This window comes from Ranitomeya imitator, chromosome 1 (assembly GCF_032444005.1).
Source record: "Ranitomeya imitator isolate aRanImi1 chromosome 1, aRanImi1.pri, whole genome shotgun sequence".
In the NCBI taxonomy this organism is placed as follows: domain Eukaryota; kingdom Metazoa; phylum Chordata; class Amphibia; order Anura; family Dendrobatidae; genus Ranitomeya; species Ranitomeya imitator.
The window spans coordinates 1,127,511,449-1,127,655,627 of NC_091282.1; the positions used below are offsets into that span (position 1 = coordinate 1,127,511,449).

At 44.7% G+C, this 144,179-nt stretch overlaps 1 protein-coding gene across 1 annotated transcript; it reads left to right on the forward strand.

The window, feature by feature from the left end:
* Positions 1-34,849: 34,849 nt before the first annotated feature.
* On the forward strand, positions 34,850-89,813 carry CHIC2 (cysteine rich hydrophobic domain 2). Its single transcript, XM_069744471.1, has 6 exons — positions 34,850-35,234; positions 70,604-70,658; positions 70,740-70,895; positions 85,482-85,538; positions 85,705-85,764; positions 87,238-89,813. The coding sequence occupies exons 1-6, from the start codon at positions 35,113-35,115 to the stop codon at positions 87,286-87,288; spliced, it is 501 nt and encodes a 166-aa protein (XP_069600572.1). The 5' UTR covers positions 34,850-35,112; the 3' UTR covers positions 87,289-89,813.
* Positions 89,814-144,179: the final 54,366 nt, after the last annotated feature.

Consider the following 144,179-nt stretch of genomic DNA (forward strand, 5'->3'; position numbering starts at 1 on the left):
AGGGAGTAGCTTTTATACTTATATTGTGCACTTTTAGTATTTTCCCTCACCAGTGGCCGTGCGCATTGCGCTGTGAATCGTCCTGTCCCTGTGTGGACCGGCGTCTTAGGGCTCGGTGTGTGCGCTCCGGACATTTTTTCTTTGCCCTGGGCGTGCGCACCTGGTCTGACGCTGATTTCCACTGCTGGGACTTGCCGGACACAGTGCACATGTGTCGATGGCGCCACTGTGATTGGCTGCTGTGTACCATGTGACCGGGGCCAAGGGCTATTTTAAGGTCCTGTTAGGCAGTACATGGTTATCCCCCTGAGGAAGTGGCACTGGTGGCCACGAAACGTGCGTTGGGGACCATCGCCCGACCGCCCCCCCCCCCCACCTCTGTGTAGTGGTAAGTGCTAGCACCCTTTTTCCACCACCATACTTAATGGCATTACTATAGAATCCCACTGCTTTCGGGTGACCTTGGTTGGATAGTGTAGGTGCTTTTTCTTATGCATACCATTACAAGGGTATTTACATCTGGGGGAGTGGGGGGATGGGCACTTTTCCAGCATTCCTGGGACATTCATCCTGTGCTCTAGTCATTAGATAATGTTATATTTTGATATATGTTTTTGTATTATTTATGGCAATTAAAGTTCGTTTTATAAATCATTGCTCTGAATTGCTCTCCTTTTGGCATGTACCGTACCAATGGTAGCAGACCTAGCGAAACGCTTAGTGCGCTTAGGACAATCGGAGATAGCATGAGTGGAATCACCACAGTAAAAACACAGCCCATTCCGACGTCTGTGTTCTTGCCGTTCAGCTCTGGTCAAAGTCCTATCACATAGCATAGGCTTAGGTCTATGCTCAGATAATACCGCCAAATGGTGCACAGCTTTACGCTCACGCAAGCGTCGATCGATCTGAATGGCCAAAGACATAGACTCATTCAGACCAGCAGGCATGGGAAATCCCACCATGACATCCTTAAGGGCTTCAGAGAGACCCTTTCTGAAAATTGCTGCCAGGGCACATTCATTCCACTGAGTGAGTACAGACCACTTCCTAAACTTCTGACAATATATCTCTACCTCATCCTGACCCTGACACAGAGCCAGCAAGATTTTCTCTGCCTGATCCACTGAATTTGGTTCATCATAAAGCAATCCAAGCGCCAGAAAAAACGCATCAACATCACGCAATGCCGGATCTCCTGGCGCAAGGGAAAATGCCCAGTCTTGAGGGTCGCCACGTAACAAAGAAATAATGATTTTCACTTGTTGAACAGGGTCACCTGAGGAGCAAGGTTTCAAAGCAAGAAACAATTTACAATTATTTTTGAAATTCAGAAACTTAGATCTATCCCCAAAAAACAAATCAGGAATGCGAATCCTAGGCTCTAACATCGGATTCTGAACCACAAAATCTTGAATGTTTTGTACCCTTGCAGTGAGATTATCCATACAAGAGGACAGATCTTGAATGTCCATATCTACACCTGTATCCTGAACCACCCAGAGGTAAAGAGGAAAAGAGAGACAAAACACACTGCAAAGAAAAAAAAATGGTCTCAGAACTTCTCTTATCCCTCTATTGAGATGCATTAATACTTTGGGCCACCTGTACTGTTATGACCTGGTGGTTAGGACAATAATGGACCTGGTGGTTAAGAGCACACGGAATGACCTGATAGTTACTAATAATACAGGACAAGCTCTGAGACGTGGGAACTCTGCTGACCGCAATCCCTAATCCTATCACACACACTAGAAATAGCCGTGGATTGCTCCTAACGCTCCCTATGCAACTCGTCACAGCCTAAGGAACTAGCTAGCCCTAAAGATAGAAAAATAAAGCCTACCTTGCCTCAGAGAAATTCCCCAAAGGAAAAGGCAGCCCCCCACATATAATGACTGTGAGTTAAGATGAAAATTACAAACACAGAGATGAAATAGATTTAGCAAAGTGAGGCCCTACTTACTGAACAGACAGAGGATAGGAAAGGTAACTTTGCGGTCAGCACAAAAACTACAAAAAGACCACGCAGAGGGCGCAAAAAGACCCTCCGCACCGACTCACGGTGCGGAGGCGCTCCCTCTGTGTCCCAGAGCTTCCAGCAAGCAAGACAAAAATCAAAATAGCAAGCTGGACAGAAAAATAGCAAACAATAGAAAAACAAGCAGGAACTTAGCTTCTGCTGGGAAGACAGGTCACAAGAACGATCCAGGAGCGAACTAGACCAATACTGGAACATTGACAGGTGGCATGGAGCAATGATCTAAGTGGAGTTAAATAGAGCAGCCAGCTAACGAATTAATCTCGTCACCTGTGGAAGGAAACTCAGAAGCCGCAGCCCCACTCACAACCACCAGAGGAAGCCCATGGACAGAACCAGCCGAAGTACCATTCATGACCACAGGAGGGAGCTTGACAACAGAATTCACAACAGTAAACCACTGTTTGGGCACATGTCGGGGCTCGTAAGTGAAGTAGTGACGTTTTGAAATGCAGACTTTGATGGAATGCTCTGCGGGCGTCACGTTGCGTTTGCAGAGCCCCTGATGTGGCTAAACAGTAGAAACCCCCCACAAGTGACCCCATTTTGGAAACTAGACCCCGAAAGGAACTTATCTAGATGTGTGGTGAGGACTTTGAACCCCCAAGTGCTTCACTGAAGTTTATAATGCAGAGCCGTGAAAATAATAAATACGTTTTCTTTCCTCAAAAATAATTATTTAGCCCAGAAATTTTTAATTTTCCCAAGGGTAACAGGAGAAATTTGACCCCAATATTTGTTGTCCAGTTTCTCCTGAGTACGGTGATACCCCATATGTGGGGGTAAACTACTGTTTGGGCACATGCCGGGGCTCGGAATTGAAGTAGTGACGTTTTGAAATGCAGACTTTGATGGAATGGTCTGCGGGCGTCACGTTGCGTTTGCAGAGCCCCTGGCGTGCTTAAACAGCAGAAACCCCCCCCAAGTGACCCCATTTTAGAAACTAGACCCCCCAAGGAACTTATCTAGATATGTGGTGAGCACTTTGAACCCCCAAGTGCTTCACAGACGTTTACAACGCAGAGCCGTGAAAATAAAAAATCATTTTTCTTTCCTCAAAAATGATGTTTTAGCAAGCATTTTTTTATTTTCACAAAGGTAACAGGAGAAATTGGACCCCAATAAATGTTGCGCAGTTTGTCCTGAGTACACTGATACCCCATATGTGGGGGTAAACCACTGTTTGGGCACACGTCGGGGCTCGGAAGTGAAGGAGCACCATTTGACTTTTTGAATACAAGATTGGCTGGAATCAATGGTGGCGCCATGTCGCGTTTGGAGACCCCTGATGTGCCTAAACAGTGGAAACCCCTCAATTCTACCTCCAACACTAACCCCCCCACACCCCTAACCCTAATCCCAACTGTAGCCATAACCCTAATCACAACCCTAATTCCAACCCTAAGGCTATGTGCCCACGTTGCAGATTCGTGTGAGATTTTTCAGCATCATTTTTGAAAAATCCGCGGGTAAAAGGCACTGCGTTTTACCTGCGGATTTACCACGGATTTCCAGTGTTTTTTGTGCGGATTTCACCTGCGGATTCCTATTGAGGAACAGGTGTAAAACGCTGCAGAATCCGCACAAAGAATTGACATGCTGCGGAAAATACAACGCAGCGTTTCCGCGCGGTATTTTCCGCACCATGGGCACAGCGGATTTGGTTTTCCATAGGTTTACATGGTACTGTAAACCTGATGGAACACTGCTGCGAATCCGCAGCGGCCAATCCGCTGCGGATCCGCAGCCAAATCCGCACCGTGTGCACATAGCCTAATTCTAAAGGTATGTGCACACGCTGCGGAAAACGCTGCGGATCCGCAGCAGTTTCCCATGAGTTTACATTTCAATGTAAACCTATGGGAAAGAAAAATCGCTGTTCACATGCTGCAGAAAAACTCCACGGAAACGCAGAGGTTTACATTCTGCAGCATGTCACTTCTTTCTGCGGATTCCGCAGCGGTTTTACAACTGCTCCAATAGAAAATCGCTGTTGTAAAACCGCAGTGAAATGCGCAGAAAAACCACGGTAAATCCGCCATAAATCCGCAGAGGAACAGAATACGTGTGCACATACCGAAACCCTAACCCTATTCTAACCTTAGTGGAAAAAAAAAAATTCTTTATTTTTTATTGTCCCTACCTATGGGGGTGCAAAGGAGGGGGGGGGGTCATTTATTATTTTTTTTTATTTTGATCACTGTGATAGATTATATCTCAGTGATCAAAATGCACTTTGGCATTTTGGAAGATGGCGGCGCCCAGGGAGAAGACGGACGGACCCCGGCAGGATCGGTAAGTATGATGGGGTGGAGGGGGAGCACGGGGGGGGGGGGTCGGAGCATGGGAGGGTGGATCGGAACGCGGGGGGGTGGATTGGAGCACGGGGGTGGAACGGAGCATGGGGGGGTGGATCGGAGCACGGGGGTGGATCGGAGCACGGGGGGGTGGATCGGAGTGCAGGGGGGGTTGGATCAGAGCACGGGGGGGGTGATTGGAGCACGGGGGGAGCGGACAAGAGCACGGGGGGAGTGGAGCACAGGACGGAGCGGTGCATAGCACTGATCGGAGGACTGGGGGGGGGGGCGATCGGTGGGGTGGGGGCACATTAGTGTTTCCAGCCATGGCCGATGATATTGCAGCATCGGCCATGGCTGGATTGTAATATTTCACCAGTTTTAATAGGGGAACTATTACAAATCGCTCTGATCGGCAGTTTCACTTTCAACAGCCAATCAGAGCGATCGTAGCCACGGGGGGGGGGAGGGGTGAAGCCACCCCCCCTGGGCTAAACTACCACTCCCCCTGTCCCTGCAGATCGGGTGAAATGGGAGTTAACCCTTTCACCCGATCTGCAGGGACGCGATCTTTCCATGACGCCACATAGGCGTCACAGGTCGGATTGGCACCTTTCATGACTCCTACGTGGCGTCAAAGGTCGGGAAGGGGTTAATACTTTGTTGCACCAGCTTTTGCTGCGATTACAGCTGCAAGTCACTTGGGGTATGTCTCTATCAGTTTTGCACATCGAGATACTGAAATTCTTGCCCATTCTTCCTTGGCAAACAGCTCGAGTTCAGTGAGGTTTGATGGAGATCGTTTGTGAACAGCAGTTTTCTGCTCTTTCCACAGATTCTTGATTGGATTGAGGTCTGGACTTTGACTTGGCCATTCTAACACTTGGATACGTTTATTTGTGAACCATTCCATTGTAGATTTTGCTTTAGGTTTGGTATCATTGTCTTGTTGGAAGACAATTCTCCGGCCCAGTCCCAGGTCTTTTGCAGACTCCAACAGGTTTTCATCAAGAATGATCCTGTATTTGGCTCCAAACATCTTCCCATCAATTTTAACCATCTTCCCTGTCCCTGCTGAAAAAAAGCAGGCCCAAACCATGATGCAGCCACCACGTTTGACAGTGGGGATGGTGTGTTCAGGGTGATGAGCTGTGTTGCTTTTTTGCCAAACATATAGTTTGGCATTGTTGCCAAAAAGTTTGATTTTGGTTTCATCTGACCAGAGCACCTCATTCCACATGTTTGGTGTCTCCCAGGTGGCTTGTTACAAACTTTAAACAACACTTTTTCTGGATATCTTTGAGAAATGGCTTTCTTCTTGCCAGTCTTCCATAAAGGCCAGATTTTTGCAGTGTATGACTGATTGTTGTTCTATGGACAGACTGTCCCACCTCAGCTGTAGATCTCTGCAGTTCATCCAGAGTGATCATGGGCCTCTTGTCTGCATCTCTGATCAGTCATCTCCTTGTTTGAGATGAAAGTTTAGAGGGACGGCCGGGTCTTGGTAGATTTTCAGTGGTATGATGCTCCTTCCATTTCAATATGATCGCTTGCACAGTGCTCCTTGGGATATTTAAAGTTTTGGAAATCATTTTGTATCCAAATCCGGCTTTAAACTTCTCCACAACAGTATCACGGACCTGCCTGTTGTGTTCCTTGGTCTTCATGATGCTCTCTGTGCTTCAAAAAGAACCCTGAGACTATCACAGAGCAGGTGCATTTATACGGAGACTTGATTACACACAGGTGGATTATATTTATCATCATTAGGCATTTAGGACAACATTGGATCGTTCAGAGATCCACAATGAACTTCTGGAGTGAGTTTGCTGCACTAAAGTACAGGGGCCGAATAATATTGCACGCCCCTCTGTTCAGTTTTTGAATTTCCACAAAAATTTAAAATAACCAATAAATTTCGTTCAACTTCATAAATGTGTTCCATTTGTTGTTGATTCTTCACCAAAAATTTACATTTGGCATCTTTAAGTTTGAAGCATATGTGGGAGAAGGTTGAAAAGTTCCAGGGGGCCGAATACAAGGCACAGTACCTATCCACTTTTATCATGCATTTACTTACCATGTCGTGATAACTACCTGGATTTCCTATACCAGTGTGCTCCATTCCCATATGAATGTTTTTTCACGTATGTAATTTTACCTTTTTATTAATAAAGTATACATTGATTTTCTTGGCTTTCATTTTTCTTATATCGTTGTTCTAAGAAAATGTCAGGAAAGCCCTACTACAAGATCTAAACTTTATATGAGGTTAATCACAATCTCTCTACATGAAGGCAACTGTGACTACTATCTAACACGAATCAAAATCAATGAAGTGGAGTATAAGTTGATGTGAATGCAGCATGCAAGCGCATGTTCACACTGGTCAATAAACAGACAAAACCTCAGATAAAAACAAAATGAGTAAATACCCTGCAGTAAGCAATTGAATAGCAATTGTGCATGAAAATAATATAGAGTACTTTGCTATCATAATTTTGATTTAAAAAGTGTAAAATCCATCCCACCACGTCACGGTGACCCTAGTCGGCATGGTCCTAACCTCATTGGGGCGGAACAGTGGATAGGGTCTTATCTTGGTGCTCTGGCCCCTAGGTCTGCTTCCTGTTATGAATGAAAGGTCACTAATACGTCTCTGATCTGACTACTATTTTAAATATTGTGCCGGCGCCTACATTAAGCTTCCAATAAAATGGTACTGTTTGCCTTGGATGCGCGGTAGCATCCACATAGTTGTCTAATAAAATTGCACTGTCGGTGGTGCATGCACGATCGCATCTATATTATTTGTGGATGCAACCGCACATGCGCCACTGACAGCGGCATTTTATTGGAAACCTAATGTAGGCGCCGACACAATATTCAAAATAAGAGGCAGGTCAATGATGGCTTTCATTCAAAGCAGACGGCAAACGGAGGGGCCAAAGCACAAAGATATAGGCTACCCACAGTCCAGCCCCAACTCACGAATAGATCATTACAAGAAAACTTCAAACAATGATTACACAAAAACCACAAATGGATTTCTTCAATACAGGTATCATTTTAATCAGTATTGCAGTGCCAATGTAACCATGTCTGTATTTTACTTAGCAAAATCCTGCTGACAAGTTCTCTTTAAATGTGATTGGCTAATTCTGAACATAACCACAGGGTGTTAACATTCATACAACCACATTATTTTAGTCTTGTTATTTTATTATCCCTCTCAAAATGATTTCAGTTTTTTTCTCAATGGATTTGCGCCGATTATGGGTGATATTAAAGGTGGAAAACATTCTGAGTTGATTCTTCTTTGTATGAATTTTTTACATGACAAAAACCTGCCATTTTAACACAATGGGGTTGTAGAATTTTTAAATCTACAACAAACAAGAGTGACGCCATTTTTGATACAAAGAGAAAACCAGCATGTTTTTCTCTGCCTCCCTTTAGTTAATTTGCAGGAAGCTACTCTTTAAGCTGCACCTATGATGTAAATGAGGTTACTTGGATTTTTCGCCATGTGTTTTTTACATGCATTTTTATCGCATTCTTGATGCTGCAGTTTTTGTCTCTTGTTGATGTGCCATGCTTTATACAAAGCTCCTTCATGTTTGATACTTCCTGGTATTTGGCTTGGTCAAAACTTTATGGATGCAGTCATGTGCAGATTACATGCATTATTTATGCCCCTCCGCCGTGGAAATGCACTAAAAACATGTTTTTACCTGAAGATTTTCCGAATGCAATGCAAGTCTACAAGGAAAATCCACACAGAAATATGACCACAGGTCAGTTTAGACAACATAACAAAAGGCACAGAGGGCATAGCATTTCTATAAATCCCATCCACTTTGCTGAAAGTGTAAGACAATGCATTTTTGATGAAGCAAAAATATGCAGCGTTAAAAACTCACCAAAAACTCATGGAATCCTTCCACGTTCACACATTCAGTATTTGGTCAGTTTTTTACATCAGTATTTGTAAGCCAAAACCAGGAGTGGGACAATCAGAGGAAAAGTATAATAGAAACACGTCACCACTTCTGTATTTATCACCCACTCCTGGTTTTGGCTTACAAATACTGATGTAAAATACTGACCAAATACTGAACGTGTGCACATTGCTTATTATAAGGTACAACATTTTCAGACTATAAGGCGCTCCCAAATTTTTTTTTTTCAGACTGAAAATAGAGAACAAGATTAATGTGTCAAATGGAGGCCCGTCTTACAGTACGAATTCACCTTGCTGGAGGTATTGGCATAGCGGGGTCATAGGAGTTGTTCAGTAGTCTGGCAATGATCTGACTCCCATCCCAGGCTGGTGCGGCAGATACGGCGGTGCTCGGTGGTGCGGGGGCTCCGCCGACATTTTGTGAAAACCAGAGCCCCCGCACTTCCATTGCTGCAATGCGGTGGCCCCTACTTCCCAGCCCAGGGCCGGCAGAATTTACCGACTCCTGCTGCCGCCAAACTCCTGGTAAGTACATTTGGACTATAATATGCACCCCCATTTCCCCCCAAAAATTGGGGGGAAAAAGTGCGTTTTATAGTCTGAAGTACTTTCTATTTCCTTTCATTTGCTACTTAATCCTTTGAATAGACAGTGAAATCAAACAACTATTTAGATATGCAGATATTAGGGCATTATATTACTGGAAATAGAAAAAGTTTTTTTTCTAAAAAAAAAAGCTGACGAGGACAAAATGGCTTCTTTCTTGTATGGGGGGGGGGAGGGGGGAAGGCTGCATGGCTGTGCAGTTTGTTTCTTTTTAAATAAGTGGGGCTGAGTTGTAATACCAGACCTAGCCCATGGACAGATTTTCTAATTCTGAAAGACCCTTTAATTCGACTGTTATTGGTAATTTGTGGGACTTATTAATCACACGTACATAAAATATGATTATAATATAGGTAATACCTTTTATGTTTGCTTCATTACCAGCATGCTAATGAAAAGCAATGCATGATCTAACTTATAAAATGAAAGCAGTATTGTGTGGCATATTAAAAAAGATTAATGTGCCTAATAAAATGATGAAGAAAACAAATATTTAAATGCTAGTGAATGACAGGCTAAGACCAAATGACTGGAAAATCATGCTTATTTCATTAGAGAGTTGCAGTTTTAAGAGCATTAGCTTCTGGAGTAAAGGTCTTTCTTCCAAGTGAAAGAGGCACAATTACCCTCATTGAGAAGTCGGTTTGTCCCCTGGCTGGTATTTTATTCTTTATGTAAGCCTCTGCATTTCCGAATGAATAAAAGCACATGCCAAGTATTTCAGGTCAGTTTCAGCTTAAAATCCTGTGCAGGTGGCACTGAAGCCCTCTTAGTTGCCTATTATGAGTAATAAGTCATTTCATTTCTGCAACAAATTTCCATAATAATCAAGAAAACGGACCAAATTATAAATCTTATTTTGTTATTGTTATTATTGCTATTGTCTCCTGTTGCTCAAATGTTCCAACAGTATTTTTCAATTAATGCTTTTGCAGCTCATTATCGGCAGTTGGAAGTTTTGTGAATCATTTACTTTCTCCTAAGGCAGGGGTGAGGAACCTCAGACCTATGGGCCATTTATGGTCCTCAATGACCTTTTATCCTGCCCCTGGGCAGATTCCCAAGGACTACAGCGCTCGGGCCGGCAGCTGTATTTTGCTGGCTGCCGGCCCCCTAATTTCTTCCTAGTTTGTGAGTGCACGCACACTGTGTTCACCACTGAGTGCTGAGGTGCATGAAATGAAGGATTATGTCCTGACACCAGTGTTAGCGTTAGGACAAACTTTGTGGGCGGAATTTAAAAGGAATTTGTACTGCGCACGAAGGGTGTGTGAGTCAGTGACCGGTGTCACAGGTAGGGGTCGCTGTTTTTTCTCCCCAGGATGCGCACGGAGGTGTACTGAGACCATGAGGGGGCATTGCAGTCGCAGGTGTAGCTGTGATTGCAATGGTGAAGCAGTGACCGATGTCACAGGTAGGGGTCACTGTGTGTTCTCCCCAGGTTGTGCACGGAGGCGTATGAAGGCCATAGGAGTGCATGGCAGTCACGGGCATAGTGGTGGCTGCAATGCAGACTAGAAATAATAAAAGTGTTAGTCTTGGACATGCTAGTATCCAAGGCACATGTAGGGGAAACCTGCTCTGGAATGGTGTGTTGTGAAACAGACTGCAGGATGGCAGTTATGAAGTCCGTTTCATTGTAGGCCCAGGTTTTCCATGTGGCTGAAGGACACAGGTTTCTTTGTTAAAAGCCCTGCAGTAAAGGATTTGGGTGTGTCAGGGCCAGTTTCAGTTTTGGTGTAGGTGAGAGTGCAGAGCAGAGGCTGTACAGAACTTTGCCTGTATGAAGAGATACAGGACAGAGCGGAGCCAAAAGGCCTGGCACCCACAGCGTACCCAGTAGTGCTGCTGTCCACGGTAACTGGTCTCGGAGGACTATCTTGTGCCAGGAGGTGAACTGGAAGTAAACCATCCTGTGCCGGAAGGAGGACTGGCATGTGTAGCGATTACAAACAGGAGGATATCAAGGACTGTGTATGGCTGTATGAGACATTGACATGGCAGTGCAGTCGCCCACGGCTACTAGTCAAAGGGAAGGCCAGCGTGTTTAGTGACTATAAATGGAAGGATACGGTGTAGTATGTAGTGCGGGGAAATGGACACTAATACTATGCACTGAGATTATATGCACTTGTGTGAATTGGGACATTTAATGCTGTGAAGTAACGCATTAAAGAAACTTTTGTGTTTGAACTTTGTGGGTCACTGCCTCGTGTTGCATAAGTGTGCTACCGCTGCACTACATATGGTGGAAAGAATGCAGGCAGTGTGAACTGAGGCATACTCCAAATCGTGCTGCATGTTGTTGTGCAAGTCTGCTGGAAAGATGGAGGAATTCTTGGAGAAGTGTGTAGTCAACAACGGCTTCAGCAAGAGGTGCTGCAGGTCCAGCAACTGCAAGAGGTGCTGCAGTTCCAGCAGCGGCAGCAAGAGGTGCTGCAGTGGAAGCAAACAGAGCTTCAGTTGTGTAAATAGGAGTCCCCTGATGTAAGGGGTGATCAGCACGGTCAAGAAGAAACCCCAAAGATAAGGGGTGATCAGTGGGTGTACCAGTGGTCCTATGTAGAGTCTCAGCCCTCCAGGTCTCAGATAAATGACTTGCTGCAGTTGATGGAGGAGTGGCTCTAACCTAAGTTTTTGACCCCGACAGAGATGGTAGAGAGAGTGATGGTCGATCGGATGGTGCGGGCTCTGCTGACCGCCATACAGCGTTTGGTCGGGCTAAGGGAACTAGACACCCTGGACCTGCTGATAGGGTTGATTGAGCGGTATAAACCCACTCAGGACATTGTACCAGAGCAGGGGAAAAGTCCCCAAATCACTATTGGGGCTAACCAGGACCAAGCCTGTGATGTGGGGGTAACCCAAAGTGAGGGTGACAAAACACTCGTTTCCCCTAAAGCGACTTCAAGGTCTAGTCAGGCTGCAGGTAGTGAGTGTTGGCAGTGTCAAGAGCCCAGGCATGGGGCTGTCAACTGTTCTGTGACATCTGAGCCCATGGACTGCAGGAATACTCGCCATGTATCTATGTATGCCCAGCCAGTCTGTACCAACACTATGGGCACTGCCGGCAGCGAACTGCAATTGTGCCAGGTACTTGTGAACGGGTGCCGAACAGAAGCCCTCCTGGAAACGGGGAGCAAAGTGACTCTGGTCCATAGGCCCCTTGTTGCCGGAGACAACCCCAAAGGACAGAAAGTGAAAGTAATGGTTATCAATGGGAAAGTCCATAAATATCCAGCTGTGGAGGTTACATTTTCCACACCACGTGGGGACTTTAAACATAGTAACATAGTAAGGCCGAAAAAGGACATTTGTCCATCCAGTTCAGCCTATATTCCATCATAATAAATACCCAGATCTACGTCCTTCTACAGAACCTAATAATTGTATGATACAATATTGTTCTGCTCCAGGAAGACATCCAGGCCTCTCTTGAACCCCTCGACTGAGTTCGCCATCACCACCTCCTCAGGCAAGCAATTCCAGATTCTCACTGCCCTAACAGTAAAGAATCCTCTTCTATGTTGGTGGAAAAACCTTCTCTCCTCCAGACGCAAAGAATGCCCCCTTGTGCCCGTCACCTTCCTTGGTATAAACAGATCCTCAGCGAGATATTTGTATTGTCCCCTTATATACTTATACATGGTTATTAGATCGCCCCTCAGTCGTCTTTTTTCTAGACTAAATAATCCTAATTTCGCTAATCTATCTGGGTATTGTAGTTCTCCCATCCCCTTTATTAATTTTGTTGCCCTCCTTTGTACTCTCTCTAGTTCCATTATATCCTTCCTGAGCACCGGTGCCCAAAACTGGACACAGTACTCCATGTGCGGTCTAACTAGGGATTTGTACAGAGGCAGTATAATGCTCTCATCATGTGTATCCAGACCTCTTTTAATGCACCCCATGATCCTGTTTGCCTTGGCAGCTGCTGCCTGGCACTGGCTGCTCCAGGTAAGTTTATCATTAACTAGGATCCCCAAGTCCTTCTCCCTGTCAGATTTACCCAGTGGTTTCCCGTTCAGTGTGTAATGGTGATATTGATTCCCTCTTCCCATGTGTATAACCTTACATTTATCATTGTTAAACCTCATCTGCCACCTTTCAGCCCAAGTTTCCAACTTATCCAGATCCATCTGTAGCAGAATACTATCTTCTCTTGTATTAACTGCTTTACATAGTTTTGTATCATCTGCAAATATCGATATTTTACTGTGTAAACCTTTTACCAGATCATTAATGAATATGTTGAAGAGAACAGGTCCCAATACTGACCCCTGCGGTACCCCACTGGTCACAGCGACCCAGTTAGAGACTATACCATTTATAACCACCCTCTGCTTTCTATCACTAAGCCAGTTACTAACCCATTTACACACATGTTCCCCCAGACCAAGCATTCTCATTTTGTGTACCAACCTCTTGTGCGGCACGGTATCAAACGCTTTGGAAAAATCGAGATATACCACGTCCAATGACTCACCGTGGTCCAGCCTATAGCTTACCTCTTCATAAAAACTGATTAGATTGGTTTGACAGGAGCGATTTCTCATAAACCCATGCTGATATGGAGTTAAACAGTTATTCTCATTGAGATAATCCAGAATAACATCCCTCAGAAACCCTTCAAATATTTTACCAACAATAGAGGTTAGACTTACTGGCCTATAATTTCCAGGTTCACTTTTAGAGCCCTTTTTGAATATTGGCACCACATTTGCTATGCGCCAGTCCTGCGGAACAGACCCTGTCGCTATAGAGTCACTAAAAATAAGAAATAATGGTTTATCTATTACATTACTTAGTTCTCTTAGTACTCGTGGGTGTATGCCATCCGGACCCGGAGATTTATCTATTTTAATCTTATTTAGCCGGTTTCGCACCTCTTCTTGGGTTAGATTGGTGACCCTTAATATAGGGTTTTCATTGTTTCTTGGGATTTCACCTAGCATTTCATTTTCCACCGTGAATACCGTGGAGAAGGTGTTTAATATGTTAGCTTTTTCCTCGTCATCTACAACCATTCTTTCCTCACTATTTTTTAAGGGGCCTACATTTTCAGTTGTTATTCTTTTACTATTGATATAGTTGAAGAACAGTTTGGGATTAGTTTTACTCTCCTTAGCAATGTGCTTCTCTGTTTCCTTTTTGGCAGCTTTAATTAGTTTTTTAGATAAAGTATTTTTCTCCCTATAGTTTTTTAGAGCTTCAATGGTGCCATCCTGCTTTAGTAGTGCAAATGCTTTCTTTTTACTGTTAATTGCCTGTCTTACTTCTTTGTTTAGCCACATTGGGTTTTTCCTATTTCTAGTCCTTTTATTCCCACAAGGTATAAACCGCTTACACTGCCTATTTAGGATGTTCTTAAACATTTCCCATTTATTATCTGTATTCTTATTTCTGAGGATATTGTCCCAGTCTACCAGATTAAGGGCATCTCTAAGCTGTTCAAACTTTGCCTTCCTAAAGTTCAATGTTTTTGTGACTCCCTGACAAGTCCCCCTAGTGAAAGACAGGTGAAACTGCACAATATTGTGGTCGCTATTTCCTAAATGCCCGACCACCTGCAGATTTGTTATTCTGTCAGGTCTATTAGATAGTATTAGGTCTAAAAGTGCTGCTCCTCTGGTTGGATTCTGCACCAATTGTGAAAGATAATTTTTCTTGGTTATTAGCAGAAACCTGTTGCCTTTATGGGTTTCACAGGTTTCTGTTTCCCAGTTAATATCCGGGTAGTTAAAGTCCCCCATAACCAGGACCTCATTATGGGTTGCAGCTTCATCTATCTGCTTTAGAAGTAGACTTTCCATGCTTTCTGTTATATTTGGGGGTTTGTAACAGACCCCAATGAGAATTTTGTTACCATTTTTCCCTCCATGAATTTCAACCCATATGGACTCGACATCCTCATTCCCTTCGCTAATATCCTCCCTTAAAGTGGACTTTAGACAAGACTTTACATAGAGACAAACCCCTCCTCCTCTCCGATTTTTACGATCCTTTCTAAACAGACTGTAACCCTGTAAGTTGACTGCCCAGTCATAGCTTTCATCTAACCATGTCTCGGTTATTCCCACTATGTCAAGTTACCTGTAGATATTTCTGCTTCTAGTTCTTCCATCTTGTTTGTCAGCCTTCTGGCGTTTGCGAGCATGCAGTTTAGAAGATTTTGTTTTGTTCCAATCTCCTCACTGTGGATTGTTTTAGAAATGTTCTTACCTCCCTTCAGAGTATGTTTTCCTGGGTCGTCTTTGTTCGAGTCTAATGTTTTTCTTCCCGTCCCCTCTTCTTCTAGTTTAACGCCCTCCTGATGAGTGTAGCGAGTCTTCTGGCGAATGTGTGTTTCCCAGGTTTGTTGAGGTGTAGTCCGTCTCTGGCGAGGAGTCCATCATACCAGTAATTCACACCGTGGTCCAGGAATCCGAATCCTTGTTGTCTACACCATCGTCTTAGCCAGTTGTTTGCATCAAGGATCCTGTTCCATCTCCTGGTGCCATGCCCGTCTACTGGAAGGATAGAAGAAAAAACTACCTGTGCATCCAGTTCCTTTACTTTCTTCCCCAACTCTTCAAAGTCCTTGCAGATTGTCGGTAGGTCCTTCCTTGCCGTGTCATTGGTGCCAACATGTATCAGAAGAAATGGGTGGACGTCCTTGGAGCTGAAGAGCTTTGGTATCCTATCGGTCACATCCTTGATCATCGCACCTGGAAGGCAGCATACTTCTCTTGCAGTTATGTCCGGTCTGCAGATGGCTGCTTCTGTGCCTCTCAGTAGTGAGTCTCCCACCACCACCACTCTTCGTTGCTTCTTGGCTGTACTTTTTGCTGTCACTTGTTGCTGTGTGCCCTTTTCTTTTTTGCTTGCTGGTATTGCTTCATTCTTAGGTGTGCCATCTTCATCCTCTACAAAGATTTGATATCGGTTCTTCAGTTGTGTGGTTGGTGATTTCTCCATGGTCTTCTTGCTTCTTTTGGTCACATGCTTCCACTCATCTGCTTTTGGAGGTTCTCTGACACTTTTTTCACCTTCTGTGACCAGTAGAGATGCTTCTGTTCTGTCTAGAAAGTCTTCATTCTCTTTGATGAGTTTCAAAGTTGCTATTCTTTCTTCCAGACCCCGCACCTTTTCTTCTAAAAGGGCCACTAGTCTACACTTCTGACAGGTGAAATTGGATTCTTCTTCTGGTCGATCTGTGAACATATAGCACATGCTGCAGCTCACCATGTAGGTTGTCACATCTGCCATGTTGCTCCTAGATCCTGCTGACTTGCTGTGTGTTTTCCTTCTTGTGTAATCTACTCAGCCAAGCTCTCTTGGTGGGAGTGGTGAAGACCCTTCCTTATGGGACTGTGTTGGGGAGAGACTTGCCCCTGTTTTGGTCCCTGTGGGACACCAGGGTCAACCCTCTCACGGTAAAGGTTGTGTCGGGTGTAGAACCCAAAGGTGTTGAGATACCTGCCATAGGGGTCGCCAAACTAGGGACAGAGTGTAATCCCAATAGGTTCCCTTAGAGCAGGCCTGGACAAAGTGCGGCCGGCTGGCCACATCCGACCCTCTGGCTGTCTCATAGGTCCACGGGCCGCATGGTGCCTGTCTGCTTGCTGTCTCCATTTGCGGCTCTGTGCTGCGCCTGCCGCTGACTTTTGTGGTGGAGGGGCCTCCGGCCACTTCCTCCACCAATCAGCGTGTGAGCGGAGGCAGGGAGAGAAGCAAAGCGTCAAGGAAAGGGACCTAGGTAAGTATGTGGTAGTTTTTTTTTCTCATGTGTATGAGCTGTTTGGGTGGGCATGGGGAGGCTATGGGGTGTGACATGGTGCAGCACACATGGGGAGACATGATGCTGCACACATGGGGCGACATGGTGCTGCACACATGGGGCGACATGGTGCTGCACACATGGGGCGACATGGTGCTGCACATGGGGGGGTGACATGATGCTGCACATGGAGGGGTGACATGGTGCTGCATATAGTTGTACCCAGCTTTCTATGCCTTCTGTAACAAAGAAAGCTTAACACACAGACACTTCTATGTCAGAGACAACGCCCTGTGTTATTGCTTTTATGAATAACACTTATAAGGGCCCATACTCACTTGTGCGAAACTCGGATGAGTCTTGCGTGTTAATACCCGGCGCTGCTGCCGACACTCAGATCGGAGCGTGCGGCCACATAGGAATACATGCAGCCGCACGCTCCGCTCCTCTGTGCCAGGTGCAGTGCCCGGTATTGCCGTGCGAGACTCATCCAAGTTTTGCGCAAGTGAGTATGAGCCCTAAAGCTAATACTAAAATACAAAATTATCGGAGATATATGGATAGATTTCATTGTCTAAATAATAATCAAAGTATAAATATTTACCATAACAATAGAAACACGTCACCACTTGTGTATTTATCACCCACTCCTGGTTTTGGCTTACATATACTGATGTAAAATCCTGACCAAATACTGAACATGTGACCATAGCCTTAGGCTACTTTCACACATCAGGCACAATCCGGCGAATTTTCAAAAAAAGTGATCCGTTTTTTTTCTGCCGGATCCGTTTTTTTCTCATAGAGTTGTATTAGCGCCGGATTGTGCCTGCTGTCCCAACGTTTCATCCGTTTTTTGCCGGTCCGGAACTTTTTTTTGCTGCGGCGAAAACCCTGATGGCGCCGGAATCGGCACTGTTTGGCTTTTTTGACAATAGACGCCTATGGGAGCCGGATGCGCCACATGACAATATCTGGCGCCAGAGTCCGGCCTCCAACCTGTGCTTGCCCTGTTCTCTCTCTCTCTTTTTACTATTGATGCTGCCTATGCCGTTCTCTCTTTTTACTATTGATGCTGCCTATGCAGCATCAATAGTAAAAAGATATAATGTAAAAAATAATAAACAAAAATAAAAAATTGTGATAGTCTCACCTTCTGGCGTCCCCCGCAGCCTTCCCGCTCTTCGCGATGCTCGCGGTCCTAGTAATGCATCGTGGCAATGACCCCAGATGACGTGCGGTCTCGCGAGACCGCTACGTCATCACAGGTCATTGCCGCGATGCAATACTGGGAACGGGAGCATCGCGACCATCGCGAAGAACGGGAAGGCTGCCGGGGCCGCTGGAAGGTGAGAATATCACCATTTTTTTATTTTTGTTTTTTTTTACATTATACCTTTATCCTGCATCCGGAAGAAAAGCTGATTCGGCGCAATCAGTTTTTACACTAATTGCGCCGGATCCAGCAATCCGTCCCGCTGCCGGATTATGCGTGACGACGCGAGACGGATGTGTGAAAGTAGCCTTAAACGTATGTAGAAAGGGAAAGAAAGTGCACCTTGCACAGATCAACCAGGACTGATGGAGGCAATGTGGTGAGCGTACTCACCTATGGAGGGTGTGCAAGGCAGTCATAACTCTGGAGGGAAGTGAATAGTAGTCTCCTGCCGGCTGGTGCTCCCCACACTGGATCTATCGAGAGGTCCAGAAGGAATCATATGACAGTGGAAGAGGAACCCGTGGTTGGAACGCGCGCTGCCCATTGAAGCAGAATTCCCATAGCTCTACTAGGCCAGAGTCACACTACAGCGAGATGCGGTCGAGTCTCGCAAGTTAAAAACAAGCTCTAGCACCGGCACTCCGGAGCGGAGCATGCAGCTCCATGTATTGCTATGCTCCGCTCTGGAGTGACGGTGCCAGAGCTTGTTTTTAACCTGCGAGACGCAGCCGTATATCTCGCTGTAGTGTGACTCTTGCCTTAAAAAGATTTTAATCACAGACCATCGTTAATGGAATTCTGCTTCACACTGCAGCCCTCGTTGCAGCCACGGGTTCTTCCACTCATGTGCATAGCCCCAAAGGGACTCTGTCTGCACGGAATGACTGTTGAAACCAAGCACATGGGCTCAATACTTGTAGATTGTGAGCCCTCGCGGGCAGGGTCCTCATTCCTCCTGTACCAGTTATGACTTGTATTGTTTAAGATTATTGTACTTGTTTTCATTATGTATACCCCTCCTCACATGTAAAGCGCCATGGAATAAATGGCGCTATAACAATAAATAATAATAATAATAATAATACAGCAGCCTTGGTGCAGACAAACATTTTAGTGCACCTTCCCACCTACTTGATTTCCCATCTATCTCCAACCTTCTCTGGGTCGATAAAAGCAGAGCTGTCAATCAAAATAGAGGGAGAGCGGAGATAGAGAAAAAAACAGTCGATGGGAAAGATCTATTAAAGGGGTTGTCCACTACTAGGACAACCCCTTCTGAAAAATGTTCGGCCCCTGATCCCATGTTGTCGGCACTCGCTCACCCTGAGGCTGTGATGCGTGTTGTGACACATGATGACCGGCGCCCAATCAGCGCTGACGTCACTATCTCAGCCTTTGAATAAACTGAACATGAACAGGAAGCCGGGGATCAGTTGCAGCCCGGACTGCCTCTTTATGTTGTTTGTCCGAAGGTGGAGACAGTGATGCCAGTGCCAATTGGGTGCCGGACATAACATCCCATTCCACCATATCACAGCCCCAGGACCACGAGTGCCAACACTGTTGGAATGGACCCGGCACAGGAGGTGACCATAGGTTTATTATTTTATCAGAGCAGAACATTTAGTTTAAGAAGGGGTTGTCCTAGTAGTGTCTGGCCCAAATGTTTTGAAATGTCTGGCCCAAAAGGGTGCACCGAGCGCCTGTGCTTGTTTTGAATAATCATTCTGTGCTGACAAAATCCTTTTAAAAGGGTCGCGCAGTGAAAACAAGTTATCCCCTAACTATGGGGCAGGTGATAACGTGCTGATCAGTGAGTGTGCGACCGCTGAGACCTGCACCGATTGGCAAAACAGGGACTTTATAGCCCCGCTACAAAATAGAGTGGCTGGTTGGCTGCCGACCACTACTCCGTTCATTCTTAATGGACCTGCTGGAAGGAGCAGAACTCTCTGCAGCCCCATGGAGCAAGAACAGAGCCTAGACTGAGCATGTGCAGTGCTGCTCAATTCTAAGGACTCATTCACACTAGTGTATTATTGGTCCCATTCTCATCCAGGAGAGTAGGATTTTTCTCACTTGTCATCCATGTACAATCTGCTTTTTTACTCAGCAGCTATTAATCTTTGACAGGATCATTTACAGTTTCCCATCTTACAGAACTGTAAGGGGTCGGCGGATGCCTAAGTCTGATAGCCGGAACCGCATGGACCAGGGATCGTCCTGCCTAACGCCCGCTTTCCCGTCAACGTGGGCATAACGCTACTCAGACAACGCAGGAGGGTAAAACAGTGTGGCAATAATTTCTTGAACCACAAAACAGGCAGATAACACACATTACAGAGTCTCACCCTTCCGCTGACCCACCGGGACAATGGCAGATGGTACGTCAGAGCTCCCAGGGTTGGCTACCCCACCTGTGGTACACGCACAGAGAGGAGGTAACGATAAGGCTATGTGCACACGTCAGGATTATTTGCAGAAATTTACTGAACAAAACCGTACTTTTTCCACAGGAAATCCGCATGCGTTTTTTTACGCATTTTTATCACGTTTTTTGTGCGGATTTTTTGCGTTTTTTCTGGAGGTTCCCAATGCATTAAATAGAAAATCCGCAAAAAATACAAATAATTAATGAATATGCTCCGTTTTTTTCCGTGATGCGTTTTTTTCCGGGAAAAACTTATGCACAAAAATTGCGGATTGCATTCTGTTAATAGGATGCTTAGTGGATGCATTTTTTTTGCGGTTTTATCGCATTTAGAGCGAAAAAAACACAAAAAATCCAGAACGTGTGCACACAGCCTAAGTGTAAGGAGATGACAGTCCATTGAGTCCATACAAGGTCCAAAGCCAGTAGACACGAGAGTCACCATCTGGCTTATCTGAACATTTCCATGGAGCCAGGCGACCAGCAGGTCCCAATCCTGGCTTTCTCCAAACGTATCCATGGTTCAGCGATGGTCAATGGAGCAGATCTGTATTCTTCCAACCAGAGTCGAAAACCCCTAGGTTGCTTACTATAGAATGATAGATCTGAGTCCCTCATGAAGGTGCCATGATGTAAAATGGCTGCTGTCCTGTCTCTGGTTTTTTGGATGTTTTTGCAGAATGTCCGTCTGTGTCGCTCTCTCAGTCTCAGTCTCTCCATCTCTTTATACAAAGGCATGTAAGGCTACTTTCACACATCAGGTTTTTTGCATCAGGCACAATCCGGCGAATGCTGGAAAAATTGGATCTGGCGCAGATTGTGAAAAACTAATACGACGGATCCATTTCTTTGACGGAACCGGCTAGCATATCTAGATTATTGGATAAAAAAATTTTTGGAGCATGCTCAGTTTAAAAAAAACGGAATCCGGCGCCTTGAATCCATCATTTTCCGGATCCGGCACCTTCCGAGTCCCATAGGCTTCCATTCTAGCAAACAGCCGGAAGCGGCACCTCCGGCTTTTGCCGGAGATAAAAAAGGTTGCTATGGGCGTTTTTACCAGAAACGGCAGATTTTCTGGATCCGGCGAAAAACAGACAAAATGCAATGTCTTCCGGTGCAATCCGGCATTAATACAAGTCTATGAGAAAAAAAACGGATCCGGCGGCAACATTAGCCGGATCCAATTTTTAGAAATTTAGCCAGATTGAGCCTGACGGCGAAAACCTGATGTGTGAAAGTAGTCTAACCTATTTTTAGATTTACCCAGTGTCCGTCAGTCCACCCTCACAGTTAGGGCTTGTTTCCACTTGCGACAAACACGTCCGTGTCTCGCATGTGGAAACCAAGCTCTGGTGCCGGCACTTGGGAGCGGAGCGTGCAGCTCTATGTGTTCCTATGCGGCCGCACGCTCCGCTCTGGAGTGCCGGCGCCAGAGCTTGGTTTCCACATGCGAGACACGGACGTGTTTCTCGCAAGTGGAAACAAGCCCTTAAGGAGAAGAATGGTGATGACCAAGTTGCCTTGTTTGATTATGTAATCTGTTTGCATAGATTTTCCTCCTCTGTTTTAAAAATCAACAAACTATCTGGGCTAGACATTGCATAATTAGCAGATCAGTACAAATCGCTATTCATCAAGGATAAGAGCACACTATAGGTACCTTCACACATAACGATATCGTTAACGATATCGTTGCAACGTCACGCTTTTTGTGATGTAGCAACGATCTCGCTAACGATCTCCTTTATGTGTGACAGCGACCAACGATCAGGCCCCTGCTGGGAGATCGTTGGTCGTGGGGAATGAGCAGGACCTTTTTTTGGTCGCTGATCACCCGCTGTCATCGCTGGATCGGCGTGTGTGACGCCGATCCAGCGATGTGTTCACTTGTAACCAGGGTAAATATCGGGTTACTAAGCGCAGGGCCGTGCTTAGTAACCCGATATTTACCCTGGTTACCATTGTAAAAGTTAAAAAAAAACAAAAAACAGTACATACTTACATTCCGATGTCTGTCACGTCCCCCACCGTCAGCTTCCCTGCACTGACTGTGAGCGCCGGCCGTAAAGCAGAGCACAGCGGTGACGTCACCGCTGTGCTCTGCTTTACGGCCGGCGCCGCTGACACAGTCAGTGCGGGAAGCTGACGGCGGGGGACGTGACAGACCTCAGAATGTGAGTATGTACTGCTTTTTTTTTTTTAACTTTTACAATGGTAACCAGGGTAAATATCGGGTTACTAAGCGTAGCCCTGCACTTAGTAACCCGATGTTTACCCTGGTTACCCGGGACTTCGGCATCGTTGAAGACAGTTTCAACGATGCCGAAGTCTTTCCCCTGATTGTTGGTCGCTGGAGAGAGCTATCTGTGTGACAGCTCCCCAGCGACCACACAACGACTTACCAACGATCACGGCCAGGTCGTATCGCTGGTCGTGATCGTTGGTAAGTCGTTTAGTGTAACGGTACCTTATGTTATATCAAATATCAGATTACAAGTCAATATTCCAGACTTACACAAACAAAAATCTGTTTTCTTGACCCACCAGAAATCAATACTTAAATCCAAAAGCGAATATACACATAAAAAGTAAATTCTTCTTGGTTTGCTAAACATAGTCTCTGGGTAATTAAGATATAATCTGGTTTCTTTACATTAATGTATCTGTAAAAATCTGATGCCATATTGGTGATCCATATGAAGATGGTCCATATGCTGGTGGTCCGTATACTGGTGTTCCATATAAAGATGGTTTGTATGTTGTTGGCCCGCATACTTATGGTCCATATACTGGTGTTCCATATCCTGGTGGTCAGCATACTGATGGTCCGTATACTGGTGTTCCGTATCTTGGTGGTCCGTATACTGATGGTTCATATGGCATCTGATTTTTTTGTCACACCCATCAAATTTCAGAGTGAAATCGTAGCATGCCCAATACAGCTGAGAAAACAATACACAGATCTGCAAGGCCTCATTATAACATTGGTCTGAGAGCAATCCGATTTTTTTTAATCAAATTGCATTTATCCGAGTTATATGCCAGTGTGAGCGCGGCCTTACAGAGATAAGTGTGCCCCATTCTGCCGATCAGTGCAGGTCCCAGCTGATCGACACAGATCACCTTGGATAGGTGATAAAGGGGTCGTCTGATGAAAACAAGTTCTCTATTCATACATGGAAGCATCGTTATAAGATCCAGTTTCCCCTCATAGTGATATTTTAGTATTCTTGACACCAGCGGTGGCCAATTTAATTTCCCGAGGGGCCACACTAGAGTCTGTGACTGTTGTGGAGGCCAAAACAATAGGCTGAAATTCTGCTCAATATTAATATAATTACTACTATTTTTTATTAGTTGTACTACTTAAAGGGAACCTGTCACCCCGAAAATCGCGGGTGAGGTAAGCCCACCGGCATCAGGGGCTTATCTACAGCATTCTGTAATGCTGTAGATAAGCCCCCGATGTTACCTGAAAGAGGAGAAAAAGACGTTATATTATACTCACCCAGAGGCGGTCCCGCTGCTGGTCAGGTCGGATGGGTGTCTCCGGTCTGCTGCAGCGCCTCCCATCTTCATTACAAGACGTCCTCTTCTGATCTTCAGCCACGGCTCTGGCGTACTTTGCTCTGCCCTGTTGAGGGCAGACAAAGTACTGCAGTGCGCAGGCGCCGGGCCTCTGACCTTTCCGGCGCCTGCGCACTGCAGTACTATCCTCTGCCCTCAAGAGGGTAGAGCAAAGTACGCCTGCGCCTTTAATACTGAGTAGAATTAATTCCACTGACTCGCTGCTACATGTTACGATAGGGATTATTGTCACTTGTTTCTTTTCTTGTAGCAGAGAATCAGCTCCATATACTTCACTGCTTTTTATAAAATCTATAAATCATTTGCTCCCGTTATTCAGCCATTGTACCTTGAAAACCAGCTACACACAGTAAGATGTCCCCACAGCCCTCCTACACAGTACAATGCCACAACGTACGATGCCCCCACAGTGTCAGCCACACACAGTATAATGCCACAAGGTAGGATGCCCCCACAATGTTCCCACAGCCCCAGCCACACACAGTAAGATGCCCCCACAGCCCTCCCAGAGTACAATGCCACAACGTACAATGCCCCCACAACGCACGGTGCTCCCACAGCCCCACAGTACAATGCCACAAGGTAGGATGCCCTCACAATGTTCCCACAGCCCCAGCCACGATGCTCCCACAGCCACACACAGTACGATGCCCCCACAACGCACGATGTTCCCACAGCCCCAGCCACACACAGTAAGATGCCCCCACAGCCCTCCCAGAGTACAATGCCACAACATACGATGCTCCCACAGCCACACACAGTACGATGCCCCCACAACGCACGATGCTCCCACAGCCACACACAGAACGATGCCCCCACAACGCACGATGTTCCCACAGCCCCAGCCACACACAGTAAGATGCCCCCACAGCCCTCCCAGAGTACAATGCCACAACTTTAGCCAATTCATTATCCCCCTGCCTTTATGATGCTGCTAAAACAAAGAACTCCTCTACTTGGTTGTCCACCACAGGGTTTTTCAGGTGCAGGCAATTTCCCTGCAAAACATGTTTACGCTCCAAGAAAACATCTGTTTTTTTCCTGCTCAAAAAATCAAAAGAAGTTTAAAATACAAAATGTTCTCAATTGTTACTCAGATCATGTAGTATACATAATAGAATGTTCATCATGTGAACTATTATATGTGGGTTCTACAATCAGAAGATTAAAAGACAGGATCAGGGAGCACCTTTATGATATTACCCAGCCCACAACTCGTCATGTATCTAATGCATCCAACCATTTCATAAAAATCGCACAACTGACAAATTGCACACTTTCGTGCATTTGCAATAAAACAAGTGCATAGAAATATACGTGGTGGAGATAGAGAAAAGACATTGCGGGATAGGGAAGCTTTTTGGATTTGCCTATTAAGCACTCGAGTACCTCTGGGTTTGAACTTGAAGAAGGAAATTATGTTGCATTATTGATTGATCATAGTTAACATTATTTGTATATGTTATGCACATTTGTAATTGAATGTGGTGTTTTTTTTTGTGGGTGTTTTTTTTCTTTTTGTGCACTTTGCATTGCATGTCATGCTATTCAAGTGTTAATTTCATTCTGTGGAGCAATCATTTTCACTCTCTTCCCCACCTGTTTGGGGCATATTTTAACTTTTGGCAAGACTGCTCATTGTGAAACTGAGGACTAAGAGCACTATACGTGTTCGAAACGCGTCCAGTTATTCAAGACATTCCTTCCTCCAGTATGCACTGGTTTGTCAAGCAGCTTACTTTTTAAATTTGTCCAAATAAAGACTTTTGATTTTATTTCCTGAGCTGAATACCTTCATTTTCATGCTGATGTAAAGTAGACATGTGGGAAATGTTATTTATTAACTATTGTGTGTGACATATCTCTCTGATTTAAGGGCATAAAAATTAAGTTTGAAAATTGGGAAATTTTATAAATTTTCGCCATATTTCCATTTTTTTCATAAATAAACACAAGTCATATCGAAGAAATTTTACCATTAACGTGAAGTACAATATGTCACGAAAAAACAGTCTCAAAATCAGCGGGAGCATTTAAAGCGTTCCAGAGTTATAAAGTGACAGTGGTCAGAATTGTAAAAATTGGCCTGGTCATTAAGTACAACATTGGCTCTGTCACTAAGGGGTGAAACGCGTTGCTATGCGGTCTCTGCAATTTATATATTTCCTACAAAGACTCATGGAGTAATGTCCACATTAAATGAATAATAGAAATAGCTTTAAGTCAAAAAATACAACAAACTAATAACACAGAAAAATGACATGTTAAAAACAGCTTATCAAGGACAAAGTACACACAAAGGGGGTCTTCATGCGTTAAGCCACATGAACCGGCAGACACTGAGTATATGTAAGGCTAGCAAACAGGAAAAGATCTATCCAGTAGTATCGCTAAAGTGCATAGTGCATTCAAATAAAGTGCCAAAGTGAACATTTGGTTCTGATAACCATAACCTAGCGTACCTCAAAATATATCTAGAGGGCAGGCGAGCGGGACAGGAGGAAGTGTGCACAAATAAAGGTTAAATAAACCACAGTAACAGTCTAAGATTAGATATATCACTACTTATAACCATCAATGGGAAACCATACGTAGCATCATGAGTAGACACTAGTCAATTCTTAGGACCGACTCCACGCTTGCCAGACATCTTTCCGACACACCTCTTATGACTGCAAGACGTGGGAAAATTTGAAAGACATCTTGGTGAGGAGCCACTACGTGGCTAAAGAACCTAGACTATTTGGGGCAGGCAAGGGGAAGTGGGGATTTAATCCCTGTGGGGATTGCCTTGCCTGTCACAATCATGTATGTGCCACGTCCTTCACCTCTGCCGACGGTAAAAGGACATTTAAAATTACGGACTACATTTCATGTAGCACTACCCACGTGGTTTATATGGCGAAATGTCCATGCAATATGTTCTATATTGGTTTGACATCACGTGAATTGCGTGTTCGCACGCGTGAGCACGTGAGGGACATTCTAGCTGCGGGAGAGGTGGACCACTTGGCACAATTAAAGACAATCCCTCGCCATTTTAAGTTATACCACAAATGTAATCCGAAAGGTCTTAAAATACATGGCATTGATCTAGTGAGATGTGGTATCAGGGGTGGAGACTGGAGCCGTACGCTGGATCAGATTGAATGTAGGTGGATAACCACTCTAGATACTATGACTCCGATAGGCCTGAATGAGCAGTTAGGGTATGTTCACACGTTCCTGATTTCCATCCTTTTTTTCAGGACTAAAAACCGCAGCTCTTTGCAGAAAACGCAGGTCCTTTTTTTGGTGCTTTTTTGGTGCGTTTTTTGATGCGTTTTATTATGCAGTTTTCTATGCAGAGTCTGTGTGTTTTCTAGGAAGTTTTTTAGGGTTAAAATGGCTGAAAATACCCTAACCCCTAACCCTACCCCTAACCCTATTCTAACCTTAGTGGAAAAAAAAAAAATTCTTAATTTTTTTATTGTCCCTACCTATGGGGGTGACAAAGGTGGGGGGATGTCATTTACTATTTTTTTTATTTTGATCACTGAGATATAACCTATCTCAGTGATCAAAATGCACTTTGGAACGAATCTGCCGGCCGATTCGGCGGGCGCACTGTGCATGCGCCCGCCATTTTGCAAGATGGCGGCGCCCAGGGAGAAGACGGCCGGACGGACACCGGGAGTCCCGGTAAGTATAAGGGGGGGAGATTAGGGCACGGGGGGGCATCGGAGCACGGGGGGCATCGGAGCACGGGGGGGGGCATCGGAGCATGGGGGGGTGGGATCGGGGCAGCCACACTCCGCCCACGCACTTCCGCCCGCTTCCCCGCACTTCCTGCTGCAGCGGTTCGGCACCACAAACCGCAATAAAACCCGCAGATATATTTTTGATCTGCGGGTTTTACTGCGGGTTTGACCTCACAATGGAGGTCTATGGGTGCAGAACCGCAGCGGCTCCGAAAAAAGAAGTGACATGGTACTTCTTTTTTCCCGCAGCTATTCAGCGCGGCTTTTTTTCTGAATTTCAGGATCGTGTGCACAGTGGTTCCTGTTTTCCATAGGGTACATTGTACTGTACCCTGCATGGAAAACAGCTGCGGAACCACAGCGGCAAAAACGCTGCGGTTCCGCAGAAAAAAAACGCACTGTGTGAACATGGCCTTAAGCTTTTCCCCTTTCTTATAAGTTTTCGGTGATATCTCCATGTTTTGGATTTTAAGTGTGTGTGTTTTTATTTTTTAGTATTTGTCTTATCTAATTTTGCGATCAAGCCTCTAATCCTTCATCCTTTTGGAAATCCGAATGTATGGTTCCGGATCAAGAAGTGTGCCTTTTCCATCAGATGCCAGGACCATCTACTTGTCGTATGCAATTATGGAATTTACTTATTCTCATCTGATGGACACACAAATGCAGAGATTTCGTATGTGTACTGTGTCTGAACCCCTTTATATCTTTTTTTATTGAGTTTGATTTGACTACAATTTTGAAATCTGCGGACTTTATGCATCTGCTCCCGCATTTGCTATCACATGACAAACCCCGGAACATAGAGCTCCTTCCTTATATAAAAAAAAGGAGGAGAACCGAGAGCATATAGTGATGGTATAAATAAGACAAACTTTATTAGTACAAAAAATTAAAACTATGGACATCAGTAATGGTCACAATGTATACCACAATGAAGCATCGAAAGGGGGGAAAAAACCCTTGAACACCTCACATCTCACCACCCTAATATAAAATATAGAATGCACAAAATATGAACGGCACTAGGTGTTATCGCAGCAGGCGGTGTAGCCGCAGCCTGAGGATTCCACTGCAAGACTCCTATAGCACGTATATAGTCTGCAATGTTCGGGTGGTGCTCAGCATAAAAAGCAGTGAACAAATATCCAAGGAGAAAAAGGAAAATGCGGCACTCACCCAGGTAGATTGCGAATCAAAGTCCTTTATTCATCATAACGTAACAACGGACATAGTAAGGAGAGGCGGCTGGGAGAGATCAGCGGTGCGGGGAGAAAGAACAGGACTACGATCGTTTCGCGCTTGTGCGCTTCCACGGGTCCATCATAAAATATAGAATGATGATGGTACGACAAAAAGCGGTAAGCAACATATAGTAAAGAGAAAATATACAAGGGGGAGGGGGGTCGCAACAGCAACAGGGCCTAGCGGAAGATAAAAGGCAAGTGCACACTGACAACTAGGGTGACCCTTGTAACAGCGGCGGCATCCAACCCCAATAGGACAATGCCGTGCGCAGGACCCAGCCAGAAGTGAAAAGCAGGTGCACACTGACAACCAACACAACCCCTGTGATAGCGGTAAGGCTAAAGCTATATATAGCGTACCGTGTGGTAAAAAGTAATGGCATGAGATGAAAAACGTAACAGCTATACTGGTACCTAGCACAGGAAGTGGAGCCAGTGCGCCCTACTGGCTGGGATAGCCCCTGCAACAGAAAAAATATCTAAGTAGTATGCTTACCAATGTGGATGGGGGAAAGAGGAGAAGGTCCCGCCGGTGAGAACACCCCGACGCGCGTTTTGCCGCTTCCTCAAGGATTTATACCATCACTATATGCTCTCGGTTCTCCTCCTTTTTTTGTATTCATTTTTCGGAGCGATTATATTTATTATCTGGGTTATTACCGTATACACTAGTACTCTTCCCCAGATTTTGTTGATATGTTTTCGGAATTTCGGTTGGCACTCCTTCCTTATATATAGGTGTTCTTTCTATTTCCCCTTTGTTGTGTCTTCCATGGCATACCTAGGCATGTGCGCATGCCTGCGGTGCCCGTGTCCTCGGCGCATCTCTCCGGCTTCCGTCAGTGACGCGGCAGGTCTGGGACGTCACAAGGGATTTCCCTCTGACCGTCTGTGTCACATAGGAGGCTTGGGGGAGTGGCGCCCATATGGGACCCGGGATCAAGCGCGCATGCGCCCCCGATGCCGGACACCTGGAGAATGTCGTTATAAGGGTGGAGGGTTTTTGGGTCACACACAGCCACAGTCCCCCGAGGAAGCCCACGCGAAACGCGCGTCGGGACTGTCTGGACGCACACACTGACGGCCTTATATGGGTAAGCAGGTTTTGATCTTTCTGGTCTGGTGAAGCGGTGGGTATACTATGTGATCAGGGGGCAGAATGCTCAGAACAGCACAGCTTTGTGCACACTTCCTCCTGTCCCGCCCGCCTGCCCTCTAGATATATTTTGAGGTACGCTAGGTTATGGTTATCAGAACCAAATGTTCACTTTGGCACTTTATTTGAATGCACTATGCACTTTAGCGATACTACTGGATAGATCTTTTCCTGTTTGCTAGCCTTACATATACTCAGTGTCTGCCGGTTCATGTGGCTTAACGCATGAAGACCCCCTTTGTGTGTACTTTGTCCATGATAAGCTGTTTTTAACATGTCATTTTTCTGTAACATAGTAACATAGTTAGTAAGGCCGAAAAAAGACATTTGTCCATCCAGTTCAGCCTATATTCCGTCATAATAAATCCCCAGATCTACGTCCTTCTACAGAACCTAATTGTATGATACAATATTGTTCTGCTCCAGGAAGACATCCAGGCCTCTCTTGAACCCCTCGACTGAGTTCGCCATCACCACCTCCTCAGGCAAGCAATTCCAGATTCTCACTGCCCTAACAGTAAAGAATCCTCTTCTATGTTGGTGGAAAAACCTTCTCTCCTCCAGACGCAAAGAATGCCCCCTTGTGCCCGTCACCTTCCTTGGTATAAACAGATCCTCAGCGAGATATTTGTATTGTCCCCTTATATACTTATACATGGTTATTAGATCGCCCCTCAGTCGTCTTTTTTCTAGACTAAATAATCCTAATTTCACTAATCTATCTGGGTATTGTAGTTCTCCCATCCCCTTTATTAATTTTGTTGCCCTCCTTTGTACTCTCTCTAGTTCCATTATATCCTTCCTGAGCACCGGTGCCCAAAACTGGACACAGTACTCCATGTGCGGTCTAACTAGGGATTTGTACAGAGGCAGTATAATGCTCTCATCATGTGTATCCAGACCTCTTTTAATGCACCCCATGATCCTGTTTGCTTTGGCAGCTGCTGCCTGGCACTGGCTGCTCCAGGTAAGTTTATCATTAACTAGGATCCCCAAGTCCTTCTCCCTGTCAGATTTACCCAGTGGTTTCCCATTCAGTGTGTAATGGTGATATTGATTCCTTCTTCCCATGTGTATAACCTTACATTTATCATTGTTAAACCTCATCTGCCACCTTTCAGCCCAAGTTTCCAACTTATCCAGATCCATCTGTAGCAGAATACTATCTTCTCTTGTATTAACTGCTTTACATAGTTTTGTATCATCTGCAAATATCAATATTTTACTGTGTAAACCTTCTACCAGATCATTAATGAATATGTTGAAGAGAACAGGTCCCAATACTGACCCCTGCGGTACCCCACTGGTCACAGCGACCCAGTTAGAGACTATACCATTTATAACCACCCTCTGCTTTCTATCACTAAGCCAGTTACTAACCCATTTACACACATTTTCCCCCAGACCAAGCATTCTCATTTTGTGTACCAACCTCTTGTGCGGCACGGTATCAAACGCTTTGGAAAAATCGAGATATACCACGTCCAATGACTCACCGTGGTCCAGTCTATAGCTTACCTCTTCATAAAAACTGATTAGATTGGTTTGACAGGAGCGATTTCTCATAAACCCATGCTGATATGGAGTTAAACAGTTATTCTCATTGAGGTAATCCAGAATAACATCCCTCAGAAACCCTTCAAATATTTTACCAACAATAGAGGTTAGACTTACTGGCCTTACTGGCGCCAATCCTGCGGAACAGACCCTGTCGCTATAGAGTCCCTAAAAATAAGAAATAATGGTTTATCTATTACATTACTTAGTTCTCTTAGTACTCGTGGGTGTATGCCATCCGGACCCGGAGATTTATCTATTTTAATCTTATTTAGCCGGTTTCGCACCTCTTCTTGGGTTAGATTGGTGACCCTTAATATAGGTTTTTCATTGTTTCTTGGGATTTCACCTAGCATTTCATTTTCCACCGTGAATACCGTGGAGAAGAAGGTGTTTAATATGTTAGCTTTTTCCTCGTCATCTACAACCATTCTTTCCTCACTATTTTTTAAGGGGCCTACATTTTCAGTTTTTATTCTTTTACTATTGATATAGTTGAAGAACAGTTTGGGATTAGTTTTACTCTCCTTAGCAATGTGCTTCTCTGTTTCCTTTTTGGCAGCTTTAATTAGTTTTTTAGATAAAGTATTTTTCTCCCTATAGTTTTTTAGAGCTTCAATGGTGCCATCCTGCTTTAGTAGTGCAAATGCTTTCTTTTTACTGTTAATTGCCTGTCTTACTTCTTTGTTTAGCCACATTGGGTTTTTCCTATTTCTAGTCCTTTTATTCCCACAAGGTATAAACCGCTTACACTGCCTATTTAGGATGTTCTTAAACATTTCCCAATTATTATCTGTATTCTTATTTCTGAGGATATTGTCCCAGTCTACCAGATTAAGGGCATCTCTAAGCTGTTCAAACTTTGCCTTCCTAAAGTTCAGTGTTTTTGTGACTCCCTGACAAGTCCCCCTAGTGAAAGACAGGTGAAACTGCACAATATTGTGGTCGCTATTTCCTAGATGCCCGACCACCTGCAGATTTGTTATTCTGTCAGGTCTATTAGATAGTATTAGGTCTAAAAGTGCTGCTCCTCTGGTTGGATTCTGCACCAATTGTGAAAGATAATTTTTCTTGGTTATTAGCAGAAACCTGTTGCTTTTATGGGTTTCACAGGTTTCTGTTTCCCAGTTAATATCCGGGTAGTTAAAGTCCCCCATAACCAGGACCTCATGTGTTATGTGTTATGAGGTTTGTTGTATTTTTTGACTTTGTTAATTTTGTGAATAAAGCTATTTCTATTATTCATTTAATGTGGACATTACTCCATGATTCTTTGTAGGAAATATGTAGTTGGGAGTGTCCGTGATCAATATGATCATGTCCTTGTCATAGAGGTATTATACCCTAATTGACTTGAAATATGTATCAGTGGATTCTGTTTATATCTCTGCAATTTAGCACGTTTTGATTTTTTTTATCTCTTTTTCAATAAATTTTGTCATTTCCGAGAAGCTGGATTTTCTTTATATTTTATTTCCATTTGGTCCTAGGGATTTAGTGCTTCTGTACGCCTAGAGCTTGGGTAAGCTGTTTTTTTCTATTTTATGTACAAGGGAGTTATATCACCCCATTTACCTTGCAGCAAACCAGTATGTATGATCTCCCCCTTCATGACCCCTTCCCTGCACAGCCCCTCATCATCACCCCCCCTTCTCCACACAACCCCTCATCTCTCCTCCCCACACAGCCCCTGAACATCCCTACTCCCCACAGCCCCTCATCATCCCTTCTCCCCACAGCCCCTCATCATCCCATTCCCCACACAGCCCCTCATCATCCCCCCATTCCCCACACAGCCCCTCATCACCCCCTCTTCCCTACACAGCCCCTCATCACCCCCCTCTTCCCTACACAGCCCCTCATCACCCCCTCTTCCCTACACAGCCCCTCATCACCCTCTTCCCTACACAGCCCTTCACCATCCCCCCAGTCTCCACATCCCCTCATCATCCCCTCCATTCCCCACACAGCCCCTCATCATCCCCTCCTCCCCACAGCCCCTCTCATCACCTCCTTCTCCCTACAGCCCCTCATCATCACCACCTTCTCCTCACAGCCCCTCATCATCCCCTCCTTCTCCCCACAGCCCCTCATTATCCCCCTTCTCTCCACAGCCCCTCATCCCCCCTCCTTCTCCCCACAGCCCCTCATTATCCCCCTTCTCTCCACAGCCCCTCATCCACCCTTCTCCCCCACAGCCCCTCTCATCACCTCCTTCTCCCTACAGCCCCTCATCCCCCCTCCTTCTCCCCACAGCCCCTCATCATCCCCTCCTCCCCACAGCCCCTCTCATCACCTCCTTCTCCCTACAGCCCCTCATCATCACCACCTTCTCCTCACAGCCCCTCATCATCCCCTCCTTCTCCCCACAGCCCCTCATCATCCCCCTTCTCCCCACAGCCCCTCATTATCCCCCTTCTCTCCACAGCCCCTTATCCCCCCTCCTTCTCCCCACAGCCCCTCATCCCCCTCCTTCTCCCCACAGCCCCTCATCATCCCCCTTCTCTCCACAGCCCCTCATCCACCCTTCTCCCCCACAGCCCCTCATCATTCCCTCCTTCTCCCCACAGCCCCCCTCCTTCTCCCCACAGCCCCTCATCCCCCCTCCTTCTCCCCCACAGCCCCTCATCATTCCCTCCTTCTCCCCACAGCCCCTCATCCCCCCTCCTTCTCCCCACAGCCCCTCATTATCCCTTCTCTCCACAGCCCCTCATCCACCCTTCTCCCCCACAGCCCCTCATCATTCCCTCCTTCTCCCCACAGCCCCCCTCCTTCTCCCCACAGCCCCTCATCCCCCCTCCTTCTCCCCCACAGCCCCTCATCCCCCCTCCTTCTCCCCACAGCCCCTCATTATCCCTTCTCTCCACAGCCCCTCATCCACCCTTCTCCCCCACAGCCCCTCATCATTCCCTCCTTCTCCCCACAGCCCCTCATCCCCCCTCCTTCTCCCCACAGCCCCTCATTATCCTCCTTCTCTCCACAGCCCCTCATCCACCCTTCTCCCCCACAGCCCCTCATCATTCCCTCCTTCTCCCCACAGCCCCTCATCCCCCCTCCTTCTCCCCACAGCCCCTCATCCCCCCTCCTTCTCCCCACAGCCCCTCATCATCCCCTCCCTCTCCCCATAGCCCCTCATCATCCCCCTTCCCTAAATGAGTCCTGTGTCCTCATTCCCATTTGCACAAGAGTCCATGGAGCAGCCCCTCGGTCCTCTCCTCACACCTCCATGGTGCAGCCCCTCGGTCCTCTCCTCACAGGGTTCCATGGAGCAGCCCCTCATTTCCTGCTTGTTTTCTCCTCCAGCAGCCTCAGCAGCAAAACGCAGCTTCCTGCTGTCCAGTCTTCAGTGGACTCAGGGAAGCCCCGCCCCTTCCGGTGACATCTTACCTCAAGAAATCAACTCCGTTCTAGTCACTGCCGGGTATGGCGGCCTTAGCTTCCTGGTAACGGCAACGGGGACAAGGTAGAAGAGAGCAGCGGCGCCCCACCGCCCGGCTGTGGAGAATGGCGGATTTTGATGAGATTTACGAAGAGGAAGAAGAAGACGAGGAGCGAGCGCTGGAGGAGCAGCTGCTGAAATACGCCCCGGACCCGGTGGTTGTGCGGGGATGTGGGCACGTCACAGTGTAAGTCTGGAGAGGGCAGTGGGGTAGGACGGGGGGAAGCACATGTAACGGAGCCGGTACCGAGCAGGCAGGAGCCGGAGAGAGTGTGGTGTGCGATGTGCCGGCATAATGCGGGCAGGAGAGAGGGGAGCACAGCTAAGGGGGCAGGAGAGAGGGGAGCCCAGCACAGGGGGCAGGAGAGAGGGGAGCCCAGCACAGGGGGCAGGAGAGAGGGGAGCACAGCACAGGGGGCAGGCAGGAGAGAGGGGAGCCCAGCACAGGGGGCAGGCAGGAGAGAGGGGAGCCCAGCACAGGGGGCAGGAGAGAGGGGAGCCCAGCACAGGGGGCAGGCAGGAGAGAGGGGAGCCCAGCACAGGGGGCAGGAGAGAGGGGAGCCCAGCACAGGGGGCAGGCAGGAGAGAGGGGAGCCCAGCACAGGGGGCAGGAGAGAGGGGAGCCCAGCACAGGGGGCAGGAGAGAGGGGAGCCCAGCACAGGGGGCAGGAGAGAGGGGAGCCCAGCACAGGGGGCAGGAGAGAGGGGAGCCCAGCACAGGGGGCAGGAGAGAGGGGAGCCCAGCACAGGGGGCAGGAGAGAGGGGAGCCCAGCACAGGGGGCAGGAGAGAGGGGAGCCCAGCACAGGGGGCAGGAGAGAGGGGAGCACAGCACAGGGGGCAGGAGAGAGGGGAGCCCAGCACAGGGGGCAGGCAGGAGAGAGGGGAGCCCAGCACAGGGGGCAGGAGAGAGGGGAGCCCAGCACAGGGGGCAGGCAGGAGAGAGGGGAGCACAGCACAGGGGGCAGGCAGGAGAGAAGGGAGCCCAGCACAGGGGGCAGGCAGGAGAGAGGGGAGCCCAGCACAAGGGGCAGGCAGGAGAGAGGGGAGCCCAGCACAGGGGAAGGGAGGGGAGGCCAGCACAGGGGGCAGGCAGGAGAGAAGGGAGCCCAGCACAAGAAGCAGGCAGGGGAGAGGGGAGCCCAGCACAGGGGAAGGGAGGGGAGCACAGCACAAGAAGCAGGCAGGGGAGAGGGGAGTACGGGGCAGGTAGGTATGTCCACCTTGCAACAGCCTGAAGGTAGCCATGGGCATCTCTGCCCCCTCCTCAGTATCTCATCACCAGCAGTAAGGAGGCACACACGTTACACACATGTAACACATACACGTCATGCACGTGGGACAGGTGCACACACGCACGTAACATGACATGCACATGACACATACGTGATACACACGCTCATGTTTTGCACATGGCATGTCGCACGCCCATTCACACTGGTCTCGCTAACACACACACACACCTGACGAGAGCCCCCATCACAGGCTGCAAGAAATTAGACATGTTTCTTTCCAGCCTATGATGAGCTGCATCTTCTCACTTGTTTCTATATATACATGAACACACACTTGCTGCACCCCATATTTTATATCACTTTATGAAGGAACTTACAGGTATGTGAGATTGGGGGCTGCCTGATGAGATCTAACAGTTGGTGAAGAAGGAAATGGTAATGTGGTGATTGTCAGATTGTATTGTTACTTCTGCTTGGACACTGGTATCTCTGTTGCATACCCTAGATCTGTGTTTCCCAAACTCCAGTCCTCACGGACCCCACAGGTCATATTCTCAGGATTTCAAGCCCTCAGGAATTCTCTCACCTGTGCAACACTATGAAAGTCCTGAAAACATGACCTGTGGAGTCCGTGAGGACTGGAGTTTGGGAAACACTGCCCTAGATCAATTCAAGCACCGTTTATTTTATTTTTATTTCAGACCTGGAGTGGTGCAACTAATGTAAATTCCTTCCCCCTAGTCTTATACTTGGGCTGGGTTCACACTAGTGACCCGTTTAACGGACTACGTTACACCGCGGTGTAACGTAGTCCGTTAACGCCGCCATTACTTTCAATGGCGGACGCATCGCTAGCGCACGCCCACAATGGGCGTGCGCTAGCGATGTGCCGTCATTGAGTGACAGACCCAAGACGCGGGCTGCAGCGTTTCCGGGTCCGTCACTTGCGTTAGGGCAGTCCGTTTAATGGATGTGTTGAATGGACTGCACTAATACAGTGTGAACTTAGCCTTACCATCCACCGTCTTCAGCTTTTCCCAACGCCGCTCTGATCCAAATCCGCCATCTTGTGACTGCAACTTCTGACTGACCAGATGTCAGAGTAAGGGTACCGTCACACAGTGGCATTTTGATCGCTACGACGGTACGATCCGTGACGCTCCAGCATCGTAACCATATCGCTCCAGCGTCGTAGACTGCTGTCACACTTTGCAATGTACGACGCTGGAGCGATAATTTCATGACGTATGTGCGATGTAGAAGCCGTTGGTTACTATGCGCACATCGTATACGATATATGTTACACCATGCGATCATGCCGCCACAGCGGGACACTAGACGACGAAAGAAAGTTTCAAACGATCTGCTACGACGTACAATTCTCAGCGGGGTCCCTGATCGCAGGAGCGTGTCACACTGCGATATCGTAACTATATTGCTCGAACGTCACGAATCGTGCCGTCGTAGCGATCAAAATTGCACTGTGTGACGGTACCCTAAGGCCGGCGTATTGCATCCGATGCGAGATCATCGGATGCGATATGCTAATGACACTCGGCTCCTGCTCGCAGCAGAGCAGGAGCCGAGTGTCATGCGTCTGTGCTCCGATTCTCTCGCACAGGGAGGATCGGAGCACAGCTGCGGAGGAGGCGGAGAAACTAATTTCTCCATCTCTTCCATTGCTGAGGTCCACTTACAACGCACATCACTCGGATGATTTGAGTGGTGTGCACTGTCTCACTCGCACCCATAGGCTTATATGGGTGCGAGTGAGCCGAGCGTTTTCCTCGGTCCGAGACAATCGCAGCATGCTGCGATTGTCTCGGACCGAGGAAAACGGCCGACAAAAAGTCGGCTGGTGGGAGCTGCCCCATAGCTTAAAATTGATCCGAGTGCAATTCGATTTTTCACATCTGGCATCCGATTTACCGTATTTTTTGGACTATAAGATGCACCAGACCATAAGACGCACCTAGGTTTTAGAGGAGGATATTAGAAAAAAAATTGAAGCAAAAAAATGTGGTAAATTCTGTACTTAATATCCCCCATCCTGGTATGCATGGTCCCCCTCATCCCCATCCCTACTCTGGTATGCGTGGTCCCCCTCATCCCCATCCAGGTATGCATGGCCCCATCCTTATTCTGGTATGATTGGCCCTAAATACCGCACCTGGTATGCACGCCCCCATCCTTATGATTAGCCCCCACCCACTCATCCCCATCCTGGTATGCACGGCCCCATCAGAAAACATTTAAAATAAAAAAAACAATTATACTTATCTTGCCGGCGCTCCCTCGCAGTGTCCTGTTCCGATGCCAGCAACTGCTTTATGCTTGTAAGCAGCGCTTGGCAGGGACGTCATGTGCTTCTTGCAAGCCGAAGGGCAGCTGCCAGAATAATCAATGCTCTGCATTCCGGGACTGTGTGCGCGCAAAGCAATGAGTATTCATTGCTCTCTAGCGAGCAGTGTCAGCCGGACACTTCCTGCTGTTGCCGGCGGTCACGTGTGAATATTCATTTCTCAAGTAGTGGCACACGGGACCGCCGGCAGCAGGAAGTCTCTGGCTGACACTGCTCGCTAGAGAGCAATGGACACTCACTGCTTTGCGCGCACACAGTCCCGGAATGCAGAGCATTGAGTATTCCGACAGCTGCCCTTCGGCTTGCAAGCAGCACATGACGTCCCTGCCAAGCGCTGCTTACAAGTATAAAGCAGTTGTTGGCATCGTAACAGTATGCTGGGAAGGTAAGTATAATGGTTTGTTTTTTTAATGTTTTCTGATGGAGCCATGCATACCAGGATAAGGAAAGGAAGGTACCAATCATACCAGGACCGGCATGGGGGCCAAACATACCAGGATGCCATCAAGAGAAATGAACATTTATTGCCCTCTACGCCCATGGTCGTAGAATGCAGTGAATTAGCAGCGCACACAGGAGTTAGCCATTCCATTATAGAAAACCACAGGGGTAAAAACGTGCAGAATCCGCACCAGAAATTCCTAAGCCTAATCTGCAACGTGTGCACATAGCCTAAGACGCACCCCCCATTTTCCTCCACATTTTTGGAGGAAAAAAGTGCGTCTTATAGTCAGAAAAATATGGCACATGCGATTGCTATCAGATTGCAACGCGATTTTAGCATGAACTTTTACATAGAGCAATTCTCTGTTGGTTACACACAGTTTTCAAAATCAGACGGCACGTGCATGATCTGAGTGCCGTGCTTATTTATTTTTTTTATCCAAACAAATAACTTTTATTGGCGAGTTCGGCCGATATACGTGGCAAATCGCAGCATGCGGCTTTTTTTTCCCTCTGATTTCAGATGAGAAAAATAATCACAGATGAGCTGTAACTCATAGATTTAGGCCATGTTCACACAGTGCGTTTTTTACTGTGGAACCGCAGCGGTATTGCCGCTGCGGTTCCGCAGCAGTTTTCCATGCAGGGTACATAACAATGTAACCCTATGGAAAACAGTCACTGCTGTGCACATGGTCCGTAATTTCGTTTAAAAAGCCGCGCAGAATAGCTGCGGCAAAAAAGAAGGAGCATGTCACTTCTTTTTCCTGAACCGCAGCGGTTCTGCACCCATAGACCTCCATTGTGAGGTCAAAATCGCAGTAAAACCCGCAGATCAAAAATATATCTGCGGGTTTTACTGCGATTTGATGTGCAGAACCGCTGCAGCAGGAAGTGCGGGGGAGCGGGTGGAAGTGCGTGGGCGGAGTGTGGCTGCCCCCCGTGCTCCGATCCCGCCCCCCCGTGCTCCGATGCCCCCCCCCCCCCAATGCTCCGATGCCCCCCCCCCGTGCCCTAATCTCCCCCCCTTATACTTACCCGGCGTCCCGGTGTCCGTCCGGCCGTCTTCTCCCTGGGCGCCGCCATCTTGCAAAATGGCGGGCGCATGCGCAGTGCGCCCGCCGAATCTGCCGGCCGGCAGATTCGCTCCAAAGTGCATTTTGATCACTGAGATATAACCTATCTCAGTGATCAAAATAAAAAAAATAGTAAATGACACCCCCCCCCCACTTTGTCACCCCCATTGGTAGGGACAATAAAAAAATTAAGAATTTTTTTTTTTTTCACTAAGGTTAGAATAGGGGTAGGGGTAGGGGTAGGGTTAGGGTATTTTCAGCCATTTTAGCCCTAAAAAGCTTCCTAGGAAACACACAGTCTCTGCATAGAAAACTGGATAAAAAAACGCATCAAAAAACGCATCAAAAAAGGACAAAAAAAGGACCAAAAAAAGGACCTGCGTTTTCTGCCAAGAGCTGCAGTTTTTTAAAAAAAACTGTCCTGAAAAAAAAAGGATGGAAATCCTGAACGTGTGAACATACCCTTAGGCTATATGCACATGTTCAGGATTTCTTGCGGAAATTCCCTGAGCAAAACAGGACATTTTCTGCAAGAAATCCGCATGCGTTTTTTGCACGTTTTTTGTGCGGATTTTTCCGCAGGTTCCCAGTGCAATAATGTAGTGGGAAATCCGCAAAATTAATGAACATGCTGCGTTTTTTACCGCAATGCGTTTTTTTTTCACGGAAAAAAATGCATCATGTGCACAAAAATTGCGGAATGCATTCTAAATGATGGGATGCATAATGTATGCATTTTTTTCACATTTTTATAGCGAAGAAACGCGAAAAATCTGCAACGTGTGCACACAGCCTTACATTGACTGGAGTGCAGTCCATTTTTTTTTTCTTTTTAATCGGATTGCACTTGGTCCGTTTTTCTCGCAAATGAGTATGAGCCCTTAGTCTGACAGTCAGAACAAGGCTCTCATAAACTTACATTGAGTTCTTCGTCAAGCAAACACTGGAGAGATCCTGCAGGTCATAACTTGCTGAAGATGATCGGAGCGGTGCTGACAACAGATGAAGATGGCAGCTGGTAAGTGTAATACTGGGGGTAGGCAACTAACATTAGTTATACCACTCCAGAGCTACAGTAAAAAAACTGAAGTGGTGTTTTCAGTTAAAGGTTTTCCCATGGCAAATGTGAGGCACATAGGTCGTCATTTATATGAAAAGTTTATAGATTGCTCTCCAGATGCCATACGTGCTTCTCCATGCCAGTACCGGTGATATGTGTCTGTGTAATACTTGCAAGATTAGTGAAAGCAGTCAGAGGGGAGCGCAGAGGAATCGACCCAGGGAAGGGGAGATAAAAGGGAGTTGTCGAGCACCACCGCAGCTCCAGCTGAATACCTCCAAAGGAGGATAAAAGCGTGTGTCAAACAGAAATCAGTCCCAGGAGCACTGAAGGAAACTCAGACAACATATGTCGTTTGCCACAACGCGTTTCAACGGTAAACACCGTCTTCAGGTGGGAGAAGACCTGAAGAAGACGGTGTTTACCGTCGAAATGCGTTGTGGCAAACGACATATGTTGTCTGAGTTTCCTTCAGCGCTCCTGGGACTGATTTCTGTTTGACACATGTGTAATACTTGCGGCACACGTGTGGCAACCGTGTGCTGTATCAAGTACCACATATATCGGCGCCTGGGAAGCAGTGGTACAGTTAGCGCTGTTCCCTGGTGCTGAAGACCACTGTCATCATTCTCCCCTGGTCATAGAGATCAGCACTAGCAGGGGAGAGTGTTGAGTTGTATTCAACTGATAACAGTAAGAGCAGTTGGTGGTTGATGTGACTTTACTGGAAACACACTGACATGCACAGACCCAAGTGAATGGGGTCTACCTGAGTAAGTGTCTCCGGCATGTGTGAAAACTGTCACCACAGGTACCCGGACACACTGACGTCTGAAATAGGCTTTAAAGGAAACCTGTCACCCCCTAAATCGAGGGTGAGCTAAGCCCACCGGCATTAGGGGCTTATCTACAGCATTCTGTAATTCTGTAGATAAGCACCTGATGTATCCTGAAAGATGAGAAAAAGAGGTTAGATTATACTCATCCAGGGGCGGTCCCGCTGCGGTCCGGTCCGATGGGCGTCTCAGTCCTGTCCGGGGCCTCCCATCTTCTTACGATGACTTCCTCTTCTTGTCTCCACGCTGCGGTTCCGGCTGCAGACGTACTTTGTCTGCCCTGTTGAGGGCAGAGCAAAGTACTGCAGTGTGCAGGCGCTGGGCCTCTCTGACCTTTCCCGGCGCCTGCGCACTGCAGTACTTAGCACGTACAGATTGAAAACTCCCAACACTATTCTAGTATTTGCTACAATTCTATCATGTTCAGAAATCCTGTGGTTCATATAACCAGTGCTATAGATTGATACTTTACTTTGTAGCCAACTATTGGTCCACAAGAAGCCTGCCTTACTGGATACAAGGTAACACACACAGCTTAGTGTTTCTTCTGTATTGGTTTGTAGCCTGAAATTGTTGTACTCAGAAACACCAGATCAGTGTCTTGCAAATTGCCTGGCTATTCAGAGGATATGTCATAAATGACTGATAAGTGCAGGTCCAAGAAATAGGATCTGCTGTGGTTCATACAAGCTGGTCTCTAATGTCCACAACTCCTTTCCTTTTTAATTTGTCAGTTATGGAAAACGATGAGCCTTTCAGATATGACTTGGAGATGTTTTGTCTGTCACTTTTAGACATGCATGTCTGGCTCTCATTTGGAGACTGAGCAGAGGAGTACAAGCTCACAAACGATCTACACGTGTTTCTGCCCCCTCATTTAAAGAGCATATCCTGGACATTAAAGAAAAATGCGCTTAAGCACTAAACAGGCATGTAGTTGCCAACAGAGGCAACTATCTGTCTGTTGTACCTGGCGACAGTCACTGACTGCTCCTGTCAGAGATTCAGCTGCTCCCTGTGAATAGAACAGCAGTTTCTCTTCCTGTTGACATATTTTGACTACTGGCGTCATGCTGATTGACAGCTTTCGGTTTCCCCCAATTGCAGGAAGCCATCTGTCAATCAGCATGACACCAGTAATCCCACCCTTTCTACAGGAAAAGAAACTGCTAATCTATTGAAGTGACATCAGCGGAAGTCTGTGACCGCTCTGTGCTGGCGGGGAACGGCACCAGGCACAACATGCAGGTAAGTAGCAATTACCTGCCAATTAATGCAGCTGCACATTTTATTTATTTTTAAAGTCCTGAATATCCCCTTTAAGTTATGAGTTTGAGGTTTTACCACTTGGACCTCCTCCAATTGAAACTTGGGATGTGTCAGAGTAATGATGTGCACATTTTAAACATACAGTGGGTACGGAAAATATTCAGACCCCTTTAAATTTTTCACTGTTTGTTTCATTGCAGCCATTTGGTAAATTCAAAAAAGTTCATTTTTGTTCTCATTAATGTACACTCTGCACCCCATCTTGACTGAAAAAACAAACAAACAAGTAGTGAGTAGAAGCACCCTTTTGAGCCAGTACAGCCATGAGTTTTCTTGGGAATGATACAACAAGTTTTTCACACCTGGATTTGGGGATTTGCCATTCTTCCTTGCAGATCCTCTCCAGTTCCGTCAGGTTGGATGGTGATCGTTGGTGGACAGCCATTTTCAGGTCTCTCAAGAGATGCTCAATTGGGTTTGTCAAGGCTCTGGCTGGGCCAGTCAAGAATGGTCACAGAGTTGTTCTGAAGCCATTCCTTTGATATTTTAGCTATGTGCTTAGGGTCATTGTCTTGTTGGAAGGTGAACCTTCGGCCAAGTGTGAGGTCCAGAGCACTCTGGAAGAGGTTTTCATCCAGGATATCTCTGTACTTGGCCGCTGTGAAGGATTACCCCTTCCTCCCACGTCACCAATCCGTGACGTCACTACACAGGTCCAGCTCTCCGGCGCCCCCTTTGTCTCTCAGGTCAGTAAAGGGACTGCACCTAGAGCAAATGGCCGCCGGGGAGACTGCCCTGTTACCCACCCTGGGTATTCTAAGATTCGCAATCAGAGTAAAAGGATCAGCCCAAAATTAATTTATGATTTAATTGCCTTAAGGGCGCACTAGATAATTACAAGAAATATACAATCACAATATATCAAGAGTTACAGTCAGAGTACAATATAACAACAATAATACAAGGCTTAAAGGTATAAAGCTGGAGGTCAATTTACCAGGTCGAAGGTCGCTTGTGGAAGCCGGGGGGCATAGCATTCCGCAGGTCCAAAAACGTAGTTGCCGGGCAGCCCCCAGAAAGCATGTGCTTGCTCCCCTCTGGCTGGCATACCCTGTTCCTTAAGATGTCATCATCATCATCTTCTTCTGTGGAGTGAGACCCTCCCAGTGACCTCAGCTTCTTCTTATACCTGGCTGAGCCCCCCTGCCTGCAGCTGGGGGGCTTAGCAATCTCCACCCCCTCTGTCTCCCTGCAAGATTTATTCCAATATCTAATAAATGGGATAACTTCTCTCAGGATGATCGGATCAGCACACGGGCAGTACCAGCGCCTGTGGTTTGTTCTGCCGGTCGTACTGGGATCAAACCTGGACCCATTCGGTCCCTGTGGGAGGCTGATCCCTATATCTCGGGTTTCAGACCGTCCACCGTCACGGGAGTCACACTGTTGGATGTACAATTTCTTTAGGGTAAGGAGAATATTTTTTATGAGCCTGTACCTCGGACGATGCGTCCATAATTCACAATTCCATGTTGGAGACGGTTTGGCTGGGCTGCCATAATAGATGTGTATCCAGTGGCCACTTGGCATGCGTGTTTTAATTAAGCCCCCAAGCATTTCCAAGCCCCCTGGTGGCGTGGTTTCCTCATGGGGCTTTGAACTACCGTCTACAGTTTACACTGAGCTCAGCCCGTTAGCATACTAATAGGAACTCTATTCATTAGCAAAGGTGGGGGCCAGGAGCACTCCTGTGTCCAGGAGACAAAATGGAGTCACGCCAATCTGATAGCATGCCTGTTCCAAGATGGCGGCTGTTCCCTCATCACAGCCGCATTCATGTTTCCTTCAATGGCAACCAGTCGCCCTGTCCCTGCAGCTGAAAAACACCCCTATAGCATGATGCTGCCACCACCATGTTTCACTGTTGGGATTATATTGGGCAGGTGATGAGCAGTGCCTGGTTTTCTCCACACATACCACTTAGAATTATCACCAAAAAGGTCTATCTTCGTCTCATCAGACCAGAGAATCTTATTTCTCATAGTTTGGGAGTCCTTCATGTGTTTTTAGCAAACTCTATGTAGGCTTTCATATGTCTTGCAATGAACAGTGGCTTCCGTCGGGCCACTCTGCCATAAAGGCTCGACTGGTGAAGGCTGCAGTGATAGTTAACTTTGTGGAACTTTCTCCCATCTCCTACTGCATCTCTGGAGCTCAGCCACAGTGATCTTGGGGTTCTTTACCTCTCACCAAAGCTTTTCTCCCACGATTGCTCAGTTTGGCTAGATGGCCAGGTCTAGGAAGACTTCTGGTGGTCCCAAACTTATTCCATTTAAGGATTATGGAGACCACAGTGCTCTTAGGAACGATAAACTTGGCACACACCAATAAGTAGATGCAGTGAACAGAAATTTAATGAGGTATCTTACATACAGTGACGTTTTGGTCTATACACAAGACCTTCATCAAGGTATCTTTAACCCCTTTACCCCCAAGGGTGGTTTGCATGTTATGGACCGGGCCAATTTTTACAATTCTGACCACTGTCCCTTTATGAGGTTATAACTCTGGAACGCTTCAACGGATCCTGGTGATTCTGACATTGTTTTCTTGTGACATATTGTACTTCATGATAGTGGTAAAATTTCTTTGATATTACCTGCGTTTATTTGTGAAAAAAACGGAAATATGGCGAAAATTTCGCAATTTTCCAACTTTGAATTTTTATGCAATTAAATCACAGAGATATGTCACACAAAATACTTAATAAGTAACATTTCCCACATGTCTACTTTACATCAGCACAATTTTGGAACCAAAATTTTTTTTTTGTTAGGGAGTTATAAGGGTTAAAAGTTGACCAGCAATTTCTCATTTTTACAACACCATTTTATTTTAGGGACCACATCTCATTTGAAGTCATTTTGAGGGGTCTATATGATAGAAAATACCCAAGTGTGACACCATTCTAAAAACTGCACCCCTCAAGGTTCTCAAAACCACATTCAGGAAGTTTATTAACCCTTCAGGTGTTTCACAGGAATTTTTGGAATGTTTAAATAAAAATTAACATTTAACTTTTTTTCACAAAAAATTTACTTCAGCTCCAATTTGTTTTATTTTACCAAGGGTTACAGGAGAAAATGGACCCCAAACCTTGTTGTACAATTTGTCCTGAGTACGCCAATACCCCATAAGTGGAGGTAAACCACTGTTTGGGCGCATGACAGATCTTGGAAGCGAAGGAGCGCCAATTTGACTTTTTAATGCAAAATTGACTAGAATTGAGATGGGATGCCATGTTGCGTTTGGAGAGCCCCTGATGTGCCTAAACATTGAAACCCCCCACAAGTGACACCATTTTGGAAAGTAGACCCCCTAAGGAACTTATCTAGAGGTGTGGTGAGCACTTTGACCCACCAAGTGCTTCACAGAAGTTTATAATGCAGAACCTTAAAAATATAAAATAATTTTTGTGAAAAAAAAATGATCTTTTCGCCCCCAATTTTTTATTTTCCCAATGGTAAGAGAAGAAATTGGAACCAAACAGTTGTTGCACAATTTGTCCTGAGTACGCTGATACCCCATATGTGGGGGTAAACCACTGTTTGGGCGCATGGGAGAGCTCGGAAGGGAAGGAGCGCCGTTTGACCTTTCAATGCAAAATTGACTAGAATTGAGATGGGATGCCATGTTGCGTTTGGAGAGCCCCTGATGTGCCTAAACATTGAAACCCCCCACAAGTGACACCATTTTGGAAAGTAGACCCCCTAAGGAACTTATCTAGATGTGTGGTGAGCACTTTGACCCACCAAGAGCTTCACAGAAGTTTATAATGCAGAGCCGTAAAAATAAAACAAAAATTTTTTCCCACAAAAATTATTTTTAAGTCCCCAGTTTTGTATTTTCCCAAGGGTAACAGGAGAAATTGGACCCCAAAAGTTGTTGTGCAATTTGTCCTGACTGCGCTGATACCCCATATGTGGAGGGGAACCACCGTTTGGGTGCATGGGAGGGCTCGGAAGGGAAGGAGCGCCATTTGGAATACAGACTTAGATGGAATGGTCTGCAGGCGTCACATTGCGTTTGCAGAGCCCCTAATGTACCTAAACAGTAGAAACCCCCCCCACAAGTGACCCCATATTGGAAACTAGACCCCCCCCCCACGAACTTATCTAGATGTGTTGTGAGAACTTTGAGCCCCCAAGTGTTTCACTACAGTTTATAACGCCGAGCCGTGAAAATAAAAAATCTTTTTTTTTCCCACAAAAATTATTTTTTAGCCCCCAGTTTTGTATTTTCCCAAGGGTAACCGGAGAAATTGGACCCCAAAAGTTGTTGTCCAATTTGTCCTGAGTACGCTGATACGCCATATGTTGGGGTGAACTCCTGTTTGGACACACGGGAGAGCTCGGAAGGGAAGGAGCACTGTTTTTTACTTTTTCAACGCAGAATTGGCTGGAATTGAGATCGGACGCCATGTTGCGTTTGGAGAGCCCCTGATGTGTCTAAACAGTGGAAACCCCCAAATTATAACTGAAACCCTAATCCAAACACACCCCTAACCCTAATTCCAACGGTAACCCTAACCACACCTTTAACCCAGACACACCCCTAACCCTAATCCCAACCCTATTCCCAACTGTAAATGTAATCCAAACCCTAACCCTAACTTTAGCCCCAGCCCTAACCCTAGCCCTAACCCTAATGGGAAAATGGAAATAAATACATTTTTTTTTTATTTTTCCCTAACTAAGGGGGTGATGAAGGGGGTTTGATTTACTTTTAGAGCGGGTTTTTTAGCGGATTTTTATGATTGGCAGCCGTCACACACTGAAAGACGCTTTTTATTGCAAAAAATATTTTTTGCGTTAACACATTTTGAGAACTATAATTTTTCCATATTTTGGTCCACAGAGTCATGTGAGGTCTTGTTTTTTGCGGGACGAGTTGACGTTTTTATTGGTAACATTTTCGGGCACGTGACATTTTTTGATCGCTTTTTATTCCGATTTTTGTGAGGCAGAATTACCAAAAACCAGCTATTCATGAATTTCTTTTGGGGGAGGCGTTTATACCGTTCCGCGTTTGGTAAAATTGATAAAGCAGTTTTATTCTTCGGGTCAGTACGATTACAGCGACACCTCATTTATATCATTTTTTTAATGTTTTGGCACTTTTATACGATAAAAACTATTTTATAGAAAAAATAATTATTTTTGCATCGCTTTATTCTGAGGACTATAACTTTTTTATTTTTTTGCTGATGTTGCTGTATGGCGGCTCGTTTTTTGCGGGACAAGATGACGCTTTCAGCGGTACCACGGTTATTTATATCTGTCTTTTTGATCGCGTGTGTTAGGTCTCGAGTTCCCGCTTCTGCACAGGGGGAATCTCGAGCCATCTCCGCTGCGGTCTCCCATTCTTATCCAGCCGCAGTGGAGTCTGCTCAGCAGGGACGTCGGTCCCAGCGTCTTGCTCAGTCTCACTCTGTACAGAGAATTACTGCTGCTTCTTCAGCTTCTGCCATTAAAGCCAGTGCTGGTCAGCAGCGAGCAGACTTCTCTGGGACTAAGTCCTTGTCTGCACACACTGAGCATGCCCAGGGCAAGATCTCCCGTTGGAGTTCGAGGGTCATGTGCTTAGGCCCTGCAGCACATTCCATTGGTCCTCTTGGAAGGGCAAAGTTTCTGTGGCCACTTCCTGTGCTGCAACTATATAAACTGCGCATGACCGCACGGCCATGCGCTAGTGTACATTTGCATACGTGTGTTTGTTGTGAGTGCAAGTCGTCCTTGGATACCCCTTCCCTATTGAATGTCTGTTCGCGGAAGGTGTATGGTTGCTATCTAGCGCCCGACTTATCCTACAGCACAAATCACACATTACAGCGTCCAGTTGCTGTGACCGCCAGTACGGCGCCGTGCACTTCCTCTGTGCTTTCCTTACCCAAGCCTGGGTGGTTAGTGGCGTTCGTCAGTGCGGCACCGCATGCACTCTTGTGCCCTAAATATTGTTATTTTCCTTACACATCCAGTTGCGGTGTTGTGCCAGCAAGGGTCTAATCGGACTTCAATCCTAGTTGGGGTTGAGTTCGTTGACTACTTGCTCGCGCTCTATGTGCGGTACCGCGATTTTGTGACGCAACAGGATCGCTTCCTTCACGCTGGGTGAAGTCTAACCCACGTGTGTATACTTATGAGTACCGCCATATAGTCCGTCATTACTTGGCAGCAGGTTCCATCTCTGCACGGTGGACCCCGGGCTGCGAACGCACCATACTCTATCTGTATCATTATTTGGTGCGTTCCGCTAGCCCTAACAGCGTGTTGTTCCACTTTTTGTTCGGCGGTATGATAATAAAGCATTGTTTTTTGTCTCGTGTTTTTTTTCCTTACGGTGTTAACCCCTTCAGTAAACTAGTGGGACAGTTTTATAGGTCGGGTCGTTACGGACGCGGCGATACTAAATATGTGTACTTATTGTTTTTTTTTTTTTATTTAGATAAAGAAATGTATTTATGGGAATAATATATATATATATATGTTTTTTTTTTTTTCATTATTTAGGATTTTTTTTTTTTTTTTTTTTACACACTTAAAAAATTTTTTTACAACTTTTTTACTTTGTCCCAGTGGGGGACAATACAGATCGGTGATCTGCCAGTTTGCACAGCACTCTGACAGATCACCGATCTGTCTGAGAGCAGTGCAGCGTTACCAAGTGCCTGCTCTGAGCAGGCACTTGGTAAGCCACCTCCCTCCCTGCAGGACCCGGATCCGCGGCCATCTTGGATCCGGGACTTTCTGCAGGGAGGGAGGTAGGAGACCCCCGGAGCAACGCGATCACATCGCGTTGCTGCGGGGGTCTCAGGGAAGCCCGCAGGGAGCCCCCTCCCTGCGCGATGCTTCCCTGCCCCCGTGAGCGCGGCCGATCGCCTATGACGTACTATTCCGTCCGTGGGAAGAAAAGCCCACCCCACATGGACGGAATAGTACGTCTAATGGCAGAAAGGGGTTAAATAAATGGCTCCCGTTTTATAAGCAGGACAAGCGGTGGATACTGCGTCTGTGACACACATACGGTGTCCTCACCTGTGGTCGCCTCTACTTATAAAACGGGAGCCATTTATTTATTTAAAGGAACATTGATGAAGGTCTTGTGTATAGACCGAAAAGTCACTGTATGTAAGATACCTCATTAAATTTCTATTCACTGCATCTACTTATTGGTGTGTGCCAAGCTTATCGTTACTAGTATCACGGCTTGGTCACCTACTTGGGCACCACTTTTTAGTAGTGCCTACGTTATCTATATTAACTGTGCTCTTAGGAACCTTGAGTACTGCCAAAATTCTTTTGTAACCTTGGCTAGATCTGTGCCTTGCCACAATTCTGTCTCTGAGCTCCTTGGCCAGTTCCTTTGAACTCATGTTTCTCATTTGGTCTGACATTTAGGGTGTGTGCACACATTGCGGGGTTTGCTGTGGCCAATCCGCTGCAGATTCACAGCAGTTTTCCATGAGTTTACAGTACCATGGAAAACAATCAGCAGTTCACCTGCTGCAGAAAAGCTGCATTGTTTACTCCGCAGCATGTTAATTCTTTGTGCGGATTCCACAGCGGTTTACACCTGCTCCATAATAGGAAACCGCAGGTGGAATCCGCACAAAAAACGCGAAAAATCCGCAGTGAGAATTTACCAAAATCAGTGTGGAAAAATCCGCACACCTTTCCGCAACGTGTGCACATTCCTTCACTGTGAGCTGTGAGGTGTTATATAGACAGGTGTGCGCCTTTCCAAATCATGTCCTATCAGTTTAATTAAACAGCTGGACTCCAATGAAGGAGTAGAACCATCTCAAGGAGGATCACAAGGAAATGGACAGCATGTGACGTAAATATGAGTGTCTGAGCAAAGGGTCTGAATACTTATGACCATGTGATATTTCAGTTTTTCTTTTTTATTAAACTTACAAAAATTTCTACATTTCCGTTTTTTTTTTTTTTTTCAGCCAAGATGGGGTGCAAGAGTACATTAATGTGATTTTTTTTTTTTTTTTTTTTATTATTATTATTTTTTTATTTACCAAATGGCTGCAATGAAACTGTGAAAAATGTAGAGGTCTGAATACTTTCCGTACCCACTGTATTTTAAGATATTGTGGCAATAGTAACATGCCATGCACATGCTATTTTTAGTGCCAAGGTACCTAAAAAGGCCCGAAAAGCAGTAGTAGATTTACATGTTAGTGTATAGGCTGAACTTGGTGAACTTGTCTCCTGTCAACCTTAAAGGGAACCTGTCACCCCGAAAATCACGGGTGAGGTAATCCCACCGGCATCAGGGGCTTATCTGCAGCATTCTGTAATGCTGCAGATAAGCCCCCGATGTTACCTGAAAAAGGAGAAAAAGACGTTATATTATACTCACCCAGGGGCGGTCCCGCTGCTGGTCAGGTCGGATGGGCGTCTCCGGTCCGCTGCGGCGCCTCCCATCTTCTTTCCATGACGTCCTCTTCTGATCTTCAGCCACGGCTCCGGCGCAGGCGTACTTTGCTCTGCCCTCTTGAGGGCAGAGGATAGTACTGCAGTGCGCAGGCGCCGGAAAGGTCGGAGGCCCGGCGCCTGCGCACTGCAGTACTTTGTCTGCCCTCAACAGGGCATAGCAAAGTACGCCTGCGCCGGAGCCGTGGCTGAAGATCAGAAGAGGACGTCATGGAAAGAAGATAGGAGGTGCCACAGCGGACCGGAGACGCCCATCCGACCTGACCAGCAGCGGGACCGCCCCTGGGTGAGTATAATCTAACGTCTTTCTCCTTTTTCAGGTAACATCGGGGGCTTATCTGCAGCATTACAGAATGCTGCAGATAAGCCCCTGATGCCGGTGGGATTACCTCACCCGCGATTTTCAGGGTGACAGGTTCCCTTTAAAAATTATAAAACTGTAACTTTTTTTTTTTTTTTTAAATCTCAACTGCACTAACCACGTCACCGTGCCCTCTGACCTTAGCGTCACTGCGGAAGACGTTGAAGACGGAGCGGCGCCGGAACGAAGTCAGGTGAATATCGCGCAGTGCTCCCCTCTTTGTTATACTCACCTGCTCCTGGAGCGGTGTCCCTGCTTCCCCGGCGCCGCTGCTTCTTGCTGTACTGAGCGGTCACCGCTCATTACAGTAATGAATATGCGGCTCCACCCCTATGGGAGGTGGAGCCGGATATTCATTACTGTAATGAGCGGTACCATGTGACCGCTCAGTACAGGAAGAAGCTGGGGCGCCGAGAAGCAGGGACCGCGCCAGGAGTAGGCGAGTATTATTACACTTCCCCGGCTCCCCCTCCCCAGCCGACCCCTGGGTATGACTCGAGTATAAGCCGAGAAGGGGACTTTTTGAGCCCAAAAAATGGGCTGAAAATCTCGGCTTAGACTCAAGTATTTACTGTATGACCACTTGCTGTATAAAAGTGGATTGCATATGAAAGTGAGCAAAACCAGAGCATTCTGGTTGAAATGCTGACACTTTTTGATACGCCCTCATGAGCCCAACCATAGGGAGAGACCTGTTGGTCCAGCTGAGCAGGCGGGCATAACTCTGTATAGTCACCTTGGCCCTGTTTACAAGTGGTTTGTTTTTGTGTTTGTTTTTTTTTTTTATAAGTAAAACCGACTAACTGAAGCTGACAGCTGAGGGTTGCCCCCTGCTGTGAGTTTTGCCTGACTGGTTATCAAAAATACGGGAGGGACCCACAACTTTTTTTTTTTTTTTAATTTATTTACAGTGTAGGCGCCAGCTGATGAATATTCCTATCATCCGCTCCTGCTTTCACTGTTGTTAGTGGCAGCAGGTATCAGCTGATGGGAACGATTAGTGCTATCTGCTGACACCAGTGACCAGAGGTTACCTTTATACCTCCGATCACAGCTGCGGGCTCACGCTATCTGTCTTACCGGCAGTGATGATTTTACCGCCGATCAGAAGCAGTGTTTGCCATGCTGTCATGCACATGACAGCGTGGCAAACAATGGATGTTCGGGTCCCCATTCAAGTGAATGGGGTTCGAGTCCGGGTACTGTTCTGGTACCCGAACCCGAACTTTTTGTAACTGTTCGGCCGAACCTGCCGGACCCGAACATCCAGTTGTCCGCCCATCTCTATTTATTGGCTCTTAACACTATGGCCCAGATTTTTAAAATTGATGTTTTGCACTCAGGTCTTAATGAAAGCATCGCTGGAGTGCAATGCGCCAAACTCTGCACGCCTTGTAATTAATTTTGTGCATCTTTCAACTTGCAACTGCCTTGTGCCTCTACCAGAAATTTAAGAGGCGCAAAACTGCATAATTTATGGCACTTTGCTGGCACAAATTATGATTAGTTTGACAGGTAGACTTCGCCCCAGATCCTCCCATTTTTGGCGGTGCTTGCTGGAGCTAGTGTAAAATCCTCAGTCGCAACAATTGGAATTGCATTTAAATTTTGGGTCATTTCAATGAGGAAATGAAATCAATGAGTGCAAATAAGGATGCAAAAACTGATTTAAGATATGGATGCATCATAGTAACATAGTTAGTAAGGCCGAAAAAAGACATTTGTCCATCCAGTTCAGCCTATATTCCATCATAATAAATCCCCAGATCTACGTCTGTTATGAACAGGTGATTCAGAACCACAATGGACCTAGTGGTTAAGAGCACACAAAGTGACCTGATAGTTACTAACATAGGACGAGCTCTGAGACGTGGGAACTCTGCTGACCGCAATCCCTAATCCTATCATACCACACTAGAGGTAGCCGTGGATTGCGCCTAACGCTCCCTATGCAACTCTGCACAGCCTGAGAAACTAGCTAGCCCTGAAGATAGAAAAATAAGCCTACCTTGCCTCAGAGAAATTCCCCAAAGGAAAAGGCAGCCCCCCACATATAATGACTGTGAGTTAAGATGAAAATACAAACACAGAGATGAAATAGATTTTAGCAAAGTGAGGCCCGACTTACTGAATAGACTGAGGATAGGAAAGATAGCTTTGCGGTCAGCACAAAAACCTACAAACAACCACGCAGAGGGGCAAAAAGACCCTCCGCACCGACTAACGGTACGGAGGTGCTCCCTCTGCGTCTCAGAGCTTCCAGCAAGCAAGAAAAAACAATATAGCAAGCTGGACAGAAAATATAGCAAACAAAAGTAACACAAGCAAAACTTAGCTTATGCAGGGCAGACAGGCCACAAGAACGATCCAGGAGAAAGCAAGACCAATACTGGAACATTGACTGGAGTCCAGGAACAAAGAACTAGGTGGAGTTAAATAGAGCAGCACCTAACGACTTAACCCCGTCACCTGAGGAAGGAAACTCAGAAGCCGCAGCCCCACTCACATCCACCAGAGGAAGCTCATAGACAGAACCAGCCGAAGTACCACTCATGACCACAGGAGGGAGCTTGACCACAGAATTCACAACATACGTCCTTCTACAGAACCTAATAATTGTATGTTACAATATTGTTCTGCTCCAGGAAGACATCCAGGCCTCTCTTGAACCCCTCGACTGAGTTCGCCATCACCACCTCCTCAGGCAAGCAATTCCAGATTCTCACTGCCCTAACAGTAAAGAATCCTCTTCTATGTTGGTGGAAAAACCTTCTCTCCTCCAGATGCAAAGAATGCCCCCTTGTGCCCGTCACCTTCCTTGGTATAAACAGATCCTCAGCGAGATATTTGTATTGTCCCCTTATATACTTATACATGGTTATTAGATCGCCCCTCAGACTAAATAATCCTAATTTTGCTAATCTATCTGGGTATTGTAGTTCTCCCATCCCTTTTATTAATTTTGTTGCCCTCCTTTGTACTCTCTCTAGTTCCATTATATCCTTCCTGAGCACCGGTGCCCAAAACTGGACACAGTACTCCATGTGGGATTTGTACAGAGGCAGTATAATGCTCTCATCATGTGTATCCAGACCTCTTTTAATGCACCCCATGATCCTGTTTGCTATATCTAGTCTTTCTACCAACTTGAGGGGGAATGTGGAGATCATTTTTTTTAGACAAAAGGCATACATCAACTGAAGATGGTGTTTCCACAAACAACCACCATCAGTACCTCCAAACTCTGGCTACAGAAAGGAAAAAACATTCTTACAGCAGGAAAGACAAGAAAGTAAAGAGACCTTAAAGGGAAGGTGCCACCAGTTTTCTTGTATTTTGTTTTTTTGTGAAATTAAGCTTAAAATAGTTAAAATGTATTAATGCAATGTTTGCAAACATTTCTATATGAAAAATATTATATATTTTTCTACAAATATACATATTTACCACTAGGGGGAGCATTTTCCGTTTTAGACCTCAAGCAGCTATGGTAAGATTCACCAGCAGCAAAATTGGGGCAGTAACTGCTGACATCACCATTTCCCTCCCCTTTTGGGTGGTCTAATATCCCTGGGGCAGAATGAAGAGCAGCATCACAGGGCAGAGCCATTTTGTGTGTGACTGCCCTGTGACCTGCTATCACCAGCAGTTACTGCATCATAGTCACAGCTTGGTTACAGAGGAGCAGAACACAGTGGGCTCAGCAGCATCTGGACCCAAGAAGAGTGAAGACATGTGGTGTGCATGGAGCAGCATTAGGAGCTGTCTGACTCATCCCTCAAGAAGATAAGAAGGAGCTCCAGGTCTGCAGTGAATGGCCAGGCATTATGGAGGGAGGGGAGAGATACATTGTATGGCTAAGAGAGACTGATGGGAGAGAAACAGGCGTGAAGTATGATGAGTGAGACACATATGGAGTGTGATGGGGAGATACACATTGAGGCTTTGTGCACACGTTCAGGATTTTTCGCTTTTTTTGCGTTTGTTTGCTATAAAAATGCAATAAAAACAATTTAAAAATGCATACATATGCATCCCATCATTTATAATTTTTGTGCATATGTTGCGTTTTTTCTGGGGGAAAAACGCATTGCAGTAAAAAACGCAACATGTTCTGCGCATGTCGTGTCTCCCCCTTTGATGTGGGCTCCGGCGCTGAGCCCACATCAAAGTCACGACATGTCGGCTGTTTTGTACAGCTGACATGTGCGCGCAATAGCGGCAGGTGAAATCGCAATTCACCCGCCGCTATTAACCTGTTAAATGCCGCTGTCAAATGCTGACAGCGGCATTTAACTACCGCTTCCAGCCGCGCGGCCAGAAATGAGCGCATCGTCCACCCCCGTCACATGATCAAGGGTTGGCGATGCGTCAGGATGGTAACCATAGAGGTCTCAAGGACTGATGCCGGCCTGTTGTGAGTGCCACCCTGTGGTCGGCACTCATAGCAAGCCTGTAATTCAGCTACGGAGCAGCAATCTGATGATCGCTGCTATGTAGCTGAGCCGATCGAGTTGTGCCAGCTTCTAGCTTCCCATGGAGGCTATTGAAGCATGGCAAATGTAAAAAAAAAATGTTTTTAAAAATATGAAAAAAAAAATACCAAAAAATTAAAGTTTAAATCACCCCCTTTTGCCCCATCAAAAATAAAACAATAAAAAAATCAAACCTACACATATTTGGTATCGCCGCGTTCAGAATCGCCCGATCTGTCAATAAAAAAAAAAAGCATTAACCTGATCGCTAAACAGCGTAGCGACAAAAAAATTTGAAACGCCAAAATTACATTTTCTTGGTCGCCATGACATTGCATTAAAATGCAATAACGGGCGATCAAAAGGACGTATCTGCAGAAAAGTGGTATCATTAAAAACGTCATCTCGGCACGCAAAAAATAAGCCCTCACCCGACCCCAGATCACGAAAAATGGAGATGCTACGGGTATCAGAAAATGGCTGTTTTTTTTTTTTTTTTTTTGCAAAGTTTGGAATTTTCTTTCACCACTTAGATAAAAAATAACCTAGTCATCTTAGGTGTCTATGAACTCGTAATGACCTGGAGAATCATAATATCAGGTCAGTTTCAGCATTTAGTGAACCTAGCAAAAAAGTCAATCAAAAACCAAGTGTGGGATAGCACTTTTTTTGCAATTTCTCCACACTTAGAATTTTTTTTACCGTTTTCTAGTACAAGACATGGTAAAACCAATGATATCGTTCAAAAGTACAACTCGTCCCGCAAAAAATAAGCCCTCACATGGCCAAATTAACAAAAAAATAAAAGGTTATGGCTCTGGGAAGGAGGGAAGCAAAAAACGAAAACGAAAAAGGGCTGCTGAGTCTTGGTATGACTACCACAATTGTTAACAATGCAGCGTGGCATATCTGTTAAATTTATTAAAAAAAAAGAAATTTCATTAATTGTCTCGCTCTCCCCATCAGACTCCATATGTGTCTCTCCCCATCATGCACCAAGTGTCTCACCCCAGCTTTTCCATGTGTATCTCTCCCCATCATGCTCCATATGTGTCTCACTCATCATACTACATGTCTCTTTCTCCCATCAGTCTCTCTCAGGCTGGAGTCGCACTCAGCGTATGAAAAAACGGTCCGTATGTTACGGCCGTAGTACGCTGAAAAGTCCCCAAAATAGTGGTCCGTAGCTCCTCCGTAGGCAGGGTGTGTCAGCGTATTTTGCGCATGGCATCCTCCGTATGTAATCCGTATGGCACCCGGCCAAATTTTGCACATACACACTACTAACATTAGTAGAGTGGAATATGCAAAAAAAATGGGGATATGAGATGCTTTACTGTATGTAAACCATGTCTCATATCATGTCGGGTTTAGGATGGAGATAGCAAAAGCCGGTAATTGAATTACCGGCTTTAAAGCTATCTAGCGCTGTACGAAGTAATAATATATATATATATATATATATATATATATATATATATATATATATATATATATATACAGTGGGGCAAAAAAGTATTTAGTCAGTCAGCAATAGTGCAAGTTCCACCACTTAAAAAGATGAGAGGCGTCTGTAATTTACATCATAGGTAGACCTCAACTATGGGAGACAAACTGAGAAAAAAAAATCCAGAAAATCACATTGTCTGTTTTTTTAACATTTTATTTGCATATTATGGTGGAAAATAAGTATTTGGTCAGAAACAAACAATCAAGATTTCTGGCTCTCACAGACCTGTAACTTCCTCTTTAAGAGTCTCCTCTTTCCTCCACTCATTACCTGTAGTAACGGCACCTGTTTAAACTTGTTATCAGTATAAAAAGACACCTGTGGATACCCTCAAACAGTCTGACTCCAAACTCCACTATGGTGAAGACCAAAGAGCTGTCAAAGGACACCAGAAACAAAATTGTAGCCCTGCACCAGGCTGGGAAGACTGAATCTGCAATAGCCAACCAGCTTGGAGTGAAGAAATCAACAGTGGGAGCAATAATTAGAAAATGGAAGACATACAAGACCACTGATAATCTCCCTCGATCTGGGGCTCCACGCAAAATCCCACCCCGTGGGGTCAGAATGATCACAAGAATGGTGAGCAAAAATCCCAGAACCACGCGGGGGGACCTAGTGAATGAACTGCAGAGAGCTGGGACCAATGTAACAAGGCCTACCATAAGTAACACACTACGCCACCATGGACTCAGATCCTGCAGTGCCAGACGTGTCCCACTGCTTAAGCCAGTACATGTCCGGGCCCATCTGAAGTTTGCTAGAGAGCATTTGGATGATCCAGAGGAGTTTTGGGAGAATGTCCTATGGTCTGATGAAACCAAACTGGAACTGTTTGGTAGAAACACAACTTGTCGTGTTTGGAGGAAAAAGAATACTGAGTTGCATCCATCAAACACCATACCTACTGTAAAGCATGGTGGTGGAAACCTCATGCTTTGGGGCTGTTTCTCTGCAAAGGGGCCAGGACGACTGATCCGGGTACATGAAAGAATGAATGGGGCCATGTATCGTGAGATTTTGAGTGCAAACCTCCTTCCGTCAGCAAGGGCATTGAAGATGAAACGTGGCTGGGTCTTTCAACATGACAATGATCCAAAGCACACCGCCAGGGCAATGAAGGAGTGGCTTCGTAAGAAGCATTTCAAGGTCCTGGAGTGGCCTAGCCAGTTTCCAGATCTCAACCCTATAGAAAACCTTTGGAGGGAGTTGAAAGTCCGTGTTGCCAAGCGAAAAGCCAAAAACATCACTGCTCTAGAGGAGATCTGCATGGAGGAATGGGCCAACATACCAACAGTGTGTGGCAACCTTGTGAAGACTTACAGAAAACGTTTGACCTCTGTCATTGCCAACAAAGGATATATTACAAAGTATTGAGATGAAATTTTGTTTCTGACCAAATACTTATTTTCCACCATAATATGCAAATAAAATGTTAAAAAAATAGACAATGTGATTTTCGGGATTTTTTTTCCTCAGTTTGTCTCCCATAGTTGAGGTCTACCTATGATGTAAATTACAGACTCCTCTCATCTTTTTAAGTGGTGGAACTTGCACTATTGCTGACTGACTAAATACTTTTTTGCCACACTGTATATATATATATATATATATATATATATATATATATATATATATATATATATATATTTTTTTTTTTTTTCTATGTCAGTGAGACACATATATATATGTGTCTCACTGACATAGAAAATATATATATATATATATATAATTTTCTATGTCAGTGAGACACACATATACATATATATATATACATATATATATACATATATATATATATTTTTTTTTTCTATGTGTGTCTCACTGACATAGAAAAAAAAAAAAAAAAAAAAAAAAAATATATATATATATATATATATAAACAAAAAAGGAAAACTGCACAAAAAATAATTAAAGAAAAAATGAACTTTAATGCCTGAATGGCGTGGCGACGTTTCGGATATACTATCCTTTCTCAAGCAGTGAACACATATGTGAAGCAGTGTTTTATACAGATCACAGACATATTTCATTAACAATATAGTTAATCCAATCATATAAATAAATATATAGTGCATTATAATCAGTACATACAAGAAAGTGCAATAGTGCATGTTAAAATATCTTTACCGTCAAGCATTACCACCATCGATAATACTGTAACTATGACATCTTAATGTCACAAAAATGTTCAATAAGCTAATAATCTAATCAAACCGACACAGGTGTCCCCAACCTATGAAACATAATCATCTCAGACTTACGATTACAATCGCTACATGTGCGACTGATCCTCGGCGTCCTTAGCCGTCTACTGCGCATGTCACAGCACATCTCCGCAGACACCCATACTGCTCCTGTTCGCAGCTGCGCAGTGACGCACTGAGGATTACAGCGCCATCTTGGATCAGGGAAAAGCACCCGAATCTTACTATATGTTATAAAAACTCCCATATATTATAGAATTATACGGTAAGGGTGCCCATTAATGCAAAACCGGACCCACATAATCATAATAAATATCTCAGAGAAATAGTAATACAAAATGAAAAGTATATAAACAAACGGAGCAAGAAATAGCATCATAACACGGGGTCATTACAACCACATAATACATATATACCAGGGCAACAATTTCACACTGCCATTGTTTAGAAATCGGGTCAGGACATAAGTCCAAATATGTGTCATGAGGTCAGGGAAAACACCCCCATATAAGGCGAGGTATCCCATTCCTTAGCCGGATCAGACAGACATAAGGGGTGAATGATCCCCTACAATCCGCCCGATTCCTGCAACAGACACAAAAAAGACCCATATAGCTGGCCACATTGTATACCCCTACATCCATATATCAAACATATAAATGACCCAAGCCGTGATACCCACTCTGCTCCATTATATTTAACATAAATAATTATATCTCTGTGGTCCGGTGATGCAAAAATAAGTACCGTATATACTCGAGTATAAGCCGAGATTTTCAGCCCAAATTTTAGGGCTGAAAGTGCCCCCCTCGGCTTATACTTGAGTCACGGTAGCGGTGGGGTCGGCAGGTGAGGGGCTGAGGGCGCTGGGGTATACTTACCTAGTCCCAGCGATCCTCGCGCTGTCCCTGCCGTCCCACGGGCTTCGGCGCTGCAGCTTCTTCCTCTCTTCAGCGGTCACGTGGGACCGCTCATTACAGAAATGAATAAGCGGCTCCACCTCCCATAGGGGCGGAGCCGCTTATTCATTTCTCTAATCAGCGGTGCCGGTGACCGCTGATAGAGAAAGAAGCTGCAGCGCCGAAGACAGGAGGGGACAGCGCGAGGATCGCCAGGACTAGGTGAGTATGTTATATTCACCTGTCCTCGTTCCAGCCGTCGGGCGCCGATCCATCTTCCCGGCCGGCGCCTCCATCTTTCCGGCGTCTGCGCTCTCTGACTGATCAGGCAGAGGGCGCGATGACGCATATAGTGTGCGCGGCGCCCTCTGCCTGATCAGTCAGAGCAGAGACGCCGGGAAGATGGAGGCGCCGGAACGAGACGCTGGGAGCTGCAATCAAGGGAGGTGAGTATGTGTTTTTTTTTTTTTTTTATTGCAGCAGTAGCAGCGGCAGCACAGATTAATGTGGAGCATCTATGGGGCACAGTGAACGGTGCAGAGCACCGTATAAGGCACAGCTAGGGGGCACAATGAACGGTGCAGAGCACCGTATAAGGCACATCTATGGGGCACAATGAACGGTGCAGAGCACCGTATATGGAGTACATCTATGGGGCACAATGAACGGTGCAGAGCACCGTATAAGGCACAGCTAGGGGGCACAATGAACGGTGCAGAGCACCGTATAAGGCACAGCTAGGGGGCACAGTGAACGGTGCAGAGCACCGTATAAGGCACAGCTAGGGGGCACAGTGAACGGTGCAGAGCACCGTATAAGGCACAGCTATGGGGCACAGTGAACGGTGCAGAGCACCGTATAAGGCACAGCTAGGGGGCACAGTGAACGGTGCAGAGCACCGTATAAGGCACAGCTAGGGGGCACAATGAACGGTGCAGAGCACCGTATAAGGCACAGCTATGGGGCACAGTGAACGGTGCAGAGCACCGTATAAGGCACAGCTATGGGGCACAGTGAACGGTGCAGAGCACCGTATATGGCACAGCTATGGGGCACAGTGAACGGTGCAGGGCACCGTATATGGCACAGCTAGGGGGCACAATGAACGGTGCAGAGCACCGTATATGGCACATCTATGGGGCACAGTGAACGGTGCAGAGCACTGTATATGGCACAGCTAGGGGGCACAGTGAACGGTGCAGAGCACTATATGGGGCACAGCTATGGGGAAATATGAATGGTGTAGAGCACTATATGGCACAGCTATGGGGAAATAATGATCTATTTTTATTTTTGAAATTCACCGGTAGTTGCTGCATTTCCACCCTAGGCTTATACTCGAGTCAATAAGTTTTCCCAGTTTTTTGTGGCAAAATTAGGGGGGTCGGCTTATACTCGGGTCGGCTTATACTCGAGTATATACGGTAACACATTTTTTCTCTAAATTCCTTTATTTAATTGATCAAGATAGAAAAATAATAGTATACTAAAAAACCGTATAAAATTGCTTAAAAAGAGGGAATTGGAGTGGATTACAAGATTAAATACTCTTAAACCGTTTGGTCTTAATGTAGATTTCAAATTGAATCATATTTTATAGATATTGGTTTTGGTATACTGTTCTTTCCATATCTGTATGATCTGATTTTTTTATGATATTTATATATATATAGATTATGCTGATGTGATATTATTTTTAATATTTTTCCGTTTTTTTCTTTCTTCACAGATGTCCCTATCCTATGAGATGAATACATCTTGTTTTCTTTCTTTTTTAGTATACTATTATTTTTCTATCTTGATCAATTAAATAAAGGAATTTAGAGAAAAAATGTGTTACTTATTTTTGCATCACCGGACCACAGAGATATAATTATTTATGTTAAATATAATGGAGCAGAGTGGGTATCACGGCTTGGGTCATTTATATGTTTGATATATGGATGTAGGGGTATACAATGTGGCCAGCTATATGGGTCTTTTTTGTGTCTGTTGCAGGAATCGGGCGGATTGTAGGGGATCATTCACCCCTTATGTATGTCTGATCCGGCTAAGGAATGGGATACCTCGCCTTATATGGGGGTGTTTTCCCTGACCTCATGACACATATTTGGACTTATGTCCTGACCCGATTTCTAAACAATGGCAGTGTGAAATTGTTGCCCTGGTATATATGTATTATGTGGTTGTAATGACCCCGTGTTATGATGCTATTTCTTGCTCCGTTTGTTTATATACTTTTCATTTTGTATTACTATTTCTCTGAGATATTTATTATGATTATGTGGGTCCGGTTTTGCATTAATGGGCACCCTTACCGTATAATTCTATAATATATGGGAGTTTTTATAACATACAGGTCCTTCTCAAAAAATTAGCATATAGTGTTAAATTTCATTATTTACCATAATGTAATGATTACAATTAAACTTTCATATATTATAGATTGATTATCCACCAACTGAAATTTGTCAGGTCTTTTATTGTTTTAATACTGATGATTTTGGCATACAACTCCTGATAACCCAAAAAACCTGTCTCAATAAATTAGCATATCAAGAAAAGGTTCTCTAAACGACCTATTACCCTAATCTTCTGAATCAACTAATTAACTCTAAACGCATGCAAAAGATACCTGAGGCTTTTATAAACTCCCTGCCTGGTTCATTACTCAAAACCCCCATCATGGGTAAGACTAGCGACCTGACAGATGTCAAGAAGGCCATCATTGACACCCTCAAGCAAGAGGGTAAGACCCAGAAAGAAATTTCTCAACAAATAGGCTGTTCCCAGAGTGCTGTATCAAGGCACCTCAATGGTAAGTCTGTTGGAAGGAAACAATGTGGCAGAAAACGCTGTACAACGAGAAGAGGAGACCGGACCCTGAGGAAGATTGTGGAGAAGGACCGATTCCAGACCTTGGGGAACCTGAGGAAGCAGTGGACTGAGTCTGGTGTGGAAACATCCAGAGCCACCGTGCACAGGCGTGTGCAGGAAATGGGCTACAGGTGCCGCATTCCCCAGGTAAAGCCACTTTTGAGCTACAGAGAAGCAGCACTGGACTGTTGCTAAGTGGTCCCAAGTACTTTTTTCTGATGAAAGCAAATTTTGCATGTCATTCGGAAATCAAGGTGCCAGAGTCTGGAGGAAGACTGGGGAGAAGGAAATGCCAAAATGCCTGAAGTCCAGTGTCAAGTACCCACAGTCAGTGATGGTGTGGGGTGCCATGTCAGCTGCTGGTGTTGGTCCACTGTGTTTCATCAAGGGCAGGGTCAATGCAGCTAGCTATCAGGAGATTTTGGAGCACTTCATGCTTCCATCGGCTGAAATGCTTTATGGAGATGAAGATTTCATTTTTCAGCACGACCTGGCACCTGCTCACAGTGCCAAAACCACTGGTAAATGGTTTACTGACCATGGTATTACTGTGCTCAATTGGCCTGCCAACTCTCCTGACCTGAACCCCATAGAGAATCTGTGGGATATTGTGAAGAGAAAGTTGAGAGACGCAAGACCCAACACTCTGGATGAGCTTAAGGCCGCTATTGAAGCATCCTGGGCCTCCATAACATCTCAGCAGTGTCACAGGCTGATTGCCTCCATGCCACGCCGCATTGAAGCAGTCATTTCTGCCAAAGGATTCCCGACCAAGTATTGAGTGCATAACTGAACATTATTATTTGATGTTTTTTTTGTTTGTTATTAAAAAACACTTTTATTTGATTGGATGGGTGAAATATGCTAATTTATTGAGACAGGTTTTTTGGGTTATCAGGAGTTGTATTCCAAAATCATCAGTATTAAAACAATAAAAGACCTGACAAATTTCAGTTGGTGGATAATGAATCTATAATATATGAAAGTTTAATTGTAATCATTACATTATGGTAAATAATGAAATTTAACACTATATGCTAATTTTTTGAGAAGGACCTGTATAGTAAGATTCGGGTGCTTTTCCCTGATCCAAGATGGCGCTGTAATCCTCAGTGCGTCACTGCGCAGCTGCGAACAGGAGCAGTATGGGTCTCTGCGGAGATGTGCTGTGACATGCGCAGTAGACGGCTAAGGACGCCGAGGATCAGTCGCACATGTAGCGATTGTAATCGTAAGTCTGAGATGATTATGTTTCATAGGTTGGGGACACCTGTGTCGGTTTGATTAGATTATTAGCTTATTGAACATTTTTGTGACATTAAGATGTCATAGTTACAGTATTATCGATGGTGGTAATGCTTGACGGTAAAGATATTTTAACATGCACTATTGCACTTTCTTGTATGTACTGATTATAATGCACTATATATTTATTTATATGATTGGATTAACTATATTGTTAATGAAATATGTCTGTGATCTGTATAAAACACTGCTTCACATATGTGTTCACTGCTTGAGAAAGGATAGTATATCTGAAACGTCGCCACGCCATTCAGGCATTAAAGTTCATTTTTTCTTTAATTATTTTTTGTGCAGTTTTCCTTTTTTGTTCTTATGCTTGGAGGTCACTGGTTCAGTGGTCAGGAAAGCGTTGCACACTTTAAGGTAATACTGGATGCTGTACCAATTTTTTTTCTATATATATATATATATATATATATATATATATATATATATATATATATATATATATATATATATATATATATATATATATATATATATACACATTTATTCTACCTTTTCTAATGTCAGCTGTCAGTGTGATTTTTACTGTACACCAAACTGAATTGCCGGCTTTTCTATCTAACAGCGCTGCGTATTTCTCGCAAGTCACACTGCTGGTCCCTGTGTAATCCGTATTTTTGGGGATTCCATAGACTTTCATTGGCGTTTTTTATGCGCTCATACGTCATATTTTATGCGCTCATACGTCTGTAAAACTCGCTAGTGTGACTCCAGCCTCAGCCATACTAAAGGTACCGTTACACTAAACGATTTACCAACGATCACGACCAGCTATACGACCTGGCCGTGATCATTGGTAAAGGTACCTTCACACTAAACGTTATCGCTAGCGATCCGTGACGTTGCAGCGTCCTGGCTAGCGATATCGTAAAAGTAAAAAAAACAAACACTTCATACTTCAGCTGTCTGTCCCTGGCGCTGTGCTTCTCTGTACTCACTGTGAGCACTGCGGCTGGAAAGCAGAGCGGTGACGTCACCGCTCTGCTTTCCGGCCGCTGTGCTCACAGCCAGTACAGAGAAGCACAGCGCCGGGGGACAGACGGCTGAAGGTAAGTATGAAGTGTTTGTTTTTTTTACTTTTAGGATGGTAACCAGGGTAAACATCGGGTTACTAAGCGCGGCCCTGCGCTTAGTAACCCGATGTTTACCCTGGTTACCGGCATCGTTGGTCGCTGGAGAGCGGTCTGTGTGACAGCTCTCCAGCGACCAAACAGCGACGCTGCAGCGATCCGGATCGTTGTCTGGATCGCTGCAGCGTCGTTTAGTGTGAAGGTACCTTAAGTCGTTGTGTGGTCGCTGGGGAGCTGTCACACAGACAGCTCTCTCCAGCGACCAACGATCCAGGGAACAACTTCGGCATTGTTGCAACTGTCTTCAACGATGCCGTAGTCCCCGGGTAACCAGGGTAAACATCAGGTTACTAATAAGCACAGGGCCGCGCTTAGTAACCCGATATTTACCCTGGTTACCAGTGAACACATCGCTGGATCGGCGTCACACACGCCGATTCAGCGATGACAGCGGGTGATCAGCGACCAAAAAAATGTCCTGATCATTCCCTAGCGACCAACGATCTCCCAGAAGGGGCCTAATCGTTGGTCGCTGTCACGCTTAACGATTTCGTCAATGATACCGTTGCTACGTCACAAAAAGCAACTATATCGTTAACGAAATCACTATGTGTGAAGGTACCTTAAAATATCTCTCCCCTCCCTCCATAATGCCTGGCTATTCTCTGCATACCTAGATCTCCTTCTTATCTTCTTGAGGGATGAGTGACAGCTCCACTCTGATAATGCTGCTCCCACACTGTGCCTCCTTGATGTCTTTGCAGTCTCTGATAGTCTGCCTGCAGCGCCCGGGCTTTTCTTACGCATTTTACTCCTCTCAATCTAGGATCTGTTCTGAAGCAGTAATGCTTCTGTTAGCATACCCTAATGACAGGAGACAAATCGACAGAGGAGGGCTCTATGAATATGGCAGACGAACACTCCCACTGCTGTGAATTGTGCAAATGCAATGAAAATGCAATGAAATCTTGGTTATAACAGCATGTTGTGCTACATTACATTGATTTATTAACCCCTTTCTGGCCTTGGACGGGATAGTACGTCCGAGGTCAGATCCCCCTCTTTGATGCGGGCTCCGGCAGTGAGCCCGCATCAAAGCCGGGATATGTCAGTTGTTTTGAACAACTGACATGTGCCCGCAATAGCGGCGGGTGAAATCGCGATTCAACCGTTCCTCTGTATGTGTTTTCCGTCTGGCGGAAACAGCTGTTTTGACGGATCATGCAAAAAAACGGATGAAACGTGTGGCCATCCGGCGCTAAGACAACTCAATGAGAAAATAACGGATCCGGCAAGAAAAATCAGATCCGGCGGAAAAAAACTGATCTGGCAGAAAAAAAAGGAAATTGTGGAAAAAAAACAGATCCGGCGGAAAAAAACTGATCTGGCAGAAAAAAAAGGAAATTGTGGAAAACAACGGATCCGGCGGGGAAAAATTGATCAGGCGGGAAAAAAAGGAAATTGGAAAAAAAAAAAAGGATCCGGCGGGAAAAAACGGATCAGCGTGGAAAAAATTGATCTGGCAGAAAAAAAAGGAAATTGTGGAAAAAACGGATCAGGCGGGAAAAAAAGGATCCGATGGAAAAAACTGATCTGGCAGAAAAAAAATGAAATTGTGGAAAAAAACGGATCCGGCGGAAAAAAATGGATCCGGCTGAAAAAAATGGATCCGGTGGAAAAAACGGATCTGGCGGAAAAAAAGATTATTCTGCAAATGTGCTCGCAGGATGCATTTTTTCCCCATAAACTTGTATTAGCGACGGATTGTGACGGATGGCCACACGTCGCGTTCGTCGTGCTACGGATCCGTCGTGTTTTGGCGGACCGTCGGCACGAAAAAACGTTCAAGTGAACTTTTTTTGTCCAGCGCGTCCGCCATTTTCTACCGCGCATGCGCTGCCAAAACTCCGCCCCCTCCTTCCAGACTTCAGAATGGGCAGTGGAAGTGTTGAAAAACTGCATCCGCTGCCCACGTCGGGCACAAATTTCACAACGTGTGTCGGTACGTCGGCCCGACGCATAGCAACGGACTCGTACCGATGCAAGTGTGAAAGAAGCCTTTATGAGGGTTGAATAAAAAAAAATAAAAAACGCGTGGGCGCCAGTGCAATTTTCTGCGCCAGAGGGGGAAAGCCGACGGCCGGGGGCCAATATCCGTAGCCTGCTATGAATATCAGCCCGCAGCTGTCTGTGTAGCCTTTACTGGCTATTAAAATAGGGGGACCCCCCAAAAAAAATTGCGTGGGGTCCCCCTATATTTTATAGCCAGAAAGGCTACGCAGACAGCTGCAGACTGATATTCATAGACTAGAGAGGGGCCATGGATATTGCCCCAACCCCCCCCCCCCCCCCCCCGGGCTACAAATACCAGTCCGCAGCCGCCCCAGAAATGGCGCATCTGTAAGATGCGCCAATTCCGGCACTTAGCCCCTCCCTTCCCACTCCCGTGTAGCGGTGGGATATGGGGTAATGAAGGGTTAATGTCACCTTGCTATTGTAAAGTGACATTAAGCCGGGTTAATAACGGACAGGCGTCAATAAGACGCCTCTCCGTTATTAATCCAATAACCCCCCCCCGCCGCGCAGAGACCCCCCCCCCCCCCCCCCCCCCGCCGCGCAGAGACCCCCCCCCCCCCCCGCACAGAGAGGGAGAGCGACACAGGGGGAGAGTGCAGTTTACCGGAGATCACTGGGACTGTGCGGAGGCGGAGACAGAGCAGGAGAAGCACACACGGCAGAGTGTTAGAGCAGAGGATGTCTGCCCAGAACCTGCAGTACAGAGGAGCAGTCAGTGCTTCTGTCCTGTGATAGAGAGCAAGTGGAGCTGAACAGATAGCACTGGACTATAATAAAATGGCAGCTAGTCACATCTACAGCAGTGAGTTGTGCAGCCCACAGAGGCGTGCCCAGCTCACTGCTAATGCTGCTGCAATGTTACAGATAGGGTCCGTGCCGGTCTGTTGTCTCCTATGTCCATGGGGTGCCGTAATCTGACACTGATAGTGACGTACTACTGCTGCAAAACCAAGATGTCAGCCCCCAGTGCATTCTTTCTACTCATATATCACACGAAATCTGTTTTACATGCATTCAAATCTGGGTTATAACAGCATGTTATGCTACATTACATTGATTAATTAATGATCTACAAACGTGGTACCTTCCCTTTAAAGGTAATAAATCTATTGCAGCAGACATTGTCTCCATCACAAATCAAAGTCCTCTCTAGAGGCCTTTCCTTTTCACTGGTGGAGGGTTCTGATTAATTCATTCTGGTCAAGGACCTCAAATTCTTTGCCCGTAAATTAATTTTTTAAAAATACTTCTCTCCCAAATCAGAAACGTTTATGTCCGCAATCGAACTGCAAGCCTTGCATGATTTAGAATCATTGGCAGCTGAGAACTGAGTCTGAGGCTTTCTCTGCCCCATGCACCTTCACCGACGCTCACATGTGTTTCCGCCCTTATCCGCCTGCCCACAAGTTGAGATATTTATGAAGCTTGTCAAAGAAGATGTCAACAGATTGGTTCCCCATATCACCTAAGTATTTAAAGGGGTTTTGTGCTTTCTGAAAACTCCTGTATTCCTTCCACAGCTTGTTTTGCATATCACCCTCCCTAGGTCCTCGTAATAGGCTTATTCTTCCTGATCCATAGAGACCAATTCTCAGTCATTACCATTAGAGGCAGAATTACAATGAAAAGTAACCCAGGTTCCACCAGTGCCTTTAGCTTTGGGCACCTGTTAGATGTTCTGCCTGCATAGTGATGCCACTTGAAGGCACCTGGTCATGGTACTATGTTGGTCCACATCTGTACGTCCACAACTGCTTTCTAAAAAGATGTGATGGATGTGCCCACCCAGATTTACATTACTGGCACAACATTGCAACCCAGGACAATTTTTATTATTTCTAGAAATAAAACTGAGCTTTTTTATCTGTGTACTCTGCCTCAACCTAATCGCCCAAAGGTTTAATGTTGTGATCTTCAGTTTTCAGTGTGCTGCAAACCGTTCTGACAAGAAAACATTGGTTTACTTTTTTTTTTCTTTGTAGGTTTGGTCTTAGCAACAAGTTTGAAGCAGAATTCCCGTCATCCCTAACTGGAAAAGTAAGTGTTCATTCCTCACAAATATGTGAAGTTTTAATGATTTCATAATCTAATATCTAATTATTTTATTTATACTTCCAGGTAGCACCAGAAGAATTTAAATCTAGTATTAACCGAGTCAATAGTTGTCTTAAAAAGAATCTTCCAATAAATGTTCGATGGCTGCTATGTGGGTGTCTGTGTTGCTGCTGCACGCTGGGATGTAGTATGTGGCCAGTCGTATGTCTCAGTAAAAGAGTAAGTAATAATTCTGAATCTTTCTCTATGCTGTAATACAAAAATGTAGGATGTATTTATAACACTGGTGTATAGTGATTTTGGTGCCAACTATGTCTGAACGTCTTTATATAAAATTTATGGTGTTGATTAACCCCTTTCTGACATCAGACGTAATATTCTGTCCTTGTGACCCAGGCTTATTTAACCATGGACTAAATATTAAGTCTGAGCGATCGTCCGCGCACACGGGGTGTGCGTGGGCGATCGCCGCCAGGTGTCAGCTGATTCTGACAGCTGACACCTGGTACTAAGTGCCAGGAGCGGTCACAGACCGCTCCCGGCACTTTAACCCCCGATCGAACACGACCACAGCATTTCGGAAGCTGGCACAGGGCTGACAGCCCCTCTGCCTTTGGATCTGAGACCCTGCAGCATGACGCGAGTTCCTGATCGTTGCCATGCTCAGCGGATGTCTTTGTGATGACATCCGGGTCACCAGAGAAAGGAAGCTTGTTGGTCATGCACAGTGCATGATCAGTAAGTCTCCCTGTCAGTGCAGAACTGACAGCTTCCATAGCAATCAGATGCTGCTTCATCTGTAGGCTATAGAAGCGATCAGCCTGCAAAAAATGATTGTCCCTTAGTGGGACAAAGTAAAAAAGTTAGAAAGTAGAATTATTTTATTTTATTTTTTTTTTTAAATCATTGTAAAAATATTAAAAAAAAAAAAAAGATAAAAAAATCAATATATTCTCACTAAATAAATATTTGAATAAAAAAAAAATCTAAACAATAAAAGTACACATATTTGATATTGCCGCGTCCGCATCGTCCCGACCTATAAAACTGTCCCACTAGTTAACCCCTTTAGAGAACACCATAAAAAATAAAGCTTTGTTTGCCTTGTTTTTTATCATACCGTCGAACAAAAAGTGGTATAACACACGATCAAAAAGATGGATATAAATATGCATGGTACCGCTGAAAACATCATCTTGTCCCACAAAAAACAAGCTGCCATACAGCTCCATCAGCGGAAAACTAAGTTATTAGCTCTCAGAATAAAGTGATGCAAAAATAATTTTAAGTTGTTTATATTGTATAAAAGCACCAAAACATAAAAAATAGAGGCATTGCTGTAATCGTACTGACCTGAAGAATAAAACTGCCTTATCAATTTTACTACACACGTAACTATATAAACGCTGGTTTTTGTTCATTCTTCCTCCCAAAAATCGGAATAGAAAGCGATCAAAAAATGCCATGTGCACCAAAAATGGTACAAATAAAAACATCAACTCGTCCCGCAAAAAAACAAGCCCTCACCTAACTCTGTGGGCCAAAATATGGAAAAATTATAGCTCTCAAAATGTGGCGATGCAAAAACTATTTTTTTGCAATATGGGTTCCCCCCATTTTTTGACAAGCAGCTCACAAATGGGGGACTGGTATTCTCAGGCTGGTAAGGGGCCATGGATATTAACCCCCCAGCCTAAAAATAGTAGCCTGTAACTCCACAGAAAGGGCACATCTTTGCCCGGCTCTTCATATTCGGGTTCATATTTGTGGGGTTGATGTCACCTTTATATTGTCAGGTGACATCAAACCCATGGCTTAGTAATGGAGAAGTGTCTATGAGACACCTATGCATTACTGATCCTTTAGTTGTATGGTAAATAAACACACAGCCAGAATAAAGTCAGTTAATTGAAATAATGACAGACTCCTTTTAATATTCTCAGTTAAACCATACTTATGACCTCGCCTAATTCCACCGAAGCCCTTGATGTCCTGTAATAAAAATAAAAAAACAACAATATACCATACCTGTCCGTCGTATCCCACGCCGTAATCCATGTATGGGGGATAATAAGTTTTCAACCTAGACGGTGCCAAGATGCGGCCGTCCCGGCTGAAAACCACTGGTGATTGAGTTGCTGGGAACGCAGCGTCAGTGACTGGGGGTGACGTCATAGAGGTTGCCTCCGGCTTTTATCACTTAAATGTAACTCTCATCATTCTCCCTTGCTTGCGCCGATTGCTGGCAGATCTTGGGAGGATGATGAGAGCCGTGGTCAGTACCCAACAACGAGGAACAGCGCTTACTGTAACGCTTCTTCCCCGGCTCTGATGCATGTCACATAGATGACATCCATGTGTGTTATGCATATGTTCGGGACGTTTTGTGGCCCGTGCTGACATGGACAGCAGCGAAAAATTGGCATGTCAGTGTATTTTCCTCACGGACACAGTCCATGGAAACACACTGACATGTGCACACACCCGTTCACTTGAATAGTTAATTTAATGCTTCCTTCCTCCCGAGTGTTTCTGTATGGCTAAGCAGTACTGTACAGCCACATATGGGTTATTGCCATGTTCAGTAGAAATTATGGGACAAATTTTGGTGCCATTTTTACCCACTTCTTGTGTGAACATGTTAAATCTTTGGCTAGAACAATAATTTTGGTGGCAAAAATGTAGTTATTTTATCTTTACTTCCCAATGGTATAAAATTCTGTGAAACACCCATGGAGTCAATATGATCACTGCATCCCTAGATTACTTAATTGAGAGGTGTAGTTCGTAAATTGTGGTCACTTGTGGGAGGTTCTGCTGTTCCGGGACCTTATGGTCTCTCCCAGTTGGTTATGGCACCTGCAAACGATAACAATAAAATCTGGCGCTCCTTTCCTTCTGAGCTTTGCACTGTGCCTGAAAAATATTTCCGATTACATGTAGGGTATTGGCGCACTCAGGGAAAAAAGGGACCTCAGTTTGTTGTAAAAAAAAAATTTCCTATTAGCCCTTAGAAAACTTAAAAACTTGGGGCTAAAACATTTTGGTGGTAGAAATGTAACTTATTCTTTCTTCACCGTTCAGTGGTATAAAATTCTGTGAGGCAGATGTGGTGTTAATATGATCACTGCACCCGTGGATGACTTCATTGGGAGTGTAGTTTGTAAAATGAGTTCACAAATAGGGGGTTTCTGTTGTTCTGGCACCTCATGGGCTCTGCCAATGTGACATGCCATCATCAAACCATTCCAGCAAAATCTGAACTCCAATATGGCGCCTCTTCCCTTCTCAGCTTTGCACTGTACCTCAAAAGTAGTATTCCCCTACATATGGGGTATCAACGTACTCAAGAAAATTTGCGCAACAACTTTTGTTACCCTTGGTAAAAAAAAACACTGTGGCGAAAAGATCATTTTTGTGGAAAAAATGATTTTTTTTTATTGATTTTTTTTTTTTTTTTTTGTTATTTTTACGGCTCTACTTTGTGAACTTCTGTGAAGTATGGGGGTTCAAAACCACTGCGGTTTTCACTGCGGATTTTCACGCGGTTTCTTCCGCGGATTCCTCTGCGGGTTTTCAACTGCACTTTCCTTTTGGTGCAGGTTGAAAACCGCTGCGGAATCCGCAGAAAGAAGTGACATGCTACTTCTTTTTTTCCGCAGCGTTTCCGCGCGGAATTTTCCGCAGCATGTGCACTGCGGTTTTTGTTTTCCATAGGTTAACATTGTACTGTACACCGCATGGAAAACTGCTGCGGATCCGCATCATGTGCACAAAGCCTTAGATAAGTTCCATGGGGGGGTCTAGTTTCCAAAATAGTGTCACTTGTGCGGGGTTTCCACTATTTAAGCACATCAGGGGCTCTCCAAACTCACCATGGTTTCCGATCTCCATTCCAGCCAATTTTGTGATGAAAAAGTCAAACGGCGCTTCTTCCCTTCCGAGCTGCGCCCAAACAGTGGTCTACCCCCACATATCAGCATACTCAGGACAAATTGCACAACAGCTTTTGGGGTCTAATTTCTCCTGTTACACTTGGGGAAATAGAAAAAAACTGACTCTGTGGGAAAAAAAAGTTAAATATTCATTTTTTGTTAAACATTCCAAAAATTCCTGTGAAGAACCTGAAGGGTTAATAAACTTCTTGAATGTGGTTTTGAGCACCTTGTGGCCACGTGCACATGTTGCGGAAAGTGGTACTGATTTTTCCGGACTGATTTTGGTAAATCCGCAGGTAAACCGCACTGCGGATTACCTGCGGTTTTACCGCTTTTTTTGGGTGGATTTTGTGCGGATTTCACCTGCACTTTTACACCTGCGGATTCCTATTGTGGAGCAGGTGTAAACCACTGCGGAATCCGCACAAAGAATTGACATGCTGTGGAATAAACGCTACTTTTTTTTCCGCAGCGTGTGTACTGTGGATTTTGTTTTTCATAGGTTTACATGGTACTGTAAACTCAGGGAAAACTGCTGCGAATCCGCAGCAAAATCCGCAACGTGTGCAGATACCCCGAGGGGTGCAGTTTTTAGAATGGTGTCACTTTTGGGTATTTTCTATCATATAGACCCCCTCAAAGTGACTTCAAATGTGAGGTGGTCCCTAAAAAGGGTTCGGCAGGGGAGGGGGGAGCAGGGGCTGTCTAATTACTCACCTGCTCCTGGCACGGTCCCTGGCGCCCCAGCTTGTTCCTGTAGTGAGCGGTCACATGGGGGTGGAGCCGCATATTCATTACTGTAATGAGCAGTAACTGTGACCGCTCAGTACAGGAAGAAGCTGCAGCGCCGGGGAATCAGGGACTGCACAGCCCCAGGAGCAGGCGAGTATAACAGGGAGGGGAGTGCTGCACGATATTCACCTGCTCCTCGTTCCGGCGCCGCTCCATCTTCTGCAGTGACGCTCAGGTCAGAGGGCGCGATGACGTGCTTAGTGCGCGCCCTCTGCCTGAACGTCAGTGCAGAAGACGCTGAAAACGGAGCGGCGCCGTAACGAGGAGCAGGTGAATATTGAAAGTGCCGGGGGCCTGAGCGACGGAGAGGTGAGTATGTGGTTTTTTTTTTGGGTTTTTTTTTTGGTTTTGGTTTTTTTTTTTTTTATCACAGCAAATGGGGCAAGGGTCTGTATGGGGCCATAACGTTTGTGCAGCTCTGTATGGGCCCATAACGTTTGTGCAGCTCTGTATGGGCCCATAATGTTTGTGCAGCGCTGTATGGGCCCATAATGTTTGTGCAGCATTATATGGGGCCATAACATTTGTGCAGCACTATATGGGGCAAGGGTCTGTATGGGGCCATAACGTTTGTGCAGCATTATATGGGGCAAGTGTCTGTATGGAGCATCTTATGGGGCCATAATCAACATTTGTGCAGCATTATATTGGGCAAATGTGTCTATGGAACATCTTATGGGGCCATTATTAACCTTTATGCAGGATTATATGGGGCGTATTTTGTATGGAGCATCTTATAGGGCCATAATGAACTATATGGAGCATTATATGGGGCTCCTGATTCAATATGGATATTCAAAAACACTTAACCTACTGATGTCTCAATTAATTTTACTTTTATTGGTATCTATTTTTATTTTTGACATTTACCGGTAGCTGCTGCATTTCCCACCCTAGGCTTATACTCGAGCCATTAAGTTTTCCCAGATTTTTGTGGCAAAATTAGGGGGGTCGGCTTATACTCGAGTATATACGGTAAGTATTTAATAAGTTTAGTTCTTTGCTGACCCAGTATCAGGGCAATAATGTCCTTTGCAATGAAGGAATTTAATCTCGCTTGCAATTTACTTGTACCTGCCATTTATGTGGGGGCTCTTGGCTGAATGGAAACAAAAGAGCACATACAGACAGGACTGCATGGAATTGCAACTGATTCTTTCTGTGGGGTAAGACCTTTTTGTTCTCTGAGGTAACATTGGTTTTAAACAGGCAGGGAAATGTATTAAGTCACAAAAAGCAGCAGCTGCCATCCCATGTATTTCTGTCTGTATACTCTTTTGCGTCCTCCTGCCCAGGAGCAATGGTATGATCAGACCATGTTCCTGTACAGTCAGACATGGCCATTACAAAGTACACAGCAGGGGCACATTTACAAGATTATCTCGGCACAGGAACATTTTATTTAAACACATCCCATTGTGGGACTTACTATTATTCCAATATCAATTGATTAAAATGTAATTTTTGTGTGAAAACCCATTTAACTCTTAACACACCTTCAGCATAGGACACACAACACAGGGAAAAAAAAATCTGGATGCAAGACGGAAGGAAAGGGTTACCCTCTTATGCATAGAGGAAACCTGGAGTTGATGATAACACAAGGGAGGGCGGTGCAGAGAAGATTTTATGCTGCTGCAGCATTTGATTATTTGCTGCTCTCCTTGCACTTATACAGCCTACTGAGATATATTTTGCTATTAATGGGTTAACGGAAGCAGTGTCTGTGCCACCTAAATGGTCAACCACAGCTCATCTCTTGACCGTTCTTGGTTTACTGCCAGGTTTGGTAATAAAGTATGGGGTACATTTTCTCCTATTATGGCTTATGCAGATTTAGTGCGTTTTTGCCATGCAGATTTGATGGCGAAGCCTGAAGCAATCTTGATGCCATTTTTTGTTTTCACATCTAAATGTTATGAAGTTTTGTGAATCGCCTGTGGGTTTAAAATGTTCAATACACCCCTGGATTAATTCCTTGAGTGGTCTAATTTCCAAAATGGGGTCACTTGGGGAGGGAGGGTCTGCTGTTTTGGCATCTCAGTGGTTTACATTTAAAGGGAACCTGTTACCAGTTTTTTTTGCCTATCAACTAAAAATATCATCTAATAGAGTGTGAAGCTATACATTCCCCAACTACTTGTAAAACCCCCCGACTCCCCATGAATCCCCCATAAGAACCTTTTATATTGCTCCTGCGCTGTATGGAAATATCCTCAGTCCGGTCCGATGGGTGTTGGTTCTGGCCCCAACCCTAAATCGACGTGCTGTACGCAATCCGCTCTGTGAATAGCGTTGTTCGCGTACAGGTCCCGCACGTGCGCCTTCAAATTGCCTTCTGCGCGTGCGCAGTATGCTTTGCCCAACTGCGGGCAAAGCCGAAAAGCATTAGTACGCATGCAGCGGTAAACTACATCCCGGAACACCACGAAAGACTTCAGGGACGTAGTACTTCCGGAGCATGCGCACTAATGCTTTTTGGCTTTGCCCACGTGCAGGACCTGTATGCGAATCACTCTATTCACAGAACGGATTGCATACAGCACGCCAATTTGGGGTGGTGAGAGGGGCCAGAACCAACGCCCATCGGACCGGACCAAGGATATTTCCAACAGCGCAGGAGCAATATAAAAGGTTCTTATGGGGGATTCATGGGGGCTTGGGGGGGGGGTTTCACAAGTAGTTGGGGAATGTATATCTCACACTCTATTAGGCTACGTTCACATTTGCATTGTGCGCTGCTGCGTCGGCGACACAACGCAAACAAGAACGCATGCAAAACGCATAGTTTTGCGACGCATGCGTCCTTTTTTTGCCGGATTTTGGACGCAAAAAAATGCATCTTGCTGCGTCCTCTGCGCACTAACACTTGTGGCAAAAAAGACGCATGCATCACAAAACGCATGCAAACGCATGTCCATGCGCCCCCATGTTAAATATAGGGGCGCATGGCGCATGCGCCGCCGCGGTGGCGCCCGACGCACCACCGCAAGACGCTAATGTGAACGTAGCCGATGATATTTTTAGTTGATAGGCAAAAAAACTGGTGACAGGTTCCCTTAAAGTCATAATGCCCTCGTATGAAGAATTTGTGATGACTTAAATGTATTTAGATTAGACAAAATATTTAGCCTTTCACCTTCTGTTATGACTTGCTCTTTCCTCTTTTTATGTTTTGAGTCTAGACTTATTTTAACGTTTTTTTTGTAATTTTCGTTACGGTAATCTTGTTCTTGCAGAAGCGTCTCTGTCTACACTATTCTTTCATGCCGGACTTTCCTCCATTGTCTTTGTGTCTATAAATGTGCCATTGTTGTGAGCTAAAAATATTACTTTCCAATGAAGTGCCCTTTTATGTTTTTGTGCGCTGTCACCTGCCTTGTGCTGGGAACCAGTGACATGTCAAGTGCAGAGATTAATTAGGCTGCACGTGCAGGAGCTTTTTACTTTCACCTGTCACTGAGAAAAATGAAAATGCGTAATGATGTGCTCTGCGGTCTGATCTCCAGCTCACGGCCTGGAATTATGAAGTCCTGTTTCCTTGTATTGTTTCCAGTAAAGAATTCTTGGTCTTCACTTCTGCCTTGCTGAAGCTGTCTTTCCATATCGGGGAGCACCAGTGGGTCTGTAGTAATGTTTCTGATAAACTAGTGTACAGAAAGGCATTGGTCTATGATTCATTGGAGTAGTATAGAAATAATGGCAAATGCAGGATTTTCACAATGACCGTAGACATTTATAATGGTACCATTGGGATCCCCATCTTTGCAATCCATCAAGAAGTGAAAGAAAGGCATTGAGTGTTTTTAGGTGATCCCAAGGCATTTCTTTGTTGTCACATGGGATCCTTAAAACAAAGTGCAAAAATTTAAAAATGAAAGGTGCACCCCTAATCCTTTATAAGCAAGTAGTGCTAAAGTGACATTTAGGATTTTAATGTATTAACCCTGTGCCATTGATTCAGCAGCAGGAGGGCGGGCAGATGCCTGCTCAGCCTAGAACCTATTGCCGTCGTGCACCATTGATAGAGTAGCCTTTCAGAGTCAATGAGCTTCTGTCAATATAAGCTTGTCAACCCTACAACTTCATAGACTTGAGAGGCGGTTTAAGGGGTCAGCCCTTTTCAGGTTTGCTGTGATGCAAATGAACTGTAATGCTTAAACAACTATTGGAATTTTTATGTCTGCTCCTTGTTCGTTTTTTTTATCGCCTTTTTTTTTTTTGTCCACCCCTCTTACCCCCACCCCAACTTTTTTTTTTTTTCTCCTCGTCTTACCCCTTCACAAAGTCATTGACGAGACATTCAGTGCTTTCTAAATTGGAAGTTACATTGTGCTAAAGACCCAGTACAGATTTACGGAGGGCTGAAAGCAGTTAGATCATGTTCTTTTCATGGTGCGATTAGAATCAAATCGATTTCCCTCCAGCCTTCAGCATTCAGATGGCAATTTGAACAAAGCTTGGGGCTAGACAAGGGACAAAACGACTGAACTGAATGTTAATTACACTCCGCAGCCTTATTTTCTTTTGATTTGAAGCTGACTGGCAACTAAATTAACACAAAGTGTGACCATAGCTGCAGCCCCATTTTCATTTAAAAGGGGAACAGCCTCTAAAAGGCGATCTTTACAAAAAAACAAGCAGGGTCTGCTGATCTTTGTCAGCTCGGGGCACGGTTTCACTTTCCAGAAATGCTCACATAATGAATGTAATATAAAAAGTGACACTCATGTCCAAAGTAAACTCTTAGGTTCCCACTCCAGCAAACTATCTCTCAAGAGCCCAGGAGTCCCGTTAGCTATTTGTTAGCTATTCAGTTCAATTGAGCTCTAATTGGTAATCGCCCTGATAATGTTTTTATTGCAGGCGAACTGTAGTTATTTAGTGGACTTGATTGCATATTAATGTCGGGCAGAGAAATATGAAAAGTTCCTTGCTGCTTTGGTAATGTGAGGAAACCCCTCCAGGGTTGGAGGCAGTGATGCAGCTTTACATGGGACTTGTTTGTTGCTGCCATCAGTGTGGTGCAGTACGGGGTCGCCCTTTCTCATCCCACCCTGCAGCTGCACCCACGGCTGAGCTGTCACTTTGCACCTGCAGCTTTTGCTGGCTTTCAACACCTGGCATCATGATTTATCCTCTCTGGTCTAGTCTCCTGTGATGCTCCCGCATCTAAACAAGCCATTGTGGGCTATGCTACATGCAAGAATGGAAAGAAAACGGACTTGGTTTATGAAATCCTTCTGTATGGATTAATGGTTATAAAGGAAACGACAGCATAGAAGACTGAGAAAATTCTGAAGCTTTGCCTCTGTGTGTAGAATAAGTGTAAGCTTTATGGTGTTTCTGAAAATGCCGATATAACCGTTGGCTTAAACAATATAACTATTTAATCCAACCTTTATTTGGAAATTACCCGCAATTTGTATGACCCACTGCAGACTAATCTGGTTCAAATAGTTGGTGAGGTTATTTATTTCTTTGTTGCCTGAACATGCAAGTGACTGTCATTATTCAGGTCACTAATTATTACAATTTTTCTAGCCCACATTAAGAGCCGAATCCATCATTTGCAGTTTCTTGAAATTTATTTTGTCTTGTGTTTGCTGAGGTTTTTTTTGTTCTGCATCAAAGTTTTCAAAATGGCGCACTTCATGAATATTGTGCAAAATAAAGAGCTTTTTTTGTATGTTTTTAAGCAGTTTTGTGACTTTTAAACATAAAAAATCCTTACTCCAAGAAAGAACTGGGATGAGTTGCACCCAAAACATTTTTTTTGGAGAAATTTTGGTAGAATTCGCCATTCATGAATCTGTATGAAATATCTGGATAAAGGTTGTCTAGAGGGGGAAAAAAAAGACTAAGAACAATTTTATAAAGAGGAGCATGTATAGAGAATAAGGTGCAAATTCTAAAGCCACTAAAATGTTGCAAATTACTCCAGAAAATTGTAGAAACATTAAAAATCAAGCTGGGCCAAAGTGTCTTAATCTTTCTGATCAGTATTCCATCTTGATTGTCAGATCTTTGGTATGAAGGCACCAGCAGACAATTTATCGTCTGTGTAAAGCTGGCTCCATACAGAGGTGGCTGTTGGCCAAACGCTCACTTGGCAGACGGCCATTTCTACCAACTTCCCCATACACAGTAGTGCTTGGTCGAACATTCATGTGTTTTCAACAGAGCAAACTGCTGCCTGAAACCACAAGCAACTGGTAATCTCCCTTGAAAATGAAAAGATTGGCTGCTGAAATTCTGACTGAAAGTCAGGAGGCTTTCATGCCCATCAGTGTAGTTGACCGGTTCTGTCCACCTTCATCTAATGTGTATGGGGGAACTGCTTAACTTTACTATTGCTAGGACCTGCCCGTAACAGTCTCTGACGGAGTGGAGCTCTGCCTGTGACTGTTCACCTGTTAAATGCCGCTGTCAAACTCCGGCAGCAGCATTAACATCACGCTGGCAAAGAGGTGCATAGAATGATGCGCCTATCAGACGTAATCGTCTGTTTAAGACCTTTTGTGTCTGTCAATATGGAGCTACCTTGAAACCCTGCCTGTAGCCAGGTAGGTTGCAAGGTAGGTTCAAGTACCCTAAAGCGACTAACAAATCTAATGAAAAGTGTAGAGAAAAACAAAAGTTCAAATGACCCCTTTTCTTTTTCTCCTATTAAAATGAAAGATAAATACAAATGTGGCATCGCTGCACCCCGAAATGTTTACACTATCAAAGTATAAATTAAATAACTAGATCAATAAATAATGTAAACAAACAAAAAATAAATACCGTAATATTCAAAACCCCAAACTTGCGGGGATTTTTTTTTTTTTGTTGGGGGGGGGGGTTACTGCAATACTGTGAAAAATGCTGCCATAAGCAATCAAAATGTCTTGATCCCCAAATGGTATAAATAAAAGTTTTCTCACACTGCAGAAAATAAACGCTCTCACAGCTCTATTGACCAAAAAGTGAAAGCGTTATGGGTTTCAGAAAATTGCAACACAATCAAATTTCTGACTTTTTCTTTTTTTTTTTTTCTCATAAAAAAAAAAACTGGACAAGTTTATCGCTGTAATCGTACTGAAGAGAAGAATCATAATGCCAGTTCATTTTCACCGCATAATGTACTGTACTTTGTAAAAACGATTCCCAAAAATCAATGTCAGGATTGCAGGGTTGTTGTTTTTGTTTTGTTTTTTCCAGTTTCACTGCACTTCAATTTTTTTTTTATTTTTAATATATATATATTGTTTTCTGGTTCACAGTGTTAGTGATTTTTACCAGCACTAATCAGAATTTATTGTATGTACCATACCAGTTTCACATTCTTGTGTTTAGATTTTGTGACCATTTATCAGTTTGGTTTTACCCTTTTAGTTACCGGTACATTCGTTGCCATGATCCTTTTAGGCCATAGATTCTTGGGCAAATCCTATAATCAGTTGTAACTGTTCTTTTTATGTAAGAAAAGTGAAAGTATCACTTGTGGCCACCCTAACATAGTAACATAGTAAGGCCGAAAAAAGACATTTGTCCATCCAGTTCAGCCTATATTCCATCATAATAAATCCCCAGATCTACGTCCTTCTACAGAACCTAATAATTGTATGATACAATATTGTTCTGCTCCAGGAAGACATCCAGGCCTCTCTTGAACCCCTCGACTGAGTTCGCCATCACCACCTCCTCAGGCAAGCAATTCCAGATTCTCACTGCCCTAACAGTAAAGAATCCTCTTCTATGTTGGTGGAAAAACCTTCTCTCCTCCAGACGCAAAGAATGCCCCCTTGTGCCCGTCACCTTCCTTGGTATAAACAGATCCTCAGTGAGATATTTGTATTGTCCCCTTATATACTTATACATGGTTATTAGATCGCCCCTCAGTCGTCTTTTTTCTAGACTAAATAATCCTAATTTTGCTAATCTATCTCTGTATTGTAGTTCTCCCATCCCCTTTATTAATTTTGTTGCCCTCCTTTGTACTCTCTCTAGTTCCATTATATCCTTCCTGAGCACCGGTGCCCAAAACTGGACACAGTACTACATGTGCGGTCTAACTAGGGATTTGTACAGAGGCAGTATAATGCTCTCATCATGTGTATCCAGACCTCTTTTATTGCACCCCATGATCCTGTTTGCCTTGGCAGCTGCTGCCTGGCACTGGCTGCTCCAGGTAAGTTTATCATTAACTAGGATCCCCAAGTCCTTCTCCCTGTCAGATTTACCCAGTGGTTTCCCGTTCAGTGTGTAATGGTGATATTGATTCCTTCTTCCCATGTGTATAACCTTACATTTATCATTGTTAAACCTCATCTGCCACCTTTCAGCCCAAGTTTCCAACTTATCCAGATCCATCTGTAGCAGAATACTATCTTCTCTTGTATTAACTGCTTTACATAGTTTTGTATCATCTGCAAATATCGATATTTTACTGTGTAAACCTTCTACCAGATCATTAATGAATATGTTGAAGAGAACAGGTCCCAATACTGACCCCTGCGGTACCCCACTGGTCACAGCGACCCAGTTAGAGACTATACCATTTATAACCACCCTCTGCTTTCTATCACTAAGCCAGTTACTAACCCATTTACACACATTTTCCCCCAGACCAAGCATTCTCATTTTGTGTACCAACCTCTTGTGCGGCACGGTATCAAACGCTTTGGAAAAATCGAGATATACCACGTCCAATGACTCACCGTGGTCCAGCCTATAGCTTACCTCTTCATAAAAACTGATTAGATTGGTTTGACAGGAGCGATTTGTCATAAACCCATGCTGATATGGAGTTAAACAATTATTCTCATTGAGATAATCCAGAATAACATCCCTCAGAAACCCTTCAAATATTTTACCAACAATAGAGGTTAGACTTACTGGCCTATAATTTCCAGGTTCACTTTTAGAGCCCTTTTTGAATATTGGCACCACATTTGCTATGCGCCAATCCTTCGGAACAGACCCTGTCGCTATAGAGTCCCTAAAAATAAGAAATAATGGTTTATCTATTACATTACTTAGTTCTCTTAGTATGCCATCCGGACCCGGAGATTTATCTATTTTGATCTTATTTAGCCGGTTTCGCACCTCTTCTTGGGTTAGATTGGTGACCCTTAATATAGGGTTTTCAGTGTTTCTTGGGATTTCACCTAGCATTTCATTTTCCACCGTGAATACCGTGGAGAAGAAGGTGTTTAATATGTTAGCTTTTTCCTCGTCATCTACAACCATTCTTTCCTCACTATTTTTTAAGGGGCCTACATTTTCAGTTTTTATTCTTTTACTATTGATATAAAATACAGACTCCTAAAATATGTAATACATTGGGTACAGCAGTGCAATGCAGGATGTCTTGTAAATGTTTTCATAAGAATTTGGGAAAGTTATGAAATGTCCTATAAATGTCTGTTCTGTTCCTGATCTAAGTGTCTAGGCTTTTAGTGGAGATGAATCTGTGCTGCACTTTTTGTACATGCTCCGTAGTGAGGCTGGGTAGTGGAGTCAGGAGTTGGGGACATTGAGTCTGAGTTGGAGGTTTGGCTTACTGACTCCACAGCCCTGGGAGAAACCATCAATATGGCCAATAACTTATAAACGATATATGAACTAAAACGAAGCTAAGAGCTAAAAGAGCCTCTGTTATCTTGTACTAGCTTATGCCTCCCTATGTAGACAAAAAAATCCATAAAAAAAAATATATAAGAAAATATGCCAAGCTGTATAACTGTTCATGTACCAAGTGTTAAGTGATTTCAATGATGCAGTTATGTCATATACTGTTACCGAAAATGTCATTTTGAACCAATAGAGGTAAGTTTATGGCCTGTTAAGATGCATAAAGTTGTTTTGAGTGGATCCTTTGCTGCCCTTGTAACTATATATCTATTATGGTGCGAGTTACTATTTAACAGGATCCCTTTCACGAAATCATAGACCACCCCAAACCCAGCCACTATCCCATAGCATGAATAGTCTCATGCAATAAACAGCTGCAAAGTGCATGTATTCTTTTTATTTGCTTTATCTCACTTAAACTACTGAAGGGTAAAATTGTCCCTCATTTGTCTTCCAGACACGAAGATCGATTGAGAAGTTATTGGAATGGGAAAACAATAGGTTATACCACAAGGTGAGTACCACAGGGAGCAACTTCGCAGTGTCGAAGTCTGAATTGCACAGTATGGAAACAGATGCTTTTGTTAGGCAAAAAATATGAAAGGTGGATAAATGGTCTAATGTGTGTGCCGCAGTCCAGCGGAGCTCATTTTTCTTCTTTTACTATCCCTCTCTTCCAGCTGTGCTTGCACTGGAGACTGAGCAAAAGGAAATGTGAAACCAATAACATGATGGAATATGTAAGTTAAAGGGCTGTTTTGTGAGTCTCTCTATTAAATGATCATTTATTTTGCCTCTGATCTCATTCTTTTCGTTGATTATTAATCAGTAAAGGTGTCAAGAGCTTAATCAGCCGAGCGGAAGGATTTTCTACGGTTCACAATTGCCCAGAGTCAAGCGTAGGGCTGATTTATAAAGTTATGAAGGCCACGGAGACAAGTGTTCACTGCGCTGTTGAGAAAAATAATAAATTAATTGCTAAAATAAAGCCGCTCGGGCGTGCATTGATGGGGTGTGAAATTTTCGATTCTGTAAGAAAGATAAGCACATCTTTGGGTGCACAGCAAGTCTGAGGCTTGAATAGCATTATACTAAATAGCCATATTCAAGTTCACTCTCGTAGGACAATTCATCAGAGACATAAAGACTTTCTTCTCCTTTTTAATGGTTATTTTTTGTGAAACCAAAGTATTTTGCGGTCTTTTGTCTTTATGAGCTGGCCGGGTATCTGGTTTATTCCGGGATAAACGATTGTTTTAATAATTGGTGCCATTGTTGGTTGTTTTGATGACTGTAAAATAAATTTGAAGCAAACATAATCTTTGTGTAATTATATTCTACTAATCTTGTATAAACCGTACATGGAATTGTATGACTATTATATCTTATATAATTTTATATATTTTAAAAGATCCTCTTCCATTAAAATAGTATAAATTAAAATCCATTTATAGTCATATATAAAAATAGAAGTTTCATCTGGTGTATACCATATAATATATGTATTAGAATTCATTCTGATTATTTGTAGATTATGACTATACTAAACTGCTCAGTTTTTTTATGGTGTGGGGGTAGAAATGAGGCTAAAACATTAATTTGATCATGAAAAAAGTAAAGTTTTTCTCTATCACCTAGTGAACTCTTCTCTTGTTTGTATTGAACTCCATTTTACTCTGTTGCACTGGATTAACCCTTACATTCCATGTTGTAATTAATTACCCTCCTAAAGTGAATCAATATTCATAAGGGGAAATCTACAATAGACCCCTTGACACTAGGCCATTAATTAGTTCTAAAAAGGCCATGATTAGCAGTAAGGCATAGTTTCATTGTAAAGGTGCTATCAAAGGAATTGTCCTTTTGTTTTGTTATCCAAACGTGATGAACTGTATTACTTAGATCATCGGTTAATAATTAGCTGGTGCTTACGTTAACAGATTTAGTGACCTCTTAACCATATGTTTGTATGCCTCTTTTCATAGCTCACAGTGTTGTTGTTTATTACTCTGACACCCGCTGTGGAGTGACAACTAATGGACTCAAGAGTTTACTTTTTGCTTGCTCGTTTTGACCTCTTTCCTTGCCTTTTTTTCCATGAAATTCAATGTTCTATAGCTTTTAAGTGGCCACTAAATGTCACGTTTTTGTACTGCTGATATGATAGATGAAGTAGAAAGCTGATGACTTTTTTTCTTTTTTTCTATTCACAGGTCATCTTGATAGAATTTTTACCAAAGACTCCGATTTTTCGACCAGATTAGCAGTCTTTTTTTTTTTTTTTTTTTTTTGCCCATTTCTTTTTCTTTCCCTTTTTTTAGTGCTTTTTCTCTCTCCACAAGGACTTGTTCGACTTAACCTGTATTTCCAATGGTGCCTTGCTTGGCATTTTCCCAGTGGTGACATAGCAAAGGTTCTTCTGAATCTTGTTGGTTTGTTCCTTATTTCAAGGAATGTAAGTTTGCTTTTATTTGTCCACCATCAACAACACTACTTCACCCAGTTTATCATTTAGGTGCTTTACAGCTTCACCAATAAGGAAAAAACCTCAGTGACCATCTTCTCACATTCTTTATAGACTTCATTTCCTGTATATATTTATAGTTTTTGTATTTTTCGTTTTTTTGTTTTAAATGTAGGTTTCACAGTGCTAATGTGGGTAATTATTTTTTTTTTTTTTCTCTCCACCCCCAACCCGCTACTTTCCATGTCACACTTTTGGGAACCAAGATTTCACTGCACCATTAGGAATCCTTGTCTGCTTATCATGATGATCCTGTCAGCTGGCTCTGATGAGGATGCCCTGGAAAAAAGTTGTAGCTGATGTGTTTGTGACTGATCTACGATGTTGAAAATGTGCACGATGCATACTGCTGGAGCTCAGGACCACACTTGCCATATTCTTGTCTTAAAGCAGTTGTCCTGGGTTTTTTTAACTAAAATATCTGAATATCAGTAGATGTGATGAAGTAACAAAACCTTTAATGACGTGGTAAATCCACCAACGTCAGCCTTTACCTGTCCTGCAGTCATGACCTCCTATGGCATGTAACTACTGCAAACAGTCACTGGCTTCAGCAGTCGTGGTACCATGGCTGTCATGTGACTAATGAGGCCAGTGATTGGCTGCAGCAGTCATGTGCGGGTAATTGGAATTTCATCAAAGACTGCCAGGACCAAAGGAGTGTGTTTTTGTTGTTTTTTTTTAAAGGTAGCATAAGCCTTTTTGTTACTTTATCACAACTCCTTCTAGCTGGACATTTTTTTTTATTAAAATCTTGGACATGCCATTTTAATTTTGGATTAGGAAACTTTTCTCCATTTGCTGTTATGATTGACTGTAACAAGTTTCCTTAAATGTAGCCTGTTAGCAGAAATTGACTGTTCAAACCATGAGCGACACTCTGCATCTTTTGACTTGTTTCCCATGTATCTCCATCTTCCTCTTCCTTGATGGACAGCTCTAGACAGGAGCCAGAGGAGGATGATTGAAAACAAGTAGGCGGGAAGGTGCACCATACAACTCAGCCACGCCAGGGTACATCGAGTACCCGTGCTTGGTTTCGACAATCATTTTCTGCTCACAGACTCCCTTTAATCACTTCATGTCATTGCCCTGCGTTGCCCATTAGTTGGCTGTGTCTCACATGCAAATTCTATTTAATTGCTTTCATGTATCCTTTTGATTTACCTTGGAAGCTCCGAGTGAATCTCTGTCACATTATGAACTCTGTACACATGAGAATTGAGTCTTCTCAGACACAGTATACCTCTCTTTCTTTACTTGGATGTTGTCTGAACATTTTTATATTCTAAAATTCGTTACGGGATATATCTGTGGTATATGATGTACAGCATTTTAACTTGAGATCCTTTATGTAAAATGAGAACTAAATGGTTATTATCGATGCTCTATTTAATACGGCAAATAATGACACTTTTATTACCACTATGAGAAAGAAAAAAGTACTTTGGATTCCACAATGAATATCACCATGAGAACTCGTCATTCACAGACACATTGGTATGTGGTACATTTATTAATTATAGATGTCAGGATCACTCCCTCCCCCTCTTGGATAAATCTTCATGACATCTCTTGACTTTATTTTTGCTTTTTTTCCATAAAGTTTTGCTTAATATTATCACTTATAACAGAAGTATAGCCAGCACTAACAGAACATGGGTGGTATGATGCTGTCAAGTTTCCTAACCTTTTCATGCCTTTATAATACTTTTTGTTCTAGTCGTTAAAGCCGTTGTCCAAGATTATTTTTTTGGAAGCCCAGAATGCATTTGAATATTAAAATAAGCTTGACTCACCTGGTAAATCCCCCCCCCCCCTCGCAGAGTGTGACCCCACTGGATATTGTGACCTGTCCAGCGGTAATGAATTTCCGACCATGCCCCTGACCTCTGCTGTGATTGTCTGTCTGACAGGTGCATAGTTAGAATAATAATACTGAAGGGCAGTTGACAGACTGGCGGGACCACCATAGTTGTGGTGGTGATTTCACTGCTGAGAGGTGAATATAAGTTAGTTTATTAAGTGAATGCATTTCCTGCTTTGTGGCCCTTCATAAAAACATCTTGGACAGCCCATTAAATATTGTAATATTCTGTCCCTTTCTTTGAGTGCATAACCACTGCTGGCAACGGAATGCACCGCCTATGCTGTTCAAGGAAAATCAGTTCTACAAACTCTGATATCTGTATGTTGCTGTAAGATGCTTCACTTTAGTTATGTTTTGCCATTTGTACACTATTAAAATAAAAAAATAAAGAATAAGCAATTGTCTGGTTTGTATTTATTTCCTGGTGACCAACATATTAATTTATTTTCTCTTTTTTTAAACCATTAAAGGGAACCTGTCAGCAGATTTTGCCGCTATAAGGTGCGGCCACTGCCTTTCAGGGCTTATCTACAGCAGAGATTATCCCCACATTCAGATGAATCCGGCAGGTCAAAAGGGGGAATATGTCTTTGGAAACCTTTTTGTCTACGTTGTCATCAGATGGTGGTACAGGGGGGCGTCGGTGCTTTCCTATAGAAAAAATGGATAGATCAATTAAAGGGACTCTGTCACCTGAATTTGGAGGGAACAATCTTCAGCCATAGGGGTGGGGTTTTTGGGTGTCTGATTCACCCTTTCCTTACCCGCCGGCTGCATGCTGGCTACAATATTGGATTGAAGTTCATTCTCTGTCCTCCGTTGTACATGCCTGCGCAAGTTCTCTTTTTATGAATTTGCTATTTACTTTAGGGACAGCATTTTGGTCATAATTCCCCTGATGGGGCAGCAGCATTTCTGCCTTTCGCATCAGGTTCGGCTAGGTTGGTGGCTACATCAGCGGCACTCTCTCTAACGCAGCCCATAGAGCTCTTTGGTTAAAATGCTGGCCGGGGGGTATTCAGACCAAATCAAAACCATATCTATCCCATACAAAGGGGAATACTTATTTGACCCCGTCTTGGATGACATTTTGGAGAAAGCTGGAGATTGCAAGAAAGGATTCCCTAATTTGTCCAATCCGGCTTATAAAAAATCCTTTTGGAGGAGAAGGTATAATTGGAGAAGACCCTCTAGAGATCAGGATAAATGGAATGACCTAAGGAAAAAGGGTAGAAGTTTTATGTTCGAGGATCCCTTAAATGAAGGCAAGAAATCCTCTGACTCCTGTCCCCCAGGTAGGTGGAAGGCTTTTCCTTCTCTTTCCTTGCCTGGGAAATCCTTAAGATCAACCATAAAGGTGCTTTTTTTGGACTGGTAAATGGTGGTTCTGGATCTGAAAGACTTGTATTATCATGTGCCAATACGTGTCATATGCCAGAAATTCTCTGGAGTTGGCTTAGCCATAATGGGAGAAATCAAACACTTCCAGTTCAGGGTCCTTCCTTTTGGACTGTTATCCTTCATGTCTTCACATATGTAATAGCAGAAGTGACCGCTCACCTTCGAGAAAAAGATACATTAGTCCTATATTGAGCCGATTTCTCAATTATAGGCAGTTCAGTCCAACTCTTGAACGTCCAGTTCGAATAAGTCAGCTCTTGAATCTAAAAAAAAAGTCTAGTTTAGAGCTCCTAAGTGTAAAAGTAAGTGCATTTCCTGAACATACATTTCAGTGGACCAATATTTTGGATTTTAAAATCCTTTTTCAAGCTGGTGTTATAAAGTACTAGCTATTGAACCCGTTCTACGCCCTGGGTGGCGAGCATTTATATTGGTATATGTTCTCCATCCTGGTATGTGCTGCTCCATCCTGCGTCCCCATCCTGTCATGAGCTGCTCCATCCTGCGCCCCCATCCTGTCATGAGCTGCTCCATCCTGCGCCCCCATCCTGTCATGTGCTGCACCCATCCTGTGCCCCCACTCTGACATGTGCTGCACCCATCCTGCGCCCCCATTCTCACATGTGCTGCACCCATCCTGCGCCCCCATTCTGACATGTGCTGCACCCATCCATGCCCCCATTCTCACATGTGCTGCACCCATCCTGCGCCTCCATTCTGTCATTTGCTGCTCCCATCCTGCACCCCCGTTCTGTCATGTGCTGCCCTATTCTGTCATGTGCTGCTGCCATCCTGCGCCCCCATCCTGTCATGTGCTGCTCCCATCCTGCGCCACCATTCTGTAATTTGCTGCTCCCATCCATATGCCCCATACGCTTCTCCATAAAGGTTGATGGCCCCATAAGATGCTCCACAGTATATGCCCCGTATGCTGCTGCATTATGGTTGATGGCCCCCATAAGATGCTCCATAGTATATGCCCCGTGTGCTGCTGCATTATGGTTGATGGCCCCCATAAGATGCTCCATAGTATATGTCCCATACACTGCCCCATAAAGGTTTATGGCCCCCATAAGATGCTCCATAGTATATGCCCCGTACACTGCTCCATAAAGGTTTATGGCCCCCATAAGATGCTCCATACTATATGCCCCGTGCACTGCTCCATAAAGGTTTATGGCCCCCATAAGATGCTCCATACTATATGCCCCGTATGCTGCTCCATAAATGTTGATGGCCCCATAAGATGCTCCATTGTATTATATGCCCCGTATGCTGCTGCGAGATATAAAACAAAAAAATAACATGCCTATCGTCGCTGGGCGCCGAGTGCTGGGGGGCCTCAGCGCGGGGACACCGACGCGCTGTGAGGGTTAGGTGCCGGTATCGCCGCTAGCTCAGGCCCCCGACACTTGCTATATTCACCTGTCCCGTTCCAGCGCTGCGTGCCGCTCCGTGTTCCGGGTCCTCTGGCTGTGACTGTTCAGTCAGAGGGCGGCGCGCATTAAACTGAACTGTGAACGTCACAGGCAGAGCACCCGGAAGAGAGCGGCACGCAGCACTGGAACGGGACAGGTGAATATTCGGCTTGAGCGAAACGGATCGGACAAATTCAAAAGTCGCCGACTTTTGGCAAAGTCAGGTTTCATGAAACCCGATCCTGGTGTGGGATCGGCCATGCGGTCGGCGATCTTCGCGCCAAAGTCGCGTTTCGTATGACGCCTTTGGCGCCATTTTTTCTGCCAATGAAGGAGCGTGGGCAGAGTGATGACATAGGTCTTAGGGGCGTGGACACCTATCGCCATCTTCTCGCTTGTGCGCTGTAGCGATTTGCAATATGTAACACTAGCACTAGCTTTTCTGTTCAGGGACGGAGGGGAGAGAGAGATTTCCCATTGACTTTGCCTGACTTTTCGCGTTAATCGGCCGATTTCTCTCGACTCGACTTTTGAGATAGTCGGGTTTCGTGAAACCCGACCCTAAGTCGCTCAACCATAGTGAATATAGCTTATACTCACCCTCCTGCCACGTCCCTGTCTCTCCATTGGAGATCGCGGTGTGCGTTCAGTGCTTACGCATACCGCAATCTCCTGGGAGCGTCACTCTGTGGGGTCCAGACTGCGCCGGCGCTTGCGCAGTCTATAAAGGCTTCGGACAGAGTGACACTCCCAGCCTTATATTATAGATTCTAATTTGAGATAATGACTTTTGGGGTTTCATTGGCTGTAAGCCATTATCAACAGAAATAAACACTTGAAATAGATCACTGTTTGTAATGACGATATAATATAGGAGATTCACTTTTTGTATTGCAGAACTGAAATAAATTAACTTTTTGATGATATTCTAATTTAGTGAGAAGCACTTGTACATACCAGAAAGTTGCAGTGGGACATTGAGTAATGAATTGACCCTCAGAATGACAACCCATAACATCCCATTCCCTTCTTTGATGACTGAGCATGGACAATTTAGCAACAGGGGTGCCTTGGGTAAACCAAATGTCGAGGATAATTACCTCAGACCCAAGCCCAAAGGGATGGGGAGCTAATTCAGGAGATCTCCCGATCCAGGCAAATTGGACAGGGGAAGAGAAATCTGTTTCTTCGAACATGAAAAAGTTACTGGCAGCATAACACGACCTAAAGAAGCGCTATTCTTACAAAGTCACCATGTGAGCATTCTCTGACCATCAAGTAACAGTGGCCTACGTCAATCATCAGGAAGAAGCTTTATCCAGTTCCTTAATGAATGTGACATTTCAAATGGCAGAGAACAATTTTCTTTCTGCAACAGCGTTACACCTAAAGGGAAAAGAACTGCAAGGTGGACTTCTTAAGCCGCAGTCTGCTAAGTCAAGGATATGGGCTATGAAATAATTAATTTTAAGTCAAATTGTAGATATATGGGGCTTGCTAGACATAGCCCTATTCACGAGCAGACAAAATTGGAAAGAGGAAAAATTCTGTTCTCTGAATCCCAGAGAGAATCCTCAGATAGAGGATGTTCTCCTAGTAAGATGGAGTTACAATCTAGCATATGCTTTTCCACCAGTGATACGAACACCAGCAGTCCTGAGGAAGATCAGGGAAGACAGTGTGAGAGTCCTCATGATAGCACCCTTTTGGTCCAAGAGGCTGTGGTTTTCCTGGTTGAGACTGATGTTGAGCCATGGGTGCTACCGCGTTTTCTGGATCTTCTCTCTAGGGCATGGTGTGGCATCTTTTAAACAGCCAGCCTACATTTAAAGGGAACCTGTCACCCTGTTTTTTCGATATGAGATAAAAATATGGTTCAGTAGGGCCTGAGCTCAGGTTTACAGCAGTACCTTTCAAATTTCCCGATTCCCCACCTTTGTTGATAAAATACCTTAGTAATCTCTCCATTTTCATATGCCAATCACCCCGGTTTGATGGGCAGGGCCTAATAGCCGATTCTCCCCACTTCCGGCTTTGCTCTATGAATCTTCTTTCCTGCTGTTGCGTAGTTTTCTGCGCCTGCACATTCCAGTGGTGTATTACGCTTGCGCAGTATGTTTGCCCAGCAGTGGGCAAAGCATTCAACTCATTATTGCTCATGCGCCGGCATTTTCCTTGACGTTCTGTACCCCGGAAGTCTTTCTATGCTTCCGGGGCACAGATCATTGGCTTAAAAGCCGGCGCATGCGCAATAATGATTTCATGCGTTGTTGTGAATTCTGTGGTCAAGCTCCCTCCTGTGGTCATGAGTGGTACTTCGGCTGGTTCTGTCTATGAGCTTCCGCTGGTGGATGTAAGTGGGGCTGCGGCTTCTGAGTTTCCTTCCTCAGGTGACGAGGTTAAGTCGTTAGGTGCTGCTCTATTTAACTCCACCTAGTTCTTTGTTCCTGGCCTCCAGTCAATGTTCCAGTATTGGTCTGGCTCTCTCCTGGATCGTTCTTGTGGCCTGTCTGCCCTGCATAAGCTAAGTTCTGCTTGTGTTACTTTTGTTTGCTATATTTTCTGTCCAGCTTGCTATATTGGTTTTTCTTGATTGCTGGAAGCTCTGAGACGCAGAGGGAGCACCTCCGTACCGTTAGTCGGTGCGGAGGGTCTTTTTGCCCCCTCTGCGTGGTTGTTTGTAGGTTTTTGTGCTGACCGCAAAGCTATCTTTCCTATCCTCGGTCTATTCAGTAAGTCGGGCCTCACTTTGCTAAAATCTATTTCATCTCTGTGTTTGTATTTTCATCTTAACTCACAGTCATTATATGTGGGGGGCTGCCTTTTCCTTTGGGGAATTTCTCTGAGGCAAGGTAGGCTTATTTTTCTATCTTCAGGGCTAGTTAGTTTCTCAGGCTGTGCCGAGTTGCATAGGGAGCGTTAGGCGCAATCCACGGCTACCTCTAGTGTGGTATGATAAGATTAGGGATTGCGGTCAGCAGAGTTCCCACGTCTCAGAGCTCGTCCTATGTTAGTAACTATCAGGTCACTTTGTGTGCTCTTAACCACTAGGTCCATTGTGGTTCTGAATCACCTGTTCATAACAGTACTGGAGGCCCAAAGTACTAATGCTTCTCAATAGAGGGAAAAGAGAAGTTCTGAGACCATGTTTTTTTCTTTGCACTGTGTTTTGTCTTTCTTTTCCCCTTTACATCAGGGTGGTTCAGAACACAGGTGTAGTCATGGACATTCAAGGTCTGTCCTCTTTGATGGATAATCTCGCTATAAGTGTTCAGAACATTCAAGATTTAGTGGTTCAGAATCCTATGTTAGAACCTAGAATTCCTATTCCTGAGTTATTTTCTGGAGATAGAGCTAAGTTTCTGAATTTCAAAAATAATTGTAAATTGTTTCTGGCTTTGAAACCCCGCTCCACTGGTGACCCAGTTCAACAAGTAAAGATCATTATTTCTTTATAACGTGGCGACCCTCAAGACTGGGCATTTTCCCTTGCGCCAGGAGATCCTGCATTATGTGATATTGATGCGTTTTTTCTGGCGCTCGGGTTGCTTTATGATGAACCTAATTCAGTGGATCAGCAGAGAAAATCTTGCTGGCTCTGTGTCAGGGTCAGGATGAGGTAGAGATATATTGTCAAATTTAGGAAGTGGTCTGTGCTCACTCAATGGAATGAATGTGCTCTGGCAGCAATTTTCAGAAAGGGTCTCTGAAGCCCTTAAGGATGTCATGGTGGGATTTCCTATGCCTGCTGGTCTAAATGAGTCTGTGTCTTTGGCCATTCAGATCGATCGACGCTTACGTGAGCCTAAAACTGTGCACCATTTGGCGGTATTATCTGAGCATAAACCGGAGCCTATGCAATGCAATAGGACTTTGACCAGAGCTGAACGGCAAGAACACAGACGACGGAATGGGCTGTGTTTTTACTGTGGTGATTCCACTCATGCTATCTCCGATTGTCCTAAGCGCACTAAGCGGTTCGCTAGGTCTGTCACCATTGGTACGGTACAGTCGAAATTTCTTTTGTCCGTTACTTTGATCTGCTCTTTGTCATCCTATTCTGTCATGGCATTTGTGGATTCAGGCACTGCCCTGAATTTGATGGACTTGGAGTATGCTAGGCGCTGTGGGTTTTTCTTGGAGCCCTTGCAGTATCCTATTCCATTGAGAGGAATTGATGCTACGCCTTTGGCCAAGAATAAGCCTCAGTACTGGACCCAGCTGACCATGTGCATGGCTCCTGCGCATCAGGAGGATATTCGCTTCTTGGTGTTGCATAATTTGCATGATGTGGTCGTGTTGGGGTTGCCATGGCTACAAGTCCATAATCCAGTATTGGATTGGAAATCAATGTCTGTGTCTAGCTGGGGTTGTCAGGGGGCACATGGTGATGTTCCATTTCTGTCTATTTCATCATCCACCCCTTCTGAGGTCCCAGAGTTCTTGTCGGATTACCGGGATGTATTTGATGAGCCCAAGTCCAGTGCCCTACCTCCGCATAGGGATTGTGATTGTGCTATCGATTTGATTCCTGGTAGTAAGTTTCCTAAGGGTCGACTGTTTAATTTATCTGTGCCAGAGCACGCCGCTATGCGGAGTTACGTAAAGGAATCCTTGGAGAAGGGTCATATTCGCCCGTCGTCGTCGCCATTGGGAGCAGGGTTCTTTTTTGTGGCCAAGAAGGATGGTTCGCTGAGACCTTGTATTGATTACCGCCTTCTAAATAAAATCACGGTCAAATTTCAGTACCCCTTGCCGCTGCTGTCTGATTTGTTTGCTCGGATTAAGGGGGCTAGTTGGTTCACCAAGATAGATCTTTGTGGTGCGTATAATCTTGTGCGCATTAAACAGGGCGATGAATGGAAAACAGCATTTAATACGCCCGAGGGCCATTTTGAGTACTTGGTTATGCCATTCGGGCTTTCTAATGCTCCATCAGTGTTTCAGTCCTTTATGCATGACATCTTCCGAGAGTACCTGGATAAATTCCTGATTGTATACTTGGATGATATTTTGGTCTTCTCGGATGATTGGGAGTCTCACGTGAAGCAGGTCAGAATGGTGTTCCAGGTCCTGTGTGCGAATTCTTTGTTTGTGAAGGGGTCAAAGTGTCTCTTTGGTGTTCAGAAGGTTTCATTTTTGGGTTTCATTTTTTCCCCTTCTACTATCGAGATGGACCCTGTTAAAGTTCAGGCCATTTATGATTGGACTCAGCCGACATCTCTGAAGAGTCTGCAAAAGTTCCTGGGCTTTGCTAATTTTTATCGTCGCTTCATCAATAATTTTTCTAGTATTGCTAAACCCTTGACTGATTTAACCAAGAAGGGTGCTGATGTGGTCAATTGGTCTTCTGCTGCTGTGGAAGCTTTTCAGGAGTTGAAGCGTCGTTTTTCTTCTGCCCCTGTGTTGTGTCAACCAGATGTTTCGCTTCCGTTCCAGGTCGAGGTTGATGCTTCTGAGATTGGAGCAGGGGCTGTTTTGTCGCAAAGAAGTTCTGATGGCTCGGTGATGAAACCATGTGCCTTCTTTTCCAGGAAGTTTTCGCCTGCTGAGCATAATTATGATGTGGGCAATCGAGAGTTGCTGGCCATGAAGTGGGCATTCGAGGAGTGGCGTCATTGGCTTGAAGGAGCTAAGCATCGCGTGGTGGTCTTGACTGATCACAAGAACTTGACGTATCTCGAGTCTGCCAAACGGTTGAATCCTAGACAGGCTCGTTGGTCGCTGTTTTTCTCCCGTTTTGACTTTGTGGTTTCGTACCTTCCGGGCTCTAAAAATGTGAAGGCGGATGCCCTGTCTAGGAGTTTTGTGCCCGACTCTCCGGGTTTGTCTGAGCCGGCGGGTATTCTCAGAGGGGGTAATTTTGTCTGCCATCTCCCCTGATTTGCGGCGGGTGCTGCAAAAATTTCAGGCTAATAGACCTGACCGTTGCCCAGCGGAGAAACTGTTCCTGATAAATGGACGAGTAGAGTTATCTCTGAGGTTCATTGTTCGGTGTTGGCTGGTCATCCTGGAATCTTTGGTACCAGAGATTTGGTGGCTAGATCCTTTTGGTGGCCGTCTCTGTCGCGGGATGTGCGTTCGTTTGTGCAGTCCTGTGGGATTTGTGCTCGGGCTAAGCCCTGCTGTTCTCGTGCCAGTGGGTTGCTTTTGCCCTTGCCAGTCCCGAAGAGGCCCTGGACACATCTCTATGGATTTTATTTCGGATCTCCCCGTCTCTCAAAAAATGTCGGTCATATGGGTTGTTTGAGATCGCTTCTCAAAGATGGTCCATTTGGTACCCTTGTCTAAATTGCCTTCCTCCTCTGATTTGGTGCCATTGTTCTTCCAGCATGTGGTTCGTTTACATGGCATTCCAGAGAATATCGTTTCTGACAGAGGTTCCCAGTTTGTTTCGAGGTTTTGGCGAGCCTTTTGTGCCAGGATGGGCATTGATTTGTCTTTTTCCTCGGCTTTCCATCCTCAGACAAATGGCCAGACTGAGCGAACCAATCAGACCTTGGAAACATATCTGAGATGTTTTGTTTCTGCCGATCAGGATGATTGGGTGTCCTTTTTGCCTTTGGCTGAGTTCGCCCTTAATAATCGGGCCAGCTCGGCCACTTTGGTTTCGCCGTTTTTCTGCAATTCTGGTTTCCATCCTCGTTTCTCTTCAGGGCAGGTTGAGTCTTCTGACTGTCCTGGTGTGGATACTGTGGTGGATAGGTTGCAGCAGATTTGGACTCATGTGGTGGACAATTTGACATTGTCTCAGGAGAAGGCTCAACGTTTTGCTAACCGCAGGCGCTGTGTGGGTCCTCGACTTCGTGTTGGGGATTTGGTTTGGTTGTCATCTCGTTATATTCCTATGAAGGTTTCCTCTCCTAAGTTTAAGCCTCGTTTCATTGGTCCGTATAGGATTTCTGAGGTTCTTAATCCTGTGTCTTTTCGTTTGACCCTTCCAGCTTCTTTTTCCATCCATAACGTATTCCATAGGTCATGGTTGCGGAGATACGTGGCACCTGTGGTTCCATTCGTTGATCCTCCTGCCCCGATTTTGGTTGAGGGGGAGTTGGAGTATATAGTGGAGAAGATTTTGGATTCTCGTATTTCGAGACGGAAACTCCAGTACCTGGTCAAGTGGAAGGGTTATGGTCAGGAAGATAATTCCTGGGTCTTTGCCTCTGATGTTCATGCTGCCGATCTGGTTCGTGCCTTTCATTTGGCTCATCCTGGTTGGCTTGGGGGCTCTGGTGAGGGTTCGTTGACCCCTCCTCAATGGGGGGCTACTGTTGTGAATTCTGTGGTCAAGCTCCCTCCTGTGGTCATGAGTGGTACTTCGGCTGGTTCTGTCTATGAGCTTCCGCTGGTGGATGTGAGTGGGGCTGCAGCTTCTGAGTTTCCTTCCTCAGGTGACGAGGTTAAGTCGTTAGGTGCTGCTCTATTTAACTCCACCTAGTTCTTTGTTCCTGGCCTCCAGTCAATGTTCCAGTATTGGTCTGGCTCTCTCCTGGATCGTTCTTGTGGCCTGTCTGCCCTGCATAAGCTAAGTTCTGCTTGTGTTACTTTTGTTTGCTATATTTTCTGTCCAGCTTGCTATATTGGTTTTTCTTGCTTGCTGGAAGCTCTGAGACGCAGAGGGAGCACCTCCGTACCGTTAGCTCGTCCTATGTTAGTAACTATCAGGTCACTTTGTGTGCTCTTAACCACTAGGTCCATTGTGGTTCTGAATCGCCTGTTCATAACAGCGTTGCCCACTGTTGGTCAAAGCACACTGCGCAAGTGCTAGAGGGTAATTGAATGCGCAACCGCAGAAACTGACTGGGATCTGTGGTATTCACAGATCTAGTTACGTCTGACATGCCAAGGAGCGGTGGTAGAGACAGTGATTAGGCCCCGCCCATCATACCTGGGTGATTGACATACGAAAATGGAGAGATTACTAAGGTATTTGGGCAGAAAAGGTGGGGAATCGGGAAATATGAAAGGTACTGATGTAAAGCTGAGCTCAGGCCCTATTGAACCATTTTTTTTAATCTACTGAAAAAACGGGGTGACAGGTTCCCTTTAACAGCATGGAACTTGAGAGGTCACTGTTAAGTGACAGGGAATTTTGTTTCGAACCTGATTTCTACCTTACTCCAGAACAGGAACGCAGTCACTGCAAGAATCTATGGTAGGACCTGGATAAAATTTCTAAACACTTCAGCAGTGAAGCTTGGGGATGGAATGCCAGTCAATTCTAGTTTAGAATTCCTTCAGAAGGGTTGTGAACAGGGACTCTCCACTTAGAGTTCAAATGTTGACCCTTGGGGTCCTATATAATTATGACCTGGCGGGTAATCATTGTATCTCCCATTTTATCAAAGCTTGTTCCAGATAAAGACCAATCCCCATTTCAAATGTACATCCTTGGGATTAAAATCTGGTTATGACAGCTCTGACAGATGCTCACTTTTGAATGTATAGATTCCGTATCATTTAAGATCCTCTTGCTGGAGACAGTCCTTCTAGTGGCCTTACCATCAGCTTGTAGGATTAGTGACATCCAGGCCCTGTCTGTACATCATACCTTTACACAAATCTTGGAAGATATTCCAGAGCTGGCTTTAAAATGAATATCTCCCTAAAGTAGCTTTGAGGTTCCATAGGACTCAAGAAGTAGTTCTTCTATCTTTCTGCCCTAATCCCAGAAACCACAAAGAGGAGAAACGTCCTACACTAGACTTAAAAGATGTCTGATGTATTTATTGATGACTGAGGCCTGAAGAAATGATCAAACATTGTTCGGCCATGTGCACATGTTGCGGATTTGACGCTGCGGATCCGCAGCAGTTTCCCATGCAGTTTACAGTACCATGTAAACCTATGGAAAACCCAATCCGCTGTGCACATGCTGCGGAAAAAACTGCGTGGAAATGCAGCGTTATTTTTTCCGCAGCATGTCAATTCTTTGTCTGGATCTACAGCGTTTCTGCACCCATTGACTTGCATTGAGTCAGGCACATCCGCAGCAAAACCGCAGATGTACAAAAAAACTGTGGTTTAGCTGCGGGTGAAACGCAGATCGGGAGGAGGGAAGAGTGTGGGCGGGGTCTGTTGGCTGTCTGTGGGTCTCCGGGGGTCTGTGTGGGGGGGGTCTTTGGGTGTGTGTGTGTGTGCGCGCGCAGGCATCATCTGATGGGACTACAAGTCCCATCGGGCTATGCCTGCTACAGTGACAGTGATTGACACATTAGCCAACGATGGGACAGTAGAAGTCCCATCATCCGGCTGATGTGTTGAATGTAAAAAAATACACACAGTACATACAACATATGACAAGTACATACAACATACAGTACACACAACATATGACATACAGTACATACAACAGAACATACAGCATATGACATACAACATGCAACAGAACATACAACAGTACATACAACATATGACATACAGTACATACAATATACAACAGAAAAAACAACATACAGTACATACAACATGGCATACAACATACATACACTACATACAACATATGACATACAGTATATACAACAGTACATACAACAGAACATATGACATACAGTACATTCATAATACAGCACATACAACATGGAACAGAACATACAACAGTACATACTACATACAGTACATTCAACACATACATATAGATATACAGTACACACATATAGACATAGAGTACATACAACATAAAGTATGTACCATCACCTTGATCCCCAAAGCCATTGTCACCTGTAAAAAAATATTAAAATAAACAATATACTCCCTGAACCACAGAAATCCAATTAAAATAAATGTCCCACGACGATCTCCCATGGAGAGCAGCTGCAGCGCCCCAGAGTCCTGGTCGTTGCAGTAATGTCGCTCTTCCACCAGGGGGAGCGATGTTACGTCTGATGGCACCAAAGGAGTTAACCCTGCCAGGTATCACAGACACACACAGACTTCACAGGCCGGCCACCAGGAGGAGCAAAAGGTTCTATCTATTAGGCCACTCCTCACACTTGGGTAAAACTGGGGGTTGGTTAGGAAGTGAGAGAGAAGCTGACTGGAGGGAGAAGGAGATAGTCGGAGTTGAAGCCAGGAGAGGGGGAGAAGCAGCCTGGGCTCGGCCCAGGGAATTCCTGTCAGGCAGACAGAGGAAAAAGAAGGAACATCAGAGGCTCAGTAAAGCGATAAGGACACGGAGCTGCGCCTGCAACCCATGCGGCAGCCTCCTAAGAACGGACAAGAAAGGAAGTGTGCCATAGTGAGTGAGCACAGAAGTCATAGCAACAGGAGTGAAACATCGGTGGGAGACCAGCTAGAAGCAGGCTGCCTCCATCTGAGCGCAGATCCAGTGGCAGGAACACCGAGGGAGTAATAGACTCTATGCTTTACTTCAGAGACCGGCAGGTCAGTCGATTCCAAGTTGGCTGTCTGACCTAAACACCTAAGCAGTGTCAGAGAGAAATTAGTCCGCACTCTTGCTATGCCAGAGGGGGGTGCTGGTGTAATGGACAAAATAGTCCTTAATAGCAGAAATAGGAAAATACACCGCACTCACGGATGGAATATTTTGCAAGTGAATTATAAACAATTTATTGGTGTACATACACATTGAATAGACAATAATGCCAATATACTTAAAGTAGAAAAGCGTGCATACAGATGACGTTTCGAACCCAACCGGGTTCTTAATCATAAAGCGCTTGTAATGGTATGTAACAAAGAGCACTGAGAGTCTCCCAACCGGGATAGACTAGTGCACTGCACAAATATGCTAGAGCAGACGTAGCAAGCTTATGGATGTAAACTAGCTGTCGCTAGATAGGGATACCTTAGGGTAGGACCATGTGAAGCGGCGCTCTCGCGCTCTGCTGTGCTAAGCAGACAAGGTGGTAACGCGAAGGTGGGGCGACGCTAGGGTCCCTATAAAATAGCCTCAGGCCACCCATACGGGTTATGTCCTATCCATCTGGAGGACAGCGAGAGAGAGGTAACAAGAGTGAGGACCTTATGGTAGCTAATGCAAGTAGGGACCTACTACGTTACTGTGCGCAAGGGGAAGGCTACTGATTTCCACCTGGATAAGGGGACTCTGGAATTGCCATCAGACCGGCCGGACTCTGCCTACCCTGTCATTCGGCACCCTGGACTGTGGATGCTGAAGCCTTCAGTAAAGGTAAAGAGACTGCACCCATTGTGTCCTCGCTATTCGCTGCACCTTGCACCATCCACCATCATCATCTACACTTCTGGGAAGCCCTGGGGATATACTTCACCTGTGGGAAGGTATACCATCTAGCTGCCATTCCATCACCCCAGCGGACCCCTAAGCAGTGTCGATCACCCTGACCGAATACCACAGGTGGCGTCACGAACACTACTGTTATCTACGAAATCTGCCATTTATTGGACGCCCCTCATAGGGCCACGGTCCGGGTCGGGCCACCGTGACATCCTTGCTGAGGGAACTGAAGGACCCGGTACCGAGTACCCCATTGCCCTTACGTGGGGGCGATTCACAGCCACATCAGCTGATGCAACTGCTCTCCAGGGGCTCCAGCAATACAATGACGGAAGGTATCCTTCCACAATGTATTCCTCCGCCGCTGTGAAAAATAGTCCCTATTCTCACTTGTGGGAAAATTCCCACGCAGCTTTGCCATAAAGTGAGACCCTGAACGCTGGTAACCTCTTCAGTGATGCACTGCAGGAGCCATTCTCTATTGTCAGTGTGTTACTGGAGGCTCTATAGAGCAGTGACATTGTTCTATAGGGGAGATCGTCGTGGGACACTCGTTATTAATTGGACTATGGCGGAAAGTGAGTATACGGTTGGTTTATTATTTTTAATTTTTTGCAGGCGATCGAGAATGGTAAGGTGAAATTAAGTATAATAAAATACTTTTTCTGGCTGTCTTTTTTTTTTTTTTTTTTTATCCCTTTCACTACTATAGGATTAATGATGGATAGGCATCTTATTGATGCCTCTCCATTATTAACCGGGTTTAATGTCACCTTACATTAGCAGGGTGACATTAACTCCTTATTACCCCATATCCCACCGCTACAGGGGAGTGGGAAAAGAGGGGCTAAGTACCGGAATTGAACGGCTGTCTGCTGGTATTTGTAGCCGGGGGGTGCCAATATCCATGGTCCCTCTCTAGGCTATTAATATCAGCCTGCAGCTGTCTGCGTAGCTTTTCTGGCTATAACCCCACGTCATTTTTTGGGGGGTCCCCCTATTATAATAGCCAGTAAAGGCTACGCAGACCGCTGCAGGCTGATATTCATAGCCTGGGAAGGGTGTTGTGAATTCTGCTCTTGGGTTCCCTCCAGTGGTTGTTGGTGGGAATGCAGTTGCTCTGACTCGCAGTCCTGGCTAGGTGTATCGGATAATTACAATTCTGACTGGGATATTTAGGTGTGCAGGATCCTTTAGCCCTTGCCAGTTGTCAATGTTCCTTGTGAAGTGTTAGATCTTTTTCTGGCTTCTCCTGCTTGCTGCCAAATTCAGCAAAGATAAGTGTTTTGTTTTTGTATCTGGCACACTGCTGTGTGCTTGTTTCGGTTTATTCCTGCTCTGTTTGTGGGATTCACTGGAGTTGCAGATATACGCTCCTACACCTTTAGTTAGATGTAGGAAGTTTTTGTATATTCTGCTGTGGATTTTTTGAAGGGTTTTAATACTGACCGCACAGAACTCTGTCCTATCCTGTCCTATCTAGCTAGAGTGGCCTCCTGTGCTAAATCCTGTTTTTTCTGCCTGTGTTTGTTTTTTCCTCTCCGACTCACCGCCAATATTTGTGGGGGGCTGTCTATCCTTTGGGGATTTTCTCTGAGGCAAGATAGTATTCCGATTTCCATCTTTAGGGGTATTTAGTCCTCCGGCTGTGATGAGGTGTCTAGGTGTGTTAGGTACACTCCACGGCTACTTCTAGTTGCGGTGTTAAGTTCAGGTTTGCGGTCAGTATAGTGGCCACTTTCTCCAGTGAAAGTTCTCATGCAGCTCCAAGGTCACCAGATCATAATAGAAGGGGCCATGGGTATTACCCCTTTCCCAGGCTACAAATATTGGCCCCTGGCCGTCAGCTTTCCCCCTCTGGTGCACGGACCGCTCCTGGCACATTAACCTTCGGGACGCTGCGATCAAAGATGATCGCAGCATTCCGGCGGCATAGGGAAGTATCGCGCAGGGAGGGGGCTCCCTGCGTGCTTCCCTGAGACCCTCGGAGCAACGCAATGTGATCGCGTTGCTCCGAGGGTCTCCTACCTCCTTCTCTCTGCAGGCCCCGGATCCAAAATGGCCACGGGGCTGCTTTCGGGTCCTGCTGGGAGGTGGCATAGAAGCGCCTGCTCAGAGCAGGCACTGGTAAGCCTGCTGATCTGACAGTGCTGTGCAAAGTGTCAGATCAGCGATCTGTCATTATAGTGTGATGTCCTCCCTGGGGCAAGGTAAAAAAAAAAAGTTAAAAAAAAAAATTTTTACATGTGTAAAAAAAAAAAAAAAAAAATTCCTGTATAAAGAAAAAAAAAAGTATTGTTCCAATAAATACATTTCTTTATTCAAGTAAAAAAAAATACAAGCACACATATTTAGTATTGCCGCATCCGTAACAACCTGGCCTATGAAACTGTTAACTAGTTAACCCCGTCAGTGAACACCGTCACAAAAAAACCGAGGCACAAAACAACGCTTTATTATCATACCGTCGAACAAAAAGTGGAATAACACGAGATAAAAAAAAGGATATAAATATCCATGGTACCGCTGAAAACGTCTTCTCCCTCAAAAAAACGAGCCACCATACAGCGTCAATCGTACTGACCCGAAGAATAAAACTGCTTTATCAATTTTACCAAACGCGGAACGGTATAAGCACCCCCCCCCCCAAAGAAATTCATGAATAGCTGGTTTTTGGTCATTCTGCCTCACAAAAATCGCAATAAAAAAGATCAAAAAATGTCACATGCCTGAAAATGGATCCAATAAAAACGTCAACTCGTCCCGCAAAAACAAGACCTCACATGACTCTGGACCAAAATATGGAAAAATTATAGCAATGCAATAAAAAGCGTCTTTTAGTGTTTGACAGCTGCCAATCATAAAAATCCGCTAAAAACCTGCTATGAAAGTAAATCAAACCCCCCTTCATCGCCCCCTTAGTTAGGGAAAATAATAAAATTTAAAAAATGTATTTATTTCCATTTTCCTATTAGGGTTAGGGCTGGGGTTAGGGTTAGGGCTACGGTTAGGGTAAGGGCTAAAGTTAGGGCTACAGTTTGGATTACATTTACGGTTCGGATTAGGGTTGGGATTAGGGCTAGGGGTGTATCTGGGTTAGAGGTGTGGTTAGGGTTACCATTGGGATTTTTTTTTTGGGGTGTGTTTGGATTAGGGTTTCAGTTAGAATTGGGGGGTTTCCACTGTTTAGGCACATCACGGGCTCTCCAAACGTGACATGGCGTCTGATCTCAATTCTAGCCAATTCTGTGTTGAAAAAGTAAAACAGTGTTCCTTCCCTTCCGAGCTCTCCCGTGCACCCAAACAGGGGTTTACCCCAACATATGGGGGATCAGTGTACTCAGGACAAATTGGACAACAACTTTTGGGGTCCAATTTCTCCTGTTACCCTTGGGAAAATACAAAACTGGGGGCTAAAAAATAATTTTTGTGGAAAAAAAAGATTTTTTTTATTTTCATTGCTCTGCGTTATTAACTGTAGTGAAACACTTGGGGGTTCAAAGTTCTCACAACACATCTAGATAAGTTCCTTGGGGGTCTATTTTCCATTATGGGGTCACTTGTGGGGGGTTTCTGCGGTTTAGGTACATCAGGGGCTTTGCAAATGCAACATGATGCCTGCAGACCAATCCATCTAGGTCTGCATTCCAAACAGCGCTCCTTCCCTTCCGAGTTCTGCCATGCGCCCAAACGGTGGTTCCCCCCACATATGGGGTATCGGCGTACTCAGGGCAAATTGGACACCAACTTTTGGGGTCCATTTTTTCCTTTTACCCTTGGGAAAATACAAAACTGGGGGCTAAAAAATAATTTTTGTGAGGGAAAAAAAAGAATTTTTATTTTCACTGCTCTGCGTTATAATCTTCTGTGAAGCACTTGGTGGGTCAAAGTGCTTACCACACATCTAGATAAGTTCCTTAGGGGGTCTACTTTCCAAAATGGTGTCACTTGTGGGGTTTTTCAATGTTTAGGCACATCAGGGGCTCTCCAAACGCGACATGGCGTCCCATCTCAATTCCAGTCAATTTTGCATTGAAAAATCAAATGGTGCTCCTTCCCTTCCGAGCTCTACCGTGCGCCCAAACAGTGGTTTACCCCCACATATGGGGTATCAGCATAATCAAGACAAATTGAGCAACTTTTGGGGTCCAATTTCTTCTCTTACCCTTGGGAAAATAAAAAATTGGGGGCGAAAATATCATTTTTGTGAAATTTTTTTTATTTTTACGGCTCTGCACTATAAACTACTATGAAGCACTTGGTGGGTCAAAGTGCTCACCACACATCTAGATAAGTTCTTTAGGGGGTCTACTTTCCAAAAAGGTGTCACTTATGGGGGGTTTCAATGTTTAGGCACATCAAGGGCTCTCCAAATGCAACATGGCGTCCTATCTCAATTACAGTCAATTTTGCATTGAAAAGTCAAATGGTGCTCCTTCTTTCCGAGCTCTGCTGTGTGCCCAAACAGTAGTTTACCCCCACATATGGGGTATCAGGTTACTCAGGACAAATTGCAGAACAACTTTTGGGGTCCAAATTCTCCTGTTACCCTTGGTAAAATAAAACAAATTGGAGCTGAATAAATTTTTTGTGAAAAAAAATTAATTGTCCTTTTTTTTTTTTTTTTTTTAAACATTCCAAAAATTCCTGTGAAACACCTGAAGGGTTAATAAACTTCTTGAATGTGGTTTTGAGCACCTTGAGGGGTGCAGTTTTTAGAATGGTGTTATACTTGGTTATTTTCTATCATATATACCCCTCAAAGTGACTTCAAATGTGATGTGGTCCCTAAAAAAATGGTGTTGTAAAAATTAGAAATTGCTGGTCAACTTTTAACCCTTATAACTCCCTAACAAAAAAATATTTTAGTTCCAAAATTGAGCTGATGTAAAGTAGACATTTGCAAAATGTTACTTATTAAGTATTTTGTGTGATATATCTCTGTGATTTAAGGGCATAAAAATTTAAAGTTGGAAAATTGCAAAATTTTCAAAATGTTTGCCAAATTTCTGTTTTTTTCACAAATAAATGCAAGTAATATCAAAGAAATTTTACCACTGTCATGAAGTACAATATGTCACGAGCAAACATTTTCCGAATCATCATGATCCGTTGAAGCGTTCCAGAGTTATAACCTCATAAAAGGACAGTGGTCAGAATTTTAAAAATTGGCCTTGTCATTAATGTGCAAACCACCCTTGGGGATAAAGTGGTTAATCAACATCGGCCTTGCTATTATATATCTATGGATAAATCTATATAACGATACATGGATTTTTATAGATATATCTATAGATATATCTATAGATATAACTATGGCTTTATCTATCTATAGATATATTTATAGATATATAGATATATCTATCAATATATCGATCTGGCTCCTTTCACACATCAGGTTTTTGCTGTCGAGTTTTGAAAAAAGCGGTTCCGTTTTTTTTTCCGCCGGATCCATTTTTTTCTCAGAGTTGTATTAGCGCCGGATTGCGCCTGATGACCACACGTTTCATCAGTTTTTTGCCGGATCTGTCAAAAAAAGCTGTTTCCGGCGGATGGAGAAAATGTACAGCGGAACGTTTTTTGTGTCTGGTGAAAAATGCCCAGCGACTGATCCAGCGAAAAACGTATGAAACTGAGATGTGAAATGATGATTCCGGCCTCCGAATCCGGATTTTCATGAATTTTTCCATTCAAACCATGCACATTTTCTGTTCTCTCTCAAAAAAAACAGATCGGTTGCATCAGTTTTTCACTATTTTCAACAGATCCGTTTTTTCAAGAATTCACCGGATCCTGCCTCACAGAAAAAAACTGATGTGTGAAAGTAGCCTAACTATCCATATATCTATCTACATCTATCCAAAAATATATCTATCCATAGTTAGATACATCTATTCATATATCTATAGTTCTTATCTATCTATTTATATTTATATCTATCTATCTCTATCTATCTATCTATCTATCTATCTGTGTGTGTAATGGAGTGTGGGTTGGACAAACGTCAAAGAGGAGGTTGGACAAGAAGAGACATAAAAATTTTTTTTTTTTTTTGCTCAATAATACATCTTTATTTAACTTTCAAAAACGCATTCAAAAACACACCTGCGTTTTCTGCCAAGAGCTGCAAATTTAGTGCAGAAAAATCCGCAGGCAAATCTGCAACGTGCGCACATACCCTTCATCTCCTTTCAGTGACCAAGGAAAGCGCTTAAAGCATCAAAATGTACACTAGCAGGAAGGATTAGAGATGCCATTAAATTTTAGCTCGTTCAACAAGTGGGAGTGTTATACCAGAAGGTCTAAAGGCTCATTCTGCAACAGCCGTTGCAAACTCCTGGGTGTAGATATTTAAGATAGCGACATTGTCCTCTCCCTGTACTTTTTATAAACACTATGGACTGGATTTGACCTTCTCTTCCAATCTCATCTTTGGGAGAAGGGTTCTGCAGGCTGTGGTCACTCCTTGAAGGTCCAATTTCTTTGTAATTCTGTCTGGTGTGGCATCCTCAGCAGCCGGTCTATATTTGACAGCATGGAACTTGAGAGGTCTCTGTTTAATGAACAGTATTTGCTTCTAACCTGATTTCCACTTTGCTCCAGAGTAGCTAGGTAGTCGCTACATGGATCTATGGTTGGACCTTGAGGAAATTTCTAGTTACTTCAGCAGCAAAACTGGGGGGATGGAGTGCCAGTCCGTACCATTTTAGAGGTCCTACAGAAGGTCTAGAGCAGGGATTTCCTGCTAACACGCTTAACGTTCAGGTGTTAGCTCTTAAGCCCCTGTAAAATTATGACCAGGTGTATGACCATTGGATTTCCCATTTTATTAAAGCTTGATCCACGACCAATTCCCATGCTAAAAGTTCCTCTTTGGGATTTGTATTTGGTCTCTCCCTTTGAACCCATAGACCTAGCATCAGTTAAATTCCTCAAGTTACACTCCTTCTAGTGGCCTAAACCTCCGCTCGCAGGGTTAGCAACATTCAGGCCCTCTCAGCTGATCCTCCCTTCACTCAGCTCCTCAAGGATAGGCCAGATCTGGCTATAAAATGACTTCTCTCCATATAGTAGCTTCCAGGTTCCATTGGAGTCAAGAAGGTATTCTTCCCTCATTCTGCGCTAATACCACAAATCATAAAGGAGAGCAACTTTATATGCTAGATATCAAAGGATGCCTGATAAAGTATCATTTACGGTGTCCTGGAGAAAATATTGCTGTTTGTCTCCTTTCAGTGACCTAGGAAAGTGTTTAAAGCATCAAAAAGTACTCTAGCTGTATGCTATATGCAAGGGTGACCCTGGCCTCAGGGAAGAAGCATTCGGCACATCCGTCCGCCTTAAGGAAGGATTCAGCAGAAGCGTGTCAGTTTTTTAATGTCACTATGAACATCTGTGTTTTAATGGATTAATATTAAAGATGATTTTTTTTACATATTACTGGACAGATGTGCTGAATTCCTCTTCCTCTCTAATCCATTTCTACGTTGCCCCCTTTACTATATGGTGCTAAATGTAGTCATTGCTCTTTTTGAAATACAAAGTAGGGTATATTAGAAAGTTGCAGAACACTTCATTATACAATGACTTATCTCTATGTGTTCACAATGGAAAACCCCCGTTAAAAAGAAATTTTGGTGAAACATAAAGTTGCCGATAAAAAAAAATATATCATTTGGAACAACCAAAACATTACGATGCAAGGATCAATCTTCTTAGCTCTCATCAAGGACCCAAAGCACAAATTACATACTTCACACACAGTAACTATAAATGGCTCAGTACACTTGTGTACAAAGTGAAGAAAGGATGACGGTCTTACCCACTATCTATACATGCCAAGAGTCCTCTCCCTGCTTTGTGAAAAATTCTGCCATTAGGTACCTTGCTTTCAACAAATGAAACAAAATGATCTATGTTACTCAGAATTTCTGGCAAAATCTACTCTGAAATCATCAAAGGACACATGTTAATCCCTGAAGGACACAACCAATTTACATTTTTTCCTTACTCTTCTTTTTTCGAAGAGTTATAACTGATTTTTCTATCATTATAGCTGTATTATAGGTGACTTTTTTTGCAGGACAAGTTGCAGTTTTGAAAGACATTGTTCATTTTGCAATAGTGCACAGAATAATTGAGGAAAAAAATATTTGAAATGAGGTGACATAATGAAGAAAAAAGTGCAATTCTGATTTTTTTTTTCTTGGTTTTATTTTTTCTCATTATTTGTGCTGTAAAAATGACCTGGCAACATGATTGGTCAGTACAATTATAGCGACACTGAATATGTATGGTCAAAATGCCCAAAAGGGTTAATGAAACTAGCTCACCATTGCAGCTCAAGTTATGCAGGAGCAAGGAATTCTGTTATGACCAAATGTAGTAATCCAAAGAAAAAAGTGTATTCCAGCTCCTTCAAATGAAAAACTTTATTGAAGATTAAAAAATGCATTCAATGACACAAAAAGCAACACATTTTGAATGTAGCCAGACATTCTTTGTTTGAGTTAAGAAACAATATGTCCCACAATGCTAAACAATATTAAAATTTGAAAATCCTCAGTGGTTGATACCTTTTAATGATTACCTAAAGTGATGGTAACAAATTGCAAGCTTTTCAGACTACTCAAGTCTCTTTATCAGGGACAAAATAACACAAAATCTAAAGAGTCACATATTTATACACAAGAGGACACAGGAACAGTAGCGTAGCTACCAGGGGGGCAGAGGGGGCAGCCGCCCAGGGCCTGCGCTCTGAGGGGGCCCACCCGGAGCTACGCTACTGTAACTGTATCGATCTCCCTGCTCTGCTGCTTGGCTGCTATGGGGCCCTGAGCGGGCAGGGGGCCCCATTGCCAGAAGTGGGCCCCCGCCCGTCATCACAAGGTCAGCTGTATCGGCATCTAGCCGATACAGCTGATCGCATTGATGGGAGAAGGAGTGCTGCCATATACTACAGGGTCTGCCTATGGGGTGCTGCCATATATTACAGGGTCTGCCTATGGGTTGCTGCCTTAGATTACAGGATAAGCCTATGGGGGTGCTGTCTTATACTACAGAGTCTGCCTATGGGGGTGCTGCCTTATACTACAGGATCTGCCTATGGGGGTGCTTCCTTATACTACAGGGTCTGCCTATGGGGTGCTGCCTTAGATTACAGGATCAGCCTATGGGGGTGCTGTCTTATACTACAGGGTCTGCCTATGGGGTGCTGCCTTAAATTACAGGATCTGCCTATGGGGGTGCTTCCTTATACTACAGGGTCTGCCTATGGGATACTGCCTTAGATTACAGGATCTGCCTATGGGGGTGCTTCCTTATACTACAGGGTCTGCCTATGGGATACTGCCTTAGATTACAGGATCTGCCTATAGGGTGCTGTCTTATACTACAGGTCTGCCTATGGGAGTGCTGTGTTATACTACAGGGTCTGCCTATGGGGGTGCTGCCTTATACTACAGGGTCTGCCTATGGGGATGCTGTCTTATACTACATAGTCTGCCTATGTGGGTGCTGCCTTATACTACAGGGTCTGCCTATTGGGGTGCTGCCTTATACTATGGGGTCTGCCTATGGGGGTGCTGCCTTAGATTACAGGATCTGCCTATGGGGGTGCTGTTTTATACTACAAGGTCTGCCTATGGGGCTGCTGCCTTAGATTACAGGATCTGCCTATGAGGGTGCTGTCTTATACTACATGGTCTGCCCATGGGGGAGCTGCCATATACTACAGAGTTTGCCTGTGGGGTGCTGTCTTATACTACAGGGTCTGCCTGTGGGGTGCTGCCTTATACTACAGGGTCTGCCTATGGGGGGGCTGCTTTATACTACAGGGATTCAAGCCAGGGATTCAAGCTTCAGGAGGCTAATTTGCATATTCCAGGTGCCTTCTGGGAGAAGCGAAGTCTCCCTAAGCTAGAAGATCGTTGGGTACAGCCGGGACCAGCTGCTTCGAAAGCATCACCAAACCAGGGATTCAAGCTTCAGGAGGCTAATTTGCATATTCCAGGTGCCTTCTGGGAGAAGCGAAGTCTCCCTAAGCTAGAAGATCGTTGGGTACAGCCGGGACCAGCTGCTTCGAAAGCATCACCAAACCAGGGATTCAAGCTTCAGGAGGCTAATTTGCATATTCCAGGTGCCTTCTGGGAGAAGCGAAGTCTCCCTAAGCTAGAAGATCGTTGGGTACAGCCGGGACCAGCTGCTTCGAAAGCATCACCAAACCGCGCGCCGTAATTTTTGCCTGTAGGACATTATTGCAAGAGAGCTTGGCTGAGTAGATTACACAAGAAGGAAAACACACAGCAAGTCAGCAGGATCTAGGAGCAACATGGCAGATGTGACAACCTACATGGTGAGCTGCAGCATGTGCTACATGTTCACAGATCGACCAGAAGAAGAATCCAATTTCACCTGTCAGAAGTGTAGACTAGTGGCCCTTTTAGAAGAAAAGGTGCGGGGTCTGGAAGAAAGAATAGCAACTTTGAAACTCATCAAAGAGAATGAAGACTTTCTAGACAGAACAGAAGCATCTCTACTGGTCACAGAAGGTGCAAAAAGTGTCAGAGAACCTCCAAAAGCAGATGAGTGGAAGCATGTGACCAAAAGAAGCAAGAAGACCATGGAGAAATCACCAACCACACAACTGAAGAACCGATATCAAATCTTTGTAGAGGATGAAGATGGCACACCTAAGAATGAAGCAATACCAGCAAGCAAAAAAGAAAAGGGCACACAGCAACAAGTGACAGCAAAAAGTACAGCCAAGAAGCAACGAAGAGTGGTGGTGGTGGGAGACTCACTACTGAGAGGCACCGAAGCAGCCATCTGCAGACCGGACATAACTGCAAGAGAAGTATGCTGCCTTCCAGGTGCGATGATCAAGGATGTGACCGATAGGATACCAAAGCTCTTCAGCTCCAAGGACGTCCACCCATTTCTTCTGATACATGTTGGCACCAATGACACGGCAAGGAAGGACCTACCGACAATCTGCAAGGACTTTGAAGAGTTGGGGAAGAAAGTAAAGGAACTGGATGCACAGGTAGTTTTTTCTTCTATCCTTCCAGTAGACGGGCATGGCACCAGGAGATGGAACAGGATCCTTGATGCAAACAACTGGCTAAGACGATGGTGCAGACAACAAGGATTTGGATTCCTGGACCACGGTGTGAATTACTGGTATGATGGACTCCTCGCCAGAGACGGACTACACCTCAACAAACCTGGGAAACACACATTTGCCAGAAGACTCGCTACACTCATCAGGAGGGCGTTAAACTAGAAGAAGAGGGGACGGGAAGAAAAACATTAGACTCGAACAAAGACGACCCAGGAAAACATACTCAGAAGGGAGGTAAGAACATTTCTAAAACAATCCACAGTGAGGAGATTGGAACAAAACAAAATCCTCTAAACTGCATGCTCGCAAACGCCAGAAGCCTGACAAACAAGATGGAAGAACTAGAAGCAGAAATATCTACAGGTAACTTTGACATAGTGGGAATAACCGAGACATGGTTAGATGAAAGCTATGACTGGGCAGTTAACTTACAGGGTTACAGTCTGTTTAGAAAGGATCGTAAAAATCGGAGAGGAGGAGGGGTTTGTCTCTATGTAAAGTCTTGTCTAAAGTCCACTTTAAGGGAGGATATTAGCGAAGGGAATGAGGATGTCGAGTCCATATGGGTCGAAATTCATGGAGGGAAAAATGGTAACAAAATTCTCATTGGGGTCTGTTACAAACCCCCAAATATAACAGAAACCATGGAAAGTCTACTTCTAAAGCAGATAGATGAAGCTGCAACCCATAATGAGGTCCTGGTTATGGGGGACTTTAACTACCCGGATATTAACTGGGAAACAGAAACCTGTGAAACCCATAAAGGCAACAGGTTTCTGCTAATAACCAAGAAAAATTATCTTTCACAATTGGTGCAGAATCCAACCAGAGGAGCAGCACTTTTAGACCTAATACTATCTAATAGACCTGACAGAATAACAAATCTGCAGGTGGTTGGGCATTTAGGAAATAGCGACCACAATATTGTGCAGTTTCACCTGTCTTTCACTAGGGGGACTTGTCAGGGAGTCACAAAAACATTGAACTTTAGGAAGGCAAAGTTTGAACAGCTTAGAGATGCCCTTAATCTGGTAGACTGGGACAATATCCTCAGAAATGAGAATACAGATAATAAATGGGAAATGTTTAAGAACATCCTAAATAGGCAGTGTAAGCGGTTTATACCTTGTGGGAATAAAAGGACTAGAAATAGGAAAAACCCAATGTGGCTAAACAAAGAAGTAAGACAGGCAATTAACAGTAAAAAGAAAGCATTTGCACTACTAAAGCAGGATGGCACCATTGAAGCTCTAAAAAACTATAGGGAGAAAAATACTTTATCTAAAAAACTAATTAAAGCTGCCAAAAAGGAAACAGAGAAGCACATTGCTAAGGAGAGTAAAACTAATCCCAAACTGTTCTTCAACTATATCAATAGTAAAAGAATAAAAACTGAAAATGTAGGCCCCTTAAAAAATAGTGAGGAAAGAATGGTTGTAGATGACGAGGAAAAAGCTAACATATTAAACACCTTCTTCTCCACGGTATTCACGGTGGAAAATGAAATGCTAGGTGAAATCCCAAGAAACAATGAAAACCCTATATTAAGGGTCACCAATCTAACCCAAGAAGAGGTGCGAAACCGGCTAAATAAGATTAAAATAGATAAATCTCCGGGTCCGGATGGCATACACCCACGAGTACTAAGAGAACTAAGTAATGTAATAGATAAACCATTATTTCTTATTTTTAGTGACTCTATAGCGACAGGGTCTGTTCCGCAGGACTGGCGCATAGCAAATGTGGTGCCAATATTCAAAAAGGGCTCTAAAAGTGAACCTGGAAATTATAGGCCAGTAAGTCTAACCTCTATTGTTGGTAAAATATTTGAAGGGTTTCTGAGGGATGTTATTCTGGATTATCTCAATGAGAATAACTGTTTAACTCCATATCAGCATGGGTTTATGAGAAATCGCTCCTGTCAAACCAATCTAATCAGTTTTTATGAAGAGGTAAGCTATAGACTGGACCACGGTGAGTCATTGGACGTGGTATATCTCGATTTTTCCAAAGCGTTTGATACCGTGCCGCACAAGAGGTTGGTACACAAAATGAGAATGCTTGGTCTGGGGGAAAATGTGTGTAAATGGGTTAGTAACTGGCTTAGTGATAGAAAGCAGAGGGTGGTTATAAATGGTATAGTCTCTAACTGGGTCGCTGTGACCAGTGGGGTACCGCAGGGGTCAGTATTGGGACCTGTTCTCTTCAACATATTCATTAATGATCTGGTAGAAGGTTTACACAGTAAAATATCGATATTTGCAGATGATACAAAACTATGTAAAGCAGTTAATACAAGAGAAGATAGTATTCTGCTACAGATGGATCTGGATAAGTTGGAAACTTGGGCTGAAAGGTGGCAGATGAGGTTTAACAATGATAAATGTAAGGTTATACACATGGGAAGAGGGAATCAATATCACCATTACACACTGAACGGGAAACCACTGGGTAAATCTGACAGGGAGAAGGACTTGGGGATCCTAGTTAATGATAAACTTACCTGGAGCAGCCAGTGCCAGGCAGCAGCTGCCAAGGCAAACAGGATCATGGGGTGCATTAAAAGAGGTCTGGATACACATGATGAGAGCATTATACTGCCTCTGTACAAATCCCTAGTTAGACCGCACATGGAGTACTGTGTCCAGTTTTGGGCACCGGTGCTCAGGAAGGATATAATGGAACTAGAGAGAGTACAAAGGAGGGCAACAAAATTAATAAAGGGGATGGGAGAACTACAATACCCAGATAGATTAGCGAAATTAGGATTATTTAGTCTAGAAAAAAGACGACTGAGGGGCGATCTAATAACCATGTATAAGTATATAAGGGGACAATACAAATATCTCGCTGAGGATCTGTTTATACCAAGGAAGGTGACGGGCACAAGGGGGCATTCTTTGCGTCTGGAGGAGAGAAGGTTTTTCCACCAACATAGAAGAGGATTCTTTACTGTTAGGGCAGTGAGAATCTGGAATTGCTTGCCTGAGGAGGTGGTGATGGCGAACTCAGTCGAGGGGTTCAAGAGAGGCCTGGATGTCTTCCTGGAGCAGAACAATATTGTATCATACAATTATTAGGTTCTGTAGAAGGACGTAGATCTGGGTATTTATTATGATGGAATATAGGCTGAACTGGATGGACAAATGTCTTTTTTCGGCCTTACTAACTATGTTACTATGTTACTATGTTACAGGGTCTGCCTATGAGGTGCTGCCTTGTGCTATAGTCTGCCTATGGGGGTGCATTATACAATATAGTGTAGGCCTATGGGTAGTACATTATACTATATGGAGGTTTATGGGGAGTGCATTATACTACATTTAGGACTATCTGGTGAATTATACTATAGGGAGGCTATCTAGGGGGGCATCATACAGTGTGGAGATTACAGTGAGTGGGCTATCATACAGTGTGGGGATTATAGTGAAGGGGCCATCCTACAGTGTTGGAGCCATCAAACAGATTAGAGGCTACTAAGGTGTCAATATACTATGTGGGTGGTACTATACAGTGAGGGGGCATTATACTGTGTATAAGAGAGCATCATGCTATGTATAGGGGAGCTGTGCATGGGGGGAGACTCGGGACATTATTAAATGTAAAGTGGGCACTTACTGTAATAGGGGAACTCAGGTTACTGTGACTATCAAAGAGGCACTCGGGGCATTATTACTTTCTAGGGGGCAAAATATGGACATTGTTTTCTAGGGCACTTGCACCCGGCATTACTATATTAGAGAGGGTTGCTTTCGAATTTAGAGGGCACAGAGAATCACACAGCAGGTGCAGTAATAGGTGGAAGAAGTTGTCATGTCAGTCTGGGCCAGATGGAAAAGACGGGAAAAATGAACGATTCCATCAAAAAGAATGTCAGCGGTAAGTCACCATCTATAACTGTGTTGTGATCTCTTATATGTTCTGTAGGACTGAACATATGGCTCTAATATCTATTTTGGTATTTGTGTAGAGATTACCTCCAGTAAGAGTGCAGTAATCTGCTGAGGTCCTCCTCCACTATTAGGGTGCATCAGCCAGTTGTAATCAAGGTTATCTAGTTAGGGGCCCGCTCAGAAGTTTCCCCCCCTGAACCAAAACCCTAGCTACGCCTCTGCACAGGAATAATGCAATAGATAAGACAATTGACGTGAATAATGAAGTACCTAGACGCATGGAAAACTGTGGTGAGAATTGGTGGAACAGGTAATATCTGAAAAATGTTCGTCAATGCACACTTTTTATTTCCTTGTAGTACAGACTGCATTTTATTGCAAGGGAGCAATAGATTGTATGAGCCACATTTTATCAGTTAACCCCTTCATGACCCAGCCTATTTTGACCTTAAAGACCTTGAAGTTTTTTGCAATTATGACCAGTGTCCCTTTATGAGGTAATTACTCAGGAACGCTTCAACGGATCCTAGCGGTTCTGAGATTGTTTTTTCGTGACATATTGGGCTTCATGTTAGTGGTAAATTTAGGTCAATAAATTCTGCGTTTATTTGTGATAAAAACGGAAATTTGGTGAAAATTTTGAAAATTTCGCAATTTTCACATTTTGAATTTTTATTCTGTTAAACCAGAGAGATATGTGACACAAAATAGTTAATAAATAACATTTCCCACATGTTTACTTTACATCAGCACAATTTTGGAAACAACATTTTTTTTTGTTAGGAAGTTATAAGGGTTAAAATTTGACCAGCGATTTGTCATTTTTACAACGAAATTTACAAAACCATTTTTTTTAGGGACCACCTCACATTTGAAGTCAGTTTGAGGGGTCTATATGGCTGAAAATACCCAAAAGTGACACCATTCTAAAAACTGCACCCCTCAAGGTACTCAAAACCACATTCAAGAAGTTTATTAACCCTTCAGGTGCTTCACAGCAGCAGAAGCAACATGGAAGGAAAAAATGAACATTTAACTTTTTAGTCACAAAAGTTATCTTTTAGCAACAATTTTTTTATTTTCCCAATGGTAAAAGGAGAAACTGAACCACGAAAGTTGTTGTCCAATTTGTCCTGAGTACGCTGATACCTCATATGTGGGGGTAAACCACTGTTTGGGCGCACAGCAGGGCTTGGAAGGGAAGGAGCGCCATTTGACTTTTTGAATCAAAAATTGGCTCCACTCTTTAGCGGACACCATGTCACGTTTGGAGAGCCCCCGTGTGCCTAAAAATTGGAGCTCCCCCACAAGTGACCCCATTTTGGAAACTAGACGCCCCAAGGAACTTATCTAGATGCATAGTGAGCACTTTGAACCCCCAGGTGCTTCACAAATTGATCCGTAAAAATGAAAAAGTACTTTTTTTTCACAAAAAAATTCTTTTAGCCTCAATTTTTTCATTTTCACATGGGCAACAGGATAAAATGGATCCTAAAATGTGTTGGGCAATTTCTCCTGAGTACACCAATACCTCACATGTTGGGGTAAACCACTGTTTGGGCACATGGTAAGGCTCGGAAGGGAAGGAGCGCCATTTGACTTTTTGAATGAAAAATTATTTCCATCGTTAGCGGACACCATGTCGCGTTTGGATAGCTCCTGTGTGCCTAAACATTGGCGCTCCCCCACAAGTGACCCCATTTTGGAAACTAGACCCCCCAAGGAACTTATTTAGATGCCTAGTGAGCACTTTAAACCCTCAGGTGCTTCACAAATTGATCTGTAAAAATGAAAAAGTACTTTTCTTTCACAAAAAAATTCTTTTCGCCTCAATTTTTTCATTTTCACATGGGCAGTAGGATAAAATGGATCATAAAATTTGTTGGGCAATTTCTCCCGAGTACGTCGATACCTCATATGTGGGGGTAAACCACTGTTTGGGCACACGGCAGGGCTCGGAAGGGAAGGCGCGCCATTTGACTTTTTGAATGGAAAATTAGCTCCAATTGTTAGCGGACACCATGTCGCGTTTGGAGAGCCCCTGTGTGCCTAAACATTGGAGCTCCCCCACAAGTGACCCCATTTTGGAAACTAGACCCCCCAAGGAACTTATCTAGATGCATATTGAGCACTTTAAACCCCCAGGTGCTTCACAGAAGTTTATAACGCAGAGCCATGAAAATAAAAAATAATTTTTCTTTCCTCAAAAATGATTTTTTAGCCTGGAATTTCCTATTTTGCCAAGGATAATAGGAGAAATTGGACCCCAAATATTGTTGTCCAGTTTGTCCTGAGTACGCTGATACCCCATATGTGGGGGTAAACCACTGTTTGGGCGCACGGCAGGGCTCGGAAGGGATGGCACGCCATTTGGCTTTTTAAATGGAAAATTAGCTCCAATCATTAGCGGACATCATGTCACGTTTGGAGAGCCCCTGTGTGCCTAAACATTGGAGATCCCCCAGAAATGACACCATTTTGGAAACTAGACCCCCAAAGGAACTAATCTAGATGTGTGGTGAGGACTTTGAACCCCCAAGTGCTTCACAGAAGTTTATAACGCAGAGCCATGAAAATAAAATAAAAAAATTATTTTCTCAAAAATGATCTTTTAGCCTGCAATTTTTTATTTTCCCAAAGGTAACAGGAGAAATTTGACCCCAAAAGTTGTTGTCCAGTTTCTCCTGAGTACGCTGATACCCCATATGTGGGGGTAAATCACTGTTTGGGCACATGCCGGGGCTCGGAAGTGAAGTAGTGACGTTTTGAAATGCAGACTTTGATGGAATGCTCTGTGGGCGTCACGTTGCGTTTGCAGAGCCCCTGATGTGGCTTAACAGTAGAAACCCCCCACAAGTGACCCCATTTTGGAAACTAGACCCCGAAAGGAACTTATCTAGATGTGTGGTGAGCACTTTGAACCCCCAAGCGCTTCATAGAAGTTTATAATGCAGAGCCGTGAAAATAATAAATACGTTTTCTTTCCTCAAAAATAATTATTTAGCCCAGAATTTTTTAATTTTCCCAAGGGTAACAGGAGAAATTTGACCCCAATATTTGTTGTCCAGTTTCTCCTGAGTACGGTGATACCCCATATGTGGGGGTAAACTACTGTTTGGGCACATGCCGGGGCTTGGAATTGAAGTAGTGACGTTTTGAAATGCAGACTTTGATGGAATGCTTTGCGGGCGTCACGTTGCGTTTGCAGAGCCCCTGATGTGGCTAAACAGTAGAAACCCCCCACAAGTGACCCCATTTTGGAAACTAGACCCCGAAAGGAACTTATCTAGATGTGTGGTGAGCACTTTGAACCCCCAAGTGCTTCATAGAAGTTTATAATGCAGAGCCGTGAAAATAATAAATACGTTTTCTTTCCTCAAAAATAATTATTTAGCCCAGAATTTTTTATTTTCCCAAGGGTTACAGGAGAAATTGGACCCCAAAAGTTGTTGTCCAGTTTCTCCTGAGTACGCTGATACACCATGAGTGGGGGTAAACCACTGTTTGGGCACACGTCGGGGCTCAGAAGGGAAGTAGTGACTTTTGGTCTGCGGGTGTCACGTTGCGTTTGCAGAGCCCCTGGTGTGCCTAAACAGTAGAAACCCCCACAAGTGACCCCATTTTAGAAACTAGACCCCCCAAGGAACTTATCTAGATATGTGGTTAACACTTTGAACCCCCAAGTGCTTCACAGACGTTTACAACGCAGAGCCGTGAAAATAAAAAATCATTTTTCTTTCCTCAAAAATAATGTTTTAGCAAGCATTTTTTTAGATTCACAAGGGTAACAGGAGAAATTGGACCCCAGTAATTGTTGCGCAGTTTGTCCTGAGTATGCTGGTACCCCATATGTGGGGGTAAACCACTGTTTGGGCACACGTCAGGGCACGGAAGTGAGGGAGCACCATTTGACTTTTTGAATACGAGATTGGCTGGAATCAATGGTGGCGCCATGTTGCGTTTGGAGACCCCTGATGCCCTAAACAGTGGAAACCCCTCAATTCTAACTCCAACACTAACCCCAACACACCCCTAACCCTAATCCCAACTGTAGCCATAACCCTAATCACAACCCTAACCACAACCCTAATTCCAACCCTAACCCTAAGGCTATGTGCCCACGTTGCGGATTCGTGTGAGATATTTCCGCACCATTTTTGAAAAATCCGCGGGTAAAAGGCACTGCGTTTTACCTGCGGATTTTCCGCGGATTTCCAGTGTTTTGTGCGGATTTCACCTGCGGATTCCTATTGAGGAACAGGTGTAAAACGCTGCGGAATCCGCAGAAAGAATTGACATGCTGCGGAAAATACAACGCAGCGTTTGCGTGCGGTATTTTCCACACCATGGGCACAGCGGATTTGGTTTTTCATATGTTTACATGGTACTGTAAACCTGATGGAAAACTGCTACGAATCTGCAGCGGCCAATCCGCAGCCAAATCCGCACCGTGTGCACATAGCCTAATTCTAAAGGTATGTGCACACGCTGCGGAAAACGCTGTGGATCCGCAGCAGTTTCCCATGAGTTTACAGTTCAATGTAAACCTATGGGAACCAAAAATCGCTGTTCACATGCTGCGGAAAAACTGCACGGAAACGCAGCGGTTTACATTCCGCAGCATGTCACTTCTTTGTGCGGATTCCGCAGCGGTTTTACAACTGCTCCAATAGAAAATCGCAGTTGTAAAACCGCAGTGAAATGCGCAGAAAAAAACGCGGTAAATCCGCCATAAATCCGCAGCGGTTTAGCACTGCGGATTTATCAAATCCGCAGCGGAAAAATCCGCAGAGGACCAGAATACGTGTGCACATACCGAAACCCTAACCCTACCCCCACCCCTAACCCTACCCCCACCCCTAACCCTACCCCTAACCCTAACCCTACCCCTAACCCTAACCCTACCCCTAACCCTACCCCTAACCCTACCCCTAACCCTAACCCTATCCCTAACCCTACCCCTAACCCTAACCCTACCCCTAACCCTAACCCTATCCCTAACCCTACCCCTAACCCTACCCCTAACCCTACCCCTAACCCTAACATTAGTGGAAAAAAAAAATTTCTTTATTTTTTTATTGTCCCTACCTATGGGGGTGACAAAGGGGGGGGGTCATTTATTATTTTTTTTATTTTGATCACTGAGATAGATTATATCTCAGTGATCAAAATGCACTGTGGAACGAATCTGCCGGCCGGCAGATTCGGCGGGCGCACTGCGCATGCGCCCGCCATTTTGGAAGATGGCGGCGCCCAGGGAGAAGACGGACGGGACCCCGGCTGGATCGGTAAGTATGATGGGGTGGGGGGGGACCACGGGGGAGGGATCGGAGCACGGGGGGGGGAATCAGAGCGCGGGAGGGGTGGAACGAAGCACGGGGGGCGTGGAACGGAGCACGGGGGGCTGGAACGGAGCACGGGGGGTGTAACGGAGCACGGAGGGGGGTGGATCGGAGTGCAGGGGGGGTGATTGGAGCACGGGGGGGTGATTGGAGCACGGGGGGAGCGGACAAGAGCACGGGGGATAGTGGAGCACTGGACGGAGGGGAGCCGGAGCAGTGTACCGGCCAGATCGGGGGGCTGGGGGGGCGATTGGTGGGGTGGGGTGGGGGCACATTAGTATTTCCAGCCATGGCCGATGATATTTCAGCATCGGCCATGGCTGGATTGTAATATTTCACCCGTTATAATAGGTGAAATATTACAAATCGCTCTGATTGGCAGTTTCACTTTCAACAGCCAATCAGAGCGATCGTAGCCACGAGGGGGTGAAGCCACCCCCCCTGGGCTAAACTTCCACTCCCCCTGTCCCTGCAGATAGGGTGAAATGGGAGTTAACCCTTTCACCCGATCTGCAGGGACGCGATCTTTCCATGACACCACATAGGCGTCATGGGTCGGATTGGCACCGACTTTCATGACGCCTACGTGGCGTCATGGGTCGGGAAGGGGTTAATAAATGTTTTAATTTTATACTGTTGTGATTCATTGTGACTAGTAAAAACATAACATAAGTGACTGAGAAATGCTCCAAGTTCTAAATGTGGGTATTTTAACCCCTTTACCACCCAAGGATGTTTACACCTTCATGACCAGGCCAAATTTTACAATTCTGACCAGTGTCACTTTATGAGGTGGAAAAATATTTAAAATTGAGAGTCCTCAGTGGTTGATACCTTTTAATGGCTAACTGAAAAGATGGTAACAAATTGCAAGCTTTCGAGACTACACAGGTCTCTTCATCAGGCAAGACTAAAACAAATTCTGAAGAATCACATATTTATGCACAACATAGCACAAAAAAAAAAAAAGCATGGATACGACAGGTGACATGAAGCAGAATTACCATGAGTGATAAACAGTTATGTCCATAAATATTGGGCCAGTTCTTGGATAAGGAATGCTTTATTGGGGTCTGGTTCTGATGTGATGACCCCTCATAGTCTGAGGGGCAAGTTCCTTAGTTGACGTAAAAAGACATAAATCCATGTGACACATTCATTCCTGCAGTGAGAGTGTCAAAGGTCGTCATCATTTTCTATTCCCAGACTCTTCTGTCTCTCTGAGATTTGAAGCTACCTTTTAACACAAGTAATTTCATGTCCATAATGTTATGAATTGGGAGACAAAAATGTATTGCCACAGCTAGATCCATTCTTTTTTCTCTTATTGTATAGCGGTGAGAGTTCCTCCTTGTTCTCAGTTTCTGCCCGGTCTCCCCCACATACAAACCCCCAGTTGGACATTTAGTACAAATAATTAAGTACACCACAATAGAAGTGACGCAGCTGAAAGTACCTGGTATCTTGTAGTCCTGATGTGAATTGGGGATCTTTATCTTGCCGTGGTCATTATAAATGGACAGGTTTTACATTTTTTCTGGTTGCAAGGGAAGGTACCTGCAGCTGTTGGAGAGGACAGGGAGCTCTTGACAATGATGCTTCTTAGATTTGGGGGCTGCCTAAAACACAGTAGTGGGGGGTCTGGAAAAATGGATTGTAAGCGGGCATCTTTTTGCAGTAAAGGTTGTAATTACCATGCAGCTCCCCTTAGCACCTCCAGATTTGGATTGTAGGTAACTACTAGAGGTACCCGGTTATTTTCTTCTTTAGCTTTGTAATGTAGCAGGTGATTCCTTGATATTCTGGTGGCTCTTGTAATCTGGTTTTCAATTGTTCTTGGATGGTAGCCCTGATTCAAAAAGGTCTTTCTGAGGCGACCAAGGTGTTTATCCTTATCCATTGGGTTGGAACATATACGATTGTATCTGATGGCTTGGCTGTAGACAATAGAGTTTTTTATGTGTTTTGGATGGAAACTGTCCCATTTAAGGTATGTTGGACAGTCGATTGGCTTCTGATACAGGGATGTCTCTATTTTATTGTTCTGCAGCCTAATGATGATGTCCAAAAAGTTAATTTCAGTGCAGGAGTAGTTGACTGTCAAGTTGATGGTAGGATGAAATTGATTAAACTGTTCATGGAACGTCTTTAGCTGTGGCTCAGACTCCGTCCAGATGATTAAAATATCATCAATGTAGCGGTAGTAGGCCAGAGGCCTGATGGGACATGGGGACAAAAAGTCACTTTCAAGCTTGGCCATGAAAAGATTTGCATACTGTGGGGCCATTTTACTTCCCATTGCTGTGCCAGTCTCCTGTAGATAGATCTTCTTGTCAAATTCAAAGTACCGTAATTGTGGGTGAGGATGAATTTTATAAGTTTCACCACAGAATTTGCATCAGTCCCTGTGTTTTCCAGGAAGAATTTGCAGGCATTTATTCCATCCTGGTGTGAGATATTGGAGTACAAAGATTCCACATCCATGGTGGCCAGGATGGTTCCTTCTGGTAGAGGACCTATTGCTGATAGTTTATTCAATAGGTCAGTTGTGTCCTGAATGAAGCTGGGTGTATCCTTTACCAGGGGTTTAAGAATACCCTCTAACCATCCAGATACCTGCTCAGTAAGGGTGCCCACACATGAAATAATTGGTCTTCCTGGGTTTCCAGATTTATGGATTTTGGGAAGCATGTAGAATGTCCCTGTTCTTGGAATTTCTGGTATCAGGTCATTGGCTCTTATGGATTCGTCGGGCAGACAAGATACCAACTTGTTTAGTTCCTTGTAATAATCCTGTGTACCAAGATATACTTTATGAGGTGATAACTCTGGAACGCTTCAACGGATCCTACGGGTTAAAGTTGATTACTTACAAATTCACTTAAGTGGGGGTATATTACATAGGACTCACACAAAAAATATCCTTTAAAAATAAATGTTAATAATATACTCTAAACTAATTCCCTAAATTGTTCAAACACAATTGAAATATACAGTGCCTTGCAAAAGTATTCGGCCCCCTTGAACTTTTCAACCTTTCCCCACATATCATGCTTAAAAAATAGATACCAAATGTAATTTTTTGGTGAAGAGTAAACAAGTGGAACACAATTGTGTAGTTGAACGAAATTTATTACTAATCTTTGTTTTTGACTGTGTCTTTATTGGGTCTATTGCTGTACCATACTGCAGATACACCTAAGGCTCCTTTCACATTGTGTAGTTTTTGTCCACGTTCGTTGATCCTATTGGGGTTTGTGTCCGAATCCCTCGCAAAAAAAGGATTTGGGCTTATGCGCTGATGGAGTTATTGGCTATAATGGTCAACATGTTCTGACGTGCATCATTTTCCCGAACATCACTTGCAGAGGGTTCGGACGCAAGCCCCAACGTGACCAACGAACATGGACAAAAACGCAATGTGAAAGGTGCCTAAGCTGGGGAGTGACATTCATACTTTATATACAGTTAGGTCCATATATATTTGGACAGAGACAACATTTTTCTAATTTTGGTTATAGAAATTACCACATTGAATTTTAAACAAAACAATTCAGATGCAGTTGAAGTTCAGACTTTCAGCTTTCATTTGAGGGTATCCACATTAAAATTGGATGAAGGGTTTAGGAGTTTTAGCTTCTTAACATGTGCAACCCTGTTGGTAAAGGGACCAAAAGTAATTGGACAGATTAAATAATTTTAAATAAAGTGTTCATTTTTAGTACTTGGTTGAAAATCCTTTGCTGGCAATGACTGTCTGAAGTCTTGAACTCATGGACATCACCAGACGCTGTGTTTCCTCCTTTTTGATGCTCTGCCAGGCCTTCACTTCGGTGGTTTTCAGTTGCTGTTTGTTCGTGGGCCTTTCTGTCTGAAGTTTAGTCTTTAACAAGTGAAATGCATGCTCAATTGGGTTGAGATCAGATGACTGACTTGGCCATTCAAGAATATTCCACTTCTTTGCTTTAATAAACTACTGTGTTGCTTTGGCTTTATGTTTTGGGTCATTGTCCATCTGTAGTATGAAACGACGACCAATCAGTTTGGCTACATTTGGCTGGATCTGAGCACACAGTATGGCTCTGAATACCTCAGAATTCATTCGGCTGCTTCTGTCCTGTGTCACATCATCAATAAACACTAGTGACCCAGTGTCACGGGCAGCCATGCATGCCATGCATGCCCAAGCCATCACACTGCCTCCGCCGTGTTTTACAGATGATGTGGTATGCTTTGGATCATGAGCTGTACCACGCCTTCGCCATACTTTTCTCTTTCCATCATTCTGGTAGAGGTTGATCCTTGGTTTTATCTGTCCAAAGAATGTTCTTCCAGAACTGTGCTGGCTTTTTTAGATGTTTTTTCGCAAAGTCCAGTCTAGCCTTCTTATTCTTGATGCTTATGAGTGGCTTGCACCGTGCAATGAACCCTCTGTATTTACTTTCATGCAGTCTTCTCTTTATGGTAGATTTGGATATTGATACGCCGACCTCCTGGAGAGTGTTGTTCACTTGGTTGGCTGTTGTGAAGGGGTTTCTCTTAAACATGGAGATTATTCTGCGATCATCCACCACTGTTGTCTTCCGTGGGCGCCCAGGTCTTTTTGCATTGATGAGTTCACCAGTGCTTTCTTTCTTTCTCAGGATGTACCAAACTGTAGATTTTGCCACTCCTAATATTGTAGCAATTTCTCGGATGGGTTTTCGGTCTGTTTTCTCAGCTTAAGGATGGCTTCTTTCACCTGCATGGAGAGCTCCTTTACCGCATGTTTACTTCACAGCAAAACCTTCCAAATGCATGCACCACACCTCAAATCAACTCCAAGCCTTTTTTCTGCCTAATTGAGAATGACATAATGAAGGGATTACCCACACCTGTCCATGAAATAGCCTTGGAGTCAATTGTCCAATTACTTTTGGTCCCTTTAAAAACAGGGTGGCACATGTTAAGGAGCTGAAGCTCCTAAACCCTTCATCCAAATTTAATGTGGATACCCTCAAATGAAAGCTGAAAGTCTGAACTTCAACTGCATATGAATTGTTTTGTTTAAAATTCATTGTGGTAATTTCTATAACCAAAATTAGAAAAATGTTGTCTCTGTCCAAATATATATGGACCTAACTGTATTCATGGTGTCTGAGGTGTGGCATTTCTTTATTTAGGTATTAGTTATTGTATGTTGATTTGGTTTATGAATAAATTAGTTATTTTTTACATAGGTGTGCACATTTCTATGTGGATTGCATTTCTTCCTCTCTTCGGACTTACAATGGTGACATCCTATTACAGGACCGCACTGGTATCAGTGGGTTCTATAGAACAAGACCTTACACCAATGCTAGTAAAGGCAGAATGGATGTTAACGAGGGGCTGGATTTTATAAACCTATGGTAATGGGACTGAATGGAAAACTGAGTTCAACAAACCTTTTAACGGTATCTGCGTCGGGTGTCCTCCGAGTATTTTTTAGTGCTCGGAGATATAGTTTTTATTGCCGCAGCTGAATGATTTACATCTCTTAGCCAGCTTGATTACATGTGGGGATTCCCTAGCAACCAGGCAACCCCCACATGTACTTATGCTGGCTAACAGATGTAAATCATTCAGCTGCGGCAATAAAAACTAAATCTCCGAGCACTAAAAAATACTCGGAGGTCACCCGAGCATGCTCGAGAAATCTCGAGTAATGAGTCTATTCGCTCATCACTAATAATAACATCACTAGTGACTAGTCACTGGATTTGTCTGTATGCCATACACATATGTGGTCTGCAGAGCACTTATTTAGTTGTAATATCTACCACTATATGGTTGTAATATCAGTATTATCATGGAGGTTTTGGTTAATGATAAGTAATATGTAGTTATGGTCTGATGGTATGATTTGTCTCTCATATTGCAGTATTGTTGGAAATATTTGTCTTGGTACAGTCATCTTTTGTAATGATCGGTATAGTGACATTTTTATGGTACAATGTGGTGGCATTATGTAGTATTATATAGCCTTGTAGTATTGGTATTTTTGGCCTTGCAGTACATTTTTATTTACTCCAACATCAGACGGGGCATATTTGTAAGAGAGACATTGGGAATGGGATGGAGCAACAATTGACCCGTGGTGCTTTCAAATGCCAGGGATGAATTTCAGTCCCAGTCCAGCTTAGATCTGTCTAGGCCCTCAGACTCATTTTGTTATGTGAGCCAAAAGAACACTCGTCTGACACTGGTTAGGTGTGAGACAAGCCTTTTATTACAGTATCGGTGACAAAGCGAGGTTTTATGAGTTTGTGCCCTGCATAAGCAGCCAACCTGCTAGCTGGGCACCAGGCACTCACTACCCAAGAGCTGCAGGAAAATACAGCACTTTCCGGCAGCTCATTGTGTAAGGAGGTGGAACACAAGAAGAGTCTGGGGGCGGTTACCTTCTCTGCTCCGTGCCTGGAACCATTGAGCTGTGCTACAGGTTCCCCGGGAGACAGACTTACAGACTGGGACAGGAAGGAAGCCGGGCAGAGAGCAGGAAAGGTGCGCGCGCAAGTGGCAGAGCAGCGTGTGCAGCGGTCAGGGCAGGACGCAGCTGCACTCCGGGGAGGAGAGAGGGCTCCCGGTCAGAAAACAAATGCAGGAAGATTGCCCAGAAAGACTGCATCTTGTGATTACATGAAAGCGGACTCTGCTGTGACTGGAGAGGGGCGCCTTGAGACCCATGCAGAGACTGTGACCCCCTGGTAGCCATGGTATCAGTGCAGAGACTGTGACCCCTGGTACCCACGATATCAGTGCAGAGCCCCTGATTCCTGTTAAGAGACTTAATAATAGACTGAGCATCGTTTTCCCGGGATAGGCAGTGCTGTAAAAGCTAAAGACTCAGAGCCTGTGCATATCACATTAACTCCCGAAACCCCAGGCAGCGGATTCCTAGACACTACTCAGCCCACAGACAACAGAGGGATGACAAGTGCCGCTTTTTCTCGGTGCCTACGTTGGAGAAGAGGACCCTTCAAGCATGTCCTCATCAGACTGATAAGTGTTCTTTTTCTCAGGAAATCCCACTTAATTGTGTTACACTGTTTGATTTCCATATTTTGCACCGTTATCTTTTCAGTTCATATTCTACTGTTTTTTCCCTGCGAGGAGAATATTGTCCCTGTTAATAAATTCCCCCCAACAGTTGGTCTTTCTGTTCGGTGGTGACATACTCAATCCTGCACCCTATTACACTTGGCATAGTCTACAGGATGTCACACGGTAGCGCGGAAGGGGCAGACCAAACAGCTGGGGGAGGCCCCAGGTCTAGCATCTCCCTGGGAGCCATGTTAGGTAACCTGCCAAAATTTTCGGGGAGCAATGTCATGTTGTGGAGTTGGATGGAGCGCATCCGAGGGATGATGTGGGTGCATCCTATGATGCCGGCTCTGCAGGTGGAAATAGTTGTGATGGCCCTAGAGGGGGATGCACGTGACTCGGTTATGCTCAGACCTCCCCAGGCAAGAGATACCCTGGACGAAGTATTACATATACTTGAGGAGACGCATGGGGACCCCACTGATGTAGGGGAGCTGCGCATGCGACTGTTCCACCGGGTACAAAGAGAGGGGGAGACCGTGACGCAATATATGAATGCCCTGCAGGAGCTTTATACTGCCATCATACGGAAGGATGGCGTAGGTGTGGGGTCAATTGACGTGCTGCGAGACCAGTTGGTGACAGGCTTGCGAGATGTGTTGATGAAACAGGCCCTGCAAAAGCGCATGCGCATAAAGCCAGATATGAATTTCTCTGAGGTCGGGAGTGAGGCACGCACGAGCGAGCAAAAGCAAGGGGTGATAGTGCCAGTGGGGAAGGTCTGGAGCGGGAAGGTAACTGCCCCTCAATGGGTAGAGGACTTGAAGAAGAAGGCTAAGCATGTCCGTGAGGAAGTGGCTGAATATTAGAAGACCCCTGCTGCAGAGTACAGCCCTCCGGTGCGAGAAAGAGAGACTGGCTCCCAAAGTGAGACTAGTGCCGCTTGGCGAAGAAGACTGCCTTCATGCTACAATTGCGGAGCACCCAGTCAAAATGAAGAGGAGGTGATGTGGACCCGAGATTTCCAGCTGAAGATAAGAAGAATCTGGGAGGAGATTGAGAGTCTGGGGAAAGCCCTTACTGCCTTTTTGGGAACCAGCGGCATACCCCGAGGTAAAGTGCAGAATCCGCCAGAAAGAGATAGAGGAGAGGTGCGTAGCATGAAGAAATCTTCAGTGGTGGCCCCAGAGTATAACTCCGTATTCTGGGGTGAAGAGCAACCGCAGATGAGAGATGTCTCCCGCTAAGGTCGACGATCCAGACTGAAGCGCCCTCCAGACAGATGCAGACGTGAGTGCTGGTCGTGCAGAAGGGTGGGACACATGTCCAGAAATTGCCCTACCCGAAAAGAGCGGTGGCAGAGATCCGCCCCTGGAGAGAATGGTACAGCAGGAAGAGAAGAGTTCCACCTAAGGCAAGACAGTACCACAATGTCGGACGCCAAGGAGAGGTGGAGAAGGTGTCAAGCATCTCTGGTGGAATGACTGTGCTGTCCTGACGCGTGAAGGCGAGCCTGGTGGAACTCCAGCCTGGGTCTGAAGGTTTTGTCTGTGAGACTCAGCCCGGAGGAAAGAAAGGGACGTCCACTCGAGAAGACCACCGAAGTGCTTTACTACCTTGCCCAGCACGAGTTCCCGAAGAAGGAGAGAAAATGCCAAGTGTACCTGCAACGCTCGTTTTCGAGGTCCTCGTCGATGAGAAGGGGGGAACCACTAATATTATCCCCTAAGGTGAAGAGTGTGTTGGCTGTCAGCTCACAAGATCCTGATCGGACGGAGAATGTGGAACAGCTGTGTGAGACGGGGCGTGTGAGCCCTGGGAAGTGATGCCCGCAGAGCCCGGCGCAGATGACGAAGAATCTGGCTTGCATGGCCTTAATTCATCTGATTCTACTTTGGACAAGAATGCTCCTGTCAAAGAGAGGGGGAGCTATGGAGAAGAATTACTTGTACTAAGCCCCCAAACTGAGAAGCTCGAGCAAGAACCCCCTAGAGTTTCCAATGGCGACAAGGAAGAGGATGAATCATCTACGCAGACATCTGCTAGCGGCAAAGCTAAGAAGAAGAAGAAAAAGAAGAAGAGGCTAGCAGTTGTCGATGAAGAAGAGGAGGCATATCTCAACCTGACTGATGAACAACTCCTCGACCATTTAGTTTGGCTGTATGTGCAAGGAGAAAGGCAGAAGGAGATGCGAGAATTGCAGGAATCTGTCTCCCCTCAAAAGAGCAAAGAGAAGCACGAAGAGTCCTCGCCCGTGGAAAGGCGAGCTTTAAGAGAGGGGGAATGTAAGGAGGTGGAACACAAGAAAAGTCCAGGGGCGGTTACCTTCTCTGCTCCGTGCCTGGAACCATTTAGCTGTGCTACAGGTTCCCCAGGGGCAGACTTACAGACTGGGACAGGAAGGAAGCCGGGCAGAGAGCAGGAAAGGCGCACACGCAAGTGGCAGAGCAGCATGTGCAGCGGTCAGGGCAGGATGCAGCTGCGCTCCGGGGAGGAGAGAGGGCTCCTGGTCACAGGAAAAATACAGGGACATTGCCCAGAAAGACTGCATCTTGTGAGTACATGAAAGCAGACTCTGCTATGACTGGAGAGGGGCGCCTTGAGACCCATGCAGAGACTGTGACCCCCTGGTAGCCATGGTATCAGTGCAGAGACTGTGACCCCTGGTACCCACGGTATCAGTGCAGAGCCCCTAATTCCTGTTAAGAGACTTAATAATAGACTGAGCATCTTTTTCCCGGAATAGGCGGTGCTGTAAAAGCTAAAGGCTCAGAGCCTGTGCATATCACATTAAAGGTACCGTCACACATAACGATATCGTTAACGATATCGTTGCTTTTTGTGACGTGGCAACGATATCGTTAACTAAATCGTTATGTGTGACAGCGACCAACGATCAGGCCCGTGCTGGGAGATCGTTGGTTGCTGGGGAAAGTCCAGCACTTTATTTTGTCGCTGGATCTCCCGCTGACATCGCTGAATCGGCGTGTGTGACGCCGATTCAGCGATGTCTTCACTGGTAACCAGGGTAAATATCGGGTTACTAAGCGCAGGGCCGTGCTTAGTAACCCAATGTTTACCCTGGCTACCGTTGTAAATGTAAAAAAACAAACACTACATACTTACATTCCCGGTGTCTGGTCAGGTCCCTCGCCGTCAGCTTCCCGCACTGACTGGTGAGCGCCGGCCAGCCGTAAAGCACAGCACAGCGGTGACGTCACCACTGTACTTTACGGCCGGCGCTCAGTCAGTGCGGGAAGCTGAAGGCGAGGGACGTGACCAGACACCGGGAATGCAAGTATGTAGTGTTTGTTTTTTTACATTTACAACGGTAACCAGGGTAAACATCGGGTTACTAAGCGCGGCCCTGCGCTTAGTAACCCGATGTTTACCCTGGTTACCCGGGGACTTCGGGATCGTTGGTCGCTGGAGAGCTGTCTGTGTGACAGCTCTCCAGCGACCAAACAGCGACGCTGCAGCGATCGACATCGTCGGTATCACTGCAGCGTCGCTTAGTGTGACGGTACCTTAACTCCCGAAACCCCAGGCAGCGGATTCCTAGAGACTACTCAGCCCACAGACAACAGAGGGATGACAAATGCCGCTGTTTCTCGGTGCCTACGTTGGAGAAGACGACCCTTCAAGCAAGTCCTCATCAGACTGATAAGTGTTCTTTTTCTCAGGAAATCCTGCTTAATTGTGTTACACTGTTTGACTTCCATATTTTGCACCGTTATCTTTTCAGTTCATATTCTACTGTTTTCTCCCTGCGAGGAGAATATTGTCCCTGTTATTAAATTCCTCCAACAGTTAGTCTGTCTGTTTCGTGGTGACATACTCATCCCTGCACCCTATTACAACTGAATATTACCTAAGGCCGGCATCTGATCCTGTGATCATTGTGACATTAGGAAAAGGTCCTCTACTTCACCACTGAACAGAAGTGTTAATTTATATTGGGATTTTTTTTTTACAATCCTTAAAACATGTAAATGCAAATATTTTAGGTGGTGTAGATTAGGATTAAGGGAGCTCTGTCCAAGCAGATGCAGTATACAAAGTTTAGTTTCTTCATTTTGCCTCCAACAGGCAGTAGGAGAGTTTCGCAATAATGATATCTCTCTTATAGAACATGTGCTCTTGTGCAATGCTAGGGGTAGGGGGAATACTTTTTGTAAGGCACACCTAGTGAGGTAGAGTCACTAAGCCTCTGTTCCTAATGGACACAGAGACCTGGGTGCAGCTTCCTAGACGACACATGGAACTGTGCGGAGTTGGACTTTCTGGAGTATCAGGGGCAGTACGACAGATACATGTCGAACCCAGCCCATGTGCTCAATCAGGGCATAGAGACATGGGTCCCTCAGTTTTAGATGTTTATATAAAAAATTTACAATATGTGTTTTTGAGTTCTCTAACAAATACTAAGCTAAAATGTGTGCATTTTCAGAGAATACCTTCTACAGAAATAGATCTGTATGAAGTAAATCTTTTTAAGTAAACCTTATCTGTATCTCTATGCAATATAATATGGCTGGAAGTAATAAGACGGGTAAAAAATACATTTGTTACACTGGTACAGGAACTATTCATTCATTTCTTAATTGTTACTTTTTAATTTCATAAAAATACATTCTGAAAATAATGATGAGTAACATTATAATGAGGGTGACATATCTGCTATAAAGTTCAATAAGCAATGGAGGTTAACAATTTATTGTCCAAATCACTAAACAACACATCAGCCAATAAATAGTCATTTATTCTCTTACTTTGAAATCTAATGCTTCTTTTGTTCATTGGAGTTTGTCCTAATTGTGCAGTTTTCGGTGAGTCCCGGCCCTTTTTTGTGTAATAGTACAGTAAGGCGCAGGATAATGTCCAGGCCACTAAGCTACATTGTATCACAGCCCTTTGTGAAGGCGCACACGAAAGATTTGATGTAGGCAATTGTCCACTTTTGTATGAAGAAAAGTAACTGTTCATTGTGCGCTCATTTTACTTTTTATTCCTTTCCAAATATCTCCTCTTAGCATTGTGTTAAATTCTTCCAGGCAAATGCTTATACCACGCTGGCTACTGTTCTCCTAAATGCTCTCAGTTCTTCCTTTGCAATCAAGATTATGTTGCTAAGGAGATTTTGCCTTTATTGGTGCCATTGATTTGTGTTAATACGTTTTGAATACCTCTCCGTATTCTTCCGCAGACAAGGCTAAAAGAAAAACTTCCCTGAGTTTGGGCATTTACATCACAAATGGAGCATTGGTGTAATGAAGCCAATATAAAGTGGGCAGTTGAAAGGGAACTAAAGAAGGGCACTCGAGTGAGTAATGAAGACTGGGCTAGTGCAGACCTCTAGCCCTCTCCTTCCAGCTGCAGCAAGGAGCTGGAGATAGCAAGAGGGCGCCCCCCTGAGTCTAGACCACCCACCACAAACAACTCTACATTGCCCTACCTATTAACTCTTCCACCTCTTCACACCATTGCTTTTATCTTGTACTCTTTTCCATATTTGTAAAGAGTAGGCAATATTTTCTTACATCTGTTGGTAAAATATATATATATATATATATATATATATATATATATATATATATATATATATACTAAATGGTGGCCCGATTCTAACGCATCGGGTATTCTAGAATATGCATGTCCACGTAGTATATTGCACAGTCACATAGTATATTGCCCAGCTACGTAGTATATTGCCCAGTCACGTAGTATATTGCCCAGCGACGTAGTATATTGCACAGCGACGTAGTATACAGCACAGACACGTAGTATATTGCCCAGCTACGTAGTATATTGCCCAGCCACGTAGTATATTGCCCAGCCACGTAGTATATTGCCCAGCCACGTAGTATATTGCCCAGTGACGTAGTATATTGCCCAGCCACATAGTATATTGCCCAGTCACATAGTATATTGCCCAGCTACGTAGTATATTGCCCAGTCACGTAGTATGTTGCCCAGTGACGTAGTATATTGCCCAGTGACGTAGTATATTGCCCAGCCACATAGTATATTGCCCAGCAACGTAGTATATTGCACAGCGACGTAGTATACAGCACAGACATGTAGTATATTGCCTAGTTACGTAGTATATTGCCCAGTCACGTAGTATACAGCACAGAGCCACGTAGTATACAGCACAGAGCCACGAAGTATACAGCACAGAGCCACGTAGTATATAGCACAGAGCCATGTAGTATACAGCACAGAGCCACGTAGTATACAGCAGAGCCACGTAGTATACAGCACATAGCCACGTAGTATACAGCACAGAGCCACATAGTATACAGCACAGAGCCACGTAATATATAGCCCAGCCACGTAGTATATAGCCCAGCCACGTAGTATATAGCCCAGCCACGTAGTATATTGCCCAGTCACGTAGTATATTGCCCAGCCACGTAGTATATTGCCCAGTCACGTAGTATATTGCCCAGCTACGTAGTATACAGCACAGAGCCATGTAGTATATTGCCCAGTCACGTAGTATATTGCCCAGTCAAGTAGTATATAGCACAGCCCCTGGAGTATATCACACAGCCCATATAGTATACAACACTGCCTAGGTAGTATACAGCACAGAGCCACGTGGTATATAACACAGCCCACGTAGTATACAGCAGTGTGGGCACATATCCCTGTTAAAAAAAATAATTAAAATTAAAAAAGTTATATACTCACCTCTTGGGGTCCAGCGAAGCTCCGGCGATAGGTGCGCGGCTGCCACCATCTTCCTTTCCCAGGATGCATTGCGAAATTACCCAGATGACTTAGTGGTCTCGCGGGGCCGCTAAGTCTTCTGGGTAATTTCGCAATGCATTGCCGGGAAAGGAAGATGGCGGCCGGCACGAGTGGCTCAGCGGACAACGGAGGATGAGTATAGCAGGTTTTTTTTTTTTTGTTATTTTTAACATTACATTTTTTACTATTGATGCCGCATAGGCAGCATCAACAGTAAAAAGTTGGGGACACACAGGGTTAATAGCGGCGGTAACGGAGTGCGTGGTCCGTTACCGCCGGCATTAACCCTGTGTTAGCGGTGGCTGGACGGGAGTATGCGGAAGCCGGGCAGTGACTGCGGGGAGTAAGGAGCGGCCATTTTCTTCCGGACTGTGCCCGTCGCTGATTGGTCGTAGCTGTTTTGCGGCGACCAATCAGCGACTTGGATTTCCATGATAGACAGAGGCCGCGACCAATGAATATCCGTGACAGACAGAGGACAGACGGAAGTGACCCTTAGACAATTATATAGTAGATATATATATATGTATATATATATATATCCAATCGAAGAAGAAAACAGAAAAGGCAGCACTCACCGATCCATCACGAGAGGTAACTTTTATTGAGTAAAAGTCATCACAGCCGGGGGTACAAAAACATGCAGTGCGGCAAGCCAGTCAGGCTTGCCGCACTGCATGTTTTTGTACCCCCGGCTGTGATGACTTTTACTCAATAAAAGTTACCTCTCGTGATGGATCGGTGAGTGCTGCCTTTTCTGTTTTCTTCTTCGATTGGACTTGGATTTGTTTCGTGGCTGGAGCACCTAAGATCCGACGGTCAAGACTCCCATCACAGGTGAGCAGGCGCACGCTGTTTCCTTTGAGCGGTGGTGCTGTCAGCTTTTTTTCTTCAAGATTGACTATATATATATATATATATATATATATATATATATATATATATACAGTATAAATATATACCAACTGAGACTCGGCTCATCTATGTGTGGAGTTGTTTGAGGGTTATCGGACAATGGTAGAAACTTTGTGCATTAACCCGTAAATAGCTAATTTATTAAGAAGGGCTCATTATCAAACGCTGACTCTCTAGTTGATCTTTCAGCTGATGAATCAATATCTATATGGCTGGGTTCACACTGCGTTAACAGCAGCCCGTTCAACACTTGCGTTAACCGGCTGCTGTTAACGCAAGTGCCGACATGCCATCGCGCTAGCGCAGATAGAGCTAGCAGATGCTCTATCTGCGCTAGCAGTGACGGACCTGGAAACGCTACAGCCAGCATCCCAGGGTCCGTCACTCAATGACGGCACATCACTAGCGCATGCCCATTGTGGGCGTGCGCTAGCGATGCGTCCGACATAGGGCTTAATGGCGGCGTTAACGGACTGCGTTACACCGCGTTATGCCATGGTGTAACGTAGTCCGTCTAACAGACGCCTAAAACGCAGTAGGAACCCAGCCTAAGTAATTTTGAGCCATAGGAATCTTGATGTCATTTAAACCATGTCCTTTCCCCATTTTCTCCCTTTGTTCACTGCCTGGTTTCTTAAAGGACTAGTAAATGCCAACTTTTTTTACTTTGCAAGAACACATGGCAAATCATAAAAAAGTCACTGCTAGGCTTTCCTGCGCTTGTGGCAAAAGTTTAGTTCATTGACCTAATCCTGTATCTGGTAGCATAGCTATTGGAGGGGCAGAGTGGGCAGGTTCCTCGGTCCCTGCACTCAGTAGGGACCACCTGAAGCCACCACTATCCTCAACTGGGCACGCAGATATGGTTAACTGTGAGAATAGAGGAGGGGGCATGTTCTCCCAGCACTACCATTCTCCTTTCTGTAGACCACAGGTTGCTTTAAAGGCAGGGTGATGTAAGGACAGAAGACCCTGACGCACGCAGTGACGTTATCATGCTGCATTGGGAATCTGATGTCTGGTGCGTGTGTCTGCACTTTATTAGGTTAATATATGATTTTTTTTATTTTATTTAAAATGTGTGATGTAACTGGGGGGGCATCATAAAGTATGGGGGCTAATACATTGTAGAGACTACTGTGGGGGCCCTTATATAGTGTGGGGGCTACAGTGGGGACCCTCACAGCACAGCATACCATGTGGGCTCTCCATAGACTGTGGGGACCATTATGTAGCATGGGGGCAATTATAAAGTTTGGGGCCTACCATGGGGACCATTATACAGTTTGGCTGTGGGTCCATCATAGTGTGTATAGGGGAGCTAATGACCCTTCATACTGTATATAAGGGAGCTGTGGGCCCACCGTACTGTGTATAGAGAAGTTGTGGACCCATTGTACTGTGCATAGAGAAGCTGTGGACCCATTGTACTGTGTATAGAGAAGCTGTGGGCCCACCGTACTGTGTATAGAGAAGTTGTGGACCCATTGTACTGTGCATAGAGAAGCTGTGGACCCATTGTACTGTGTATAGTGAAGCTGTGCACCCATTGTACTGTGCATAGAGAAGCTGTACACCCATTGTACTGTGCATAGAGAAGCTGTGCACCCATTGTACTGTGCATAGAGAAGCTGTGCACCCATTGTACTGTGTATAGAGAAGCTGTGCACCCATTGTACTGTGTATAGAGAAGCTGTGCACCCATTGTACTGTGTATTGAGAAGCTGTGCACCCATTGTACTGTGTATAGAGAAGCTGTACACCCATTGTACTGTGTATAGAGAAGCTGTGCACCCATTGTACTGTGTATAGAGAAGTTGTGCACCCATTGTACTGTGCATAGAGAAGCTGTGCACCCATTGTACTGTGTATAGAGAAGCTGTGCACCCATTGTACTGTGTATTGAGAAGCTGTGCACCCATTGTACTGTGTATAGAGAAGCATTGGACCCATTGTACTGTGTATAGAGAAGCTGTGGACCCATTGTACTGTGTATATAGAAGCTTTGGGCCCATTGTACTGTGTATAGTGAAGCTGTGCTCCCATTGTACTGTGCATAGAGAAGTTGTGCACCCATTGTACTGTGCATAGAGAAGCTGTGCACCCATTGTACTGTGTATAGAGAAGCTGTGCACCCATTGTACTGTGTATAGAGAAGCTGTGGACCCATTCTACTGTGCATAGAGAAGCTGTGCACCCATTGTACTGTGTATAGAGAAGCTGTGGACCCATTGTACTGTGCATAGAGAAGCTGTGCTCCCATTGTACTGTGCATAGAGAAGTTGTGCACCCATTGTACTGTGTATAGAGAAGCTGTGGACCCATTGTACTGTGTATAGAGAAGCTGTGGACCCATTGTACTGTGCATAGAGAAGCTGTGCACCCATTGTACTGTGTATAGAGAAGCTGTGCACCCATTGTACTGTGCATAGAGAAGTTGTGTGTTGTGAATTCTGCTCTTGGGTTCCCTCCAGTGGTTGTAGGTGGGAATGCAGTTGTCTCTGACTCGCAGTCCTGGCCAGGTGTATCGGATGATTACAATTCTGACTGGGATATTTAGGTGTGCAGGATCCTTTAGCCCTTGCCAGTTGTCAATGTTCCTTGTGAAGTGTTGGATCACTTTCTGGCTTCTCCCGCTTGCTGCCAAATTCAGCAAAGATAAGTGTTTGGTTTTGTATCTGTGGCACACTGCCGTATGCTTGTTTCAGTTTTATTCCTGCTCTGATTGTAGGATTCACTGGAGTTGCAGATTTACGCTCCTACATCTTTTAGTTAGATGTAGGAAGTTTTTTGTATATTCTGCTGTGGATGTTTTGAAGGGTTTTAATACTGACCGCACAGAACTCTGTCCTTTCCTGTCCTATCTAGCTAGAGTGGCCTCCTGTGCTAAATCCTGTTTTTCTGCCTGTGTATGTTTTTTCCTCTCCGACTCACCGCCAATATTTGTGGGGGGCTGTCTATCCTTTGGGGATTTTCTCTGAGGCAAGATAGTATTCCAATTTCCATCTTTAGGGGTATTTAGTCCTCCGGCTGTGACGAGGTTTCTAGGTGTGTTAGGTACACTCCACGGCTACTTCTAGTTGCGGTGTTAAGTTCAGTATAGTGGCCACTTTCTCCAGTGAAAGTTCTCATGCAGCTCCATGGTCACCGGATCATAACAGTTGTGCACCCATTGTACTGTGCATAGAAAAGCTGTGGACCCATTGTACTGTGTATAGAGAAGCTTTGGACCCACTGTACTGTGTATAGAGAAGCTGTGGACCCATTGTACTGTGCATAGAGAAGCTGTGGACCCATTGTACTGTGCACAGAAAAGCTGTGGACCCATTGTACTGTGTATAGAGAAGCTTTGGACCCACTGTACTGTGTATAGAGAAGCTGTGGACCCATTGTACTGTGCATAGAGAAGCTGTGCACCCATTGTACTGTGCATAGAGAAGCTGTGCACCCATTGTACTGTGCATAGAGAAGCTGTGCACCCATTGTACTGTGTATAGAGAAGTTGTGCACCTTTTGTACTGTGCATAGAGAAGCTTTGGACCCATTGTACTGTGTATAGAGAAGCTGTGCACCCATTGTACTGTGTATAGAGAAGCTGTGCACCCATTGTACTGTGTATAGAGAAGCTTTGGGCCCATTGTACTGTGCATAGAAAAGCTTTGGACCCATTGTACTGTGTATAGAGAAGCTGTGCACCCATTGTACTGTGCATAGAGAAGTTGTGCACCCATTGTACTGTGTATAGAGAAGCTTTGCACCCATTGTACTGTGTATAGAGAAGCTTTGGGCCCATTGTACTGTGTATAGAGAAGCTGTGCACCCATTGTACTGTGTATAGAGAAGCTGTGCACCCATTGTACTGTGTATAGAGAAGCTTTGGGCCCATTGTACTGTGCATAGAAAAGCTTTGGACCCATTGTACTGTGTATAGAGAAGCTGTGCACCCATTGTACTGTGCATAGAGAAGTTGTGCACCCATTGTACTGTGTATAGAGAAGCTTTGCACCCATTGTACTGTGTATAGAGAAGCTTTGGGCCCATTGTACTGTGTATAGAGAAGCTGTGCACCCATTGTACTGTGTATAGAGAAGCTTTGGACCCATTGTACTGTGTATAGAGAAGCTGTGCACCCATTGTACTGTGCATAGAGGAGCTGTGGACCCATTGTACTGTGCATAGAGAAGTTGTGCACCCATTGTACTGTGTATAGAGAAGCTGTACACCCATTGTACTGTGCATAGAGAAGTTGTGCACCCATTGTACTGTGCATAGAGAAGCTGTGCACCTATTGTACTGTGCATAGAGAAGCTGTGCACCCATTGTACTGTGCATAGAGAAGTTGTGCACCCATTGTACTGTGCATAGAGAAGCTGTGGACCCATTGTACTGTGTATAGAGAAGCTGTGCACCCATTGTACTGTGCACAGAGGAGCTGTGGACCCATTGTACTGTGCATAGAGAAGCTGTGCACCCATTGTACTGTGTATAGAGAAGCTGTGCACCCATTGTACTGTGTATAGAGAAGCTGTGCACCCATTGTACTGTGCACAGAGGAGCTGTGGACCCATTGTACTGTGCATAGAGAAGCTGTGCACCCATTGTACTGTTCATAGAGAAGTTGTGCACCCATTGTACTGTGCATAGAGGAGCTGTGGACCCATTGTACTGTGCATAGAGAAGCTGTGCACCTATTGTACTGTGCATAGAGAAGTTGTGCACCCATTGTATTGTGCATAGAGAAGCTGTGCACCTATTGTACTGTGCATAGAGAAGCTGTACACCCATTGTACTGTGCATAGAGAAGTTGTGCACCCATTGTACTGTGCATAGAGAAGCTGTGCACCCATTGTACTGTGCATAGAGAAGTTGTGCACCCATTGTACTGTGCATAGAGAAGCTGTGGACCCATTGTACTGTGTATAGAGAAGCTGTGCACCCATTATACTGTGCATAGAGGAGCTGTGGACCCATTGTACTGCGCATAGAGAAGCTGTGCACCCATTGTACTGTGCATAGAGAAGTTGTGCACCCATTGTATTGTGCATAGAGAAGCTGTACACCCATTGTACTGTGCATAGAGAAGCTGTGCACCTATTGTACTGTGCATAGAGAAGCTGTACACCCATTGTACTGTGCATAGAGAAGCTGTGCACCTATTGTACTGTGCATAGAGAAGCTGTACACCCATTGTACTGTGCATAGAGAAGTTGTGCACCCATTGTACTGTGCATAGAGAAGCTGTACACCCATTGTACTGTGCATAGAGAAGCTGTGCACCTATTGTACTGTGCATAGAGAAGCTGTACACCCATTGTACTGTGCATAGAGAAGCTGTGCACCTATTGTACTGTGCATAGAGAAGCTGTACACCCATTGTACTGTGCATAGAGAAGTTGTGCACCCATTGTACTGTGCATAGAGAAGCTGTGCACCCATTGTACTGTGCATAGAGAAGCTGTGCACCCATTGTACTGTGCATAGAGAAGTTGTGCACCCATTGTACTGTGCATAGAGAAGCTGTGGACCCATTGTACTGTGTATAGAGAAGCTGTGCACCCATTGTACTGTGCATAGAGGAGCTGTGGACCCATTGTACTGCGCATAGAGAAGCTGTGCACCCATTGTACTGTG

Coding starts and splice junctions, on each gene's coding strand:
- CHIC2 (XM_069744471.1), top strand. CDS start 35,113: ATGGCGGATTTTGATGAGATTTACGAAGAGGAAGAAGAAGACGAGGAG. Junction 70,659..70,739: donor CGTCATCCCTAACTGGAAAA/GTAAGTGTTCAT, acceptor TTATACTTCCAG/GTAGCACCAGAAGAATTTAA. Junction 70,896..85,481: donor TCGTATGTCTCAGTAAAAGA/GTAAGTAATAAT, acceptor TTTGTCTTCCAG/ACACGAAGATCGATTGAGAA.